This window comes from Bos javanicus, chromosome 14, assembly GCF_032452875.1.
Source record: "Bos javanicus breed banteng chromosome 14, ARS-OSU_banteng_1.0, whole genome shotgun sequence".
Taxonomy (NCBI): domain Eukaryota; kingdom Metazoa; phylum Chordata; class Mammalia; order Artiodactyla; family Bovidae; genus Bos; species Bos javanicus.
In genome coordinates this window covers 1,464,513-1,599,589 of record NC_083881.1, presented here as the reverse complement: position 1 = coordinate 1,599,589, position 135,077 = coordinate 1,464,513, and the positions used below count along the sequence as shown (strand labels likewise).

Here is a 135,077-nt window from a genome sequence, read left to right as displayed (position 1 = left end):
GGGGCTCCGGAAGCTGAGATTCCCTCCAGAGGGAGGTCCCTTCTGCCTCCCTGGCAACAGTGTGGGGAAGGGACGTGCCCCTGGATGCCCGAGACAGATGGCTGTGGTCCCAGGTCCTCTGCAGTTCTACGGGCACAGGTGGCACACATTGCCCGCAGCCACGCACCACTGCCTGTCCAGATGCCTTCCCTGCAGCCAGCGCCCTCACACACACACTGCACACTCACCCCTCCCCCATATAGACACTCATACCTCCCACCTGCCCATCCTCCCCCCATCCAGTCATCCCTGTCTGTCCACACCTACCCCCTCATGCCAGGCCCACCCGCCCCCAGCGTCTTGCTCACACGCGCGAGGGCGCACGGGCGCCCACGCTGCAATCCCCCCTTTGGGCCCCCCCGGAGGCCCCTGCTGTCCTGGGAGCACCCCTCAGAGCCAAGCTGCCACCTCCTTTCCCACTCTAAGCTTTCTCCCCTAGCCAGGAGGAATGTCTCCCTGGCAGAAACTCCCCCTGAATCGCGCTCCTGGCATTTCTAATTAAAGGCAAGTGGGTGAGCAGAGAGGGAGCAGGGTGGGGAGTGGGCCAGCCACTGCCAGAACAGGAATCCCGGGGCTGGAGGCAGTAGGATGTCTGTGTGCGTGAGCGGGCCTGGTCACCGCCGCCGGAGTGGGGCCATGAGCCTGCGACCACATCTGAGGGCCCTGGTCAGGAGAAGCCTGCGGCGAGCCAGCCAGGCAGGGACTGCGTGTGTGCACCTGTGTGCTCGTGCATGTGTGTGTGTGTGTGTACACCTGCGTGTGGCGGGGGTGCCAGAGCCAGCACCTGAGTGACCAGTGGGGGATGGCTGGTCAGCCCTCAGTCTACAGAGGCCCTGTGGCCCCCAAGCCGTGGGGCGGCTGGGGCAGGAGGCTGGAGGTGGGCATCCCCTCTGTGGGCAGGAGAGCGGGTCTCAGGGCAGCCTGGCAGGCGAGCTGGCCTCGACCCTGGCCCTCGGTGGCCCCTCTGCCCGGCCTGCCGTGGGCGCGGGGGGTGCTGCACAGAGGCTGCGCTCACGAGGCCGCTGTGACAGGTGATGGGCCGCAGCCGCTGCTCCGGGAACACTTAATCGCTGCCCAATTATCGCCCCAGAAGCCCTCAGCACACCCCCGCGCTGCAGCCTCAGGCTCCATTCTCCCGCCGCCTCCGGAGAGGAGGCCTGGCCAGCTCTGTGCTTAGGGGGGCTGCCCCGGCATCCCCTGTCCTCAGGGCTGAAGGCCTCCAGCTCTAGCCCACCCAGAGCAGGCCGGCTCAGGCTGAGGAGGGGCGGGTGCAGCGGGCAGCCGGGGTGTGCAAGGACTGAGTGGGGCCCAGCCCCCCACCCCCGGCTCTCAGAGCCCAGCTGGGCGGCTGTTCCTCAGGCCTGGCAGCTCCTGAGGCCTCACCTGCTCCGGACGGAGGTGGGTGAGCTGGGGAGGCTGGGTCTGCCCAATGTGAGGGTCCGGGCAGCCCCCATTCCAGCCCCTGCGGGTTCTAACACCCCACCCCCAGGGCTCGGGGCTCCCAGCCCCCATGGCTGCTCTCCCGATGCTGAGACCCTTGTTTCAGCCCCGGGTCTCCTCACCCTCTCCAGCCAGCCACCCCTCCCCTCCCTGCAGCACCTGCCTTTCCAGGACTGCTCCATGATCAGGTTGACCAGGTTCCGTCCCCAGGGTACACACCTACCTCTGCAGACCCATCAGAGCCGGGCCCAGGCCCCACAGGCACAGGGGCACTCCTCCGCGGGGCGAGGTGGGACAGGCTGTTGGGCCCGGGCCTCCCTCCTTGCCCCTCTTCCGGGGTCTGGGGTGCGTTTTGGGAGCCAGGCTTGGCCTGCCTCTCCAGCAGGGCCTCAGCCGCCGCCCTGCAGACTCGCAGCCTCTCATCAGCCCGCAGTGTGGGCACAAGCATCTGCAGGCAGAGCTCCCGCTGTCATGGACCCCCTGGGCCCAGGTCACTGCCTCCTGCGGCGGGGAGGGGGGCTGTGGAGGGAAAGCCGCGGCGTCCCCGGAGCAGCCGTCAGCCACCCACTCTCACCTGGCCCTTCCTGCCCAGCTTTGGCCTGGAGTCCAGGTGCCCGCCCTCCACGTGTGCCCGCCACCCGTCCTGCCAGCCGGTGGGGCCTCCTCCTGCCTCCTGCACCTGCCTGCCCATTCGTTTGTCATTCCCGGCCCGGCTGTCCCGGTGCCCACCCTGGCCAGCACTGCTGCCGGCCCCTCGCCCTAAACCAGGTACGAACCCAGGTCTCCCGCACTTGCTGCTTCCCTCTTGCTCAGCCAGGCACTTAGAGCCGAGAGCCGGGTGTGACGGCGGCCCCAGAACACCGTCCGCACCCTCACAGCTGAGCCACGGAGCCCGAAGCCGGCCTGGCACAGAGCGTGCGTGCGCAATGGGTCGTGGAGCGGGCGAGATAGTGGGCCCTTCTCCCTCCCTTTCTGGTTAGGAGACAGTTGGTGGTTGCCCACGTGAACCTCAACTGTCTGTCTGTAAAGTGGGCTGACGGTGCCAGGGCCTGGGGTCCAGTGAGGCCGAGTGCTGGTCCTCTTGCCTGACCTGGTCCCCACCCGAGAACGCCCCCCTCGTCCTGAGTCCTGCCGAGAGCCTCCCGTAGGAGCGTCACTTCCGGGATCTGGGAGGTGGGAGGTGGTTGGAACCCCTCCCTGTGGCCCCTGGGGGGAGCGCCCATGTCCCCGAGGCAGTGGTGGGGCCAGAACACCTGCCCGGGCTCCAGCAATGAGGCCGAGCAGAGGCCCTGGGGACAGCCGGCTGCACGGCCTGGGGCTCGAGCCCAGGCAGCCTGGAGGGCACTGCCGGTCCAGCCACGGTCCCGAGCCCAGCTGCGGGGGGCCGGGCCGCGGAGAGGCCGGGACAGCGGGTGGGGACCCTGGACATGGGGGCAGAGCTGGGCCCTGGAGGAGCACATCCACTGGGAAACGGAGGCACAGAGAAGGGAGAGCCGCTGGGGCTGGTGGTCTCCTGCCTGGGGAGACGATCTCCCTCATCTCACAGAGGCCCTGAGCCGGAAGGCGAACGCTGGGGTCCCTCTGCTCTGCGTGCCTGCGGGGGGCCTGTTGCAGCAGAGCCTCTGGGAGGGCCCAGGAGGCCAGGGCAGGAGCTCCGGGGGATCCGGCATGGGCTGACCTGAGACAGGAGTGACCCTGAGCAGGGGGCTGGGCCCAGCCTGGGGGCCGGGGTAGGCAGCGGGCGCTGGACCATGTGGGGACGGGGGGAGGGGGCTGAGCTGCTCCCTGAGCTGCGGGAGCGTTTTTTCTTTCCTGTCCCGCCCCTCCTCCAGGGCTTCCTCTCCTCTCCCAGTTGGCAGGGTGTGTGCTGCGTCCTGTCCCCGGAATAGGCAGCCTCACACTCCAGACCCTCCTCCCTCCTCGCCAAGGAAAGTTCTGCATTTTCCTGACAATACCAGCCTGGTAGGGCCTCCCTGCATCCTCCAGGCCAGGGCCCCAGCAGGGGCCATGGGCAGGGCGGGGCGGGGCCCGTCCTCAAGGGACACTCTTTCCTTGCCACCCCCAGCCGTTGCGCAAGGGAAGGCAAAGCCCCCAGCGAGAGGGTCCAGGGCTGCTCCAGGCCCCTCCGCAGGGAAGCCAGAGCCGGGACAGGCTGGTGAGAGGGCGTGGGGACGGTCTGCTGGCTCCCCAAGGCGCTAGGTGCGTCCTGCATGACCGGGGGTGGGCCCCCTCAGCACCCGCCTCCCGGGCTCAGTTTCCTCACCCGCAGAGTGGGTCCAGCCATCGCTGCCCTGCTTGGCTGTGAGGTGAGTCAGTCAATCAAGCGGCACTTCCGTAGCCTGGCTTGGCCGGCACCGAGCAAGGTGGGGTGGTGGGGAGGTGCAGGTCACCCATGAAATAGGGCCACCGCCGTGAGCCCCCACACAGTCCCCAGAGGACACCGGGCTGGGCATGGCCTGAGGCATGCTGCCCACGGGGCCACTGCCCTTGGCACTGGGCCGCCAGCTGGCGGCACCTCCGCTCAGAGGGTCAGGCCCTTCAAGGAGCAGCCGCGGCGTCCAGGGTGCCTGCCGGGGAGTCGGACAGGTGGGGCCTGGGGAGCAAGGCTGTGTGGCTTTGCTGTTGGGAGCTGGAGAATGGGGCCAGGAGGCAGAGGTGTGGGGCAGGAACACCGGCCAGGGCCGAGGACACCCCTGTGCCTGCCGCTCGCTGGCCAACCCCCCGCACGGCAGCTGGAGCCAAGTGTCCCCTCTGCTGGGCAGGCGCCCTGGCCGGGAGCTGGGCACCCCCTTTCCGCACCCCACCCCCACTTCTCCTCGAGGCGTCTCAGGGTGGCGTCCTGCGGACCCCTTGACCCCACTGACCCCGCCATCCTCGGCGCCCTGAAGGGTGGACAGCCGTGGAAGGTGGGGAGGAAAAGGGCACTGGGCTGCTGGGCACGCTGGTCCGCACAAGGCCTCGGCCAGCCAGCTGCCCACCACACCACCTTGTTCAAGTGACGGAGGTCTGTCCAGTGTCAGAAGCTAAGCACAGAAGCTCAGCCAGGCTCACGGGGCATCTACATCCCAGCCCAGAGTCACCACCTCCAGGAAGGCTCCCCGGGCTCCCGGTGCGTGAGCCTCGTCTGCCCTGGGCCCCTGTTGGAGCCCCTGAGCGCAGCATCCTCCCACCTGTGCAGTTTGTAGGTGTGTGTGAGTGAGCGTCAGAGTGTGAGAGTGTGTCAGTGTGTCAGTGCGTGTGCTTCCTGATCTCTCTGGACGAGGCGTGCTCCAGCTGGCCAACGGCCAGGCCCTGAGCTTGCTCTAGACACACGGAGTGGACAAAACGCCCTGCTCACTGCCCGAAGAGACTCTGCCTGCTCAGCGGTGCGCCCACACCCCAAGCGTGCTGGGGCCAGCAGCCCAGCGGGGTCCTGCGGGGCGGGGACGCCAGAGAGTGAGCAGGACGACAGGGGTGCGGGGGAGGTGGGAGGGCCGCTCTGAGAGCTCATGTAGGGGGTCAGGATGAGAGCAGAGCCGGCTCCGGGCGGGGGGCTGGGGGATTGGAATCGTGCAGCCGCCCCCTCCCCTCTGCCCACTGCGGCACAGCCGGGCTGCGCACAGCCCCCACCGCCTCCCTGGACCCCCAGGGGCCCAGCAGAAACCCTGAAGGTGGCTGGGCCCTCAGCCAGGATGCGGGGTGCACTGCCAACCGGCCCAGGGAGATGTCCCCAGAGCCGGGTGCCTCAGACGCCCGTGCCAGGGAGCGGGTGGTGGCCGCTGCTCTGCCGTGCTCTGCGTTCCCATTTACATCTCTGAGCCAGCGCAGTGCGCCAGCCTCCACCACTCAGTTCCGGGGCCATAAAAGGAGTGGGGCTGAGAATAGCTCGCTGTGACGCGGGGAGCTTCCCCACGCAGGTGCAGGCGGCGCCGCAGGCGGGCGGAAGGCAGGCTCTGTCCCAGCTCCGCCCCCGCACGCGGGAAACGGTGGCGGCCAGCCCGGAGGAGGCCCAGGGTCCCGCCTCCATTCTCCCTGTAGCCTCTCCTTTCCTGCCCCTGGGGCTGGGGCCTGAGCCCCCTTCCCTTGAAGCCACCCGCACCACGCGCGCGTCTCGTCCACGCCCCCGGTCTGGCCGAGGCCTCTCCTGGGCTCCTGATCCACAGTTGCACGCCTGGTGCAGCTGCAGGCCCCTTGCCCGCCGAGGCTGGCATCGCCCCACTCCCCGCCCTGGGGTGTGGTGCCTCCCTGTCTGCTGCCGGCCTCTCAGATGCCAGTCACGGCCGCAATGACCTCTGGCCCCAATCTCCACCCGGCCTGTCCACGGCTCAGCCGCGCCTCCCTGGGCCTCTGTCTCCGGGGCACCGTCTGTGCCCTCTGGCCCTGTGCCCGGCCGTCACTGCCAGGCAGCTCTTACCAATTCTGAATAAAGGGTCTGTGCTTGTGTTCTGCCACAGACCCCACCCGCTGCACAGCAGTCCACCTGCCAGGGCCCCCATCCTGGTTCGGGGGTCTCTCTGGAAAGAGGGTCGACATGGAAGGCGTGTGGGAGACAGGGCCTCAGTGCGTGCCGAGCATCTCCCTGCGCCTTGGAACACAGCTGGGTGCTCACTGTCACCCATTTTACAGACGGGGAGCTTGAGGTGCAGGGAGGGTAGGGGATGAGCTTGGGGAACCAGCTGGTGAGCACATGACTGAGTCTCCTGGCCCCAAGGCCGATCCCCATCCTGCCATCTGCCACCACTGGCCAGGTGCAGGGTCAGGCTACCCGGACACCCTCTGAGCCTCAGTTTCTTCAGCTGATGGGCAGGTGGCCCCTCGGAGGTTCAGGGTAAGGGGCTGGTTGGCAGGACAGCCGACACACAGCCCATGTTCCGCGTTCTTGGTCCTGAGTTCTGTGTGTGGATCTGGAGGTGCTCCCCAGGGTGTGGGGGCCACAGCAGTGGGAGGCGGGGCACTCGGGGGAGGGGCTGGTGACCTCCGTGACCTGCACACAGCACGCCTGCCTCCTGGCCTGGGGACACCGGTCCGACCCCCACAGGCCAGGGTAGATCCCGGACCCCTGGGCTCTCCCTGCCGCCCTGGCACAGTGCCCCCTCCCCGCTCCCTCCCTCCCTTTCCTGGCTGAGCTCCAGTGGGAGGGTCAGAAATAAACCAACATGGTCGAGGAGTGCACAGCCCAGACCATCACGGGCGCCCCCACCCTCCCCCCACTGCATGGGTTCTCAACACACACTTGCCCGTCCCTGCCCACACAGCCTGGGGATCAGGGCCCTGCTGGGGTTGGGCAGCACGTCAGAGGATGGGCCCCTGAGAGAGGGACTGGGCCTGGGGCCAGGGCCTGAGGGCGCAGGCCAGGCTGGGCCAGCTGTCCCGGGCTGGGTGCCGCCCACCGGCTCTGGGAGCAAGCCTGTCCCCACCCACCCGAGTGCTGGCCCCGGCCCATGACTGCCCTGTGGACAGGGTGCTCCCTGCAGGGAGGGAGCCCTAGGACCCCTCAGGTCTCGGGTGGAGGCTCTCCCTGCTCTGCTGGGGCCGCCACACCTCCCACCACCCCCGCCTGTGTGTGGCACCCACTGGCCCCAGCCCCTCAGTCCTCCTGCAGACAGTGGTCATTGTTGGCGCGTCCTTGTCCACCTCAAAGGAGGCCAGCCCTCCTGGGGGCACCTGGGCTGGGGCTGGGGAAGAACCCTGGGGGGACTGGAGAGGAGGGGAGCAGGAGGGCCCAGGTATGGCCTCTGGGGGCAGTGGTCCATTCCCCAATCCAAGGTGAGGATAGGGTCCAGCGCCCTGGGTTGCCCCCCACCCTCTCCAGCCTCAGTGCCCCATGTCCACAGACACAGACCATCTGAGCTGAGAAGCAGGGCCTTTCCACAGACCCCCGGCCCCCGCGGCAGGCCTGAGGGCCACTCCTCTAAGGGCCCTGAACAGACCACTTCCTGGCAGGGGTCTGCACTAGCTCCCCACCCTCGGCCCTGACAGTGCTGCCCACCCCAGAACCAGGCTGTCCTGGGGCCCCACGTGCCCCCACAGGGGTGCCTCAGGGGCTTGGCTCCCTCAGGGTTGGGGTAGAGCCTGGAGATCTGGGGAGCCAGAAGGCAGCCCCACCCCTGCAGGGTCAGGACCCCCAAGTGCGGCCCTCCTTCCCAGGCCCTGCTCCCCACCCAGCTCAGCCTGGGACCTATCCAAGCCAGCCCATCACCAGAGCGGACTCGTCCGCCCAGGAGCTTACCACCCACTGCCCGTGTCCATGGGCAAGAGCAGTGTGGGGAGCCATCCATCTCCAGCCGCCCCAGCCCCTGCCGGGGGAGCTGGGTGGAAGCAGGCCCTCCATCTACCATCTAAGCACCGCCTGAGGAGCTGTGCCCCCTGAACTGGGCAGGCAGACTTTCCTAGATAAACATAAAATGTCATGTCAGGAGCCCGCATCTCAGTGTCTCCCCTGGCAATATGAGAGGGAGCCTGGGGAGGCAGGAGGTGGCTTCCTGGAGAGCCATCCCAGACAGGCCTGCAGGCTTACCCACCACGTGTGGCCCCTGGTGCCACCCTCAGCAGGAGGCATTCATTTAAGATCCATGGCCCAGGCTGTCTTTGCTTCTTGCCCCTTGACGTTCCAGTCACGCGCCCTGCTTGTCGCTATGCCCTGCAAAATTGAGGAAATCAAGGACTTCCTGCTCACGGCCTGGCGCAAGGACGCCAGGTCTGTCAAGATCAAGAAAAATAAGGATAATGTGAAGTTGAAATTTTGATGCAGCAGATACCTTTACACCTTGGTCATCACAAAGAAAGAGAAGGCAGAGAAGCTGAAGCAGTCCCTGCTCCCAGGTTTGGCAGTGAAAGAGCTGAAATGAACCACATATCCTGCTTTGAACTGTATTAAAAATTTTTAAATTCTCAAAAAAAAAAGATCCACAGCCCACAGTCCAGGCTCTGAATTCCAAGTGTCCCACTTGTAAGTTGTGTAATCATTGTCACACCACTGTCTCCATGGCCAGCACCACCACCAGCACCACCATCACCGTCATCACCACCACCATCACTGTCATCACCATCTCTACCACCACCACCACCACCACCATCACCACCACCATCACTGTCATCACCATCTCTACCACCACCACCATCACCACCACCATCACTGTCATCACCATCTCTACCACCACCACCACCACCACCACCACCACCATCATCACCACCATCACTGTCATCACCATCTCTACCACTACCATCACCACCACCACGATCATCACCACCACTATCATCACCGTCATTACCACTATCACCATCACCACCACCACTATCATTACCGTCATCACCACTACTATCATCACCACCATCACTGTCATCACCATCACCACCACCACCATCACCGTCATCACCATCTCTACCACCACCACCATCACCACCATCACCACCACTATCATCACTGTCATCACCACTACCATCACCATCATCACCATCTCTACCACCACCACCACCACCACCACCACCACCACCACCATCACCACTACCATCACCATCACACTACCATCACCACCACCATCACCATCACCACCACCATCACCACCATCTCTGCCACCACCACCATCATCACCATCACCAGTACTATCACCATCACCACCACCATCACCCTCACCATTCCCAGTGGGAGTCAGTTCAGGTCTCTGTAACAAAACACCACTGACTGGGCAGCTTAAACAACATTTATTTCTTTCTTGCAGCTCTGGAGGCTGGCAAGTCCAAGATCAGGGTGTCAGTCCATCAGGTTTCTAGTGAGAGTTCTCTTGGCTGGTAGATGGCTATCTTCTTGAAGTGTTCTCACAAGGCCCTTTCTTGGTTTGTGAGAAAGGGGAATTGAGAGCCATCATCCTCTTCTGATATAGGCATTAGTCCTATTGGAAAAGGGCCCCACTCTTATAACATCATCTAACTTCAATTACCTCCTGAAAGCCCTATCTCTGAACACTGTCATGCTGGGGCTTCATCATATGAATGGGGGAGGGACACAGATCAGTTCACATCACCTGCCATCCTCAACATCGCCACCACCGATACAACCACCATCTCGCCAACCACCACACCATTGACACCATGCATTCCTCATTGCCCCATGCGCCACCACCAGTGCCCTGGCCACCATGCCACCTTCATCCCCGCCTTCTTCCATCCGGGTGCTCTAACTGCACCACAGACAGGGTGGCTTGCAAGCTACAGAAATTAATTCCTCACCATTGTGGAGGCTGGAAATCCGAGGTCAGGGTGCCGGAGTGGCTGGGTTCTGGTGAAAGCCCTCCTGGCTGAGGACGGCAGACCTTGCTACATCCTCACATGACCCAAGAGGCGAGAAGCCCTCTGGGGTCTCTCTTTTAAGGGCATTAATCCAATTCAAGGCTCCACCTGATCACCTCTCAAAGCCCCCGCCTCCCAACACCATCAGCTTGGGGGTTAGGATTTCAGTTAAATCGGGGCGGCGTATGCAAACATCCAGACCACAGCAACCCCATCACCAGCGTCTTCATCCAGCACCACAATTGGTCATCTCTGCCACAACCACCACTATAACCACCATCCTCACCAGCATCACCGTCTCCGGAGCCTCACTGCCAAGTGGCACCACACCTCCTGGCCAGGCCCCCTTCCTGGATGGTGGGGCAGGTCAGACACCTGAGGCCAGTGGACGGCAGCCACCCAAGGCCTCATGCCGTCCACTGAGGAGCCTCCCAAAGACAGCTGGACTCCATTTTCCTAATTAGGGAATGTCGGCCAGTGGAGCGGCAGGCTCACTGAGCACGCCAGTGACATCACTACTCTGCTTTATTAATAAAAGGGGGGGACGGACGCCCACTCACTGGAGACTGCAGCTGAGCCTCCTCTGAGGAGAACCCTCGGGCCCACGCTGCTTCCTGAGCTAACAGAGGCCTCCTTAGACCCTCTGGCTGCCCCTGGCCCTTTCGCTGCAGGGGGGCCTCAGCTCTTGCCGAGCTGCTGGCCCGGCTGCAGGGCTGCTGCTCGGAATGGGGGGAGGTGGAGAGTGAGCCTGGGGGCCCGGGGCCAGAACCTGCACCCAGACTACTTGCATGTGCTCCAGGGGTCCTGATCTGGAGATGGGGAGCAGGCCTCCTCCAAGGCTTACTGGGAAGCCGCAGAGATGTGGGCAAGTTGACACAGGCTTCCACCCTGCCAGGTTCAGACACAGAACACAGCGTCTCCAACACAAGGAGCCCTGCCTGCCCTCAGTGGTGGCCAGTGTCTCGGCACCTGGAGGCCTGAGCTCATGCTGCAGCCTTGGGGGAAAAGGGCACAAAGCCTGCCCTTCGCCTGCTCCCCAGCCCCTTGTTCCTCACACCTGTCCTCTGGGCCCCACCCTCAAAGTCAGGGTACCAGAGCCTGCAGAGGGACCCCCACAGGTGAGTCCCATGCTGCTCTGGGCACCATGGTCCCCCTCCTCCAGGACGCCAGCCTTTTGCTCTCCAGGTCCCTTCTGTCCTCCCAGCACCCCACTCTGGGAAGCTCCCCCAGGCCCTGGGCTGCAGGCTGTCTGGACAGGGCTGGCTGGCTGCAGGCCCCGGAGCGAGCAGAGTCAGGTTGGACAGGGAAGTCTCCGGCCTTGAAGGATGCCTCCAGCAGGCTCTCTGGGCTCCTCCCACTCCAGGACCTACAGCCTCCTGACTCCTGCAGCCAGAGATGACTGGCCTCAGCTGGACTGGGAAGAGCCCAGGACCCCAGCAAGGGATGGGCAGAGGCAGGACAGGCAGCTGCCGGAGGACGGGGCTGCTCTGGAGGGGCCCTGACCCTGGCTCGGGTGTGTGCCTGCCAATGGGGGACACAGAGGGGCTTGGCATAGCCCTGAGGCACCCCCAGGAGCTGCCTGAATGCACGGGGGTCTGCCCTGGGGGAAGCCCAGCTCTGACATTCACACCTCTCCCACCTGCCGTGAGTCAGCCACACAGTCACTCTCCGCCCCGGGACCACTGTCAGCAGGGCCTGGAGCCAGGGCAGAGGCGGGGGTGGGGGTGGGGCTGTGTGGTCACAGAGAGCGCCACGTCACACGTTGGGGAGGAGGGGCGAGGTCACAAAGCTCTCACCTTCCCCCAGGGCACAAGTGAGTCCCACACATGGTTCCAGGCTCCCTGGTCTTGCCCTCCTTGGGAGCTGAGAGAGCACACGAGCCAGAGTGGGGGCTCAGCCCGCAACCAGGGTCAGGACGCAGGAGTGGGGCCAAGGACTGGGGCTCAGTGAGGGACCAGCGTCAGGGTTCACCCAGGCCATGCACGGCAGACCCCTGGTTGCTCAGGAACCCTCCAGCTCCTTCAAGGTTCTAGGTTGGGGCTGCCTGCACTCCCTAGAGTTTCCCAGAAGGTGCTACACAGCCCCCAGAGACAGACAAAGCAAGCTCCTTGTCTGAAAGGGTCTGTGGGGCTGTTACAACTCCTGGCAGCTTCCACATCCACACACGCCCTGTCCCCAGGCCGGGAGACCATCCCTCAAGAGGGTGTGGCAGAGGGGTGACCACACATCACAGCCTGGCCTGTGGGAGGGGAGGGGCAGCCAGTGATGCCCAGACTCCAGCCACCACCCGGAGCCCTCTGCTGGGCCTCTGGCCTCTCCTCACTCTGTCCTGCAGGCCAGTTCCAGGCCCAGGCCCTATTGCTGGGCTTGTGCGCCTGCTAACACTACTAGAACGATGCGGCCATCCTCCACCGAGCCTGGCGTCTCCAGCCCTCCCTCCTGGCACTGCCCAAGGAGGCCCTCCTGCCCCAGGCCCACAGAGGTGGGCACACTGACTGGGAAGCCTGTGGCCGGCAGCGGGCCTCTGGACGCCTCCGTGAAATGGGGCCGTCATGAGGACCGTCCACCCACCTGGACTGGCCTTCTCCACCTTCAAGGGCTGTGCGCCCAGCAAGCCCGGGTGGGTGGGTGGGAGGCGGCAGGTGCTCCAGCCGAGATGGAGGCCCAGGCTGCTGCCCCAGCCAGTCTCCAGTTCCGGGTGGGGAGACCACACCGCTCTGAAACCACCCGGGCCCTCAGGCTCACTCTCCACCTCCCCCCATCCCGAGCAGCAGGCCTGCAGCTGGGCCAGCAGCTCATCAAGAGCCGAGGCCCCTCCTGCAGCAAAAGGGCCTGTTCTTTGGATGGCATCATCTCTCAAGCGCTATCAAGATCACGCTCTTTCTCCCACGAGTTCACATCTACTGCTGGGCCCTCTGGCCAATCTGTCATGTTACAGTACCTTTCAATGCCAGGATTCCCATGTTTTTAAAAACAGCTTTTTATTTATCATCTTTTTACTGATTTTCTCTACTTACTATCTTCCTTTCCCCCGTTTCCTTCTTCAATCTTAGTTTCCTCTAGTTCTCTGACTGCATCTGTAATGATCAATTTGAAGTCTTTCACTGTTAAAGCCCCCTTCTCACTCCGCCACCTGCATTTCAGGAGCATGGTATGTGGTCGTGTTTCCCTGTTTCTTTGTATGTTCGTAATGTTGGATTGGAAACTGGTCCTTTTAGGTAATGTGTCATACCAGCTCTGGGTACTGGTCACCCCAGACTGGGACTTGCCTTCTCTGCTTTGTGTCTTGCTGGCTGGCTCTTCTTAGGGGCTCCCCATCCCTGACAGAGGCTCTGATGCTCCTTCCCAGGGGCACGGCCTCAGGAAGGCCCACGGTCCCCCCCACCCCACCCACCCCACTCCATGGCGGTGATTTTGGCAAAGCTCTGACTGTGTGGTCCCTGCCCGCACCCAGCGGTTAAACTCCACTCACAGCTGGCCAACTGCTGTTTTCAACGATGCCCTGGGCAGAAGCTGCTTCTCAGACCAATCCCATTGCACCTGGCTCCTCTGAAGCAGATACTGAGGTCAGTGCTGGGGATTTCCCTGACCCCAGGGGGCCTGCAGTCCAGACTCTCTCCATGACGTCCGTCTCTTGAGAGCACCCTGGGGTGGGCCCCGCCACGCTCTGCAGGAGACACAGTCAGCTCCAGCAGCAGCACTAGCGGTGCTCCTGCAGGCCCAGCCCGCTTCTCCCCTGGCGAAGACCTCTGAACACGCTCGCTGCTGGCGGTGAGTGACGGCTGAGTGCTGCGAGGAGGGGGCAGCGGTCCAGGCCTCCGGGGCCAGCCCCTCAGCGTGGAACCGCCACATGGCTCACCCCGGGCACCTCAGCAGTCTGCCTGCGTCTTTGTGGAGACAGCAGTGGAGAATGTGACTCATGGACAGCGCGGCCCCCCAGAAGCCCTTCTTGGGAGACCTGTGCTCCATGGAAGCAGGTCAGGGTCTGTCTGACCACCCTTGGGCCTCCAGATGAGCTTGATGCCCAGCACACAGCAGGTACTCAGGAACGCTATGCCCTGTGCTGGAAGCCCACTTATGCACCAAGGAAACCCACTGCAGCTGGTGTCTGTGCAGCTGCCGGGCAGGCCCTCGGGGGTGGGTCCTGCTTGCCCTGTGCCATGGCCTCCCAGGAACAGAAGCAGCGCGAGTCCCTTCCTCCAACCCCCCTCCCTCCAGAAATATCTGGCTACTATGGCCTTGAGCTGCCTCCAAGGGGCTCTGGCTCCACTCCAGGGAAGCCTGGCTGACAGGTCCAAGCAGGAGCTACAACCAGCTGCCTTTCTGTCCTGCACCCACCCACCCATCAACCCCCCTGCCCCCACCACCCCGGCCATCAGAGCTGTGGGTGCGCAGGGCAGGGCCTCCTGCTTCCCACCCCCAACAGGAAATGCAGGTGAGGTGGGCGGTTCACCTCGACCCTGCAGGCCAGATCAGCCTTCTCCATCTGCACAGCCTCCAGGGCCTCCCACACTGAAGGTCTAACCAGACCCCCGAGGCCCAGTGCAACAGGGGAGCAGTGGTTCGAGGAGCGCCAAGGACAAGCTCCCTCGGCCAGTGGTGGTGGCTGCTTACTGACCGGCCATGACACAGTGGGGACGGGAGCAGGCTGTGTGGGCAGGACGAGAATCCGGCCCAGGGGCTACGTCTGGTGGGGACCGAGCACCCCCAGGGGCCTAGGAAGCTGGCCCACCCCCAGCACTGTCCTGCGGCTCCAGGCGGCTGGACTGGGGCTGGCCGTGGGGAGGGTCTCCGTGTGTCCATCCCTCACATCCAGGCTGCTGCCCCAACATCTGACCCTGCTACACGCCCACAGCACAGGGGACACACGAGTGCAGAACGGGTGCGAGTGCACGCTGCACAGCTGTCGCCCCCACACGTGCGGGAGACCGACGTGACGGCTCAGCAGGAGGCGGTCTGGCCCAAAGAATCGGCAACGCCACTTTGAAAATGACCTGTGCTTGTTTCACAATCTTCACACACGCGTTTTCAGCAGGAAACACGGCTCACAGAGCAGTGGCAGGCCAGCCATGACTGTCACCTCAGTGTTTGGAAGGACGCAAAGACCAGAGAAACGACCACAAACCAAACCCTCGCCTCCCCTCGGCTCTTGCGGGAACAAGGGTGTCTCAGTGTGATAAATAACAGGAATGAAAACTGTGTGTTCAATCAGCTGCCCAAACAGAAGGCAAATGCTGAAGAGCCCAGAAAAGGATGCCCACTTCCGATTCATTCAAAGAGGGCGGCCAGGCTGCCCAGGGTGCTCCGTCTGCTGACAAGCGACCAGGCTGGCCAGGGGCGCTCCGTCCGGTCATGAGTGACCAGGGGCTCTCTGTCTGGTGATAAGGGACCAGGCTGGCCAGGGGCACTCCGTCTGGTGACGAGCGATACAGAACAGAGGCATCAGAAGCGTAGGGAGCACAGCGAGTCTCCTGGTACGGGTCTTTACAAGAGCGGCCCCCATAGTCAGCTTTCCCCACGTGAATCACTATGGGGCCAACAGCTCAAAATGAGAGTTCCGACGCTGCTAGGCATCTGAGCAGCTCCTTTTACTGTTCTTGTCACATCACCTAAGACGAACTTCTGAACGCCTGGTCCAGTTTTACTAATGCAGAGGCTGTAAATGCAAGTTCTAGGGACTGAGGGACTATGGACCACATACAGGACTTGGAGCCAAGATGCTCAAAACACTGGCAGCGCTCTGGGGCCCCACACTGCGGCAATGGGCTCCCCAGTGGCCCGCTCCTGCTGGCTCTAACAACTCTACCACTGCATCCTGGGGCCCGAGGCCCAGGGCAACTTGGAAGTGAGGCTCACTCTGCCAGGAGAGCTGACGACTGACGTGGGGACAGGGCCTGCAACGCCACAGGCAGGGGCCACCCGGACTCTCATTCACAATCAAGTCCCACCCTCAGTGACCTGCCTGACCCAGGGCTGGCCCCCAGACCTGCATACAGCCCCAGGGCGCAAGCAGGGGGCTCCTGGGAAGTGTCAGCCCCATCAAGCAGCAGTGGGGACCGCAGTCAGTTGGCTGAAGGTGGCCCTTCCCCGCTTGGACAGACAGACATCCCTACCCTTGCACACTGCAAGGCTCAGGCAGCGAATACAAGCTGGGTGGTGGCCCCTGGAGGTTCTGGGACATTTTGGGTCTGGGTGGGCCCTTCAGGAAGACCTCCTCGCACTCAGGTGGCAGGACAGAGCACACGGCAAAACCTCGACGGGGCAGGCTGTTCCAAGAAACGTGACCCCGAGACCGCAGGTCAGGCCTCGCCGGCCGTGGACGAGCCGGGCAGTGGGGAGCAAGGCTGGGTGCCGCGAGGCCCAGGGCGCTCCCAGGGCGCCTCGAGCTTGACTGCGGCTGCGGGGGCCCCGCCCCGCTGCGCCTGCCACCGCCTGCTGAACACGGAGCGCAGCGCGCGCAGCTGGCCCAGCTCCTGCACCGAGAAGCAGGGCTGTGCCTCTGCGAAGCGCACCAGGGCATCGAAGGACACCGCCGCCTGCTCCCAGGCCGCCCTGTCCACCCCCCCAGCCTCTGCTGGCTCCAGGCTCCCCGAGGCTGCGCTCCCGAGGCGGGCTGGGGCGCCTGCTGTGAGCCCGGGGGTGTGCGTGAAGGCCTGGTCAGGGGGCTTAGTCCTGAGCCGCTCGGGCTCCTCCTCAGAGGATGAGCCCTCCGTGAGTGCAGCCTCAGGCCACAGCTTCCTCCAGGCCCGGCTGAGGACGGCGCCCGGCACCGCGTCCCAGGCGCAGGCCACGTCGAGCACGGCGTCTTGCACGCTGCAGCGCGGGGCCAAGGCCTGCAGCCTGCCGCGGGGCGTGACGAAGTTCCTCATGAAGTCCCTCCGAATGCCCTGGTCCATGGGCTGGAGCAGGGCGGTGACGCTGGCGGGCAGGAAGATGGTGAACACGTTCTCCGAGGCCAGCTCAGCCTCGCGAGGGTGGGCCCGGGACCCGTCCAGGAGGAGGATGGCCTTGCTGTCCTCTGGCAGGGCCATGGCTCGGAAGTGCTCCTTCACTGCGGGCACGAAGATGTTATGGAACCAGTCAGCAAAAATCTCCTTGTCCACCCAGGCGCTGCCTTGGGCCTTGTACACAACGGGCAGATGCTGGAGGCCCTGCACCGCCTTGGGGCTGCCCCATTTCCCGACCACCAAGGGTTTGATCCTGTGGGAGCCCGTGGCATTGGCGCACATGAGGACGGTCAGCCGGTCCTTGCTCTGTGTGGGCCCAGGCGCCGACCCGCCCTCTGGGCTGGGGCTGGGGGAGCAGCGCCAGAAGAGGCCAGTCTCGTCAGCGTTGTAGACCTGCTCCGGGGACAGGCCATGCTCGGCGGTTAAGCTCCGGAAGAACCCACAGAACTGCTCGGCTGCCTGCTGGTCGGCCGCCTGCTTCTCGCTGGACGCATCCAGCTTCTTGATGCCGTGTCTGGCCTTAAAGCGCCAGAGCCAGCCGCCAGAAAACACGCAGGGCTCGGTCAGCTGCATCTGCTCGTAGAAGTCCTTGGCTTTTTCGATGAGCATGGGGCCCGAGACGGGCACGCCCTCAGACCGCTTCACCAGGAACCACTCGTACAGCACGCGGTCCAGGTGCTCGAGCTTGGGCGTGTGCAGGGTGCGGCGCTGCGCCAGCGCCTTGTCCGAGTCGGAGCTGGCGAAGAAGCGGAGCAGCTGGGCCTTGTGGGCCCTGATGTCGTACAGGGTGGACATGCCCACGTTGTACTCCTGCATCAGCGCCCGCCTGCTCTCACCCTTCTCCAGGCGCCGGCAGATGTCCATCTTCTCCTTCAGGGTCAGCACCACCCTCTTGCGCTTCTCCCCAGGGCTCCGCCCGGCAGCCGGCTTGGAGGCCATGAGGAGGGGGCTCGTCCCAGCCAAGGGGTCGCGCCTGGGCAGGGGCTGGCGGCCTTCCTGCCTCTTCCTCCCCCACCCTCGCCTGCCGGTGCTGACGAGGGCCAGCACAAGTCAGGGCCCCTTCTTGGCTCCTCTCTCAAGCTCCAGCAGCTTCCCAACCCTCTCTGCAGGGGGACCAGCGTCAGCCACCCTGGGCGTTCCCACGGCTGGACCTCTGGCCTTCTCTGCAGGGATGGTGGCAGCGACTCCCCTCAAACATGGACCGGAGAGTAGAGGGCCCCTGGGAGCTGGTTTCCAGCTAATCGAGGTCTCGCCGCCTGAGCCATGGGGGTCTCTCTCTCGCACATGGTGCTTTATCAGCTGGAAAGCAAAAGGGGGAAGAAAGAGAAACATCACAGGGCACGTGCCTCGGCCTCGAAAGCACGGCCTCGGCACTTTACCTGCGCTGAAGCAGCCACTGGCGGGGTCTGGGGGACAATGAAGAGAGCTGCCGGCGGTGACGCAAGAGGCCAGCTCGGGGGCTACTGGGCTCACTGGCTCTTCTCAGCTTCCACGGTGACCTTGGAGTCGCTCGCTACAGCTCCAAACTAAAAGTGGCTCTCGGGTGCAATCTGACCTCCCAGGAAAACGTGACGGGTGAGGCTACTGAACAAAGCTGGGGTGTCACCAAGCGCTGGGACCCGAGGGTCACGTCCCACATCCAGACTCAACTTTCCCTCCACAGTTGCTCACTGGGCCACCCAACATGAGCGCCTTCATAAAACCCTTGTTCCTTAGAGAGCGGCTGAGGCAGGGGCAAAGGAGCTGCAGTGGGCAGGGATTCCTCTAGGAGTCTGGGGCTGCAGAGCCTGCAAGCCTCTACAGAAACAAGTCCCTCAAGCCCTCTCTTCAAGAGTAGGCTACAAACTCCTTCTAGAAAGATAAGCTCAGTGGGCCTCAGGCTCCTCCCAGAGCCAGGAGGGGCTGCCAGTCTCTCAACTACTGGTCCCCACAGCCTCGGACACCTCTGGTCACACAGTCACATATGAGCGTGCAAACAGCACTCACACCCACTCTGACCTGGGAGTGACTGCCAGCACGTCCCACCGCAGAGAGGCAGGCAGCGCTCACAGCCACTCTTCCAGGCGGGACCCCCACCTCACCTCCCTCCCAAACCCTCACGTGTGGCCCCACCCAACTTCATGCTGTGGGTGAAGCCACAGGACTACTCACATGTGGAATGTACAAAAGCAGCCCTTTGAGACCACAGCTCAACACAAGTGAAGTGTTTTCAGATGTAGCAAGACTCCCAAAAACAAACACTAGGCCTGTCAGCAGCCAGCCCCAGATTCATCCTTTGAGCCCTCTGAGTCAGTCTCCTGGGCTGCAAAGTGGGGGTGCTGGTCCTTCTGGGACCTGTTTTCATCCTAATGGCTGTGTGACAGTGTGACTGTGCACTGCCTGGCCCCATGAGGAGCAGAGGGGATGAAAGGCCAAAATCCATCCTCAAGAAGATGTGTAGTGCAAAACCACTATAAAAACCAGGAGGAAACAGGGGGCCCCAGTCACGTCGGAGGGACTGACTCTAAGCACAACAGGAAGGAGGAGGAAGGACCAGAGAAGGGGACTCAGTGCCAGAAACTGCTCACTGGGTGCCTGACACGAGGCGTGTGCAGCAGGAGCTAGAACACACCGGTCCTGCTGGCGAGGCAGAAACTTCCTTTAAAAGTGACATGCAGGTATATTACTTCTGAAGCAACTTACGCTAAAAGGTACCATAACACGGCAAGAACAATGAAGACCGTTTGAGGCCTCGCTGTGGACATCCTCCTGTGCCATAGGGGAGGGTAGGAGGGGGCAGGGGGCAGACTGTGGGCAAGAGAGAGAGCAGCGAGGCACCACCTGCATGCGGCCCCTTCCTGCGAGCAGGGAGTGGCTCGTCCTCAGAGAAGGCCTGCGGAATTCAGGGGGAGCAAGTGAGAAAGCACCTTTCTTTGGGAGCAGCCAACAGCGTGAGGTCGGGGCAGGGGTGGGGGGTTGACTATCGGGAGAAGTGCTCAAGACACACGTTCTGGCCCGAGGAAGGGCTGGAGTCCTGGGAGGGAAGAGGGGCTGAGCAGGGGTCCGCGCTCAGGCGAGGACGTCGGCACACCCTGCAGGGAAGCGAGGCCGTCGTGGGCGCAGTTGTGGGGCCCAAGCCTGGGGCAGCCTAGGGCAAGGGACCGGCTCGGTTAAGAGACGAGGCCTGTTCTGAGAACGCTCCTATTCCGGGGACCACGTCTGGGGCAGAAGGGCAAAAGCTAAAAAGAGAAGAAAGAGGCCAGGGCTCAGGCCGGCTCCTTCCGGGGGAAAGGAACTCGGACGCCGGTCCCGCCTCGGGCCGGAATGCCGGCCCGGCTCGGAGGGAGGCTGCGGAGGGACCAAATCGGTTCCGGGGGACCCAGGTGCTCCGCACCAGCAGCCAGGCCCCGAGTTCCGGCGCCCGCCTCACCCGCCACACCGGCCCAGAGCTCGCTCACCTGCGGACGCCTGGCCGCCGCCGCCGGCCGGAAGCACCCCGCCCCGCCCCCCGCCGGCCCGCGGCCCCTCCAGCCACTTCCGGGGCACTCTAGGCGTCTCGGAGGACTCGGCATCTCTGTGGTCTCGCGGGCGGCCGGAGCCTGCGGCTGGCTGCCCGGGCCGGGTGGTGACCGTACCTGTGGGTTCGGTGATGGGTGCATCGCTGGGCGAGGGTGGCAGGAGGCTGCGGATGGGGGAAAGCAGTGCTTGAGCCCCTCCCTTTGCGAAGCCCAAAGGCCAAGGCTGTTTTTCTCCTCCCCAGCCTCCACTAGAGCCTCCCGTGTGTTAGTCGCTCAGTTGTGTCCGACTCTTTGCGACCCCATGGACTGTAGCCCACCAGGTTCCTCTGTCCGTGGGGTTCTCCAGGCAAGGGTACTGGAGTGGGTTGCCATGTCCTTCTCCAGGGGATCTTCCCGACCCAGGGGTCAAACCCGCGTCTCTTAGCTAGAGCCTCATCCTCCCCTAATTGAGACGATTTGGATGATAAGACTTGAAGCCTTGACGCTGTAATGAGTTGAGATTTGGGGACCTTGGAATGGGGTGAATGTATTTTGCATGAGGGGCAGAGGACGTCCGAGCCCGAATGCCCAGAGCCCTGTGTCACTGGGTCACCTCACTTGTTATCAGTGACTGTGGATGCTACTGAGTTACGATTCTTGAGGTGGGAGATTATTCCGGTTATCCCATGGGCCGGGTGTCATCCGTCACAGGCTCCTCATGAGGAGGAGGAAGGAGGCACAGGGCTGGAGAACCATGGGACCATGGGAGCTGAGCCAGAAAAGGAGATGTGAGGCCAGACACAGGAGGAAGGGGCCGCGAGTCAAGGAATGCAGAACTTCTAGGACTCGGAAAAGAAAAGGAGGCATTCTCACCGGAGCCTGCAGAAGAACCAGCTCTGTGGACACCTTGAGTTCAGCTCTAAGACTCATGTCAGACTTCTGACCTCCAGAACTGCAAGATGATAAATATGTGTTGTTTGAAGCCAAGTTTACAGTCACTTGTTATGGTGGCAGCGGGGAACTTAGATGGATTTTCATAGCTTCTTGCCTTGGCTCCCAGGATGCTCCCACCCCTGGTCCTCCTTCCTCACCCTCTCCTGCTGATTGCCACCTGGCCAACTTCATCTCTGGCTCTCTCCTCTCTGTCCACACCCACTCCCGGGGTATCTCCTCCAGCCTCACGCTGTGCCTATCAGCAAAGGCAGGCGGCGAAATGTACGCCTCCTGCCAGGACCCCGCCCACAAGCTCTAGCCGCGTGTGCCCTACCCAGCGCCCAGCGTCCCCTCATAGCCTTCTAACGCACTGTGAACCAGCCATCTCTAAACCTGGGTGCACACCCCTCCCGCCCCGCGAGCTTCAGCTTCACCTTCCCCACCGGAGTGAATAGCAGCTCGACGTCTCCATCGCTCCAGCCAAAAACCCAGCCATCCCCGCCCTCTGCCTCTCACCCCCTTCCCCCAACACGCGCACTCTGGCCTCCACATCCAGGCAGCATCTGGCCTCTGCCAGCCCCTCTCTCTGGTCCAGGCCACTCTGTCCCCGCGGGGCACTCTGCTGCCACCTTGTGGGCACAGGATCACTTGCGCCTCCGCGAACCTGCATAGAGCTCCCTTGGAAGCTCCCACCGGCTCACTGGGACCTCAGACCTTGTCTCCAGGACTGAGTGCACTCTGGCAGAGAGGAAGGGGTCTGGAAGAGACAGGAGGAGGAAGACCATCCCCTGGTGCCACATGAAGCCTGACGCGGAGGGCCCCCTCCCCTAAGTATCCCCCCAGTGGACAGTGTCTGGCCCCCAACCATGCCAGATGGTCCCCAGCCCGGAAGTCTTGGAAAGGATCTGGCTGAGTGGACGTCCCCACATCCCGTGCGCCCCAGAAAGGTCCTCCTGGGCCACCAGGCCTGGCTGGGTCCAGCTGTCACTGAGAGAGTCAGTTCCTAGGCAGTTTGATAAGTCCAGCGTCCCCAGGGAGGAGATAGGGGTCTGAGGTTCTCAAAAAGGAAAGAACAAACTTTTTTTTTTTCTTTAAGCCCAAAACTGATAATTACACAACAAACAACTCAGTTTGTACTATGGATTATATAACAACAATGTATTCTGCAGGAGGACAGTTTCTCCTTTCTGAAAACCTTCTGACTAATCCTGATATTTTAGAATGTATATTAGGGAATGGGTCTGGTAGGATCTTTCTATTGTTAAATTCTAATGCTGTCATCCTAAAATGTAAGTTGTGGGAGTGGGTCTGGTAAAATTTTTACAACCTTGAGACATTCTTTTGATCTATTGTAATAACTAAAAAGTATACAGCTCCACTCTCCGTCCCCCTTCTGATGTCTGTGTCAGAAGCTTTGTCTGTCCCTTTTTCACTTTAATAAAACTCTGCTACACAAAAGCTCTTGAGTGATCAAACCTGGTCCCTGGTCCCAAAGCTAAATCTTCTTCTTCGGAGATCACAAACCCAGCACCGTTCATCCTAAGTGTCAACTACAAATTGGCACTTACCAAGAGCATTGCCAACGACTGAACAACAAAGGCATTTGCCATCTGCCTCTACAGAGATTGAACCCCATGCCCTATAGCTGCTGACCTTCAACACCCCCCGAGGGGGTTCAGGGTGGAGGGAGACACTCTGTGCTCCAGGGAATCTGGTGGGACGGGTCTTTACCTAGTTGGATGTTTTTAGGAACAGATTTTGTGATCTCAATCCTTGTATCTCCTCTTATCTACAGAAGCACTAATCCCTTCCTGGTGACATCAGATTCTCATGATTAACAAAAACCTTTTGTAAAATGAGTGCTTCATGGTATTGAACTCCCCCTTCCCCAAAACCTTATATATTGACTTTCCCCCACTGCCGCTTTGGAGCAGTCTCTCAGAGCTGTCTGAGATGCTGCCTCCCGGGCTGCAGTCCTCATTTTGGCCCAAATAAAACTTACCTCACAGCTCTCAAGTTGTGCATCTGTTTTTAGTCGACAGTTATGGTGACCGATGAAACAACCCAGAGTGGACTTCCTTCCTGCGACTGGACTCCACAAGGAACCGGAGCTGTTGTACCAGCAGCGGCCCCTTGCACCCATCTGCTTCCTCGGGGAGTGCAGACGGATTTGGGTAAAGTCTCTCCTGGTTCTTGAATCTCCCGTATTGGTTGAGATTCTGAGTTTTATTTGGCGGTGGAGGCAGTTACCTGCCCCCTCCCACCAGGAAAGACTCTGGGGTGGGGGGGCCTGGGTGAAATATCCGGGGCATACCCACTCATGGTCTACACACTGAGAGGGGCTCAGTTGAAAGATACAGAGGAATTCCCACCCAGTCAAAAGCTGCTGGGTGGGGGGCTGGCTGAAACACGCTAGGAGAATTGCCCACCCAGTGGAAAGGTACTGGGGAGGGGTGCTCGATTGGGAAAAAAATCAAGGAATACCCAGGGCTCGGCTGAAAGATGCTGAGGTCGCTCCGTTGTAGGGGACTGAACGGTGTTGGCTGAGTGGTTAAGTAAGAGGCTGATATGACACTAAATTTGACTGCCATTATAGAATTTGTCAGGGTAAAAGTGAGGAAAATACATGAGAGCTTTGCTCTGAAGAAAAGGGACAAGACTCCTCCCGGCTGGTTTTGGTTTTCTCAGATGACTGAGAAATGTACAGGAGTGGTGGAGGCCTAGTCCTCATATCATGCAGTAGTCCCATAGGGAAACCCACTCATTAACTAAAATACTTGTTCATCTGGGGGTCGCACATAAGAACTGCCATTCAGTGACCTGAGCAGCCACGGTGGTCTTAGATTGCTGGAGGCAGAATCCGAGACACGTAAGATGAGCTGAAGTGACTCTGGAGTGACTCCTGGAGGAGTTAAGCTCACAAGCGGCACGTGGGCCCACTACACAGGTTCACTAGTGACTTTTATCCCTGACAAATTCAGCTTAAAATGGGATACAGAAACTCTCAAAAATAGAAACAAAAGGATGTCAGAAAGCCAGCCTCTGACTAACACTCATGTACAATACACACAGAGCTCATACTCGCAAGTACCTAGTTAATTGGAGAAATTATACTGAAAGAAATCTTACCCTAAAATGGCCAAATTGGGGTTCTTTGATATTCTAAAAGTTTTTGCGTGTACAATTAGAAGAGGCCGGCTGTGCTTTGACTGCTATCTAAAAGCTTCTAAAGCAGGAAATGATAGAGTAACTTCTTTGCAGCAAATCAACAAGAAATTGCTTGAAACTATCGGAACTAAAAAGGCTGCTGGCACTCACTTTGCAGGTCGCAGGTCTAGGGGAACGGGGAGGTCACGTTCGGCATTTATGCCATTTGGCTTTTGATTTGGGGGCATCACTTTACCATCTTTTTGGGGCACTCTTGCCACTTGGCTTTTGATTTCTGGGCATCTCTTTGCCTTTTGTTTCGTTTGGAGTGTGACTCCTGGATGGTGAAGTTCTGGTTTGGTTTGTTGGTTTGGTTTAAGGGCACAGACATCTGGTACAAACTGTTCGAGCTAATATGTGAATTTCTCACTCTAAGGTTCCACACCCCACCTGGGAACCCCTTGGGGAAATTTTTTAAATGACTGGCTAATCTATAGTTATGATCCAATGACAAGAAAAGTGGCCTAAAGATATTAGATCTTTATTGACATAGGATAGGAAAATGAACTGAAGTTCCCTTATGTCCAGGACTTCCTCCTGTAATCAACAGCTTGGGGCTGATCAAACTAAGACACCTACTTCCCCAGAGGGACAATCCCTGCTGGGGCCAATCTGCCCTTGTTATCAGGGCCAAGTTGAGTACTAAATTTTGGTCTCAGATCAGATCAGTCGCTCAGTCGTGTCCGACTCTTTGTGACCCCATGAATTGCAGCACGCCAGGCCTCCCTGTCCATCACCAACTCCTGGAGTTCACTCAGACTCATGTCCATCGAGTCAGTGATGCCATCCAGCCATCTCATCCTCTGTCGTCCCCTTCTCCTCTTGCCCCCAATCCCTCCCAGCATCAGAGTCTTTTCCAATGAGTCAACTCTTCGCATGAGGTGGCCAAAGTACTGGAGTTTCAGCTTTAGCATCATTCCTGCCAAAGAAATCCCAGGGCTGATCTCCTTCAGAATGGACTGGTTGGATCTCCTTGCAGTCCAAGGGACTCTCAAGAGTCTTCTCCAACACCACAGTTCAAAAGCATCAATTCTTCAGTGCTCAGCCTTCTTCACAGTCCAACTCTCACATCCATACATGACCACAGGAAAAACCATAGCCTTGACTAGACGAACCTTTGTTGGCAAAGTAATGTCTCTGCTTTTGAATATGCTATCTAGGTTGGACACAACTTTCCTTCCAAGGAGTAAGCGTCTTTTAATTTCATGGCTGAAGCATCTTTTAATTTCATGGCTGCAGTCACCATCTGCAGTGATTTTGGAGCCCAGAAAAATAAAGTCTGACACTGTTTCCACTGTTTCCCCATCTATTTCCCATGAAGTGATGGGACCGGATGCCATGATCTTCGTTTTCTGAATGTTGAGCTTTAAGCCAACTTTTTCACTCTCCACTTTCACCTTCATCCAGAGGCTTTTTAGTTCCTCTTCACTTTCTGCCATAAGGGTGGTGTCATCTGTATATCTGAGGTTATTGATATTTCTCCCGGCAATCTTAATTCCAGCTTGTGTTTCTCCCAGTCCAGCGTTTCTCATGATGTACTCTGCATATAAGTTAAATAAACAGGGTGACAATATACAGCCTTGATGAACAGTTTATTGATTATTGGCTAATTGTTTGACTGTTTGAGCACACGAACACATAGGACATGAATGAGGGGGTTATTGGGATTGTATTTTCCTCGGTTTATGTAAGTCTCAAGGAATTTGGAGTGGTGGGCTCAGACACATACACATGATTTTCACAAATGCTGGTTGGGTTTGTGAACCCAACCAGCTAACCCAAGGGTTAGCTCCCTTGGCTAAGAGGAGACTCTGCCCTGGGCCCACCGGTGTAATAAACTGCACTCCACTATCCGCATTGTCCTTCTGAGTGAGTTTGTTTCCAGGAATGCGTGGCTACAACAATTTAGGTTACTTTCTCTTGTATTTAGAATTATTTGATTTGTAAGTACTTACTTCTTTTTCTTTTAAGGCCAATTAGATTACAGCTCATTTACAAATTGATCTCAGCAATCAGCAATATTATAAAAAAAAAAAAAAAAAGACACACACTGAGATATACATTCATCCAAATAGACACAAGAGGTCTTATAGCTTTGCTTTCCAAACTTAGTTATGAATAAAAAAATGTTTGGAGTAAGATTTTAAAATCCCCTTTTTGTTCGTTTTGGTTTCAGGAATTAGATATGGTCTTGCCTGCTGAATCCAGGGATGGGGGAGCCTGGTGGGCTGCCGTCTATGGGGTCGCACAGAGTCGGACACGACTGAAGTGGCTTAGCAGCAGTAGCAGCACAGATAAGTGATCCAGAGAGCTCTGGTCTAAAGGTATAGGAGGAGTTATTTCCTCAGGGCAAGAATTCTTAAAGAGAGAAATTTTTCTTCAAGTTTCCTCTGGAGTCTAAAGAACATTGTGACCACATTGTCAAAAATTGTAATTCTTATTTGGTGACCATAGTTTTATAGCCAAAATTTAGACTAACTAGACCGAAATTAAATAAACAAACAGGGTGACAATATACAGCCCTGACGTACTCCTTTTCCTATTTGGAACCAGTCTGTTGTTCCATGTCCTGTTCTAACTGTTGCTTCCTGACCTGCATACAGATTTCTCAAGAGGCAGATCAGGTGGTCTGGTATTCCCATCTCTTTCAGAATTTCCCACAGTTGATTGTGATCCACACAGTCAAAGGCTTTGGCGTAGTCAATAAAGCAGAAATAGATGTTTTTCTGGAACTCTCTTGCTTTTTCCATGATCCAGCGGATGTTGGCAATTTGATTTCTGGTTCCTCTGCCTTTTCCAAAACCAGCTTGAACATCAGGAAGTTCATGGTTCACATATTACTGAAGCCTGGCTTGGAGAATTTTAAGCATCACTTTACTAGCGTGTGAGATGAGTGCAATTGTGAGAAACGCTGGACTGGAAGAAACACAAGCTGGAATCAAGATTGCCGGGAGAAATATCAATAACCTCAGATATGCAGATGACACCACCCTTATGGCAGAAAGTGAAGAGGAACTAAAAAGCCTCTGGATGAAGGTGAAAGTGGAGAGTGAAAAAGTTGGCTTAAAGCTCAACATTCAGAAAACGAAGATCATGGCATCCGGTCCCATCACTTCATGGGAAATAGATGGGGAAACAGTGGAAACAGTGTCAGACTTTATTTTTCTGGGCTCCAAAATCACTGCAGATGGTGACTGCAGCCATGAAATTAAAAGACGCTTACTCCTTGGAAGGAAAGTTGTGTCCAACCTAGATAGCATATTCAAAAGCAGAGACATTACTTTGCCAACAAAGGTTCGTCTAGTCAAGGCTATGGTTTTTCCTGTGGTCATGTATGGATGTGAGAGTTGGACTGTGAAGAAGGCTGAGCGCCGAAGAATTGATGCTTTTGAACTGTGGTGTTGGAGAAGACTCTTGAGAGTCCCTTGGACTGCAAGGAGATCCAACCAGTCCATTCTGAAGGAGATCAGCCCTGGGACTTCTTTGGCAGGAATGATGCTAAAGCTGAAACTCCAGTACTTTGGCCACCTCATGCGAAGAGTTGACTCATTGGAAAAGACTCTGATGCTGGGAGGGATTGGGGGCAAGAGGAGAAGGGGACGACAGAGGATGAGATGGCTGGATGGCATCACTGACTCGATGGACATGAGTCTGAGTGAACTCTGGGAGTTGGTGATGGACAGGGAGGCCTGGCGTGCTGCGATTCATGGGGTCGCAAAGAGTCAGACACGACTGAGCAACTGATCTGATCTGATCTGACACTCCGATAGATACAGAAAAATTTATGGCCTGTCTGGAGGAAGGGGTGATTAGTATATGTTTTCTCTTAGGCGATGAGTAACCTAGATACGATCTTCAAGGTTCCCCTGTCTGGAGGGGGTCTTATCCTTCTGTTGTTGTTTTCATAGGCACTAAAAACAGAGTTTAGAGTCCACTGGAAAGATGGCCGAGCATGATCAGCATGAACAGGCCTAAGATGGAGTCCAGGCCCTATGAATTCCTTCTTCAAAATGAATTTCAGGTTCACATGCATGAACTGGGAAATATTCAGTATTAAATGCCTGTAAGTTAAATATTAGTATATCTGTTACAAATTTGTCAGCAAAGAAATTACCTTGCATGAAGAAACTTCTAAAAAAATGTACATGAAATAAGAACTCTATTAGGAATGTCTGTCTAAAATAGTCTATCCAGACTGGGGTAACTTGAACTTCTAAGGGTTGTGCTTAACCAAGTGTTGGAAGTCTATTGAATAGCTAAGTCATTTCCAAATAAAATAAGAATTTGAAACATTTACTACTAAACACTACCTCTTATAGAGAAATTAAAGAGATTTAGGATTAAAAATAAATGATGTTTGGTGCTATCCTAAAATGTTCTCTCTAAGAAAACAAAGGTTTTAGAAATTATCACTGGTATTTATGCTCACCAGTCTATAAAATGCTGATATAAAAATCAGTTTTTGGTTGCTTAAGGGAAGTAGGAAGTGTGTTTTCGGTAAAAAGGGTATGAGGAATGAAATTGCATTTTGTGAAGGGAAAAGGAAGTAAGCCTAACTTACAGGTGGCTTTTTAGATGGACGACGACAGTAATGGGTACAGAAAGGGATAAGGTTTGTGAAAAGTCAACCCTGAGGAAAAGTTTTGTATATGGTTATGCTAGGTAGTTAGAATAGGGAAAAAGAGTCCAGAATGGCAGTGGCTAAAAGACAAGGAAGGGAAAAGCCTGTGAAAATAGAAAAAAGGAACGTCCGAGGACCGGGGTGAAGACCTCAAGTGGAACAAACAGCACTCCTGGCTAAGCCCAGTTTGCATAGGGCAGGCCCCGGGGAGGAAGAAACATAAAAAGAGTAGCCAAAGTGCCCGTGCTCTCTCTCTCTCTCCCGCGTGCTGGCGCACTCCTCCACTCTCTTCTCTTGGCGTCTTTGGGGTGGCATGCCCTCACGCTTCGAGGATGGATTCTCCTGCTATCTTCTAAATAAAATAGAGCCGTAACACTGATTTGTCTAAGAGCTAGCACTCATCTCACATGCTAGAAAAGTAATGCTTAAAATTCTCCAAGCCAGGCTTCAGCAATATGTGAACCATGAACTTCCTGATGTTCAAGCTGGTTTTAGAAAAGGCAGAGGAACCAGAAATCAAATTGCCAACATCCGCTGGATCATGGAAAAAGCAAGAGAGTTCCAGAAAAACATCTATTTCTGCTTTATTGACTACGCCAAAGCCTTTGACTGTGTGGATCACAATCAACTGTGGGAAATTCTGAAAGAGATGGGAATACCAGACCACCTGATCTGCCTCTTGAGAAATCTGTATGCAGGTCAGGAAGCAACAGTTAGAACAGGACATGGAACAACAGCCTGGTTCCAAATAGGAAAAGGAGTACGTCAAGGCTGTATATTGTCACCCTGCTTATTTAACTTATATGCAGAGTACATCATGAGAAACACTGGGCTGGAAGAAACACAAGCTGGGATCAAGATTGCCGGGAGAAACATCATAACCTCAGATATGCAGATGACACCACCCTTATGGCAGAAAGTGAAGAGGAACTAAAAAGCCTCTGGATGAAGGTAAAAGTGGAGAGTGAAAAAGTTGGCTTAAAACTCAACATTCAGAAAACGAAGATCATGGCATCCAGTCCCATCACTTCATGGGAAATAGATGGGGAAACAGTGGAAACAGTGTCAGACTTTATTTTTCTGGGCTCCAAAATCACTGCAGATGGTGACTGCAGCCATGAAATTAAAAGACGCTTACTCCTTGGAAGGAAAGTTATGTCCAACCTAGATAGCATATTCAAAAGCAGAGACATGATTTTGCCAACAAAGGTCCGTCTAGTCAAGGCTATGGTTTTTCCTGTGGTCATGTATGGATGTAAGAGTTGGACTGTGAAGAAGGCTGAGCGCCGAAGAATTGATGCTTTTGAACTGTGGTGTTGGAGAAGACTCTTGAGAGTCCCTTGGACTGCAAGGAGATCCAACCAGTCCATTCTGAAGGAGATCAGCCCTGGGATTTCTTTGGCAGGAATGATGCTAAAGCTGAAACTCCAGTACTTTGGCCACCTCATGCGAAGAGTTGACTCATTGGAAAAGACTCTGATGCTGGGAGGGATTGGGGGCAAGAGGAGAAGGGGACGACAGAGGATGAGATGGCTGGATGGCATCACTGACTCGATGGACGTGAGTCTGAGTGAACTCCGGGAGTTGGTGATGGACAGGGAGGCCTGGCGTGCTGCGATTCATGGGGTTGCAAAGAGTCGGACACGACTGAGCGACTGAACTGAACTGATAATGTTTTCTTGATTCCTTGGACCTATGCCTATCAGCCACATGTTTTCTATCATGGACATCTTCGCATCCATTAAAAGGAAAACTCCCACAGTTGTGGGGAAGATCTATATGGTTAACACCAGGCTATGGTCATTTAGGTTTAAAGGCTCCTCTATGTTGGAACGGTTAAATCATACTAAAAATGATCGACCTGCTAATTATGAGACAAAACTGGGTGCTTTATGAACTATGCCTATTATTACCCATAGAGAGAGTTTTTGGTATGGAACTCAGGGGATTTGTGGCACTAATTTATGGCCTTCACATCTACAGGGATGGATACGAAGGTGTAGCCTGGGATTCCCATGAATTTTAGCTCATACATGTTAACAAATTAGACGTAACCCTAACCAATCTACCATTGGTATGATCCCAGTGCGTCAAAGACCTGTATTCTACTGGTATGACCACTTAGCAGCTTGTGTGTATCTGTGTGTGTGTGTGTGCCTTCAATGGTGTTGGAGGATGTAATCGACCATATCTAAGCCTTAACAATTTCCATAAGCTTTAAATGGTAGTAACCGGGCTATTAGCCTATTGAATTCTGTCTCTATGATGAGAAAGGCAGTGCTAGGCAACTGCAAGGCCCTTGACACCTTACAGCATCTCAGGGAGATATCAGTGCTATAATTCAAATCGAATACTGTATTTTGGTACCTGATAAATCCTTTAATGTAACACATTTGAACCACGTGAAAAATCAGATTTCTGCTCTAAGTGATTCATTCCCTAGTCTTGAAGATATTTTAAAAAAACTGGTGTGGGAGCCTCATGGCTAAAATATTTACTTTTAATTCCACTTTTAATTCCACGTTATTAATATACCATTTGTATTTTGCTTGTTTCACAAGATTATTATTTCTTGTATTACCAAGTATATGACTGAGCCTCCAGTGGAAATGATGACTAGACTTGAAGCAGTTGATCAAATGAATAGCTCGATATATGATCAATGACTGTAATAGTGTAACTCTAGGTATGAAAAGATGCAACAAAGGAAGTACCTTCCTGGACCATAAGTAGAAGACAGGTGTCCAGAGATCTTTGACTGTTAAAACCTAGTCCAGTAATAGCACATTGAGTGTTTTAGGACAAAAACCTTCAGAACTGGGAACGAGCCTTCCCAGCAACGCGGGACGAAATGGTCATGAAATGCCCCCCAAAGTATGGTCGGATGTATGACCACAAGGGGGCCATGTCAACTACAAATCGGCACTTACCAAGGATCTGGTGATTCTTGGGAATCTGGTGGGACCGGTCTTTATCTAGTTGGATGTTTTTAGGAACAGATTTTGTGATCTCAATCCTTGCATCTCCTCTTATCTAGAGAAGCACTAAATCCCTTCCTGGTGACATCAGATTCTCATGACTAACAAAAACCTTTTGTAAAATGAGTGCTTCATGGTATTGAACCCCCCCTTCCCCAAAACCTTATATATTGACCTTCCCCCACTGCCACTTTGGAGCAGTCTCTCAGAGCTCTCTGAGATGCCGCCCGGGCTGCAGTCCTCATTTTGGCCCAAATAAAACTTACCTCACAGCTCTCAAGTTGTGCATCTGTTTTTAGTCGACGTAAGCTATCATCACCAGCCTCCGAGTCCACGGGACTCCTGAGTGCTGGGATCCTCGGTTCTCGGCCGGGGCCACACTGGGCACAGTAGAGCCGCTCCCCCAGGTTCTGGACCCTCGAGTGGGCAGACCAGAGCCAGGGCAAGGGTCTTTCACGGCAGAGGGGACTTTACCTGGGGGGTAGGGGTGCGGCTGCAGCTCCTGGGCTCCCCGACTTCACTCTGCAGGGATGTGCAGGGGGGCACCTCCTCAGCCACCAGGACCCTTCGGGACAGAGACCAGCCCTCGTCTCTGAGAACCACCACATCGGGGCTTAGGGCTTCAGTGTATGAATTTGGGGAGGACACTGTCCAGCCCCTGGCCCCTCAAAATTCACATCCTTCTCACATGCACGGTGCACTCATGTCATCCCAAAAGCCTCAGAAGCCCTAACTCATCACAGCGCCAACGCGAACGCCTAGAGCCCAAAGTCTCCCCAGTCTCTCATCGCACGTGGCCGAGTCCAGGTGGGATTCATCCTGGCAGATTCCTCTCCAGCTGCGAATCTGTGAAGCCAGACGAGTTAATACAGCAGTGGGATAGACTGAGAACAGACATTCCCACTGCAAAGGGGGAAACTGGAAGGAAGGGTGGCGGGTTCCAACCCCAGCAAAGCCGCCAGTCCTGCCCGGTGTCAGCTGACGACTCTGCTGTGACTGCAGGCGTCGGGCAGCGCTCTTGACCTGTGCCCCTGGACACCAGGAGACCCCCATTAGGGCAACCGAGAATGTCTCCAGGCCCTGCCAAAGGTCCCCTGGGCCGCAGAAATAACGCCCCTGAGAACCACTGCCTCACAATGACCACTTCATATCAAATCACATCAACAAACACAGATGCGACGGTCAATGTTTGAAGAATGAGGTTTCCAGGCTGGTGCTTGGTGCTGGGTGACTTGACTACAAAGACAGATAAGAAAGGTCCCAGCCCAGGGCACCCCGGCCCTGGTGAAATGGAGTGAGGGTGGGGTGCACACAGGTGGCCCCAGTGGGAACAGCAAAGGAACAAGCATTTTGCTTTCCATGTGAGGCAGTTGAGCCTGGGGGGACGATGGCCTGGGGGGTGATGGCCTGGGGGGCGGGCGATGGCCTGGGGATTGGGGGGGGGCACGGGGTTCAGGAAGTTCCAGGTAGGCAGCCCGGGCAAGGAAGGTGTGCCGTGCTTGTGCCACACTCACCTCCGCTCAAGGTCGGGTTCCTCTCTGTCTCTGGCCCCAGGCTCTTTTGGACAGAGCCCAGCCTGTGGGAGCCGGGGGCCGGGGGGTGGGGGAGACCCAGGGGTGCTGAGCCACGGGAGGGCCGGGTCTCAGGTTGCCCCTGCCATCCGGGGCTGCCCCCTAGTGAGGCACCCACCTGGCCCTCAGCCTCCCCACAGCCCAGGGAGCCCCTCCAGTGCTCACCCTCCAGCAGTGTCCTCTCCACCCGTGACATGCCCTGGCCCTTTTCCAGGGTAAATCAAGCAGGGGAGTAAGATCTGCTCCCTAGGCCATCTGGGGGCGAGGAAGATCTGAGGAAGCGAAAGGCACTCTCCCCTGCAGGGAGGGGCTTGCTGCCCCCAGACTCACGCCAGGGCCAGCAGGTACTTGGTGTGGCCTGGGCCGTCAGCCCCTGCCGACACTCCAAGGGGTCCCGGGAAGACTGCTCACAAAGGTCAGATAAAGGACAGCAGGGATCACTCCTGGCCCCCAGGTCAACAGTGGTCGGGAGCCACCGGTCCCACCCTCCACCGCTGGGTTCGGAGGAATGCGGGAAGGGCCACATTAGGGAAATTAAAATGGAAGAAGTCTTGTTCAGGCTTCAGAAGCAGGAGATCAGACCTCTGGCCTGCTTCTGCCTTGCCTGGTCACTGCGTGGATTCTGTGCCTGCCCGCACGCAAAGAGTCAGGCGACACTTTAGATCAGAAAGGGAGTGGGTCTTGGAATTCTTGAACCCCTGAAGGGGTTGGTCTGGCCAACCTCCCGGGTCTAATTCACAACGTGAAGCAATCAGCATTGTAAAACTTCTAAAAAACAGAGCTGCATTTTTGCTGATGATGGTATCAGTTTGCAGCCTGGGCTTATAAGCAGGAGCCCCCAAAATTGCAATCTGAAGTCTCACCCGTGGGGTGGACGCACCGCTGGGGACCCTTTCCCAATTAGGACTCCAGATTGCTGGAGGGTCTTCCCAGAGCTTTTAAGTCTGGATAAGTAGTTGGCCCAAGCTGGTGATGTTTAATAAGCTGTTAACTTCTCTCTGTTCTATTTCTTTCTTTGCTTTTCTTTTAATGACTGTGTATTAGAATTAAGTCAAACAGTCCTCTGTTAAAAATTGAAATTGTTTATTTGTGTGTAACAAGTGGTTTCTTTCATTAACAAATCCGTCAAACCTAAAACGATTTTTGGCAATACAGGCGGGTTCCCAGAGGCTGGCCGGAGCCGCTGATGGGAGAAGGCTGGGAAAGGGACACAGTCAGTGCCACCATGGCCCTGGCGTCCTGGTGTGGCCAAAGAGCTGGCCTGCTGATGAATCTCCCACCCCCAGGTCTTAACCGGTGGAAGCCTTTCTAGGCTCCTTATGGAACCGCCCTCTCTGCGATGGTGGAGAAGCTGCCTGCGGGCCTCCTCCTGGGGTGGCTGAGAAATGGGCCCCGTCCCCGGCAGGCTCTGCCTTCTGGAAACATAGAGAAGGCCAGGGAGGGTGCAGCCTGTCAGGCACTGCGGATCTGCCCCGCCCTGGGGCCCGGACCATTAATGTTGACCGTGGGCAGCTGCCCCCCCTGCCAGCAGAGCCCTTAAAGCCGCCCAGGCTCTGCTCACCTGAGCCCGCCACCATGAAGGCTCTCGTCCTCCCCCTGCTCGCTGCTAACTTGGCCTTGCAGCCGGGTGAGGCTTGCATGGGCCCGGGGCAGAGCTGGGGGAGCAGGGCCCTGGGGGTGGGACGATGAGGGAGGCAACAGGGGCCGAGAGGGAGGAGGCGGCTGGGAGGAGGCAAGCAGGAGAGGGGCTCGAGGCGCCGGTGGAGCCTGCGTGCAGGCGGGCTGCTGGCATCCTGTTGGCGCTTCGCCGTGTGGACCTCAGCTTCGACCTGTCCTGCCCGAGGAGACGAATCACCAGGAGCTGGAGCCTCGCCCCAGGGACAGAGCTGGCCTGGCCAGGGATGTAGCCACCGCTCGTCGCTCCGGGGGAGCGACGAGGCCACTGAGAGGCACCTTGCCCGGTGATGCAGGCTATTTGGGAAGGGTCCTATCCACCCTGCCCTCCCCTGCCTGGTGCCCCTCCCTCTCAGGAGCGTGGCATCATGACAGGGCCTTCGGGAGGTTGGGCAGGGCGCCCCCGTGTGCAGGGCCCCTAGTCTGTGGCTCTTGTGTACCGGACGGTGCCCCCCACTCCATGCAGGAGAGGAGGAAACGAGGTTCCTGTCCCCCAGCACTGAAGAGAGGGGCAACCCATCACCCCACCCCTCATTTCCCCACAGGCACCGCCCTCCAGTGTTACTCCTGCGAGGACCAGGGCAACAACGAGGGCTGCCAGCGTGTGCAGAACTGCACAACCAGTGCTGGAACGAGCGTGTCGGTGAGCGGCCCATGTACCCCTGGCCTCTCTGCGTCCTGCCCTGCCCCCCCGCGCTGTCCCTCGGACGCCACCCCCCCCCCCCCCCGGCCCGCGCACTCCCCAGGACGCCCCGCCCCCCGCGTCATCCCCCGGACTCCTTCAGGCGCTCCAAGGGCGCAGGATTGGGTCTCCGAACTGGACTGTTCATCCTTTGGACCACCCGCCCACCGGCCCCCTTGTTCTCCCGTCCGGGCACAGATATGGACGCTCCGTTTCCCATCCATCCACCCCCGCCCTACCCCTTATCCACCCATCCGTCTGTCTCCTCACCCGTCCCTTTCACCGCTCACCCTCCACGCACCCGTTGGCCCTCGTCCCTCCACCCTGCATCCAGTCATTCACTGAGCATCTCCAGTGCCAGCAGAGGGTCTGGATGCCCGGGCATGTGGACATGGATGCGACCAGGCCCCCGCCCTCACAGGGCTTGTCGTCTTGGGGTCGACCCAAGCTCTGGAATTTCAGTCAAGAGTCAGGACAGGAGGCAGGCCGCAGGAGCTGGGCCAGGGCAGTGGATGAGTGCCCAAGGCCCAGCCCTGCCCAGCATCTCCACCACCCCTCCCCCCACAAAAGGCATCAGTCTCCTGACCGTCATCAGCAAAGGCTGCAGCTCGCACTGTGTGGAGGACTCGGGGAATTCCTTCGGGAGCAAGAAAAACATTGCCTGCTGCTCCACTGACCTGTGTAACGCCAGCAGGGCCCAGGCCCTGCAGCCGGCCGGCGTCACCCAGGTGCTGCTCGGTGCTCCTGGCCATCTGCTGCTCTGGGGCCAGGCCCAGCTGTAGGATCCAGGAGGACCCTGCTGTGCCCCGTGCCAGGCAGCGGTGTCCAGGGCCCGGGCCACTCCTGACACACCTGGCCCTGTCACAGACCCTCCGAGACCCTCACTCAGGTCGGGCGATGCCCCCCGCCCTTCCCAGCGCTCCGTGGCTCCCTCGAGGACTCCTGCCCAGCTCCCACCACCCAGCAGGCTGGGCTTCATGATGTGAAACAGCCGGCAGATAGCCCACCAGACCCCTGCTCAATATTCCGACCCACCCTTAACCCTTGCTCAAGCACGTCTTCCTCCAGGAAGCCTTCCCTGCCTGTCCCTCCATGAGCTGAGCCAGGTTCTGTGTGCAGCATCCTCCACACCCAGCACGGAGCAGGCTCTCTGGAGGGCCCTGCAAAGGCTGAGAGGAAGTGTTCCGAGTAGTCCTGGAGTCAGCAGTGTGAGGTCCTGAGAGCCCCAAGAGAGGAAGCTCAGAGGGGCGGGCTTGTTCATGGGGGTCGGGGGGCAGCAACGCCATACACACAGTAGGCCCTTAACAAAGGCCTGTGGGCTTGGCGGCAGAAAGCCTCTGTCCTTGCTTGCCCCCAGGCGGAGGTCAGGGTCAGGGTCCGGGGTTGTGCGGGTGTAAACATGGAAACGTGGAGCACGTTTAGAGCTCTAGGAAAGAAAGAAAGAAAGCCATTAACGAGGATCCCCAGTGCTGGCGCCCGGAAGGCCTCTGCAGGACCCAAGGTCCAGAGGGAAGGACTGTGGTGCTGAGAGCAGCCACGTCCACCGAGCAGGGCTCCAGGCCATGGTGTTCACATGTCAGCCCCTCCCCGTGGGGGGTGCTCCGCCCTGGGCCGAGGCTCAGGAGGGGAGGTGCTCTGGGTCCCCACACCCCACTCTGGACTCCACGGGCGAGCGTGAGAGGGAAGAGGTGGATGGCCCCCGGAGGTGGGAGCCCTGGCTGCGCCCTCCATGCCCTGTGACCCACGTCCTGCCCCACCTCCTGCCGTTCCTGAGGCCTCGCAGCCATAAGCCTCCACAACAGCTCAGCTCCCGGCCCAGCTCCCCGGGCAGAGGTCTCCCCTCCTGCGGGACGGGCACTGACGGGCCCCCCCAAGGGTGCGAACAGCACGGGGCCACCTGCAGGGGCAGCCCCCTCCAGTCCCCACGGAGACTACGGGACAAAGAGGGAGTGCAAACCCCTGTCCCCAAGCTCCGGACGACACCTGCCCCCATCTCACCCTCATGGTGTTGCTTCTTGTACGGAATAAGGTATGTTCTGCGAGCTGACACACCTGGTCACACTCTCTAAGGGAAACCACTTTTGTTTCTGACCTCTGTCTCGCCTCGGTAAGGAATAGAAACCCTGTGGTGGCCGAAGTGGCCCTCCAGATGGACCGGCGTGTTTGTTTTTCAGATGACCCTTGCATCTTCCAGGGGGCAGATGCTATCTGATCCGCTCGCAACTCCAGTAGCCGGTCATGACCCAGCAGACTTGACAGAGCCCTCGCCACACGCCAGGCTCTTCTCTGCCACCTCCCGCACAATTGTTCATTCGTTCCTCCCTACTTAGAGGTGAGGCTGTGCAGAGGAGGAACCTGAAGCAGGGAGGTGAGGCGGCTTGCCCAAGATCATGCTGGTTAGAACTGGCAAGGCTGCACATTCGAACTCCAGTAGAAACAGGCTCAGAGAGGTGAAGGAGCTGACCTGAGGTCACACAGCTGGCTCCTGCCCACCCCAAACCAGGCCCCACAGTGGGCATCTCCTGCTCTGGCCCCAGCTCCCAGCCACAGTCAGCCCCAGGCCGTCCTCCTCCAAGGACTCTGGCTGCACTGGACTACCTGTCTGGCCCTTCCAGGGCTGAGGTTGGTGGGCTCCCCCTAGGCTGATGACTGGTCTGACTCCCTAGGGATATCCCCACCCTCCCCACTTGACTCCAGCTGCTCAAGGAGGCAGGCTGGACAGCAGGGAGTGTGGGTCTCCAGGGGTGCTCTGCAGTCCTGGGGTACCTCAGGGGCCCTTCCTGGGTCAGGAGAGATGCCCAGTGCTTCCCCACGCCTGGTGGGCATCTCTCCTGACTCAGGAAGGGCCCTCTGAGGTACCCCAGGACTGCAGAGCAACCCCTGGAGACCCCTTCAACTGGCCCACATAGGCTGTGGGGGTGGGGCAGCCCCCAGGTGAGTCACCGCCTTGCTGCTGAATGCTCAGGGACTGTCCCTGCCCCCAGCCTGGGCCTGGGCACACAGCACCCAGAAAAGAATTCCAGCCCCGGGAGTAATCCGGTCAGTCCCCCCAGAGTCTCCCAGGGTCCACCCCTGTGCTTTGACAGAGCTGCTCTCTGCCAGAGCGACCACCCCGTCAGCTCCACAGTGGACCGGCCACCCAGCTGGCGCTGCAGACAAACAGGTCTGCACCCTGGTTCTGTCCAACCCCCAGGCTACCTCTTCATGGCAACGTGGTGGTGACCAAGGTATGCACGGATCCAAGCGAGCCCCAAGCGGGACTGGCTAGGCCAAAAGGGCCCGCAGAGCTGCTGCCGCCGGATCCGGGACCCCTGTGTGGAATTGATAGGGTGTGGACCCAGGGGCGGGGTCCAGGCAGGGCCGGGGTCCAGGGGCTGCCTGCTGGTTCTGACTACATGCACTGTTGCTTTTGTTTCCTCGGGCGGCGTCTTGAGCCCATGCTTCTCTTCACTTGGAGGCTCAAACCCAGGAGGCAGCCAGTGGAGCTTAGTATGCGGGCCTGCCCCTGGCGGCGACGCCCAGCGTTACCCAGATAGGAGAATCCTTAGGAACCCAGGGGACCCAGAAGTACCCCTCTGTTCATCTGCCCTGCTTGGTTCTGCAGGCTCAGAGGCTCCAGGGCCAAGGGAAGGGGTCGAGGTCCCGTGCCCAGGACTCCTTCCAGCCCTCCACAAGGTGCCAGGGACCTGTCACAAGATCCATGTGTCCACCGGGTGGGACAGAAGCAGCTGGATGGTGGGGGCGTGGAGAAGGCGCTGGCGTGTGTCCACTGGGTGAAGGTGTGTCCACGTCCATGGAGAAGGCACTGGTTCTTATGGCATTCACATTTTGAACACCTTCAGTGCACCAAGCATCCCGCTGGCCTTGGGGTTTGGCAGTCAACGAGACAGACCAGCCCTGGCCACCTGGCCGCAGGGTCCGGCGGGGAGAGGGCACCCCCTGCCTACGGATTGCATCAGTGTAAAAGTAAGTACTCTGGGGATCTAGCCCAGTTTGGGGTTCCAGAAAGGGGCAGATGGAAGGGAGGGTCCCCTGTAGAAGGAACAGCATGTGTAGTGTGTGCGTGTCTATGTGCACGTCTGTGTGTACCTGTGTGTCGTGTGTGCATGTGTGTGTATGTGTGTGTGCACATGTGCATGTTTGTGAGGGCGTGCATGTGTGCACCTGTGTGTGGTGTGTAGATGTCTGTGCATGTGTATGTGCACTCGTGTGTGCACGTCTGTGTGCCCATGTGTGTGTGGATGTGCATATGTATGTGCACGTGTGTGTACATGTGTGTGGGCTCACGTGTGCGCCCGTGTGTCCTGTGTGCATGTGCATATGTGTGCACGTGTGTGTATGCATGTGTGTGTGTACATGTGTGTGCTGGGTGATGTGCACAGCAGAAGCTCAGAAGGACCCAGGAGCGGGGGCTGTGAGGAGGGCGGGGCTGCCGGAGCCTCGCCCACCAAGCTGCACTGTGGTCTCCAGAACTAGCTCTCTAGCTACAGGGTCCTCCCCTGGGGGAATGGGACAAGGTGGGTGACAAGGCGGCTGCATTCTGAGGGGCAGCCAAGGGAGCCTCGAAGGGCATGGCATTCCATTGGCCCTGAGAAGCTAGCCCACCCCTGGACAGATGGCTCAGAGCCCAGCCAGGGCAGGGACAGCGTTATAGGGACAAGTGTGAGCATCTGTGGAAGGGTCTTCTTACTGCCAGGGTTTCCTACGGTGGGTGGACCTGCCCTGACATTGGAAATGAGCCCTCTGTTCCTGGAAGTATCCAAGCAGATCCAGGGACCCAGGACAACGCTGGCCCTACTCCGCCCAGCTGCTGGTCCCAGAAGCAAAGCCAGAAAAGCAAACCACTCAGCCTCTGCCCGACACTGACCTTGGCAAGGAGGCCGCCTAGCACCCAGCTCCATGGACTGTGGACCACGGCTGCCCCAGGAGCTCCTTCTTCCCGGCCTGTAAGAACCCTGCAGCTCAAGCCCGCTGGGTGTGGACTGGATGGATAGGCAGCTTCCTCAGTCCAGCTGCTGCCAGATGTCTTCTCAGAGCCACTGGACCGCAGCAATCACTCAGCAAACCCACCGTCCCGGGACTCTAATACTGACCTGAGCAGGAGGCCTCGGGGGTCACTGGCAGATGAAGTCGCTGGAGAGGCCTGAAGGCTGGTCAGGCGAGCTGGCCTGCCTTCTCTGGGCCTTCGCGCAAAGCCCTGCAGAGAAAAGGGACAGGACAGCGACTCAGTGCAGCAGCGCGTCAGGCCAGGCGTCCAGGTGCCTATTCAAGTTACCGTTGAATCCACGGCTGAGTCATTTCAGTTACTAACTCCTCCCTCTCCACCCTGATGTTCTTTGCTCCCGGTTCTAAAAAGGGTAAAGGGTAGGAATGCTTGGAAATGAGGTTGCGGTTGTCAGGATCTTGCGGGGAAGAGGTGAGTGCGGCGGGGTTAATGAGGTCACAGGCTGAGACTGAACAGGTGTACTGGGGCCAGACTGAGACACTCCTTGAATCCGCCCGCAGGTGGGGCTGTCGTCCTGCGAAAGCGGGGAGCCCCTGGAGGTTTGGGAGCAGAGGAGGATCGGTTTCCAGTCGTCTCCAAGTAATGCCGCTGGCGACCGGGCTATTTTCCGTTTCTCCCGCAAAATTCCACAGCCTAGGCCAGGGAAGTGCTGGAGGCTCTCCAAAATTAGAGGTGGAATCTCCGGGGTCAGTCCGAGTCTTCAAGCGCCAGGGAAGGTGCGAGGGGCTCGCGCTCCCAGAAGGGGCGGGGGCGACACTGCGGGAGACCCGGGGGCGCTCCTGCGTCCGTAGCGCCCGGAGTGACCGCCAGGTGCCGCTGCGATCCCTGGGCTCACCGCCCCCTGTGCCCCGCCCGCCGCGGAGAAAGCGAAAGCCGCTCGCGCCCCGGAGTGGGACGAACCACTGAGAGCGTGGAGGGGGGGCCCGCGGCGAGAGGCGGTACTTCGGCCCGCGGAGCCAGGCACGTCGCCCCCTCAGCCGGCCTCGCGAGATGGTTCGCTCCGCCCGCGCAAAGCTCAACGGTTCCCAGGCGGGCCGGCAGAGCAGTGAAACCAGCGCCGCCGGCTGCAACGCTGCGCGCGGAACCCGCACCCGCGCTGACGGCTCTCCCGCGCCCGGCGCCCGCTACGGCCGCCGCCACGATGCTGGAGCTGCTCGTAGCGCTGCTGGCCCTGGCCCTCGCCTACTTCGCATTGCTGGACGGCTGGTATCTGGTTCGCGTGCCGTGCGCTGTGCTGCGCGCGCGCCTGCTGCAGCCGCGCGTCCGCGACCTGCTGGCTGAGCAGAGCTATGCGGGCCGCGTCCTGCCCTCGGACTTGGACCTGCTGCTGCACATGAACAACGCGCGCTACCTGCGCGAGGCCGACGTGGCACGCATCGCGCACCTGACCCGCTGTGGTGTGCTCGAGGCACTGCGCGCGCTCGGGGCGCGCGCAGTGCTGGCCGCTTCTTGCGCGCGCTACCGCCGCTCTCTGCGTCTGTTCGAGCCGTTCGAGGTGCGCACGCGCCTACTGGGCTGGGACGACCGAGCCTTCTACGTGGAGGCGCGCTTCATCAGCCTGCGCGACGGCTTCGTGTGCGCGCTGCTGCGCTCGCGCCAGCACGTGCTGGGCACCTCGCCAGAGCGAGTTGTTCAGCATCTGTGCAAGCGCAGGGTGAGCGTCCCCGGTCCCCCGCACGTCTCCCCTGGCCCCTGAGGACCCCTGGCCTCCTGGCCCCACACTGCCGCTTTCCCTCTGCGGGATGCTCTCCTCCCGCCGGGTACCGCTCCCGCCCTTCCCTTTGGTCCCAGGCCAGGGCCTTCTTCACTGATGCCTTTCTTCGTGGGACCCCTCAGGGTTCCCTGATCACCTCTTTGTAGCAGGACTCAGCATGCCCCCCTCCCGCCGCTTCTTAGTAACCTAGCTCCTCAAGGCTCCCGGCCGCACCCTCCAAACAGGGAAGACCCCTCTCTTCAGTCCAAGTGTGGCTAAGAGTGCTGAGCCCGTCTCACGGGTCCTCGGATCTGAACGAAGGATGGCGTTGGGGTGGGGGTGGTGTCGGTGACAAGAGATTGGTGGGCGTTCTCAAGGTCCTGAGACCCCCTTCACCCAGATTAGAGCTGAGGGGCTGGGTCACCATCCCCTGGGTTCGGGTGAGAATTGAGCTCTCTAGAGCTGCAGGACCTGCGTCTTTTCCAGTTGGAGAAAGGAGGGCGGCAGCACCTGCCTGGGGCTCAAGGCCCCTCCCCCAGGCCTGCTCTTCCCGGCACAGTCGGGCCTGCAGCTGCGGCATGGCAACGGGGCCCTGGGGACGTTGCTGCGGTGCTGGTTGCCAGGGCAGGCACCTGCATGCCAAAGCCAGGACCTGCTGGACACCTTGGTGCCCTCAGGCAGGGCGCTGCCCTCTCTGGCCCTGGACAGGCTCAGAAGAGGGAGACAGCCTCACCTCGGTCATGGTGAGGGCATGCATGATGTATTTCCATTATATCAGAGGTGGGGAAACAGGCTCAGAGAGGTGATGCAAACTGCTTGAGGCTACACAGCAGGCCAGAGGCCCAGCCTTCTGCTTTTCTGTCTCTTTGAGTCAGGGACACCCCCAGAGACCCTGGATCCCACCCACCTCACAGCCACAGAGATGCTGTGTGTATTCCTGCATCGTCAGGAGACCGGGAGGGGAGAGCCATCGAGGCTTTAAATCCGTGGACTCAGCTGTGACCAAAGTTTGGAGGAGAGGGAGCCAAGGGCACTTTCCTGCAGGGGAGGGTGCCATGAGGTCAGGCGTGGGCTGAAGGGTGACACCCCTGCCCGGTGAGGCGGCCCTCACCCGGCCTGGCAGGGATACCCTGTGGACGTCCGGTCCCAGATGGGGCGGAGAGCCCCGGGTCCAGTGTCAGGTTTAACGTGGGGCAGGCTGAGCCCAGTGCCGGGATCTGCCTGCTGAAAGGCTGGTGTGGGGCGGCCCGGCCTCGTGGGGAGGGCTGGGCTCCAGGCAAGTCTGGATCCGGTCTCACCCTCCCTTCCCTTTGCAGGTGGAGCCCCCGGAGCTGCCGGCCGACCTGCAGCACTGGATCGCCTACAATGAGGCCAGCAGCCAGCTGCTCCGGGCCGAGAGTGGGCTCCACGACATTCTCAAGGAGCAGTGACCGCCACAGCCTGCCCACCCTGCCCACCAGCCTTGACCTGGAGGCAGCATGGGTCGGCTGGAGTGGCCTTGTGACCCACCAAGCCCCCTCACATGCTCAAGGCCCTCCCCCACCCCCAATTGATGCCCCTCCGTACCCCATCCCACACCCAGCATGGGGTGGGGGTGACGCAGGCACCCAGGCCAGCTCTGCCCTCGGGGTGATGACAATGGGCAAACTGGGAGGCCCAGGGCCCTTGGCATGCAGGCAGCAGGGGGTCAGGGTGGGCCGCCTTACAGGTGAAGTCAGGCTTCCGTGCTCTGAGTGGGCAGGTTGCCTGAGGCAGGGAACAGGCTGGGGTTGCGCTGAGCGCCAGAGCTTGGAGTCTGAGGCTGCCATTGGGGGTGGGGCTGGGGGTAGGGCTTGGAGCTGGCCAAGGCCTGGGCCCTAATGTGGGCCCCGAGGAGCTGGAAGGATTAGAGCAGCATTTCAAGGCAGATCCCTCTGCTGCACGTAAGGGCGGGGCAGAGTGTGGCCTGCCAGGGCGCAGGCTGACCGGCCCAGGGTACTCAGGAGAGAGGCCTGGTCACCGGGCGCTGGGGTGGCAGCAGGGCCTGCAGCAGGGGCTTGGGGCTTTGGAGAGTACGATGGGCCCAGCGCAGGTCAGATGTGCAGAGACTCTGGTGGAGGCGGTGAGCTGTCATAGCTGGGGGTGGGGGTGGGGGGTCCTAGTCGGAACCTGCTGCTGAGGAGGGATTGGGGAGAGGCGTGGGGTCCTGCCTGGGTGCCCATAGGACCGTGCTTTGTGACCCTGGCTGGGGTCCTGCCCTCCTGCTGGGGCTGTCCCTGCCTGACTTGACGTCCTGCCCGGCTGTTGATCTGTTAGTTTCTTCCTGCACTGAGAGCTGCTTGCGCAGTGGGCTGGGGCCACACAGGGTCTTCCTGGCTTTGCTCGAGCAGCTCTGTCCTGGTGTTACCAGCCTGCTGAGGTGCCAGCTGGGGCCTGCCCGCTCTCCTGCCTTGCAGCTGGGGCAATGGCCACCTGGGGAGAAGCAGGCACTGGCCCGGGGCCTCAGAGGGCAGCGCAGGTGGGCCTCGTCCCTGGCTGGGGACAGAGTCAGGGTTCTGGGGGTGGGTTCTGCCCTGGGCAGGGTGCCCGCTCACCTGTGTCCCTGCAGCGGCCCCCGGGGCAGCCCAGAGGGGCCCAGGACTGCTCCTTGGCCACCCTGTCCACCCCCGGCAGCGGGGCCAGGAGCACGTCCACAGCCCTCTTCCTCCCCTGCCCCCACGGCGTTGTCTGCCTCAGCCAATGGGAACATCGCGGTGTTTCTGTTTTATTTAAGGAAAGCCCAAGAGTAAAGGGCCTTCAATGTGAGCGTGCTGGGGAGTCTTCATTTCCGAAGCCCTTTCTGACGGGGCGGGGGTCGCTGTCGGGATTGTTGGGTGAGCTTGGGGTCCACGCTGGCAGGACAGGACCTATGCCCGTTCCGGTTCACGGGGTCGCGGCCTGAAAGGAGCTGCCCCAAGCCCTTCACAGACAGCCCTCTCCTTCTCTGTGGTTGTCCACAGAGGCTTGGGAGGTCCCACCCCAGACTCTGGGTCTGGGCCCCCAGGCTCCTGGGCTCACTGGGCAGGGTGAGGGCTGGCAGGTGGGGCAGAAGTCAGTGGGTTTTAGTGGGTGGGGTGGGGGGCAGGGTGAACAGAGGGACCATTGTATAGGCCCCTCCCAGGAGGGCAGGGATGGGACCCCTGGGACAGAAGGCAGGTGAGTGGTGGCGGGGGGGTGGTGTCCGTGCTCTGACCACCTGCCCCAGGAGGGGCCGGCACTGGGGCCTGGGAGAGAAAGGCTGTTGAAAGTGGCTGGGTGTGCAGCAGGCATTCAGCGATGGGGCGGTGGGGCTGGAGAGGCTTGGAGCAGGGCAGTGCTGTGCTGCCAGGGAGGCTGGCTGGAGCCTCAGCCCTTTTCACCTTCCACCTTCCCCAAGGGCCCTGCGGCCTGCCAGGCGGGGCCTCATGCCTGTCCTGAGCCAATGGCCACATGAGGGTCACATGGGCCCCCTCCCAGAAGGTCTGTTTCTCTTCACATGACACATGTTTGCATAGGTCCTGTAGGGAGGGGCGGTGGGGTTTGGGGGATCGTGGCAGGTGACTGAGCTGACCGTTGCCAGACAGGACAAGTTCCTGGTGGGACCACAGACAGGAAACGGTGCACTCAGCCAGTGGCCTCTAGTGACTGGCTGGGAGCATGTGGGACCAGTGGCTGGGGAGATGGAATGGAGGTGCCTAGGCATGGTCTCGGAGAAGGCAATGGCACCCCACTCCAGTACTCTTGCCTGGAAAATCCCATGGATGGAGGGGCCTGGTAGGCTGCAGTCCATGGGGTCACTGAGGGTTGGACATGACTGAGTGACTTCACTTACTTTTCACTTTTATGCATTGGAGAAGGAAATGGCAACCCACTCCAGTGTTCTTCCCTGGAGAATCCCAGGGACGGGGCATCCTGGTGGGCTGCCATCTATGGGGTTGCACAGAGTTGGACATGACTGAAGTGACTCAGCAGCAGCAGCAGCAGCAGGCATGGTCTGCCTCGCTTGGCGTGGTGGGGGTGGGGTTCAGGATGGTCATGGACATCTAGGCTGCATGTGGCTGCCTCAGGGGCATGGGGACTTCTGTGTCCACTTCAGGGAGATGCAGCCCAGCTGGGTGGGTAGGGGAGGTTCTGGATCCGCACTTGGAGGACAGGCCCACAGCAGAGAGGAGAAGGGTACCTGCTGACTAAGGGGCCTGGCTTCAGGACTGGGGCGTTGGGAGTGTATCTGCAGCCTAGTTCTCGCAAGACCCACTGATCCCATGCAGTGGCCGCTTTTATTGAGAAGTTCAAGTGACTGTCAGCCCGCATGTGGCCTGGGCACTGGTTCTGCCTAGACCATGCTCCCCCTCCCACACGCCAGTAGGTACAGGACCATCCACCCCAGGCCCCCGCCCCCTGTGGTCCGTGCGGCGTCTGGCTCCCCAGGTGACCGTTCCCCCCCACCCCCGCCACCTGCCTGAGGGACGTCCGGGGAGGCAGAGCTCCTGGGGGCAGTGGTGGCATTCCTTGTCATCTCTCATGATGGAAGAGGCGCCCTTCTTTCTCTGGCCAGTGAGCGGGGAGGGGGGAGTATTGAGAATCTCCCCGCCGCAGCTCTTTGTGACCCACCCACTTCCATGTGACGGGAGGTGGGGGTGTGCGATCAGCACCCACCTGCCTCAAGGCCGCACACCCCCGCAGATGGTGTGGACAGCTGCCGTCCACCCTGCAGCCACCTGCTGGCCACTCTTGTGGCCCCCAGCCATGGCCTCCCCAGCTCCCAAAGGGGTGCAGACCAGCGGGCGTGCCCAGGGCCAGGGCAGGGGCTTGGCGGGCCTCCGTGAGCTCAGGCCACCCTCCATGGCTCCCGGTGGAGGTGCAGGCGGGGAGGACCAGTGACCCTGGCGCCAGGCGAGGAGTCCGAAGGGCGCGTGCCCTCTGCTGGCCACGTGAAGGCCCCACAGGTGCCTGCCACCTGCCTTCCCTGGGACTGGTCAGCTGCCACGCCTCTCCCAGCTGCACACCTGCTCTGCACCCCTGAAGCGCCCAGAGGTGTCCCCCTGTTGCTCTGCTGGCGAGGCTGAAGGGGGCAGTGATGTGGCTTCACTGTGCGCCAAGGTGAGTGGTGGCCCTGGCCTCCAGGTGCAGGGTCACATCAGGGGTGGTCTGGAAGTCTGCCTGTGGTGCAGAATGTGGAGAATCTCCAGCCCAGAGGCCCGACAGCAAGGTGACGCTGATAGGCGGGGGTCAGTCCAGCTCCTGCTTCCCACTCCCTGCAGTGGGCTTGAGCAAGGGACCGCCAGGGGCGCCAGGGATAGCTGGCAGGGCCTCCTGGAGCTGAAGGATCCTGGGCTCCAGGGGAGTGGTCAGCCCCCAAGGACACTCTGCAGCCCATCCTTGAGCTGACAGGCTAGACCACGCAGGGAGTGGCCCTGAGCCAGCCCTGGGGGTCCGGGGCAAGCCGACAGCCTTCTGGTCTTGCACACACACTCCCCTCTAATCTCAGCTGTCCCTGGGGCCCAGGGTATAGTAGGCCTGTTGTCGCAGGAGGTGACTGGGGCCTGGGGAGTTGTGTGGGTGCCCGCAGACCCAGGTACACCCCACCCCACACCCTTCGGAAGACCCAGCCTGGGGGGGCAGGCCATCCCCACACACCCTCTTCCCCAGGCCCCCCCTTGTTGCCGCGGCAGACCTGGGCCCCGCAGACCCACCCACCCACGGAGAACACGATTCCATCCTGGGGAGGTGGCATGGGGTGGGGGGATGCCTCCAGAACCCCAGGAAATATTCTGGAAGCAGAGTCAGATTTTCCTTTGGCTGAGCAATGAGTCCTGGTCAGACTGCAGGAAGGCATTTGTCCCCTGAAGCCTCTGCCTGCCTGCCTGTGAAGCTGCTCAGAACGGCTGTGGTGGGCACAAGGGTCGTGTGCCGGAACGCACCTGGTCCCACCCAGCTCCCCGAAGGCGGCCCCGTGGGCTCTCTGTGTCCAGAAGGAAGAGATGGTCTCCAGCCTCGGTCTATTTATGTATTCCACAGGTTTGGGGGAGGAGGGCAGAGCGCACCCTGTAATGATTCTCCCCCGGGGTCCCATGAGTAGCCTGGTGCCTGCTGAGCTTGGGCCGTGGGCACGTGCCAACAGAGTGGCCAGCTGGCAGTGTTGGGCGCCTCAGGGAAGGAGGTGGCTGAGGACCACGGCCCCCAGGGGGACCAGGGCCCCAGCACTGAGCCTGGCAATGCCCACGGAGTTGCAGAGGTCGTGGAAGCAGCAGAAGATGGGGTGAGCAGCCCCGATGCTGTCTGGGTCGGTGGCCTCGCAGGAGCTGGCACAGGTGCTGGTCACCACGGGGCTCTCATTGAAAGGGAACTCTGGAGGAGGGCAGGTGTCAGAGCACAGTCACCACCGCCCCCACTGGCCATCCCAGTCTGTGCCCTTCACCTTGCGCTTCCTGCCTCCTCCCAGGCCACCCTAACTGACCGATGGCCTGGAAGTCACCCGTGCCCCTACTGGGGTTGCAGTGTGGCCCTGAGGTGGGAGCTGGTAGCCCCGGGCCCCCTCCTCACCTGCCTCCACCGTCACCAGCGTGGTCTTGCAGGCTATTTCATTCGGCTTGCAGTAGGTAATGTTCTTGCACAGAGGAAGGGCCGTGGGCTGCTCACAGGTGATGCAACTTAAGGCCTCACCTGGGGGAGGGGTGGGGGCAGACCCTCATCACCCGGCCCTGAGACCCACCCTGGGGGTCACAGGAAGGGCAGGAGAAGAGGCCAGGGGTGGTCCAGCCCCAGGCCCTTCCCCACAGGTCCGCCTGGAGCGTGTGTCGGAGTCCTTCCCTGGAGGACCGCCTTGCCCTGCTGAGTCCCTTCAGGCCCAGCCTCCGGCTTAGACATGATCCCTGCACGGCCCCTTCCCCCAACCCCCCAGCCCCACCCCCCTCCTCCGCCGACCCGAGCCTTGGTCTCCCTGCCTGGAGAGCAGGGCGTGACCCCTGCCCTGGGTGGAGCCGGGCTCAGGACCAGAGGGTCAGGGCGGTCAGCCCAGTTGGTGACCCCCTCCCCGCCCCGGAGGTGGGCTGGGCGAGGACCAGTGCCAGGCCCCCCGTCAGCCAGCCGCACCGCCTCTCTCACCCAGGTGCACAGCCGAGGCTGCGGCGAGCATCAGGGCCAGCAGGGCCCTGGGGACGGCCATCCCTCTAGTCGAGCCGAGCGGCCGCGGTCTCCGCCAGCTGCCCGTGGGGATTTATACCCAGCCCTTGGGTCCCCACTCTGGGTGGCGGCAGGAGCCGCCAGTGAGTCAGCAGGGTGGAAGCTGGGCAGGCAGCTGGCAGAGGACGCTTAGGTGCTGGCCTTCGGGGCGGGAGCCCCGGATGCTGGAGCTGGCCAGGCCGGCCCCTCCCCTGGCCGCCACACAGGAGCCCCTTCCCACTGCTGAGTGTGGTGCCCCAGGCCCACATCCCCAATGGTTCCCTCATCACTGCCAACCCCTTCCTCACAAATGGCCTTTAGACCAGGCCTGAGCTTCCTGTTCCCAGCCCCAGACAGCAGGGCTCCCGGACCCGCCGTGCGGCCCACCTCCCACCGCACACTGCCCCACGTCCACCCCTGTGCTCTGCCACTCACTGACCCTACCGCCCGTCTCCCCTGTGCCAGAGGCCTGGGTCCCGTCTGCTGTCTCAGCCTCTGGTTTCTCTGTCCTCTGAGGGTGCAGTGGGTGGATGGGTGGGTGTGTGGATGGACGGGCGGATGGATGATGGATGGTTGAAAAGACAGATGGCTCGGTGATGCTTGAGCGAGTGGCTGGGAGGAAGGAGGAATAAACGGATGGACGATGCATGGGTGGCGGGCGGGCTGGCTAGAAAGGGAGGGGGCACATTCCGGCACTTGAGCCTCGTGCCCACTTTTTTCACCACTTATGAAAGAGTAAGAGAGGTGGTGGATGAAGGGGTATGTGCTGGGTGGAGGGTGGGGGTGGGCCCTGCCGTGGGGCAGGGAGTTACACCCCAGTCTCAGGGCTGGGTGACGTGCTGGGAGGAGCTTAGGGCTGGCACTCAGGAGGCCTGGGTTTGAGCCTTGGCTGTGCTGCCGTCTCCGTGTGTGACCTTGGGGTGACTCTCCTTCCTCCAGACTGGATTTTTGTTTTCTGTGATGAAACTAGGAACCCAGGGCAGTTGGTGAGCAGAAGTGACCTGGCCTCGAGGATGGGGAGGTGGTTGCAAGGAAACAAAGGGAATTGTTTGCAAAGGGAGGACCGTGGTTAATCCAGGTCAAACAATGCAGTCACACGCTGCGGGCGTGGCCCAGCACACAGCTGGGCGGCCCTTCCCCGGGGCCTGGGCTGCCAAGGCACGAGGGCTGTGCAAGTGCAGCCAGGCAGGGTCTGGTCTGAGCCTCAGAGACGGTGGGTCCTGGCACCCCCAGGCTTCTGTGCGACCAGGTCTGCTCATGAGCCACCCTGACCCCCTTCTTTTAGATGTAAAGCAGGCAGAGGACCATCAACCCGGGGGGCAGCTGTGAAAACTAGCCAGCGAAGGTTGCGGTGGTGATGGATGTGGAGTGGCGGCCAGGTGGGCTAGTCGGGCTCCAGGCCGGGAGACCCCGTGGGCCATTGGGGCAGGCCGCTGGAAAGCAGCCTTGAAGGAGCCGGAAGACCTTGGAGGTGGAGATGGCAGGGAGGGTGCTGAGGGCAGTGGGGTAGTGACCAGGATGGACACACAGCCTTCCCGTGTTTGCCTGTAGGGCCATGTGTGTGTGTTTACTGAGTCACACCTGGGCGCATAGTCGCTTCAGTCGTGTCTGACTCCTCACGGCCCTATTGACTGTAGCCCTCCAGGCTCCTCCTCCATGGGATTCCCCAGGCAAGAATACTGCAGTGGGTTGCTATGCCCTTCTCCAAGGTAGCTACCTGACCCAGGGATCAAACCGGGGTCTCCTGCATTGCAGGCAGATTCTTTACCAGCTGAGCTACCAGGGGAGCCCTTACTGAGTCTCAATCCAGAGTTTAAGGCTTAAGTGACCCACGGCCGCCCTTGTTTTTGTGAGAGGCGGGAAGAGCCAGGTGGGAGGGCTGGTGGATAGCTGAGGGCAGGGTCTCCTCCTTGACAGGGTCAGCACCCAGAGATGCGGCCCCGGGGGTGGTGTCTGAGACTGTGTGAACGTTCCTGGCCTCCTGGCCCCCACTGTTCCGGGGGGTTCGTCCAAGGTGCTCTCCCAGCAGCAGGTCTGCAAGGGTCCTGCCCCTGGGAGCTGGCTGGGAATGCGAGTCTTGCCCGCAGGAAGAGGAGGTGTGGCGTTCCCAGGGTCCGAGGGACAGGAGGCCTCCGAGGCTGCCCACCTCCTGTCCCGGAGGCATGGGGCGCCCTCAGTGGGACTCAACTGTGCGTTCAGCGGCTGCTTCCCTCCATCCAGGGGCAGGAAACCCTTAAAGGGGGTGGCGGACAGTGGGGGCTTTCCGGACTCAGGGCTGTGGGCTAGGAGGGGGCACCTTGTGGTGCAGAAGGAAAGCCGTGCAGCCCTGTCTCGATGTGGCTGGAGACTCTGGGTGCTGTGTGCATCCAGGGCCTCAGAGCAGCCTCTGAAGTGGTGCGGGGCAGAGACTGGGGGTGCGTCTCAGGGTACCTGGGGTCCATCTCCTGCCCTCCATCCGTCAAGTGCCCAGGCCTGTGCTCATAGGGCCCGGGGGGAGGGACGGGGGCAGGAAGTGGGTATGAGAGGCCTGTGGGGCGGGGGCTTCCTGGGGAAGCAGCCTGGAGGCTTTGGGCTGGCCCAAGGCCCAGGAGAGACGGAGCTCCCCTCTGCACTGGAGCTTGGGCTGCCTGGGCACCAGGGAGTGGGGCTTGTGAGAGCGGGGCTGGGGGCTTTCTGGGGGACTTTCTGGGGTGGGCTTGGAGAGGGCCTGGAACTCCCCCACTCTGCCCCCTCCGCCACATGACGCAGGGGACCCTGTCACCACAGGCCTGACCCAGGGTAAGGCCTTGTTCAGGGGCTGGGCCGATGAGCCTTGGGGGCTTCGTGGAGTAATCCCAGGTCCTGGGCCACTCTTGGCCCCCCTTGCCTACCTTCCGCCTGGCCTGGCCTGCCATCCTGTACCCAATGTCTCTGTCATTCAAGGGCAGTCCTAATGCCCCCTCCTCCAAGAAGCCACCCCTGATCCAGCCCTGGTGGACGTGGTGTGCCTGTGGGCCCCACTTCCTGTCCTGCCACAGCCAGGCCCCCAGAGCTACGACTAGTGGGTGTGCAGGTCTAGTGGGTGTGCAGGACTAGTGGGTGTGCAGGACTAGAGGGTGTCTCAGCACTAGTGGGTGCGCAGGACTAGAGGGTGCGCAGGACTAGAGGGTGTGCAGGACTAGAGGGTGTCTCAGCACTAGTGGGTGCGCAGGACTAGAGGGTGTGCAGGACTAGAGTGTGTCTCAGCACCAGAGGGTGTGCAGGACTAGTGGGTGTGCAGGACTAGAGGGTGTCTCAGCACTAGTGGGTGCGCAGGACTAGAGGGTGGGCAGGACTAGAGGGTGTGCAGGTCTAGTGACCATCCCCCCTTACCCCATCACAGGGAGATGGAGGGCCCACAGATGGGGCAGCGGCGTGGCTGAGAGAGAGCCTGGGCCGGGCAGAGAGGGTGGGGAGATGGAGGGGCTAGAATGGCCAAGGGGGACACGGCCTAGGCTGAGGAGCCAGAGCTGCAGCAGGCAGCCCTCCCCCCCATCCAGCGGGTAGGTCTGCTCCCAGAAAACAGATTCAGGAGGCCTGGTGCAGGTGTGGGCCGTGATTCTTCAGAGGCGCTGGGGGCTGGGCTACATGGGGCTGCGGGCCAGGGTCTAGAGATGGAGGCTCAAGAGTGGGGTGAGCAAGAGGAAGGCACCAGCCAGGCTGCAGGGGCCGCCCAGGGTGGGCGCCCCATCCACGTTGCACAGGTCAGTGTTGCAGCAGGACACGGGCCGGGTCCAGCCGATGCCGTCCACGTCCGAGGGCTCGCACTTGCTGGCACAGGACTTGGTCACCGTGGAGTCCCCCAGGAAGGGGTACACTGGGGGCATGGGGGCACCGGCGTCAGGCTGGCCCCCGAGCCCCAGCCCAGCCTCCTCCCACAGCACCCACTCTGGCTCAGCCCCTCTGTGACCTGGCCCCTCCTTCCTTCCACCACCATTGCGCCAGGGGCGCGCAGTGACTTGTTCAGGCTGCCTCGAGGGGTGAGGCCACTCCGTGACTCCCCAGCAAGGCTGCAAGAGCCTCCCATTCCAGGAAGGAGGGTGAGGAAAGAGGGAGGGAGCCTGACTGCTTGGACCAAAAGCTCTTTCTGGAAATGTCAAAGGTGGTAGCTGCTCTCCGCACACAGGGCCTGGGCTGCAGGCAGCTCCGACTCTGGGGCCCTGCTCACCCGCCCCACTGACCTGTCTCCAGGGAGTAGAGTGTGGTCTTGCACATGGTCTCGTTGACATTGCAGGTGGTGATGGTGACACAGTAGGACACGTTGATGGGCTCAGGACACGTGTAGCATTGCAGGGTGACCACTGGGGAAGGGGCGGCCAGGGCTGGTCAGGCAGGCCTGTCCCTCCCAAGCCTTGGGACTCTAGAGCCCAGGTTTGAGGGGGACAATGCCACCGATCCTCCAGTCGCCAACCAACCAAAACCCCAGGAAGATTCAAGAGCTGCGAGCTGGGTCGCTGAGTCCCGAGGCAGAGTATGCCCCTGGCGGTCGGGCTCAGCCTGCCGGCCAAAGCTGAGATGTTGCTGTGTTGGGGGTGCTGGGGAGGCACACGGAGGTGGGGCTGCACCCACACCTCTGCAGTAAAGGCCCAGGCAGGGGCCCGGAGGGCCTCACTGCAGCAGGTCACCCCCCACACACCCCCGGCGTCCTCATCAGCAACATGCAGGACCCCAAGTGCTGCAGGGGGATCGGAGATCGGGCAGGGAGGTGTATGGTGTGCAGGGTGGGCTGAGCCGGGCCTGCTGTGCCCGCTGGTGGAAGCTTAACAAGGGTGAGGAGGAGAGCTCAGGCCCAGAGGGACCCAGGTGGGTCAGGGTGCGGGCTGGTGGGCTGACCCCTTCCTTCCAGCGCCAGTGCCCCAGCTGGGTCCCTGCAGCCTGGCCCTCCGCCCCTACTGCTGTTACTGTGTCTCCCAGACACTTCCGTTTCCTCCTGGACAGAACAGCCTGGCTGGGGCCCACCCCACCAGCTCCTCCTCAGGTTGGGAGTGGGGCCCGTGAGGGTCTGGGTATCTGAGACCCAAGTCCCCCAGGATGTCCGGTCTGCTTCCCTCTGCACCTACTGCTGCCCCCACCCCAGTGCCTCCCTGGGGTCGCCACGGCATCTCCTGAGTCCTGCCCCAGGAACCACGGCCCCGGAATCTGGGAATGTGACTCTGACCTTGCCCGCCTGCCCCAGCGGAGAGCCCGTCCCTGGTGCCCACGCCCCTGATGAAGGGCCACTCCCCACAGTGGGCACCCAGGGCCTTGGCGGCCAACCACCCTGCCAGTCCCAGCCCTGGACAGCGCCTCCCACTGTCCCCGTCCTCATCCTCCCTGGGCCCCAGGCACTCCTCTGCCGGTGCCCCTCTGTGCCTGCCCCCCATGCCTTCCTCACCTCCCTGCTTTCTGCCTCTCCCTGGCCCCTGCTGCTCCCTCCGGCCGCTGGGCACCCCTCACCGAGCTCACAGCAGGCGGCCAGCACCAGCGCTGGCAGTGCCAGCCGTGTCCCCAACATGGTCTGGTTCCTGCAGCACGTTGGTCCTGGGCCTACCCCTCGGAGGGGATGGGAGCACCGTGCAGCCACCCGACCCGTCAGCCGTGCAGATTAGGTGGATTGGTTTCCCGGGTGGTGGAGGTACGGAGGCCCGCCCCCTACCCGGGGGCCCCACCCACTTCCACCTGAACCCGATCCTCCGTGGCTCTCCTCCGCCCCTCCCTGCCCCTTCCTCATTCCTCCGCCTCCCGCGGTCTGGGCCCCTCCCTGCACCCTTGTGACCCCCTCATGACCCTTCTCTCATGGTTGGGGGTCCTTGCCTGCCTCTGTAACTCCCTCGGGGGTGCTCTGACTTCTCCCCACCAGACAGTACTGCCCCTCAGGATGGTCTCAGCCTGCCTGGAAGGGAGCGGCAGAGGGGGGCTCCCCTGCACCCTGACTCCCGCCTCTGTCAAGGGCCTTGGATGCCCACTCCTGTCTGCGGTGTTGAGTCCTGGGCTAGTGGTTCTGGGTTCGAGTCCTCCCAGAGTGCCCAGGCCCCAGTGCACGGCTTCTTTGAGGTGGTCACGTGGGGCATCCTGATGGGGAAATGGTCGCCTGGACAACCAGCCAAAATGTGCTCAGAGGCTAAGGCACAAAGACAGCAAAACTGCTGGGTCAACAGAAAGATCCTGGACGGTGGCAGGGGAGGGGGAGGGGGACACGAATCCTGGTGTCCCCTCCAGGGTCCGGCACGCCTTGATCGGAGCCCCTGGCCCCGCTGCAGGTCAGCGAGTTGACAGGATGGGCCTGGCCCCAGACTCAGAAGGGGGAGAAACGGATCCGGTCCTAGGTTCAAGCAGCTCCAGGCACTGCTCCCCAGCCCGCCCACACCCCCACCCCACCCCGCCCCCCGCCCCGGGGGCTGCACCTCGGCCTCTCCAGGGTCTGCCCTGTCTGTGACCCTGCCTCCCCACTCTGGGCCCCACGCTGCCCGAGTCAGCATGGGTAGGTGTGGGACAGGGCTGTTGACAGGCCTGGTTGGCCGGGCTGGGCCCGACTCACCCGGCTCCACCACAGCCCCGCTGGGCTCCTCCCTCCTCTCCCACCGGGTCCAGATCTCACTCCCCTCCAGCTCCACCCCTGCCTTCCTGCTCCAGGGTGTCCTTCCCTCCTCTCGTCCTGAGGCTGAAATTCTGCCTGGGAACCTCCCACTCCACCCGAGGGCCCCCAGTGGCTTTTTCTAGTCCGGGGGCAGCAGCTCCATGTGGGCTGTGGTCTTTGATCCTGAGACTGGGAGAGCTGCGGCTCCCTGGGCACCAGGGTGGGGAGAGGCGACCAGCCTTCCCTAAACACCAAGAAGGTGTCAGACGCCCAAGAAGGTGTCAGACCCTGGACCTGGTTCCTGACACCACAGCGAGGGGCGGTGCCAGAGTTTCAGATTCGGGATGAGAGGCTGTCGCAGCAAGTTGACAAGCTGGTCACTTCAAAGGAAGTGCTGGATGACAGCCAAGACGGCAGCCAGGCCTGTCTGATTCTGCCGCTCCCCAGGACGCCGGGGTGATGCTGGGCGCGGCTAACAGGAGCAGACAGCACCTTGCACACCCGAGCTTCCTCCTGGGCCATTCTCCCAGCGGCTGGACCAGCCCAATGCCTTCTGTCCTTAGACCCAGAGACCTCACCTGTCCTTTTCTTCTGGAACAAGTCTGGCCTCTGGGCATTAGCTCCTCCTAGAGAGCCTTTCTGAAGTCACAGCTGTGCACAGAGTGAGGAGGAATGTGCCCCAGCCAGGGTCTGGGTGCTCTGTTGGGAAGCCTCCCTGCTAAGAGGTCTATGCCCTTCCCTGTTCCTCTAGAGGCCTTGGGGTCAGTGTGCACAGTGTGACCAGGGTCAGAGGTCAGAGTGTGAGAGATCAGTGTGACCAGGGTCAGGGGTCAGACTGTGACCAGGATCAGAGTGTGACCAGAGTCAGGCTCAGTGTGTGACTGGGGTCAGGGGTCAGGTGTCACCTTCACTTCGTCTGGGAAGCTCTTGTGTCCTTAGAAAGAACAAACTAGACAAGTAGGTTAAAAAGGCAGGGAGCAGAGGTCAGTAAAAGAATTACTGTAACCGGCAGTCCAAGCAGGAGTAAGAACCAGTAGCAACTTTGATCTTGGTCCAGGTAGAGTCAACACTTGAGTTACCCTCTTCACAGGAATGGAGCCATTTGGAGTGGTCATAAATATTTTTTTATGTATTTTAACCTAGTTAAAGTAGTTGAAGGACTGACAACCTGAACGTTAGCAGACAAAATAAATCTTTTTTTTTCCAGGAGAACGAGCCTGAAAGCCAATCCGGACATGGTGCTTTGCCAGGTAGCCAGTTGTCTACGCTTGTCTGAGTAGGTTCTAGCCTTTTAATGTGGTATTAACATACAAGCCAAAGTAGTTGTCTCCAGTAACAATTTTAGTGTTTTTCTAGGTATGAGAAGATGTAAGAATTTGGGCTCAAGAAAATGCTTACATGAAGATATCTAACTATCTGAAGGCCTGTTTTGTCCGTTTTCCCAGAGCACAAACTGAGTGCCTGATTTCTGCTCTCTGCCCTGAGTTCCTTCAGGGGGCATGAAGGGCACAGCAGCTGTAGTGGCGTGATTTGACCTTCGCAGAGGCAGCAGCGAGTGCCAGTTTTCAGTGGGCAGGGCCCCTTCACAGCCACAGGTTGGCCACGGTTTGGGGGCATTTCGTGACCATTTTGTCCCTCGGTGCCAGGAATGCTTACTCCCAGGTCTGTCAAAGACTTCACTCACGGGCCACTCAGCGTGCTGATTCTGGACCAGGCCCCACGAGGAGCCAAAGTCTCTGGACCGCACCTACCTTACCGGCCTCTTGGTCCACGGAAATAGTCCCTCTTGTTGCTTCTTCTTCTACCTGCAGTCACACTATTACAATCACTGATCTCGTATGGAACTGTAGCCCACCATTTTATCAGGGGCTCAGTCACACACTTGGTAATGTAAGAAACAACACTTTTTGAAACGGGCAATATAGAAAACTATAATAAATAATATATCAAATATATTATATTTATAATTTATATTAAACATATTAAATTCTGTTAATAAAAAAATTTATTTACCTAATTTTAATTTAATCTTAGAAAGCCCCCTCCCTTTTTAAACAAATCTTGAAGAGGTAATATTTTTGCACGGGCGTCAGAATGAAACCACAGCCCTCTGTGATGACAGGCTTAAGAAGCACGTTTAAAATCTCATTGCAATTCAATAGGCAAAGCAACTTGGTTGCTGCTGTGACATATAGCATTTTAAGAGAGTAACTAGAACCATGACTAATGACATTTACCAGGACATGTCAGGTCTTTACGAATTCCATTTAATTGTTAGAACACCTGTATTAGTAACACGTACCACAGAATAGTTACAGTGTAACAAGGTATTCACTTAGCAAAAATAACAATGAAAGATTTCAAAGGCAGTTCAACATCTTAAGAAAATTTGTACCCTGTACAAAACTCTTTTATCAGGTTTCCAAAAGCCCCCTTTTTTACTTTGTGTATCCAAAGTAAAACTTTTCCCACACAGAAACAGTCACCTGTGAGCCAGACCTACTTCCTTTTCCCTTAAGAAAATGCAATTTCATTCCTCATACCGTGTTTACCAAAAACACACATCTTCCTCTCTTTATGGAACCAAGAACTGATCTTTATCTTAGCATTCCATAGATGGGAGAGCATAAATACCAGTGATAATTTCTAAAAGCCTTTGCTTTCTTATAGAAAACATCTCAGGATGACACCAACCATTCTTCATTAATAGTCCAAAATGTCTTTAGTTTTTCTGTAAGAGGAAATTAGTTTCCAGTTATCAGTGTTTCAGAATCTTATTTTATTTAGAAATGACATAGCTAGTCAATAAACTTTTTCATCACTTAGTTTAGCATAACCCTAGAAATTCAGGTTACCAAAATCTGGACAGACTGTTTTAGACAAAGGTCCGTCTAGTCAAGGCTATGGTTTTTCCTGTGGTCATGTATGGATGTGAGAGTTGGACTGTGAAGAAGGCTGAGCACTGAAGAATTGATGCTTTTGAACTGTGGTGTTGGAGAAGACTCTTGAGAGTCCCTTGGACTGCAAGATCCAACCAGTCCATTCTGAAGATCAGCCCTGGGATTTCTTTGGAGGGAATGATGCTAAAGCTGAAACTCCAGTACTTTGGCCACCTCATGCGAAGAGTTGACTCATTGGAAAAGACTCTGATGCTGGGAGGGATTGGGGGCAAGAGGAGAAGGGGACGACAGAGGATGAGATGGCTGGATGGCATCACTGACTCGATGGACGTGAGTCTGAGTGAACTCCGGGAGTTGGCGATGGACAGGGAGGCCTGGCGTGCTGCGATTCATGGGGTCGTAAAGAGTCGGACGCGACTGAGTGACTGAACTGAACTGAACTGAACTGAAAGAATAATTAACAGAGTTTATCTAAAAGCTCCAGTCTAATTTGCATTCTTTCCTTAAAAATTTCTTCACTGGAGTTACTTTCCTTGCTGACAAAACTTGTAACAGATATAACAAAATTTTATTTAACTTATATTAAATGTAGTCACAATGAAAATATTATGCTTAATGTTAATGACTCTTAGACCTGTCTATATGAGATCAATAAGCATTAATACCAGCTGTTAATTTAATACTAAATACTTCACAGTTTACATGAACCTGAAATTTATTTAGCTTAATTTTTCTTAGAATTAAGTGCATTTGTACTTAGAATTACAAGTTTCATTTGTAAGTGCTTCAGTTCATTTCAGTTCAGTTCGGTCGCTCAGTCGTGTCCGACTCTTTGCGACCCCATGAATCGCAGCACTCCAGGCCTCCCTGTCCATCGCCAACTCCCGGAGTTCACTCAGACTCACGTCCATCGAGTCAGTGATGCCATCCAGCCATCTCATCCTCTGTCGTCCCCTTCTCCTCTTGCCCCCAATCCCTCCCAGCATCAGAGTCTTTTCCAATGAGTCAACTCTTCGCATGAGGTGGCCAAAGTACTGGAGTTTCAGCTTTAGCATCATTCTTTCCAAAGAAATCCCAGGGCTGATCTCCTTCAGAATGGACTGGTTATAAGTGCTTACTTTTCTTTAAACCAATTGAATAGAGTTCATTTACAATTAAACTCAGCAATATTATCTAAAGACAAAGACACATATCGAGACACACATATATACCTGAACAGACAGAGATGTCATAGTTTCTGATTGAGATTTAAAATGTCTCTTAGCCCCTCTTTTTTCCCCTTGGCTTGAAATTCTATTAAAAATTACCTCAAAGCTAAAGTTTCAGGCAAGGTGGGCTGTGTATCTCAAGGACATGATAAGAGTTAACTTCAAGTTTTCTCTAGGTATATATTTTTTTAACAAGCCTTGTGAATGTTGCTCAATTGTGTGTGACTCTCTGTGACCCCATGGACTGTATAGTTCATGGAATTTTCCAGGCCAGAGTACTAGAGTGGGTAGCCTTTCCCTTCTCTAGGGGATCTTCCCAACCCAGGGATTGAACCCAGGTCTCCTGCATTGCAGGCAGATTCTTTACCAGCTGAGCCACCAGGGAAGCTCAAGAATACTGGAGTGGGTAGCCTATCCCTTCTCCAGGAGATCTTCCTGACCCAGGAATCGAACCAGGGTCTCCTGCATTGCAGATGGATTCTTTACCAACTGAACTATCAGGGAAACCCAAGCTTTTAACAAGCCAGTTTTTAACTGCATATGCAAAAAGAACTGATTTTGCAATTTCAAAAAAAAGAAATTTTGTTTCAGCCCATTTTCTCCAGAGTCTAAAGAATATTGTGGCCACACTCTTTTTTTCTTTCTGTGATCATGGTCTCCTAATTAAATTTAAATCAGAGAGTGCTCAAATTGACTCTGACAACAGGGGCAGGTTGACTGATAAAATCTTGTCCCAGCAGAGACTGTCTCTCTGGGGAGGTGAGGCCTTTGTCCTGTCAGAAGAATCTGAAGGAGTAAGGGAAATTAGGGTAACCCTAACCCTAACCCTAACCCTGCCTGCGAGATCGGAGAAATTAAAAGGGAATTTTTTAGAATGTTAGGAGAATTTTTCTGATTTCTTAGGCTTTTGATTATAGGAGAAAGTCCTAGACATAAGGGACCCTCAGTCCATTTTCCCATCCTGTGGCAATAAAGATAAGAGACCCATTTTCAGGTCATTTTTTAATCCCCAACTTAAAGGCCAGGCACTGCTGCAGTAAGACTTAATTTTTTTCCTTTCTTAGCACATCTGTGTTTCTTCTGGCTTAGAAAGGGATCCACCCACATTGAATAGCCTGCAACCAAGAACATAGAGCTTGTAGCAAAGTAATCCAGTATACCAGTATACAATCCATTTAAGAGGACCGGAGCATCCCCTGAATTCCATTCGATCTTATTGTCTGATGAGGTTTTGAGTCATGAATCCATTGAATCATGGCCAGATGTCTCTGGCCCCACTTTGATACCCTGCACAGGGCGTCCAACCCAGCATGGCCAGAGAAGGGCTTTTAGACCATTGCCAGCGTGTTGCCAGGGCTCTCCTTGAGTGAGGTCTGTTGTAGCATCACAGTCTGCACTAAAGTGGCCAGGCTGACAGGCTGGCTGTTACAGTGCGCGGGCTGTCAAGTCCTGGAATGAAGGGGAACTCCTAGAGGGACAGAGGTGGCCACAGTGGGAAACGCCACCGGGGTCAGGATCTGAGGGTTGAGAGGTGGAAGCATTTCCACAGAGGATTTCTGGACACAGAGTAAGATGGGAGATTAAGCAGAAGAAGAACCCCAAGTGTATCACTCCACTTGTGTGGGGTCTAAGGTAAATCTTGTTTCCCAAGTTAGAGTAGGTAGGAGAAAAAGTAAAGAGCTGGGAGCAGGCCGGTGAGCAACGTCGGGGGAAAAGATGCTGGAAGGCAGGGAGGGAGTGTTTCTGGAATCCTCCCCCTAGAAGGGGGAGGTAATTTTTGTACCCTAGGAAATAAAGCGCGTCAGGTAGCAGGGTGCAGTTGTTGGAGGCAGGGGCAGGTGCCGAGCTCCAGCTCCCAGCGCTTTACTCACAACGTTGATGAAGACACAGTCCTTGGGCATGGGGTCGTAGTCTAGGCAAAGTGAGAGAAAGCGGGAGATAGGAAAGAGAAGAGAGCCTGGGCTCCTTCACCGAGCTGATGAAGCCTTGTAGGTCTTGGGAAGGGAACAATGCAGAGGGAATGTGAGCGCAAGCCAGTTCCCATGGAGGAGAGACAGAGAGCAAAAGTCAGAAGTCTCCAGCCAGCAGCGTGGGCGAGACCTGCAGTTTACCTAATTCCCAGGTTGCAGCCCCCTCCCTGCCACCCCCGGGGTTTAGGCACCATTTGATCTCAGCGAGGCAGCAGTGAGCAGTGGCATGAGGCAAGATCTTAATGCCCTGCCCAGGAATTGAACCGAAGGAGCCTGAATGAAAACCAGGGATTCTAGCCACCAAACCAGCAAGGGTTAGAGGCTAGAAGCTGTTTTCTCCTGGATCTTTGCCCCTTGTGAAAAATGCATTTATCACGTGGGCAGAAACTGTAAATGCAGGTACAAAGTTTATTATTAGAGACATTATGCAGCAGCAAGTGGGAGGACCATAGAGAAATGGTTTAGCTGAGATAGAAGCAAGGCAGAGATGCACACCCAGAGAGGAAGGGTGTGGGCAACCCCCCTGCTGAGGAGGAGCCCTGTAAAGAGGCTGTTAAGTCATTTCTATTGGTCAGTTCTTCTGGGTCTTTCTCTTCCTTCGGGCTGGTATCTGGTTTCTTTCTCCACACCTGACTTACCCTGGGACCCTCCCCTGGGATGTGCACACACCCCTCAGCCAAGATGGATCTGTAAGTGAAGGCTTCTGAGAGGGGCAAGACTCATTATGGTCTGGAGTTACCCCTTGATTTTTGACCCACAAAAGAGCCTTTCTGTGCGTATGTAGTGTCTCCCTTATTCTAAAAGGGGGAAGTGGAGATCCCTTCATCCTTTACTCAAACAGGATTTTGCACTGCTCTGTCCTTGCCATGACTATTGCCTTAAGGCATTCACAAGAGAAAAACACTGACTATTGACTCTGTTTCTGTTGTTACTTTCCTGTTGGAAGGCAAAAGAGAGGCTGACTGTAAACGCCTTAACTGGAAACTACCTGTCTTTTGCCTCAGGAGATGCAAACAGGAGGCCAGTTGTGAATGTCTAACTGGGAGCCCACGTATCTCCTACACCAAGGCCTGCGAGCCCACTCCTGTCCCTAAGCTTGCAAATGAATCTCAAAGCCTCAAAAGCAGAAGCTTCACCAGCACGCCAGCCTGCAGTGAGTAGGTGGACCAGTTGTCCTCCAGAAAGCCTGTTTTCCCATCGGTCAAGTGGGCCTCCCTCCAGAAGCGGTGGCTTGAGAGGCCTGCCCCCTGGGGAGTGATGATGGTCATGATCTTGACTGTTTGCTCGGGCCTGTGGGTGTTTGCCCAGTGCTGGCGAGGGGTGGGGTGGCGAGGAGCAGAAAGGCCGTTGCTCTTAAGAGAGGCCCCGTGATGGGTGCCAGCCCGGAAGAGTGATCCTGAGAGCAGGAGCCAGACCTCCTGGGAGTGACGTGCCAGGCAAGCCATTCTGCTAAAACGGGCGATGTGCTGTGGGGGCAGCAGAGGTGACCGTCTGCAGGGGCCAGTCCTGCCGGCCCAGGGGCCCTTGTGTGTCCACTCTGGCAGCCCGAGACTGGCTTTTGTCCATCCCTCTACCTGGTGGGCCCCTCTGGGATGGTCGGTCTCAGACCCCGCCCCCCAGCAGAGGAAGAACTAGCTACTGTCAGGAGTAGAAAGCTGGGTGCTGGGTGGATTCCTGGGGTCCTGCCTCCTCTCCAGCCCCATCAGCCTTTCCCAGGGGCCAGCTGGGTGAGCTGGTAGGTCGGTCTCACTTCCTGGGAACCAGAACCAGGGCTGGTCCCAGTGAGCCTCGGGGCTTCTCCTGCCTTTCCTGCTTGGCTCCCCTCCCCTGGGTCATCATCTGCCCTGGTCCAGGGCTGGCTCCAGGGCCAAGCCTGGGAGAACCAGGGTAGGTGGGAGTCTAGGAGGGACAGAGCCAGCAGGACCAGCCAGACCAGATCACCGGGGTTGAGTGCAACTGGGTGGCTGGTGAGGACCGAAAGAAAGCAGGTACACGTATTCATTCATTTATTCACTGGCTTGAGGCGGTACAAATGACATCTCTGGTGTACACAGAGGGGGGCCATAGCCTGAAGGCTATTCCATGCCCCATAGTGGCAAGGCTTGGGGCATGGGCCTGGGAAGTGCCTGGACCTCAGCAAGTGGACTGAAGGGGAAGGGCACCATCTGTTCATCCGTCCGTCCATTCATTCCCCTGGGGCCTCCGGTGTGCCGGGCCCGGGGTGGGCACTTAAGCCACAGCCTCCCTCACTCGCACCAGACCCCAGTTTGGTGGGCACTATCGTCCTCATTTTAACCACAGAACAACTGAGGCTCGGAGATGTGAAGAAGCAGCTCCAGGTCAGCCTGAGCGGCAGGACCCAACAAACTTGGCGGGGGTTGGGGGGGCTGGGATAGAAAGGAAAGAGGCCTTTCAGTTTCTTTCCACCTTTCTCAGAGGGTTAGAATCATGAAGAGACACATTTCATTGCCACAAATCACACGCTACAAAGGGAAAAGGAGAAGCAGCCGTCCGACCTCCCCTCTGGAGCGTCGTCCACACCCGGGCACCAGCCACGGGGCACCCATGCCCTCCTTACATGATGGCGCCAGAACCAGTCCGGTTTCTGGGTCAGAGCTCTGGCACTGGCTTCTCAGCTGGACTCCAGACAGACGGATGACGCAGGAGCCCAGGGAGGGCGGTCCACAGAGGGCCTCACCTGCTCAGGCAGCCGCTACTGGGACGCACAGGCTGCTTCCGGACTTGAGATGCCGCCAAGAGCTGCAAGGATGAGCTTGCCCACAGCCCGCCCTGCGAGGCTCTCGTTTCTGTTGGGGCCCCACGGCCCTGACACAGGTGGGGAAGGGGTCTGGCCCAGCAAGCCTGCGGTGCTGGGCGCCCCTCTGCCCTCCTCTTTGCTTTCCACCCTGGTCCAGCGCCCACACACCGGGCTGAACCCCTTGACTGTGGCATTTATGGCTTCTCACACCTAGCTCCAATGTTTTTCTTCTAAGCTTTCCTGACCTGAAGCTGTTATAATTACTTTACATGCTAAAATCCTCTTAAACTTATTAACCCACCTTCCCAGCTTCCCCTTTCTCTCCCAGCTGATGGGAGAAGCAACTGCACGGTGGGGCGGGGTGCGTGGGGGTGGGGGTGGGGCGGGGTGCGGTGGGGTTGGGTTGGGGGTGTGGTGGAGCAGGGCAAGAAGTCCAGCCCGCCTTGGGCAGCCACTTCATCTTTCTGTCTCAGTCTACCTATCTGTGAAACGGGCAGGTGACGGCTCCTACACATAGGGCTGTGCTGGAGTGCTTAGAGCCACAACTCAGGGAAACTGGCAGCTGTTAGTTACTAGCCTTCTGGACAGTCAGTCCCGGCAAGTTCACGTGTTTGGTGTCCAAGGCTCTGCTGGTGCTCCTGCCTTTGCAAAGCCACACACTTCCCACCAGGGGGCCGGGCCTGGGCAGGAGGGGAACATCTTCCCGCAGCTCTGTGCTGGGTTTCTCCCCCAGCCAGGCAGAACCATCTGTGCGGGTGGTGTGGGCAGACTGGTCCCTGGCACTGCGGCAGTGCCATGGGCGTTGGCAGGGGCCCGGGTCAGCATGGACAGATGGATGCAGGAGGCAGGAGTAAGATGCTCCCTCCGGCCCCCAACACAGCACTCTCAGCTGCCACTGGAGGCAGGGCTCCACCACATCCTCGCTGGGACTGGGCCGGGGGAGGGATGACCTGGTCTGGCCGAGGAGCCACTAGACCCGGGACAAAGCGCTTGCACAAGCTGTCAGTGACCCAGCTTCCCAGGCCTCTCATGCTGAGTCAGCAGAGTGGTCTGCCCACGGCTGCCCCCCGCTATCAGCCTGCACGTGCAGCGGGGGGTTTGGTCTCCTCCCTGAAGTGGCCCACTCCTGGGGGCTGTGGGAAGAGGAGCTGGGGGTGGGGTGGTCAGGCTTCCTCCGAGCCTCCTCCAGGGAGGGGCTCACAAAGATTGGGCGGGACACCCGGTCGCTCCCTGGGCTGAGCACTCCTTCGGGTGCGGTCCTTCTGCTTCGTGGCCCTCTGCGAAGTCCAACCCAGCCCCAGCTAAGGACTTCCTGCCTCGGCTTCCCCAGAGCGTCCAGGTCCCTGACGTCTGGGGGTCTCAGAGGGAAGCTTTCAGGAAAGAATTTCTAGCCCAAGTCCCCCTGACAGGGGCCACGCTTAGCGGCCAAAGCTTCTGAGTTCCAGGGACAACCCCCACGAGTTGTGGGGTGTGGGCTGTGCCGGCTGGAAGGCGCTCCTGCCCCTTGGCCCCTCAGCAGACAGACCCGGGCTTCCGCAACCTGGAGGGGTGGGGCTCACCTGGGTGGGTGGGTACTCTTTAAATGATAAGCTTTCTTGGGTCCCTGGGCTTTCCTGGTAGCTCAAAAGGTAAAGAGTCTGCCTGCAATGTGGGAGACCCAGGTTCCATCCCTGGGTCAGGAGGATCTCCTGGAGAAGGACATGGCAACCCACTCCAGTATTCTTGGTCTGGAGAATCCCAAGGACAGAGGAGCCTGGGGGGCTACAGTCTGTGGGGTCGTAAAGAGTCAGACGCGACTGTCTTCCTGGGCCCCTGGGGGTCTCGAGGCCCAGCGTGATTTGGGGGCAGCTGAGAGCTGCTCCTAGGGATGAGGCAGGAGCGCTCCAGCCGGTGCAGAGCTCTCGCCTCCCCGCGGGTAGGGTCAGAGTCGAGGGGCCGCGAAACCCCCGGGACAGCTGGCGTGGCCTTAGGGCCTGAGGCCGACGCGCCACGCTCCCCTTCAGTCAGGACCCTGTTGGCGATCGCCTGCAGCCAGGGGCAAGGGAACGCCCGCTGCGCGCGGAGGGAGCACGGCCCGATCCTTCTGCTGTGATCCCTCCTCCCGTCCTCTGCCTCTCCGGCCTCCCGAAGTCCGCCTTCCCCTCCTCTCCGGCTGGCCCAGCCCGCCCAGTGCGGCCAGACCGTCCGGAGAGGGCGTCGCTCCCGCCCCCGCGTGTCCGTGTCCGACGGGGTTGGGTGAATCCTTTCGGGCACCTGGCAAGAGTTCACTCCGTAAAAGGGCGCCCTCCGCCAAGCCTGCTTAAGGCAGGAGGCCAGGCTTCGGACGGCTGCGGCTCAGCACCCTTCCCTCCTGGCCGGCCCAAAAATAGCCCCGGGATCAGCTGTCAAGCTCCACCAAATATAGCCTGATCTATCCAGACCCAAGTCCTGCGCAGGGGCCCAGCGCCGGATCCGGAGGGCCCTCAGGGGCCTCTTCAGGCTGAGCTAGTCCCTCCCCTGCCACAGCCCAGGGGCCCGGGCCTGCCTCCCTCTGCCCTCCAGCCCCCTCCGCCCCAGGCAGCCCTCCTGGAGCCCCGGAGAGCCTACTTCCTGGAACCGGCCCCCACCCCAGGGGCCCCGATCGTCCCTCCCCCTCCAGCACACCTACAAGGCAGAGGGGCCAAAGGGCCCCTTCAAATCAGTGTTCCTGGGCCAACAGCACACTGTGCCCATGTTCCAATCCTTGGATGAGGAGAGGCTTATCTGCCTCGTCAAAGCCAGAAGCCTTGGGAGGTGTAGTCCCACATCAGCCTTTAGGAAACCAGATCACAAACGGGAAGCAGACCTCAGGGTGGCTGGGGGAGGTCCAGTCCTCTTGCAGACAGTCCTGGGTGTGGCTGGGGGGTCCGGGGAGGGCAGAGGGTAGGTGAGGGGTGCAGGGGGAGAGGGTGGGGCTATGCTGCTCAGGGCTTTGCCCTCCCTGGCTTTAGAACAGACCCCAGAGGGTGGCCAGGAGTAAAAGGGCCAGAGCCAGGGTCGTGGGGGTGGCAAGGCCAGCGCCATTACAGAGGTCATACTGGCAGCAGGAAGTAGTGGATGCGTGCTTGGAGTAGCCGTCGTACACAGTCTCAAAGCAGCTGGGCACACAGGACTTGCTCACCTTCATCCTGGTCGGGGTGTAGTCTGCAGAGGGGGGAAGGCAGGCCAGGACCCTGAGAGGGGCCAACCCAAGCATGCAGGGCCATTAGGCCAGGATCCCCTCTGCCTGGGGCTCCCAGAAAGGATCCTGGAGCAGGTGGGAGCCTCCCTCTTCAGCCTCCCCCATTCTACCCTCTGCCCCGCCCCGGTGCTCCCCAGAGAGAGCTGGGGCAGCATCCCAGGAACTCACAAGTGCGCGTCGTCATGCAGTAGGAGACCATGGCCGGGCAGCGCATGGGGTTGAAGCAGTTCTCCCCATTGTAGGCGCACACATGGCAGTCCAGAGCCTGAGCTGCGGCCGGGGAGGGGCCGCAGGGAGAGGGGGTCAGAGAACAGGGAGATCAGCCCCCAGGTCCCATCACCTTCCCCAGGAAGAGCTGGAAGGAGAGGTGGTCACTGGGATTTCTGCCACCATCCCCCCAGCTCAGCCTGGCTGACCCCAAAGGTGGGTCTGTCCATCCCTATGTTCTCCATCCATCTTACCCACAGGGAGGCCCACCAGGGCCACGAGGAACAGGGCGAGCAGGGGCGTCATGGCCGGGGGCTAGAGGGCAGAGTGAGAGCAGGGATGTGGAGAGCGGTTGGTCCTTGATTCAACTCAGGCCAGGGCTGGGGCAGGGCACAGAGAGGGTGGGACAACCCCCTGCCCCCCTGGAGCTCCTGGTCAACTGGAGGCGCTGTATTCCTGCAGAGAAGGGAGCAAGGACGGGAGGTCATAGCAGGGCCTGAGGCACCCACAGGGGGCTTGGGCAGAGGGGCCACCCAGTTCAGCCTGGAAGGCTTCCTGGAGAAGGAGACACGAATGAGATGAGAAGGAAGCAGGGTGGGATGCTTCAATGAGAGACACCAGTGCCTGCAAAAGGCCAAGACCCGTGCACACCAGATGAGGCAGTGCCACAGCTAGGGTGGGGTGCCAGGTGAAGGCTGGAGGAGAAAGCTTGAATGCTAGGCCAGAACCCACACCCTCCCTAGGGATGGTTGGGGCAGGGGCCCTAGGGAGCTGGCACCCAGCCCTCCCCAACCCAGGACCCTGAGTACAAGGGCGCCCTTGGGCCCGGGAGCAGGTCTAGCCTCACTGCTCTCCTCCCCTGTGCCTCTGGTGTGTCCTTGCACGGACTTTGAGGGCTCAGCAGGGGCCCCTCTCCTGGGAGGCCTCCGGAGCCCTCCGCCACCGCGGGGCTCGCGGCATTGGTGGGCTGCAGCTCTGTCCAGTCTGCAGGGGACGCACTCTGAAAGGACTGCAGGGGGGCCCTTGGCAGGACAAGAACTTCCCAGCCGGATCCGCTGTCTGGAGCGGAGATGCCCCCTCTCCAGACAGGCTCTGGGCGAAACCGACAACTTCCCTCCCTGCGCGGAGACAGTCCAGCCCCGCCTCTGCGCCAAGGGGGGCTAAATCAGACTCTCCCCTTCCAGAGAACAACAAACCCGTTTTCCATGACCCATTTTCAGGGCGTCCCCCTCGGGGTACAGAAGGTCTGAGTAAGGCCGGGCCCGCAGCGCCAGCTCTTCCCCGCCCTCTCCAGGGGAGCCCCGCCCCCGAGACTGCGGTCCCAAGTTGGGGGATGACCTCAACCATGACCTTCATTCACCACACCGAGGCCCCGTTGCGCCTGGGACTCACCCGCGGCCGCTCTCCAGCCCCTGCAACTCGGGTCTGACAGCGCGGCCGTCCCTCCGTGCGCCCCGCAGAGACCACGCCGCGTTGTCGCCCCCGCGGCAGAGCCGCCCGTCGCCGGTGACCTCACTGCAGGCCCCGCCCCGCCCCGCCCGGCCGGCCCGCGGGCTCGTCCCTCTTGCGGGGCTGGGACCCCTGGCAACAGTCCATGGTGCCCAGGCGTTTAGGCCCCGCAGGAACACCCACGCGACACTCGGACGCACGCGCACCGCGGGACACGTCTGGCCCTGCCTCGCTCTCTCTGTAGTCAGCCCCGCACCCCAGCAGCCCGTGCGTCCCCTCCTTCCTTCCACTCAGTTTAACAGGGAGGGGTGGAGGTGGAGTGGAGCCGACTTCTGGACCGAGCTTCTGCGTCCCCAACCTGGCCCTCCTTTACCTGCAGTGTGACCTCCGCAAGCCACCCAGCATTTCTGGGCCTCCTCCCCACACCTGGTCCCACCCAACACAGGGTTAAAGCAAGTCTTGAAAGGAGTCCACTGTTTCATAACTCCCTTAAACATTAATAATAATGTTTAAGGCAAAATTTAAGACTTTCATGGGCTCTAATTTTTTTTTCTAATGTGAGAAAAGAATACATTTCCTTTGACCCTAAATTTTATTTTTCTTTCAAAGAGCTGAGCCATTTTGGGGTCCCTAGGCACTGAGCCTCCAAAGTGAGGTGGGCACTCTCTCTGGAGGGACTGGGATGGTTGGTCACCCTGTTTGCCAAATAGTCACTGAGATGCCACAGGTGCCAGGTGTTGGGGATAAAACTGACAAACATCCCCAAATATTCTTGACATCATAAAGCTGACAATCTAATGAGGCATAAAATAAATGCAAGGGTGTGGAAACCTGTGTGTGTTGTGGCCTTCATCCTCAGATCATGATGAATTAAGGGCGTTGCCAAACTCAGCCTCTGTTCACTGCTGCCAAATAGAAATGCAGAGACAGAGTTTGGGGTGAAGCAGAAAAGAGAAGCTTTTATTGCTTTGCCAGACAAAGGGGGCCACAGTGGGCTAGTGCCCTCAAGACAGCCTGGCCCACCCTGGAGGGGGTGGTGAGGAGTTTATAGTGTTCAAGGAGCATGATCAACTCCTGGACAAGTCTTGGATTGGCTGGTGTCAGGGTGGAGTTTCAAGCATCATCAACCTTCTGGTTTCAGCCAGTCTAGGGTCTGTGTCCTTGTGGTCAGCAGTTTTCATCTAGGCGGGGATGGGGTGGTCTGCTTCCTGTAAAACAAGTTAGGAATGTGTGTCAGGCCTTCGTGAAGATCTTTCGGGGATCTGGGAGTTTGGTAATTCTGCTATGGGGCAGAATTACAGTCTACATCATTACCAGTTCCCCAACCCAACAGCTATTCTTCGTTTCTACATTTTCACATTTCCAATTTTTAACTCCCGAGTCAGAATTTTACTTTCAAAGACAAGGATACAGGGTCTTGCAGATGGTTTCAAGTTCCACCTTTTCTTTGGTATTCCTCAATCTTGAGGAGGAACAGATGCAGAACAAGAAAGGGATGCAAGTTCTAGATTGAGAGGTTAATTGTAAACTTGGCAGAGGAACTTAGTTTCTGTTCTGTTTCTATTTCAATTTTCCTCAGGGAAATGAAATAACAACTGCTCTGGTTATGTCCTGCTGAAGTGGGGCGTGCTGCTGCTGCTGCTAAGTCGCTTCAGTCGTGTCCGACTCTGTGCGACCCCAGAGACGGCAGCTCACCAGGCTCCCCGTCCCTGGGATTCTCGTAGTCCTGCCTAATTTGGGGAATGGACACAGAGTTGGAAATAATCTTGAGTTCAAGATTGACGTCAATATTTTGTATTAAGAAAACGTTGTATCTCTTTGATTGCTTTGCTCTAGCAACCTGGACAACCATTTGAAAATTATTAGACATAACTGCAATGAAGATAATGGTTAAAACACACCTTTGTAGTCTTTTTCAAAGAAGTCTTCCTGTCTTTTGATGGCAACCAGGAAAAATAAGTTTTGGAGTGTTTGCTCTTTATATATATTCAGTAACCAAGTAGTCTTTTGCTGGGAGGCTGTAGGTTGAGTTGTCTCATTTGCTACTGTTTTTGTTGTTCAGTTACTTAGTCATGTCCAGCTCTTTGCAACTCCATGGACTGTGGCACGTCAGGCTTGTCTGTCCTTCACCTATCTCCCTGAGTTTACTCAAACTCATGTCCACTGAGTCAGTGATGCCATTCAACTATCTCATCCTCTGTCGCCCTCTTCTCCTCCTGCCCTCATTCTTTTCCAGCATCAGGGTCTTTTCCAATGAGTCACCGCTCTGCATCAGGTCACCAAAGTATTGGAGCTTCAGCTTCAGCATCAGTCCTTCCAATGAATATTCAGGGTTGATTTCCTTTAGGGTTGACTGGTTTGATCTCTTTGCAGTCCGAGGGACTCTCAGGAGTCTTCTCCAACACCACAGTTCAAAAACTATTGTTTTTAAAGTAGGATAAAGATTTCATAGTTACAAGAAGACCTCAAGACCATAAGGTTGCAGTTGGCAGCCGCTAGTAGGTACTGTTTTAAAAATGGCTGATGGTGTCCTCAAGTCTGATGAAGTTTAGAGAACTCAAGTTTTCAGTAATCCAGAAATATGTCTGAACCCGTATCCACACTGACAATCTAGTTCCACTTTGGATGTCTGAACCACAGTTATTCCATTCTGATTTTTCCATGTAATTTTTAATGGGTAAAGCAGATGTACAATGCATGTTTAATAGGCCACAAACAGGCTGTTTTGGTTAGCCTAAAGTTCAAAACAATCATGTATAAGCCAGAATGATTTCCCATACTTGAACACGCAAAAATTTCTTCCATCATTTTCCCCCTTTGATTGCAAATCTTTCCATAAATGGCATTGGCCATCAATATATTTTTCCCGTGTTGCCAGAGTGACACAGTTACCTGCTCTGGTCCGTCTACTTCCCTCGGTGCTACAGACCTCTTTGTTTACATGTTTGCCTACTTGTCCATGTTGGGGGGAAACTAATCAGATATCGTGAATCGGCTCAGAGATACGCGACTGGGGAAGTGCTTTGTAGGCTATGCTGTTCATCATTTATCCCCAATTGTCACACAAGCACTGTACATGTGCTTTAAGCAGTGCACTTAAAAGATGCAGTGATACACGTCTGTGACAGCTTCACTAGAGAATTTTCTTTTTTAATCCTGAACATTGGGGTCAAAAGCATGGTTAAAAGTAAAACGATAACTTTCCATTTTGATAGGAAGACAACCATTTGGTAGACAGTGCAGTTGGATTAGTTGGATGGTTCTTACAGGCTTGGTCCAGATTTTAAAATCAGCTGTCTTCTACTGTTGTCTTCTTCTCATCTTAATATGGGTGTTATTTGGGGTCAATAGTCTTTTCTATAGACAGGCCAATGCACAGGCCTTTCTCAAGTGGGAAATATGAATTTTCAAGAGTCAGTTCCCTTCAGTATTGTCCCACAGGTACTAGTTAAGAGTGCCTGATATGGGTCCTTTTATTTAGTTTGGAGACAGTCCTTTAAAAGACGCCTTTTCCAGCATCCATAATCTCTTAGTTGTAACTCACAGGGCATCTGATCTTCATGCAAAGGTAGATTATTGTGATTAGCTTCAGAAACAAGCTCCGAATACTCTTCTACTAATTCAATTAAATCTTATAATAGCTTAACAGAGCAACAAAGAGTCATCTTGGACATAGCAAAGCCTCAGTAAATATAAAACTTCAATATCCACAAAGGTATACTATTGAAATAAAGTTTTTCTCTCTAGATTATCCTCATTTTTATTAAATCCAGCCAAATCAAGGCTGATTTGTTCCAAATAAGTCTGGTTTCAATAAACATGGCCTGCTTATTCATATAAATGTAATTGCTCATATAGGCTCTTTTAAGCCTTCAGATTTTACCTGTGCTTCTCTGGTGGCTCAGATGATAAAGAATCTGCCTGCAATGCAGGAGAATTGGGTTTGATCCCTGGGTCGGGAAGATCCCCTGGAGAAGGGAATGGCTACCCACTCCAGTATTCTTGCCTGGAGAATTTCATGGACAGAGGAGCCTGAAAGGCTATATAGTCCACGGGGTTGTAAAGAGTTGGACATGACTGAGCAAATAACAAACACATCTCTTCTTTTGGTTCTGACTCATTCAAAAAGACCCCGATGCTGTGAGGGATTGGGGGCAGGAGGAGAAGGGGACGACAGAGGATGAGATGGCTGGATGGCATCACCGACTCGATGGACATGGGTTTGGGTGGATTCTGGAAGTTGGTGATGGACAGGGAGGCCGGGTGTGCTGTGGTTCATGGGGTCGAAAAGAGTCGGACACGACTGAGTGACTGAATTGAACTGAACTGAACATCTAGATTCTTGTATATGTCAAGAGACAGTTTTTTCCAGTCACTTGATAAAGTTGCTTAGACCTCAAGGGCCTCCAATTTTTGAAGAAATCAGGCAGAGAGAAAAGAAAAATATTTTAATTTTATCCACAGGTGTTTATTACCAGATTTTTATAAATCAAAAGTCGTTTGAGGAAAAGGGCTTTTCTATAACTGAAAAACAGATTAGAAGGCATTAGTATGTCAGACAAGTCATAAAAATTATAATCATATTTAGCTGTTCATTGAATCCCATATAATTAATCTTTGTTCTGTTTGAGTCCAGTTTTTCCGTTAGTGGCATTGACCCTGCCTAGTGATCGAAGATCATAGTGACAGGGATAATTTCAAGAAGTTTGTGAATTTTTTCTTAAGGTTACTATGATTTGTCCAGTTAAGTGGGTGTCTTGATCACTAGAGATTGTAGAAATTATATTCCAGATGGGAAACATATTTTCTAACCTTTTCTTTTTCATTGTGAGGACATCAGCCCTGAAACCAGGGAAGGCTTTAACCCTTCAGACAGGAAATGCGGTTTGTCAGGGAGCTGGGAAAAAGCCAAGCAGCCGTCTTGGATTTCCCATACGCTTGATTTTTTTTAGTTTACAGTTATTGTTTATTCATTTTAAATTCCCTGATTTAGGAGTAGACTGTTGTCATGTTTTAAGGATATCAGGATAGCAAAAGTCTGACAACAAGGGGTTAATTTTTTGTAGACACAGAATGAGCTTTATCTATGCGTGCCATAATCTTCATAGATCATTGTGAAATAATACTCATTTACTTTATCAAAGTAACAGAAGATTTTAAAAACAAATATAAATCACTTGAAGGCAAAGAAATCTGTATAGCCTGTTGTTAAAAGCTGCATTCCAAGAAAACTTTATTCTCTTAACAGAGAAAGCCAGATTCCCGTCTGGTACCAGTTCATTGTTGATAACAAAATTTGTTCATCTAGTTAATTTTGGTTTAATCTTAGAAAGATCCTTCAATAAATCTTGAAGAGGTAGTATTTTTGTAAAGGCATCAGAGTGAAACTATATCTTTCTATAATGAAAAAAGGCTCAAGAAGGCAGGTATAAAATCTGATTACAATGAAACTGACAAGGTAACTTGGTTACTACTGTGACATGTGATAGACAGTAACTAGAATTATGACTGATAATATTTTACCAATACATATTAAATCTTTATGAATTCTATATAATTTCTAGATTATCTCCATTAGTAACATTTGCCACACAATATAACCTGAGAAGATTTATTACTTATTTGACAGTATTTCCCATGCATCTTTAACATACCAAATTAACCTAATTAGTTTAATATCTTTCTTTGGGATGCCTCAAAAGTCCTCTGAAGCACCCCAAAGTTAGTCAGAGATCAAAAGAAGTTCATCAGAATTTGCTTTTAGGAAGTTCCATCAAAAAATATTAGAGAGTTTAGAACATTCAGTCAGATTGGATCATCAGTCACTGTGAAAAAATAGTTATTCTTGCAGCCAGAGTAACAATAAAAGAGATTGGCTCAAGATGGTGGAGCAGAAGGACGTTCGATAATCTCTTGAAAGAACCAAAGTCGCAAATAGCTGTTAAACAACCATTGATCAGAGGATGCTGGAACCCATCAGAAAAAGATACCCACATCCAAGCTCAGAGAGCAAGCCATAATGAGATGGTAGTGAGTGAGTGAGTCAGTGAAGTCGCTCAGTCGTGTCTGACTCTTTGCGACCCCATGGACTGTAATATACCAGGCTGCTTTTTCCATGGGATTTTCCAGGCAAGGGTACTGGAGTGGGTTGCCATTTCTTTCTCCAGAGGATCTTCCCCACCCAGCGATCGAACCTGGATCTCCCACACTGCAGCCAGACGCTTTACCATCTGAGCCACTAGGGAAGCCGTAATGAAATGGTAGGAGGGGCACAATCATGATTAAATTAAATCCCACACCCACCAGATGGGCACCCTACAAATGGGAGAACAGCACCAAAGAAGTTCTCGAACACTAATGAAGGTTCTGAGCCCTACATCGGACTTTCCATCCCGGGGATCCGGCAAAAGGACTAGCAATCCCCAGGGAATCTGAGCTTGAAGTCCAGCGGGATTGGATTGCAGGATTTCCACAGGACTGGGGAAAACAGAGACTCCACTCTTGCAGGGCACAGGCGAAACCTTGTGTGCATCAGGAACCAGGGGAAAGGAGCCGTGATCCCACAGGAGACTGAGCCAAACCTACCTGTGAGTGTTGGAGGGCCTCCTGCGGAGGTGAGGGTAGGCAGTGGCTTGCCACGGGAACAGGACACCGGCAGCAGCAGTCCTGGGAGGTGACCCTTGGTGTGAGCCCTCTTGGAGATCGCCGTTAGCCCTACTGTAGAGCCTGTAGTCTCCAGGGCTGAGTCCCCTCAGGCCAACAACTAACATGGAAGGAGCCCAGCCCATCAGCGGACAATTGGTTTTAAGTTTTACTGAGCATGGTCTGCCACCAGAGGGAGACCCAATTTTCTCCGACACCAGTTCCTCCCATCAGGAAGCTTGCCTTTTCGCCTTATCCACCAGAGGGCAGACAAACTACAAGAAGCAAGCAAGCAAGAAGAACTACAATCCCGCAGCCTCCAGAATGGAAACCCGCAGTCACAGAAAGCTACTCAGAATGAAAAAGCACAGGACTGTCTTCCAGATGAAAGAACAAGATAAATCCCCAGAGAAAAAGCTAAATGAAGTGGAGATAAGCAATCTTCTGAGAGGGTAACAGGCAGGAAGGCCAGGGGTCTCCAAACGGAGGAAAGAGGCTGCAAGTGTCAGACATTTTTTATCTCTCTCTTAAGCAGCAGGAGGAAACAAACCAGTGTTATATATATATATTTTTCCCTTCTCTATACAAATTTAGAAAGAGGTTTCTCTTAAAATTCTGTGTTGCCATAATGACACCTGGTCCCACCTGAACTTAACTTGTCTTAAATCTTGAGCTAACCAATGCATTTTCCTTACGGAAATATTTGTCTTAAGCTATGTTATTGTGCTTTGCATTTACCCTAGACTCTGTCTTCAAGTCAGTTCCGCCTAAGGGCTCAGAACCTACTTGATAAACTAGTTTGTTATACTCATCTATGTTCTCCTAATCTATGTTAATGAAACTATATATTTGTATGGAAATCTGCTTTTCTTCAGGATTCATGTCAATCGTTTTATATGCCCTGGATGACTCACTTGGTGCCAATGTTATCTCAATGCATGTTGTGGGTGAGGAGCCTGGCACCATTCACTGAGTTTTGAGACATTTCCTTTCTCTCATTAGCAGACTGCTAACATCCAGCTAAAGACTAGCAGGGGGGCACTCTTTCTGCTCCCTTCTGACGTCTATGTCAGAAGCTTTCTCTCTTTTATACTTTAATAAAACTTTATGACACAAAAGTTCTGAGCAATCAGGCCTCGTCACTGGCCCCGGATTGAATTCTTTTCCTCCAGAGGCCAAGAATCCCGGCATCTTTTGTGGTTCAGCAACAACCTTTCGCTTCCAGAAAAAGAATTCAGAATAACAACAGTGAAGATGATTCAGGAGCTCGGAAAAAGAATGCAAAAGATGCAAGAAATGTTTACCAAAGACCTGGAAGAACTAAAGAAGAAACAACAGAGATGAACAATACCCTAGAAAGAATCAATAGCAGAATAACAAGGGCAGAAGAATGGATAAGTGACCTGGAAGATAGAATGGTGAAAATCACTAAAGCAAAACAGAATATGGAAAAAAAGAATAAAAAGAAATGAGAACACTATAAGAGACCTCTGGGACAACATTAAATGCGCCAACATTTCACATTATAGGGGTCCTAGAAGGCAATGGTACCCCACTCCAGTACTCTTGCCTGGAAAATCCCATGGACGGAGGAGCCTGGTAGGCTGCAGTCCATGAGGTCACTAAGAGTCAGACACGACTGAGCGACTTCACTTTCACTTTTCACTTTCATGCATTGGAGAAGGAAATGGCAACCCACTCCAGTGTTCTTGCCTGGAGAATCCCAGGGACGGGGGAGCCTGATGGGCTGCCGTCTATGGGGTCGCACAGAGTCGGACACGACTGAATCAACTTAGCGGCAGCAGCAGCAGCAGGAGAAGACAAAGAAAGAGAAAGGACCCGAGAAAATATCTGAAGAGATAATAGCTGAAAAGGTCCCTAACGTGGGAAAGAAAACAGTCAACCAGGTCCAGGAAGTGCAGAGAGTCCCAGGCAGGATGAACCCAAGGAGGAACACAAGTGTACACAGTAATCAAACTGACGAAAATTAAAGAGAGGTAAAACATTAGGAAGAGTTCCCAGAGCTCACACAAGGTTGGAGGACAAACCTCATGTCTACTGAAAAGCAAAACAGAGCCCGGCACAACCTAAAAGCCACGCGTTAATGTTTTATTTGGGGACCCTGCTGAGGACTACTGGGGCTTCCCTGGTGGCTCAAAGGGTAAAGAATCCGCCTGCAATGCAGGATACCCAGGTTCAATCCCTGGGTCAGGAAGATTCCCTGGAAAAGGGAATGGCAACCCATTCCAGTATTCTTGCCTGGAGAATTCCATGGACAGAGGAGCCTGGTAGGCTATGGGATACCAAAGAGTTGGGCACAACTGAGTGACTAACATCTCCACTTTAGCTATCTAGGGCCAGTATCCTGTTTTCCTCCACCCTGAATTCCCCTCAGGGAAATCATCAAACCCATGGAACCCAGAAGTTCAATGAACTTCAAGCACAAGAAATTGAAGAAAACTATACCAAAGCAGAAAGTGAAGAGGAACTAAAAAGCCTCTTGATGAAAGTGAAAGAGGAGAGTGAAAAAGTTGACTTAAAGCTCAATGTTCAGAAAACTAAGATCATGGCGTCTGGTCCCATCACTTCATGGGAAACAGTGGAAACAGTGTCAGACTTTATTTTGGGGGGCTCCAAAATCACTAAAAATGGTGACTGCAGCCATGAAATTAAAAGACGCTGACTCCTTGAAAGGAAAGTTATGACCAACCTAGATAGCATATTCAAAAGCAGGGACATTACTTTGCCAACAAAGGTCTGTCTAGTCAAGGTTATGGTTTTTCCAGTGGTCATGTATGGATGTGAGAGTTGGACTGTGAAGAAAGCTGAGCACCGAAGAATTGATGCATTTGAACTGTGGTGCTGGAGAAGACTCTTGAGAGTCCCTTGGACTGCAAGGAGATCCAGCCAGTCCATTCTGAAGGAGATTGGTTCTGGGTGTTCTTTGGAAGGAATGATACTAAAGCTGAAACTCCAGTACTTTGGCCATCTCATGCGAAGAGTTAACTCATTGGAAAAGACTCTGATGCTGGGAGGCATTGGGGGCAGGAGGAGAAGGGAACAACAGAAGGTGAGATGGCTGGATGGCATCACAGACTCGATGGACGTGAGTCTGAGTGAACTCCGGGAGTTGGTGATGGACAGGGAGGCCTGGGGTGCTGCGATTCATGGGGTAGCAAAGAATTGGACACGACTGAGCGACTGAACTGAACTGATACCAAAGCACCTTGTGTGATGAACTGCTTAAAACCAGTGGTAAGGAGAAAACACTAGAAGCAGAGATTATATGATGCACAGAGGATTGAAGATAGGGATGCCAGCAGATTTCTTGTCAGAAACAGTGAAGCCAATGCAGTGAAGCAATGTTTGAAATACCAAAGCACAAAAACAAGACAAACAACTTGGAGTTACATGCCCAGTGAAAACATCTCTGAAAAGTGAAGGGGAAATACAGTTTTCAGACATGCAAAAGCAGAAAGAATTCCTTTCTAAAATTAAAAAAGAAAAGACAGAGGAAGAAAAGAAAAATCAAAGAGCTCTGCTTAATAAAGTAACAAAGGAGATAAAATGGAATCACAAAAGATTAATCTCTTCACAGAAGAGAAGACAGAAAAGAGAGGAAAGGAAAAAAGAACAGATGGACAGAGAACAGGGAAGGCAGGATGAAGGCCTTAAACCCATGCCACCTGCATTCACACTGAATGGTCCAAACACGAGGTCACTTCTTTAGCTGCTGGAGACACAGACACCGGGCAGGCGGCTGCTGTCCAGCAGCTCCGGAAGGCTACCCTGTCCTTCACTGCTGCCCTCACTCACAGACGCTGCTCCTGCTTGGGGGCGATTGGCGCTCCCAGGAATTGGAAGGCACCTCCGACCTCTCAGCTCCTCCTGGGCCATGTGGCCTGGGTTGTCCCTTGAGTGATGTCCCCTCTGTGGAGCCTTTCCTGGTCCCACATGGCGACAACCTCCTCTGTTCGGAACTTCGCCGGCTGCCCCGGGCTTCCAGGTGGGGGGTGGGGGTCCCCTGTGGAATCACCGTCCCTTCCCTCCAGGTGAACGTCCCTGTCCCTGCTCCCCACCTCTTGACCCAAAGCCCAGCCACACGGGCAGACTGCCGTGGGGTCCCCTGAGGGCAAGGCACAGTCCTCGCCTGGCGCGACGCAGTCCCTCTGCCCGACCTCTGTGGCCCGCGTGTCTGACCCGCTCTTTCCACTCCCTGCTGCGGGTTCCGGGGCGCCCAGGGCCCCTAGTGGGCTCCGAGTTAGGGGCGGGGCAGCCTCCCTTAGCAGCTCCTCCCAAGCCCCGGCTCCCGCGTGTGGCCACCGGGAGGCGCACTGGTCCTCGGAATATTCCCGACGCAGAAGGAGCGGCGGCCGGATCGCTGGCCCTGCGAGGGCGGAGAGGGAGAAGCCAGCTTCGGCCAGGCGCCGGGACCTCGGACCTCCGACACTGCGACGCGCTGGATTCCCCGGGCGCGCGCAGCTGGCACGCGTAGGGCTCCCAGGCTCCGGGAGCAGAAGGGTCTTGCTCAAGACGACCTGGTAGGACAAAGCGGGATCCTAAAGACCCTGGGCCGGCAGGGCTTGGATGTGGGCGCTGGGTAAGGGCTGGCAGAGTGGGCGGGGTGTTCCCCCGGGTGGTCTCAGGCAGTCAGGTGGAGAGCTTGGCCTGCCCATCACGGCTGCACCCACGAGCTCCTGCGCCCTGCTTCTCAGGTCTCCCTCAGGAGGGCCTTCCTTGTCTGGGGCTGCAGAGGAGGGGCCTGGGGAGGGCCATGTCCCCTCCAGCAAGGCAGGGTGATGGCGGCACTTCAGGCCTTGTGCATGCTGCCAAAACTGGTTCTGGGTGACAAGCCCTGGGACTTGGGGGCCTGTGTGTGCGGATGACCGCCGCCCCCCACCCCCTCCACTCCGGAATAGCACTCACACGACCACACTGGTTTTCAGTCATTTATTCCAACGCTGGGCTTTGAATAGAAAAACAAACAGAAACCAAACAGATGAAGATGAAATCAGGAGGGAGCGGAAGGCCTCCTGTCCCCTCCCCCACCCCGCTGCTCTGGGAGGGAGGCGCCTCCTCTTGTGCCAGGGTGCTCCAAGCCTTCAGCTCTTCCTGCCCCTGGGCCGCCCGCCTGGCCCCAGACCTTCTGCAGAGACCCCAGCCCCGGGTGTCTGAGCCTCCATGAGCCTCCATCCTGGCCAGGGAGAGGAGGGGGTGGGGCCTGGTTCTGGAGGTCACAGGCCAGAGGCCCAGAGGAGGGCGAGGAGGCCGCAGGCCAGCGCCAGGCCGAGGTGGGCACTGGTGTGGGCGGGCGCGGCGCTCTGCCAGCTTTGCAGAGCCTCATTGCACAGGTCGCTATTGCAGCACAGGGTGGTCTCCTGGCCCTTGCTGACTTGGCCCTGCTGGTTGTTCATGGGCGTGCACCACACTGAGCAGTTCTTCTCCACCAGGTTCCCAGACAGAGGCTCCACTGGGGATGGGTGGGCGAGGTCAGGCCAGGTGGCACCCCATCCCCCAGGGCCTCCCAAGTCCCACCTTCCATCGCCACCAGGACCAGACTGTCACTGAGATCTCTTCCACCAGCCTCCCCAGGGATGATCCTCAAGCCCCAGGGTGCCCCACAGGGCCTCCTTCCCTCCCCCAGATGGCTCACCCCTGATCACAGTCTTGCAGAAGCTGGAGCTGGCTGAGCAGACCTGCGGTTTCTTGCAGTTGCTGGAGCTGGTGCACACGTGGCAGCGGAGTGCCTGGGCTGGGGAGAGAGCCAGGGCTTCAGCAGGCTCCAGGGAGCCCTCCCAGAGAGGCTGGGGAGACCCCTGCTAGACAGAGCTCTCTGCTGCCCCTGCCCTGGGCCAATCGCTCTGAGGTCCCCGGGCCCCACCGGGGCTCACATCTTGCACACAGCCCCGGGAGGCAGGAGGTAACGTCCCCATCGGCTGGGGCCCTGGCGCCTGCCCCTCCCCAGGAGCTGTCCAGCACTGGGCGTCTCTAGAGGACTGGCGAGGTGGCCAATATGGCTGCACTGAAGACCCTTCCCCAGGGGCATCAGAGGCTCTGGGGTGTGCTAACAGCAGCTCACAGGACCTGGCTGCTGTCCCCTCCCCGGGGACTGTCTCACAGCGGGCAGCCCACGGTGAGGACCTGAGGCTGAGTCGGCACCCTGGGGACTGTCAGTTTGGCCATGCTGAGCCTGCAGGGGGATGGGCGACCCTGGGAGGGCCCTGGGGCCTGGGAGGGCATTGGGGCTGGCCTCTGGCCTCTGTCTTTCTCGGGGAGAAGCATATCAAGACAACCCCCAGCATTGCTCCCTCTCCGCGTATCTGATTCTCTAGGTTGACTCTAAGATTCTCTGATTCTGAAATATTGTAAGTCTGTGATCGCACGAAGTTAAGGTGCGGGGTTTACTTTGTTCTAGCCCCCGCAAGCCCAGGGTTCTCCGTGCCTAGAGGGAAGCCACTCCAGGCTTCCAGGGTCTGGCTTCCCACTCCCCCAGCCCCCACCCCCCACCCAGCCCTTCACCTGGCCCAGCGGCCGCAGCCAAGGCGACGAGGAACAGCAAGACTGTCTTCATCTTGGGGCGCCTCTGGGAGCACTGGCGGCCCCCTTCTCTGGAGGCCTTATAGTTGGGACAGGTGCCGGTGGGAGGGGCGGGGACCTGCCCCACCCTGCCTGGCCCACACCCTCCAGCCCAGCACACCCCTGCCTGCCAGCTGCAGGGCTGTCTGTCCCTCTCCACCTCCCGCCCCCTCCCCCTCGTCAGGCTGTAGACAGAGGTGTCAGCTGGGTCTTCAGCTCACTCTGCTCTCACCCTCTGCCCAGCTCTGGTCGCTGTCTCCGACCCCCACCCTCAGATAGGGTCACAGAATCCCAGGTCTGTGCAGGTGCCCTGGGGGTGCCCAGTGCCATGTTCGGGCCGGGGTGGGAGGAGGCCCTAGATTCTTGGGCTCCAGGGGCTCAGGGTTGCTAGGTCAACCACCAGGTCTCCTGAGAAAAAGACCCCAGCGTCGACTTAAAAAACAGTCACAACCTGATAGTTGAGAGCCTGGTGGGCTATAGTCTATGGGGTTGCAAAGAGTCGGACATGACTAAACAACTAACACACACACACACACACACACGTTTTATTTGGTGGGAATGTTTGGGACTTCAGGCCTGGAGGGCAGCACCTCAACTGACCCTGAGAGAACTGCTCCAAGGAGCAGGGCAGAGAGGAGTCAGCTTATATAGGAGTTTGTAACACAAGGCGTGTAGTCTGAACATCCGAAGTATTTCTTGTGAGTTAAAGAAAACCGGTTATCTCGAGTTAAGCATTTTCAGGTTTTCCTCTGTATGGGAAGATGTAACAGTCTGGGCTCGTTGAGGTCATTCCTTCCATATGCACCTCAGCGACCTGGGTATCTTCAGTGCTATCACAGTGTCTTCAGTGCTCACTGCGGGGGAGCGGCTGCAGCCCGGTGGCTGCCGGATGGCAGGTATCCTTCTCCTTCCTGGTTGCCCTGGATGGCTGGAATGGCTCTTGACTGTGATGTCCTTGTTTCTCAACCTGGAAGCAAAGCGTTCACTAAGTTGTCTGGACCTGGGTGAAAGGGGGACGGAGAAGCCCTCGGGGCAGGGCTGTGGATGCTGGATGTGCTTGCAGAGAGGTGGGCACCACAGTTGGGGGGGGGGCATGTGATCCAGTGGGACCTGGAGTGGCAGAGGAGGGGCAAGGGCCGGGCTGCTGGGGAGGGGGCGGTGTGGAGGGAAGAGTCAGGCCCTCATTGTGACGGGTGCTGACTGTGTCTGCTTTGGTCCTGAGAGGCAATGTGCTCTTCCCGGCCAGGCCCAGGGGCCCATCTGGTGCAGGGTTTGCCTGGGGGTGCCGAGCAGATCCGCACCACCATCCCACTCTTGCAGTGTTCACAGGAGGGACTCGGGCCTCTCACGAGAGGTTCCTGCCCCCCTGCCCCTCTGCTCGCAGGTTTCTCTGCCCACTTGCTGGCCTTGAAAGTACAAGTGAAGTCGCTCCATCACGTCTGACTCTTTTGCAACCCCATGGACTGAAGCCTGCCAGGTTCCTCTGTCCATGGGCTTCTCCAGGCAAGAATACTGGAGTGGGTTGCCGTGCCCTCCTCCAGGGGATCTTCCCAAACCAGGGATCGAATTCAGGTCTCCCGCATTGCAGGCAGACTCTTTACCGTCTGAGCCACCAGGGAATCCCTTGCTGGTCTTGGGACCCCACCACTTCTTTGTTGTTCCTGGAGAGCCTGCTGGGTGGTGTGGGTGAGACGCACAGAGGCAGGCCGTGAGGACCGCGGGTGGGGCTGGAGCACTGACGAAGGTCAGCCCTGGGCACTTGCCAGCAGCAAGCCTGCCGATGGGCCTGCCGATGGACACGCCCCTGAAGGTCTGGGGGCAGGGCCTGCCCAAGGCTCCCTGAGGCACCGGCTCAGGCCTCTCCTCCCCGAGGCCCCCGGCGAGCAGACGGCTGAGCTGGCCTCTGCTCTTCCCTGCCATGGTGGGGCCGAGTCAGACTGCAGCGGACTGCACAGAGCTGGGGGCCCAAGCAGGCACTGCCTGCCCGCACGGGGCCTGCAGAGCCCGCCTGAAGGTGGAGGGAGTGTTCCGGTGCCTTTTGGGACCCCGGGGCACAGGAGGGGGGCACCAGAGCCCATGAGGCAGCCCCACTCAGCCTGCTGAGCCCGAGAAGGCTGCTTGTCCTGAGGGCTGATCCCAGGGCTTGTTTGGGGGTCCGGACTGAGAAGGGGGGCAACGTGGGGCTCTCATGCCTTGATCCAGAGAGAGAAAGTCACCCCGGGCTCTGGGGCCTCCCCACAGGCAGGAGGCAGGAGCGGGAGGGAGGGGGCCCAGGAGGCCTGGGAAGTGGGCGCAGTGACAGGGCGGAGACTGGCAGGGCTGGGGAACGCAGGAGGGGCCGGTGACTCACGTGGGCCTGGGGGCACAGACACTGCTGGAAAAACAAGTTTAGGGGATTGGATTTCCTGTCAGCCCCGTGCTACCGCACAGTCGAGGCTGGGAGTGGAAGTCTGCGCATGAGGCCGCTGGGCAGTGGGATCCCTGCACGTGGGGCTGGGGTCCCTGTACCCTGTGCCCACCTCCGGGGCGGTGGCTGTGTGCCCTGGTGGCAGGGCTGCTCACTGGAGCAGAGGTGGCGTTGGACCCTGCTCTGTGGGGAGGAGGCCTTTGCCCTGGACAGGGCTCTCGCCTCTCCTGGGGGCTTCCTAGCAGAAACATCAAGGCCAGATACCCTTTACTTGTGGGAGAAAGTGGGTGATCCTGACGACAAGAGCTCTCAGAGGACTGGGAGTTACCGGGACAGTGCAGTCAGGGAGGGCTTCCTGTAGGCAGTGACCTGGCCACTACAGTCTTGGAGGCAGGATTCAGGGGAGAGAGGAGCCCTGAAGTTGGTCTTTCATCCTCTTTCACTGGTAAAGAAATGAGGGGCCAGAGAGGACGGGGCTGGCACCAGGTCACCTGGGAGTGGGCAGAACTTGGCACTTCTCTCTACCATCAGTAGCCCTTCATTCCCTTCCTCCTGCTGCTTTCTGGAGCCCAGCCCTCCCGTCAGCCTGGGTCCCTGGCCTGATGGTACCAGCAGGCATGATAGCCAGGAGAGGCCTTGAAGGGGAACCACCCCTCCCCCGCCCCCCTGCTCTGCTTGTTCCCTGGACTCAGCAGGCCAGGAAGCCAAGACAAGCCCTGCCCCTGCCTGCTCCCTGCCTCCTTGCCCTCCTCCCCAGTCTCAGCCTGGGCACGGGACAGGACTGGGCCCAGACCTCCTGGCGATCAGGACCACAGAGCAGGAGGGTGGCCCAGAGAGGGAAGGGCCCGGCTCAGCGCAGCACAGTGGCCAACCCAGGCCTCCTGGAAGTGTAGCTCTGGGAAGGCCCCCAGGCCCATCCTGGGCTGAGGGTGGTCACCGGGGCGGGCGAGTCAGGCCCAGTCTGGACCCCCTAAAACCCGGTGCCGGGACAGGCTTCTTCAGCTGCAGGCCACTACAGGGGCAGCATCGCCCAGCTGTACCCCTACACTTCCCTCCTCCTCAAGGTGCCCAGTTCACCCTCTCCTTCATTCCTTCAACCGAGCTTTAGGACTCGGCACAGGCCAGGCACAGAGGGTGAAGTAGAGACCAAAACAGGAGAGACAGGCCTCTGGGGCCCCCGACTCGCTGGGGAGGTGTGGGGGTGCACCTGCGATCTCTGTGTGTGCCGCACGTGGGCGTGATGCCGCAGAGGCCAGGGGCCTGGGGAGCTCCCCCAGGGTGGAGTGGGGCAAGGACACGCCGCCAAGGGAGCCAGGGCCTGGCTCAGAGGCCGTGCGCGGCCTGGGGATCAGGCTCCGTTTCTGTCTTCCTTCCTTCGCAGCTGGAGAGCCATGACTTCCCTGTGAGTCAGGCCTCCGATGACACGGCGTCTCTGACCTGCTCTGTTCCTGTAAGTCCCACACCTGCCCACGCTTTCGGGCCCCTCAGTGACGCACAGAGGCGTGGGAGCAGAGCGGGCCTGGCCCCCTGGCCGGGGCTCTTCCCCTGCCCAGGCCCCCCTGCTCCTCCCTCCTAGTCAAGGAGAATCACCTTGTCACCCAAGGCCATGGGCCAGCTACTTCCCAGGGCCTGAGGTGGGCCCCCACCCCCCGTCCTAGCCCGATCCCGGGGCCACCAGCTGCCCTTCTCCAGGGGCACTCCTCCGACTCTGAGTGAGGCTCCCAGATGCCCTTACTGTCCTCGGGCCAGGCTGGGGGATGGGGCTCCAGGCTGGCTCTGCCCCACTGTGCTGGCCTCACCTACCTGCAGGGCCCTTCTTTCCTGCTCTGCTAGATGGGAAATCCAAGGAGTAGCCATATGGGAAGCCCTTCCCTGCCTTGGGGCGCAGCCTGTTGCCAGGAATGGCCAGACAGGAGCCTTAGCTTTCTGAGGGCCAAGAGAGACAAACTCTCCTGGGAGAGCCCTTGCAGGACCCCTGCCCACACCAGCACCTAGGACAAGCCCTGGGCACCTCTCCGTGGAGCCCTGCATGGGCCCTGACTGTCAGCTCCTCTGGGCTGCATCCCTGAGAGGACACCGGAGCCTGGGGATCTGGGTGATGAGGGTGAAGCCCTCAGGTGTGAGCCGTGTCCTTCTTGAAGGCCTGGGTAGAGGTTCTAAGGTAGTGAACATGGAGCCCTTCTCCCCTTCCTCCCTCGCTCACTGCCATCACTTGCTCCTAACACCTACCCACCTGCCCATGCACCCATCATGCATTCATCCATCCATCTATCCATGGATCCACCCACCCATCCATTACCCATCCATCCATCCTCCCCACCATCTATTCACTCATCTGCCTCTCCATCCGTGTGGCCGCCTATCCTTTTATCCAGGCATTCTTCCATCTTCCGTCCATCTATCCATCCATCTGTCAATCCATCCGTCCATGTTTCCATCTCCCCGTCTAACTATGCATTCATCTTTCTTCCATCCATCCATTACTCTGTCTGTCTGTCCATCCATCTACTCATCCAGGACTTCCCTGGTGACTTAGATGGTAAAGAATGTGCGTGCAGTGCCAAAGACCTGGGTTCGAGCCCTAGGTTTGGAAGGTCCCCTGGAAAAGGGAATGGCCACCCACTCCAGTATTCTTGCCTGGAGAATTCCATGAACAGAGGCACCTGGTGGCCTACAGTCCATGGGGTTGCAAAGAGTTGGACACTACTGAGTGACTAACACACACACTCTCTCATCCACCACTCCATGTACCCATTTATTCATCCATGCGTCCATCTGTCCATCTGTCCATCCATCCACCCAGCCACTCATACCACTCACGTGTGCTCTAGGAGATAGTTACAATGATGTCTCTCTATGTCCTCAGTCCTCTTCCCTTTCTTAATTATGTACACGTCTAGTCATTCTCAAAGGCCATGGAGTGAGACCTGATGGGGCTCTAAGAGCCTTAGGTCTGTGGGTAGTTGGTGGGCAGCTCTGGGATTTGCAACACCTGAAATGCAGATACTCCCTTTTTACTTAAGATTGCTGCAGTCCATGGGGTCGCCAAGTCGGACACAATTGAGCAACTGAACAGGACTGATACGTGAAACAGGGGAGGAGGAGGCTTTGGGAGGACATCGTTGACTATAACCCTTAAGACTGTAATAAATATTAATGAAAATCATGGGCCCTGCTGGTCTGTCCATCTTTGGCACTCATACCTTTTATCCAGAGCGTTATATAAATTCCTTTCCAGGACAACCCTCCACCCTCGTCTCTCTGTCCCTTGCCCCTTGGGAACAAGAAATGGCCCCTTATTTGGAGATACGACTCTTTAAACCCCAGTGAAACACAGCCAGGACGACCTAGAATTTTCTTACAGGTTCTGTGGAAACAGCTGATGAAACTGTGGAATGGGGACTACTGTTTTCCCAAGCGTGTGTTGCGGTGAGAGGGCTTCCGCCTGTCATTGAGACCCAGATTTCACACGTGGACAGCCTCTCTTCAGATCCTGCATTTTACTGACAAGGTTCCTGGGTCCGGGATGATGGGGAACAGCAGCGTGGCCCCTGCGGCAGCCGCGCGGCCTGGGAACTAATGGCACGCTGTCCTCACGTGACCCGAGTGGAGGAGACCTGGTGTCTGCTGCTGAGCGAGAAACCTGGACCCGCCCAACCCAGCTGCTCTCTGCTTTGCTTGGGGCCTTGGGGGCCCGGTGCTGGCACCAGCCTAGTCCAGGGGTGTGCGTGTTGTTGCAGCCTGCTCTGGGTGTGGGGACAGGCCCTTGGGCAGGGAGGTGGGTCCCCACCTGGGCCTGTCAGGAGTTCAGTCACAACAGCTTAGCGGATCAAGGGGTTTGTGTCATCTTAACTTGGTGATGTTACGTAAGAGGGGAGCAGGGGCAGCCCCCTGGGGAGTGGGGGAGAACGTGACTTGTGGGGGGCCCTGGAGCCCCAGGGCTGTGCCCAGGCCAGAGGAGGCAGCTCTGAAAGTAAACCCCAGGACACATGCAGGGCTCAGGGCTCCAGGACCCCCGCTGGCCAGTGGTCTCTCTGAGCTGGTGCCTGCCCTCCCACCGTGGCTCTCCCTTAGGGACATCAGGAATAACAGGCCGCAGCCCCACCCCCACGCCACCCAAAATGCCGCTTCCTAAGCCAGCAGCAGGAGCAGGGGCTCGAGGGTGAGAACCGGCCCCCCACCCCGCTGTCCAGAGCCTGTCCTGTGGGGGCGTCTGCTGCCCGCCCTTCGGCCTCCTGCCGGGGGTCAGTCCTGCCCCCCTCCAGGTTTTTGCACCTGCCACCCTGCTGCCTTCCCGCAGTCAGGATGGCCACCACAGCCTCGCCTCTGAGCCCTCCAGCCCCGGTGGGAAACCGTGGGCTCAGCTCGGCCTGTCGGTCTGTGGGCCGTGGCTCCCGTGTGTGTCAGTGTGGGGTCCTGCCATGCGGGAGGCACTCTCCGGGGGTCTGCGGACTTGAGACAGGGTGGGGGGCGGGGGCGGGCAGCTGTGGACAGGGTTGGGGAGAACTCAGAGAGGACTCAGGCTTCGGTGCACCACTTGGCCCCCAGGAGCAGGCGTAGGGTGGGATGGGCGGTTGGGGGCGGTCCAGAAAGCTCTGAGATCTGAGGACAAGTGAACGACTTCATCCGGAAACAGTCTCCTCGCCCCACCCCCTCTGCCGAACACAGAGGAGGCGGACATGAGTCGTGGGGTGGCGTCCATCGTGGTTTTCCGCTGGGACTTGTAGGGGTGGGGCCTGCCCCAGAGGGAAGGTTGGTCTGACAGGAGAATCAAGGAAGGAAATTTCCACTTTCCTTAAGAAGAGAAACCCCAAGCTTCTCAGGCTGGGCGGAGTGGCCCAGCCCTGAGCTCCAACTTTGCTGCGGGGATGGCCACCCTGCAGGGCCACCTCCTCCTGGGTCTCCAGCCTGGCCTGTGCAGGCAGCTTGCGCCGGAGGCTGGGACGGGCCCCGAGGGAACCCTGACCACCTTGGTTCAAGGCAGGGCGCCCGCAGCCTGTCTTGTCCTCCACACAGCCCAAGATGCAACGGCAGGAGGAAGCCCCATGAGAGGGCAGGCCCCCTACACCCCGCCACTGGCCTGAACCTCTGCTGTCCCGCACGTCCTGGGACTGCTGTGACAGAATGGCCACCACTGCCCTGTGACAGGCACAGCGGCCCTGCAGTGACTGGGAACAAAGGCCCTGGGGCCAGAGAAGGGCCTTCCTCCCTTTGGGGCAGGAAGGGGGCTCCCAGAGGCCCTGGGCAGAGGGGCTGGGGAGCAGACCATCGGGAGAACTGGAGACCTTGGAGCCTGGAAGGAGCCCCAGAGCTCTGGGCGCCTGATGTTCCCTAATCAGGGAGGTAGGGTGGGCAGGGGAGAGGGGCGCAGAGCTGACCACCTGCGCTGGGGGAGGCTGAGGCTCAGACGGGCACCCCACGGGCTGCCATGTCAGCCCCCCAACTCGGGGTTTGTTGAGAGTGTGTTTCTGCCACCCTGGCCAGAGGGCTTGGGGACACCCTGCTCTTTGAGGAGCAGAAGTGCTTCTTCCCCACCTGAGCATGTGTGCTGAAGTTCCCCCACACTTACAGCGTGTCCACCACCCGCCTTCAAGGCACGGGGTTCCCCAAGACGAAGGACGGGAACCGCCCCCCGCCCCAGACTCAACATCTCAGACTGAGCTGAGAGCAGCCTTGCAGCTTTATTCCTTCTCTCTTGACATCCTGGGGGAAAGCCCCTGGGGAGATAGGTCCATGCCCGCAGTGGTCAGCCAACCTGGCAGGGGCTGGCAGGGGTGCTGATGACTTTCCAGAAACCCCATCCCACCCCTGGACTTCAGCACCCCGAGCCCCAGCGTGAGAGCCCGAGGAGGCAGGCCCACTGGCCCTGAAGATGTCCCCTGGGTCTGTAGGCATGGGTGCTCCAGCTGAGCAACGAACAGGTGGACGGGTGAGCGAGCGTCCGCATGGGGCATGAGTGGCCCGAGGGGCACGTGCAAAGCCCTGCTCTCAAGTCTGCCTTCGCCTGCACAGGAACGACCAGAGCGGGGGTCGCCGTGGAGCACAGGGGGCCCTGAGAGGCAGGGCCTGAGGGAGAGGGGGTCCCCAGGGGGAGCCCCTCAAGTGGGCTGGAGGGGGCTGGGGAGAATCCAGGCGCCCTTCCCACTGCTGGATGGTCAGGGGACCCCCGGAACCCAGGAGAAGGCTGAGTTGAAGGTGTGTCCAAGCTGATGGTTCCCTGTGGTGGGGAGAACTGCTCTTGGGAGGGGGCTGGTGGGGCCTGGGGGAGGCAGGGAGGAGAGGCGGGGAGACAAGTGCTGTAGACGGACCCCACACAGGCTGCGAGCGCTCGGGTGAGACTGGGCTCAGCAGGCCGCCCGGAGCAGAGCGCACAGCAGGCTGGCCACAGTGGTGACCCACAGGGCGCCTGGGCCGCCTGGCAGGCCTGTGGCTGCGCTGCTAATGCACTGGCTGTCCCGGCAGCAGGAGACAGAGAGGGCCAGGCCGTCCGAGGTCACGGTGCTGTTGGGGCAGGTCGGGGCGCAGGACTTCATGACCAGGACGCCACTGGGGCTGGCTGTGGAGAGAGGGGCAAGGGCCCATGGGTGCCTGCTCCATCACCCAGCCGGCCGTCGGGGAGGGCCTGCCGCTGGGGCCCCAGGCACCGCAGGCACAGCTGGCTCCGGGCTCCGGGCTCTCCAGTGTGAGTGTGTGTGTCTCCCGCTCACACCGGCTCCTCCAGGATGCCCAGGGCCAGGGACTGACAGTGGCTCCCACGCCCTGCCTGTCTTCCCAGCCCCTCTGACAGACGTCGGGGCGCTTCTCTGCTCTGGGTTTCAGGCTCCAGAGGGAAGGCCAGGCCCTGTGTTCACCGGTCTGTTTGTGGGTCTGGCAAGCCCTAGAAAAGGTGGGTGGGGGCTAGAGGACACGGGATAGCCTGCACATTTGCCTTCAGAGCTTCACATCCCTCGTGCAGGGAGACAGGGTGAGCTGGGGCCCCGGGGAGTGAGCAAGGCATTTTGGCAAGATGCCTTCCTCCATGGACACTGCCTCAGTTTCTGCACCTGCCCTGGGGGGGATGCTGAGCGGGGCTCCTGAGATGATGGTGCTGGCAGTTCAGAGCCCAGTGGTGCTAGGTCAGCGTGAGTCACTTCTCTTAATGCACAACGCACTAGAAACTGTGAGCCCGCCCGAAGGGGACTCCCGTTCACAGTCGGCCCAGAGGCTGGAGATTTCCTCGTCTGGAGAGTGTGGATAATCAGAGAACCAACTGTGCAATTGTTCAGGGCTAGATGGGTTCATCTGTGAGGAGCGCTGAGAGCAAGCTGAATAAGCGTCGGCTTTCGGCCGGCGTGGCTGGGTGCCATGTTTAGGGCGCTGTCATCAGAGCCACCGGTGCCAGGAAGGCTCTCGCTCTCTAAGGCCAAGGCCTTGGCCAAGGAGGACAGAAACGCCTGCTCCCGGAGGGTCAAAGTTGTGCCCTGACCAGGAGGGTCATAGGCCAGTGTGACCCTCTGAGGGGCGTCGAGCAAAGACCAGCTTGCCCAGATGGGCAGCTGTCCCTCCCCAGGAAGCCCCTGGATGCGGGGGGCGCCCAGGGCTGCACACTGGATGGGGTGTTTCTTTATCTGTACCCCAGCAGTGGATTCAGTTAATGCAACGATTAATTGCAGCTCTGCTGAGTTATTTGGGTAAGGAGCTGTGTTTCTGTGGGCAGAACATAACAGGGGCGGTCTTGGTGAAACCAGTAGGAACTTGGGGGTCTCCTGGATACAAGCCCATTGGTGTCCTTGCTTCTTGTTTGGCCCTCCTCAAACTCCAAAGAGCAAACTTGAGCAGCTAATGATCAGGACGACAGAGCCAGGGTGACTGGCTCCTCTGGAAGGGCCACGGATGACACTCTGATGCTTGTCCACAGCCAGTGGGGGATGATGACTACACTGACCAGAAGCACTGGACTCCAGATGGCTTGAAACCAGATGGTCAAAATTCCAGAAAATCCCGCAGTTAAAACTTCTCCACCAACCCATGACCACGCACCTTCCACCCTTGTCCCTAATGTTGCCTTTAAAATTGGCCTTCGGGAAGTTTGGGGCTTTTGATCACGAGCTGTCCATTCTCCTTGCTAGATCCTGTAATAAATGCTAACTTCCCTTCATCACCACCTGGTGTGAGCAGACTGGCTTTGCCGCGTGTCGGTTGAGCGGACCTGAGTACTGTTTGGTAACTGGCTAACCCATTTCTGAGTTACAACCGAGAAGACGCCTCCCAGTGTGGCCACGTCCTCCCCTGAAGGCTCTGAGCTCTAGCTTCCTGGCTTGAGGAATGGTGTATTAGGCGGGGCTGTCAGCGGACTGACTGAGAAGATGACTAATACTCTGGCCTGGCGCCCAGTAGGGGCTGGCTCTTTGCAGCGAGGACCTCTGCGGGGCCACGGTCTCAGGCCCCTCCTCAGCAGATCCACAGCAGTGGAGGCCCAGAAACCACCCCAACTCCCAGGGTTGCCCAGCTACCGTCCTCATGGTCAGATGAGAAGACTGAGGCTTGGGGAGGACTCACAACCTCCTGGAGGCACGCTGGGTGACACAGGGAGCACAGAGCAGTGACCATCCCACCCCCGCCCAGGCCTGACCCGGCCAGAGGGTCCTTGTCCCCCCACTTGCTGCTCCAGGCTCCCCTGCACCACCCCCTCGGGTGGGGTCTCACTGCTCCGTCCCTACTTCTCAGTCCGGGGAACCCCTGACTCAGGTTGGGCTGAGTCTGACTGCTGGCTCCGGAAGGGATACTCAGGGAGTGTGGCCTGGCCAGACAGGGGGATGGACAGACAGAGGGATGGTGAGGGGCAGGTGGGAAGTGGGGTGAAGGCAGAGACAGCAGACCTGGGGTGTCTAAGGGAAGCCCCCGACCCCGGGATGGAACTGTGCACCTTCAGGGTGTCTAGTCCTATCCAGGGTGAGAGAGCTGAGGTTCTTGGGGCGAAGGGAGCGCCAGGGGGCATCCTGGGCCTGCTGGGAAGAAGCAGCGTCCACCCCCCTTATTCCTTCTCACTTCAAGGCTCACTATGTCCTGGCCACCTCTCCCTAGTAAGCCCCTTGAAGCCAGCAATCTTGTGGTCCCTGCCTCACACCAGGGCCAGAGGCAGGGGCACCTAGTGGGTACTCAGGGCCACCGGCCAGGTGATTTGGAGGGGGAGTAGCTCGCAGCTGCGGCCCTGGCAGCCGGGGCTCTGCCGGGAGCAGGGCTCGTCCCCTAGTCCCGAGACAGGGACATGCTCATGCCTCTGGGTGAGGTCTTTCTCTGCCTGACAGAAGGGGAGGCTCCAAGAGGCATCAGAGGGGTGCCCTGCTCCTGCACGGTGTCTCTGGGCTGAACATGGCTGATGGCCAGCTGGGTTGGGGGAGATAGACCCCAGCATGGGTCCCAGCCCTGCTGTGCACTCACTGGGGCTCTGGGCCAGACCCTATGACCCTGTCATGTGTCCTGGCTGCAAGGGCCTCTGTGTCATTGGGACTGACAAGGGGCGATGGCCCAGAGGGTGACCCCTGTGAGGCTGCCTGGATGCCCTGCTTCATGTGGGGAGCCTGGGGGACTCTGCGGGGCCTCTGCAGACATGACCTCAGTGGCAGCAGCTACCTGCAAGGAGGAAATGGCAGACTACTCCAATATTCCTGCCAGGAGAATCCCATGGACAGACGAGCCTGGCTGGCTGCAGTCCATGGGGTCACAGAGTTGGATATGACTGAGCGACTAAGCACACACTTGCAAGGGGAGAGGGTGCCTCCTTCCCTCCCAGAATCGGACCCAGATGCCCAGCCCACATCTCTGGGCCCTCACGCAGTGCCCACGTCTGCCCCTGCCCCTCACATCTCTTCTCTCTGAGGGGCCCCCTTCATTTCAGATCTTTACCCAATCTCTGCCACCCATCCAGGCCAGGCATTCCCACTGAGCAGACTCCTGCCATGTGACCTCCTGGGGCCCCACCTGCACCCTGACCCTGCCTGTCATTGGCACCACCCGGCCCGTGGCAGCTCAGACCTGAGGAGGAATCCCAGGAGGTAAGAGGAAGGCGTGGGCCTGCCCTGGGGAAGGCAGGGTCCCGGTGTGGCTGGGCAGGCAGGCGGGGGGCCCGAGCACAGTGCAGGGTGCCCAGGTCAGGGGTCACGGGTCCTGCAGCCCATGGTGCAAGGCAGGCAGCCCGGGAAAGGCACACTGGCTGAGCTGCCGACCAAGGCCAGGCTGTGCAGACGTCCCCTCCAGCCCCCTGTCCCTGTCTTGGTGAATCCATGGGCTGCCTGCTCCCTCCCTCCCAAATACTTTACATTGGTTTGTTCTTAGTCATTCAGTCGTGTCCGGCTCTTGGTGACCCCATGGACCTTAGCCCGCCAGGCTCCTCTGTCCATGGGATTCTCCAGGCAAGAATACTGGATTGGGTTGCCATTTCCTTCTCCAGGGGATCTTCCCAAACCAGGGATCAAACTCCGATCTCCCGCCATGCAGGGACTCACTCAAACCAGGAAGCCGGCACTGGGATCTCAGGGTGACAATGTTGTTGGGTTGCTGAAGGAGTTTCTCTTAACCAGCCCTTGCATGGACACATGAAGTCTACAAAGAAGGATGGGTCCGTCCCTTCCCCTACAGCCCTGGGTGGGCCCCACTGCTGGGTTCCTGCAGGAGGACATGGTGTCCCCGGGGTCCGGGCTGGGCCGAGAGGCCCACGTGCAGGAGGTGGGGCCGGTGTGGGTACTCACCGGCCCGAGTAATCACACAGTACTTGTCGGGCGGGGCACACTCCACCAGAGGCTCGCACTGCAGGGCCCGGGCTGGGAGGGAAGGAAGCACAGGCCCGTGGTCAGTCTGGGCTGGGGGCTCGGGCAGCCACGGGGGAGGGGGGGGGCTCCCTGGGGGCCTGGGGCTGGGCTGGTGCCTCCTCTCCCTCCTCCTGCTCTGGGGGTGTTCCCGGTCAGTCTGGGCCAGGCCTCGGGCAGCCATGGCAGGCAGGGACCCTGGGGGCCTGGGCCTGGGCTGGGCACCTCCTTCTCCTCCTCCTGCTCTGGAGGCGTCCCTGGTCCCCTGAGATGAGCTGTGAGTTCGGGCTCTGCTTCGGGACAGTTGTGCCCCACAGGCCCCCTGCAAGTGCCAGTCTGGCAGCAGGAGTGTGGGTGGAGATGGTGGGCAGGGCCTGCAGGCAGCCCCCAGGACAGAAGCGATCAGAGTGCTCCTTCTTGGCCCCTGTTCCTCTCGGCCACAGTGTCCTCGCCTGGCCCAGGACTGCTGCCTGGACCGGAGGACCGAGGCTCTGAGATTCTGCACACAGCAGTGCTACGGGTTGCTGACTAACAGGCGGGTGGACGGGGCGTCTGCAGCAAAAGTCCTGTCCCGGCCAGCCCCAGAGTGCTGAGCGCCTGGCTTCAAGTCCCACAGACACGGAGATGGGGACAAGGCTCCCAGCCTGGAGACCCCACAGGCCATGCAAGTGTGGCCGACGAAGGGACAGCATGTAACCCGGAGTGGGCTGGAGTGGGGCATGCACTGGACACGCTGTGGGCACCTGGCCGAGAAGGACTGTGGTCTTCATAGAGGGAGGGGCCGTCTGGGAAGGCTTTCTGGACTGGGTGGCCCCGGAGCTGGGCCGGACAGATGAACGGATTTTTATTTGTCATCCAGGGAAAGAGCTCTCGGGCAGAAGGTACAGCGTGGCAGAAGCCAGGCCGATGGGGACCAGGCTGGGAGGGCCCCGGAGCTGTGACAGACAAGTGGGCAGGTGGGACCTCCGGAAGCCCCTTACTGCGGTGTGGGGGCTGTGCTGCAGGAGAGGGCACCTCTCTGCCAGGGTTTTGGGCAGGGGGATCTGTGGGGGTCCCTGGGGGTTTTCTGGGAGGGGTGCCCTATGGGGGTGTCCTTGCACACACGGATCGACTGATGTCAAAACTCTCCCCTCTACATGGAGAGTCGGGGTGCTGGCGGCTGTGCCGTGGGCAAGCAGGAAGGCCAAGCTCAGACCCTCAGAGCCCGAGGCTCGAGGCCATCCTTCCCAGGTCCGTGTTCTGGAACTCCCCAAGAAGAGGCCTCTCTGCCTGAGGGTGAGCCCCAGCCATTCCTAGTCCCCCGTGTGCAACCAAGTCCTGGATGCTGGTGGGCGGGGAACACTCTGAGGTGCCTCGGTTTCCCCCACAGGGTCCAGGTAGTCCCCATATGCTTGAGCTGTGCTGAGCCTTAATGGGTTAATGCTCCCAGGAAACCCAAGACCAGAGGTCACCCTCCCCTCCTTGATTCCCACCGCTGAACTGGGCCTCCCAGCACCGGCTCTCCACTCCCACTTCCACCTCTGCACCAGGCTCTCTTTTGAGAAGTGAACTTGCACACTGCCTGGGCCACCGAACCAGCCTCACGTCCTTGCACAAATGTCCATCTGTCTTTCCAGGCCTCCCAACCTGGGGCTGATCCCCAAGGAGCCCCCTTCCAACTCAGCACCCCATTGCTGCCACCCTCCACACCCGCTCACCCCTTGGCCTTCCCCAGACAGCACCACCTCCACACCCGCCCCCCAGCCAAGCTGGGGGTGAGGGGAAGTGTTGGGGCTAATTACCCCTGGGTGATAGTTATTCAGTTAATAATCACAGGCTGTATCACCCCTCCCCAGGCCCCATTTCCGGTGACCTCAAAAGCTGCAGGCACTGATGTTCAGTGTCATAAAGCCAGGTCATCAGGTAGGGGCAGAGCTGGGGCTGAAGAGGGGTGACCAGTTTCTTTTCCTGGTTTAGCACTGGAGTCCCACCTCCCAGAAATCCCAGGGAAACAGAACACTTGGTCCCCCTGGCTGGAACCCGGGTCCCCTTGCCTGGCCCAGAGCTCTGCAGCCTCAGACCGCTCGCTGCAGTCTTTTGCATCCACAGGAGGCAGATGTTCCAGAAACCATGCCCCAAAGGGTACCAAGGTCTCTGTGTCTGGCTGGTCAGGGAGCAGCCTCAATGGCCTCTCCCCCCACTCTCTAAAGCCTCACACCAGGCTGACGCCACAGACCCTCAGACTGGAGCCAGCCCTGCCCGGAGCCGCCCACCCAGGTCAGCATCCCTTACCCAGGTCAGTGCACAGCGTGGCCAGAAGCAGAAGCACCAGGAGTGGCCTCATTGTGGGGTATCTGCCAGCTGGGACTGAGGAAGAGCCAGCAGCGGGCGCCTTTATATGGCTGGCTTCCCGGCCAGAGCAGACCTAGTAATTTAGCTGGAGATGAGCTTGGGCCAGCCAGGCCAGCCTGACTCACGCCGCCTGGGCTTCCCTTTGCCCTGCCCCCACGGTCCCCAGGGGCTCTCAGAAGGTCCCCTGTGCCTCCGTTCCCCTCTTTCTGTTCGGAACCATCCATCTCCCTGTCTCTGCCATCATCACAAGGCCCAGGTTGAGCCGGGAAGAAAGCAGGAGTCGCAGGCATGGTGTCTGTGGTGACAACCCGCTCTGGGAGTCTTAGGGACAGGGTCCTTTCTGGGGTTTGGGGGACACAGTCCCCCAGAGCTCTTCCAAGTAGGCATAGCCATCTCTCCCATGCTTCTCCCCTGAGCCAGGGCAAGCAGGGAGGCTCCAGACTCATTTTAATGGAGAAACTGAGGCATCACAGGCTTCAAGCTGGCTTTGGACCACCCGGAGCTCTGCTAAATGCTGCTGTGATTAGGAGACCTGGGCGGAACCCGAGCCCGCATTCCTAGCAAGATCCTTGAGGAGCTAGTGCTGCTGGTCTGGGGGCCAACTAACCAGAGGCGAGCAGAGCCAGGGGGCACCTGACACCCTGTTGGGAGCTGTGACACTGCCCATCAGGCTTCCAGGCCAGGCTTGTGGGAAAGTGGGTGACCAGGATGCCCTGGGGGGTGCAGCCTGCTCACAGTGGGCGGCCCGCGCTTGGTATCTGGTGGAGGGCGCTCACATCTCCTGATGTCTCACTCCACCTGCTCCGGGGGCCACCAGCCTCTCTCCCCTGCAGCTATGGTCCCCTCCCCAGTGACCACAGCCACCTTTCTGGATGCAGCTCCGACTGGGTCTGTCTGCCCAGAGTCAGCGCCGTCTGCTTTGAGTAACTCTGCCCCCGCGTCAGCCCCCAGGGTGGACCCCCACTCACCTCCTGGCCCTCCCTCACCCAGACCTGCCAGTGCCCATGGCCCTCTCCCCAGCTTCCCCTCCCCGGGAGAAGTGTGTTGTCTAGAGCACCCTCAGACCCCGCTGCCCTGCCTGTGCCCTCAAGGTGCCCACCTGGAGCCTGTGGTCTTTCCCAGTCTCCATCCTCCTGCAGAGAATGGGCTGAGCTGCTGAGCACAGGGCAGCTGTCGGTGGGGTGGGAGGTGGAGATGTCTGGGCTGGGGGCCACACGCACGCATGTTGGGCCCCTGCAGGGCAGGATGGGTCAGGTCTCCAGCTGGGGCCAAGCTCTCTCTGTGCAGCCAAGGAACCTGGAACCTAAATTCACACTAGACTGTCGTTTCTTTTCTTTCTTTGCACACGTAACCCATGGGATCTTAGTTCCCTGACCAAGGATAGAACCTGTGCCCACTGTGTTGGAAGCGCAGAGTCTTAACCACTGGACCACCGGGGAAGTCCCTGTCCAGTTTGTTTTGATGGTACATTTGTCAATGATATTTTAGCTTTTCTAATGCTTCTTTTAAAACATTCATGTTTTTGGCTCTATGGTGTGTGGGCTCCCATTTGTCCCAGGCCCCAAAAGATGAGGGTGGGTAAGGAACCAGAGCTCTCCTCACTTCCCCTAAGACTGTGGGAGACACTGGCTGAGCAATCCTGGCGTCCACTCCATCCACTCCTCCCACTCCATTTTCCCTCCTAGCTTGGTGACCTCCTGTGGCCATGAGCCATGGCAATGACCAGGCCTTGCGCTGCAGCCCATGGCTTCCCTGACCTGAAGCCCAGTCTTGCCTGGAGCTGTCCTGACAGACAGACTGGACTCTGAAGCCTGGGTGCCTTTCCAGATTCTGCCTGAGCACTCAGCCCAAGCCTGAGCAAGTTCTTTGATCTTCTTGGAGGAGCATGTGGTTGGGAAGTGCAAGATGGGGCCCAGACTGGAGAGTTCTATTTGGAGCAGTGGGCCAGCCAAAGACCCAGCTTAGGGTCCAGAAGGCAGAGGCCAGACACGGCCTTGGGTCTGTGCACGCAGCAGAGAAGCTGTGGGAGGCAGACAGCACCTGGAGCCCCAGCCCCACTGCTGCAGGTGGCTAACAGCCACTTGTTCAGGTGTTGCTGACTACTGCTCAGTGCCAGGCTTGGGTCCGGGGGTGCAAGGACGAGGGGCTGGGGGTGGGGAACTGGGAGAGCCACATTCAGAGATCAGTCATTCGGGGCACACACAGGGCAGCCGTGTGCATAGCCTGGAACAGATTCCAGGGTGGGCTGCATTTTGAAGTAGGGTGGGGAGGGGGTGCTCTGAGGAGGAGGAGCCAGGGCAGAGCAATAGGCAAGGGAGGCGGACTCCCAAAACCCTCCGACAGGCAAGGTCAGAGGGGTCTCAGCCAGCAGGCACAGCGCTCCTCAAACTGAGGTTGGTATTCCTGGGGACCTGTGAGAGCTCCTTTCCCCTAGTAGGTCGGCATGGAAAAGTACAGACTCTCTTCTGCAGCAAAGCCTCTGCAGTCCTGTGGGGTGGGGGTCTGAGAGGGTCAGCTACCTGTAGAGACCTCTTCCAGGGAGGGGGTCCTCTCCTCCCCACAAAGAGAGCAGGAGGGCAGAGGCTGCCTGGCCCGGGTGTGGGCAGAGAAGTGTGTCCAAGCACCTGTTCACCCAGGGGCTGGGGTAGGGGGAGAGTCTACCCAGAAGGCATCTAAAACTCACTCTTCTACAAGCTGGGTGCTCTCCCGTTAAGGCTTAGACTCTCAGCACAGGCCAGTTAACTTAAGGCCTCCTCAGGCTGGCACTGCCCTCCTCTCCCCAGAGCAGCTGAGAGGAGTCTTGGAGCATCCTGCCCCGCACACCTGTGGGGCAGGCGAGGAGGCTAAGGTGACAGTGAGGCCCGAGGCTGGACACTGCCCAGAGGAGCTTGATCCCACCTCTGGGAAAAGACCTTGGCCCAGGGACAAAGCCCAGGGCCTCCCCATAAACAGGGGGCTGAGGCCTGCTCCTGCCCCTTCCCTGCTTCCTACCCAACCTCCCACCCCGTGCTGGGCAAGGGGCAGTGAGGTCCCAGGTGGGATTCGGACCCCCCAGAGTTCAGAGGTTGGGAAGAGGGTGTTCCTATGTCTATTCCAGCAAGGAGTCTCCTGAGCCCTGACCCTGGTCCCACTCTGGGCCCTGACCCTGGTCCCAGTCTGAGCCCTGACCCTGGTCACACGCTCTGAGCCCTGACCCTGGTCACACGCTCTGAGCCCTGACCCTGTTCACATGCTCTGAGCCCTGACCCTGTTCACACGCTCTGAGCCCTGACCCTGGTCACACTCTGAGCCCTGACCCTGGTCCCATACTGAGCCCTGACCCTGGTCACATGCTGAGCCTTAGTCCTGGCCACAAAGAATGGAAACTCTTCTCGTCTTAGGGCCCATGAGCAGAGTGCTGGGAAAGGAGAGGAAGCCTGGCTTGCTCAGGGGCACCAGGTACCTCACAAAGGGCTTAAGCAGTCAGTGGAGAGCTCAGGCTGGTGGGTCCTGGAGTGTCCTGAGCAGAAAGCCATGTGTCCTGAGTGACTCTGGCACCCGCCCTGCCCAGTCTCGCCTCCTCCCTCCCTTCCTTCTCACAGAGCCTGGCCCCTGCTCCCAGCACTGCAGCCTTCTGTTTTCCCGCAGCACGGACAATTTCAGCTTCTCCATACCGATCCCTAAGGACCCCTGTCTTGGGGCGGGGTTCTCTGAGTGTCCACGTGGACAGGACTGTCCCAGCTGCCTCCTTCCAAGGTGAGACAGAGCGAGCTGCAGGATGAGATCATTCCCTCTGGTTCCCCCCATTCTGGGTGGGCAGGTGCTCCAGTTCCAGCTGGTCTGGGCAGCAAGGAGCCAGGGTGCTAGGACGCCTGGGCCCCTGAGCGTGGGCAGCTGGTATTTTCCAGGAGCGGGAGGGTGATAAACTGGATAAACAGGGGTGTCCCAGCAGCTAGCATCCTATGCGGCACACCCAGGACAGCCTGGCACTCCCTCCCTGCAGGTTGGGGCTGAGTCACGGAATGGGGGCCCTGGAGGTGGGCCAGGAAGCTCATCAACCAGAGCAGGGGCCAAGGCCTCCAGGAAGTGGTGCATGAGAGAGGCTCCCTGTCTGAGACTGTGCCCTTGGGTTCTGTTGCAGCAGCACGTCATGGAAACTTTGGCACACCCTGGGCAGAGCCTGGCCGGGGAATTTCACTCTCCGTTATCCTGTTAAATGTAATGCCAAGGAACAGCCAAGTCAGAGGCAAGCTCCTACCTTCCAGCGTCCAGCTCCTTCCAGCACCCCCTGCTGGCAAAGTGGGAGTGTGGCAGGCAGTGTGGCTGCCAGAAGCTGTGCACCAGTGGGGTGTGGAGCTGAGCCTGGTTCACCACCAGCAGTGAGAGTAACAAAGGGAAAGTCACTGAATTGGACGGCCTGGGTCGCGGTGGGGCAGGCAGCTCCTGTAGCAGCACTTGCGCCCGGCACGTCGTCTTCAAGGTCAGTGCAGGTCCTGACAGGAAGACATCTACCTCGCCTCTCTGGCGGGCGGTGACTCAGACCAGCAGGAGGAAGGAAGATTTTCTCCCCGCCCGGCAGCAGCACAGCCAATGAAAAGCCACCTCGGTGTGAACTCCCAGTTTCCTCCAGGGGACGTCTGGTTCATAACGGCCCCTCCCCTCTCCCCTTCTCCTCTGCAAAAGCGGTTCGTCTTTGGTTTTCTAGACGTGCAGTGCGTATAGCTCACCAGAGCTGCGTTCTTTGCCAATCCCAAATTGCGATCCTTTGCTGTTCCCGAATAAACCCATTTGGCTGGTAAATAATGGCTGCTTTATTGTTAGCAACCCCTTCCCCTGGCAGAGACCACACAGCCCTCAGGGTTCCATCAAACCTCGGGGAGTGGAGTGGACTGACGCTCCAGTTCAGGACTGGGAGTGTTATAGAAACCGTGGCGTCGGAAAGAGACAAGCGGCACTCAAAGATGCAGAACTGTGGGGAGCGAGCTCCGCCCATGGCAAAGGTCATGAGGAAAGAGGCTCGGCATATGCAAAGGCGGGATCGAGCCTCAGGAGTCTCCCTGAAAATTCTCGAGCATCTACCCCCAAAACCAGAGTCTGCCTACTTTCTGCTTTGTGCTTTCACCTACACCTCTGACTTTACGGGGGGCTGTCCCCCACTACCTCTCTCTGAAAAAGAGTTAGCTTACAGCTCCAGTTAATAATTCCTGGGTCTGACAGTGTTTCAACCTACAAACTCCTTTGGAAATCCTCTATCCTGCCTGAATAGGTTTTTCTGGCCACATGTGATTGTTCAGAGCCTCCCAACTGTGAGAGGCATGAGATGTTCTAAACTGTCTAAACACAGATTCCTTTGAGTAGTTAAAAGATTGATTAGAAATTGTATTGGTGAGGGGTTTTTCACTTATTGAGCCAATGTTTGCTGCTAAGTCTCCATACCCCTTACCTACTGTGTCCTTGGCGGTGTATTGATTGATATAATTGATATATATGGAAATGTAAGTAGTAGCCTCAATGTTTGTAACCTTGGACCCTTGAGTTAATTCTTTTCTTGATTGAACCCACCTCACCTTTGCCCTATAGGAATGCAGCTTTGTCCAATGCTTTTTTGGAGGCTGGTGCCTGACTTTGGAATAATCACCTTTAGAGAAAAATAAGTTCCTTAAAATGTTAACAGGCCTCCTGGCCAGAAGATGATGTAATTCACCTGAACTTTTGCATATGATAAGTTTGAAAGCCTGGCTTCGATTAGAACCAGGAACTGCTGTCCTTGCGTGACTCCACCCCTTCCCCCATTATCCTCTATGCACAACTTAAGGTATAAAAAACTACTTTGGAAAATAAAGTGCGGGCCTTGTTCACCGAAACTTGATCTCCCCATTTCGTTCTTTCTTTCACCTTCTAGCTGAATTTTTCCTCTGAGGCGGGGAAGCTCGTCAAGCCTACTAATTTTACCTGGGCTTCTAAGATCCGACCGGGGAGGCCTTAGTGTCTCCTCTCCTTTGGGAGAACGGGAAGACGGCTGCGGCCTTCGTAGGTGACATAAATTCCCTGCTTTGGAATTTTATTCAGCCTCTTTTCTCCACTAAATTTCCTCACTGAGCTATCCTCATCCTATTACTCTTTATATCTTTGATAAAATATTTAAATAAATAGGTTGTCGACGCCGTCCCCGCTTCGAATACCCTGGATCAGCCGGGGCTGGACCCCGACACAGAACAGCAGGGTTTATTCAGCACCGGTGCCCGCTCGGCAGAGTTACTTCCAAAGGCTGAGTGTCCTGGCTTTGTTCTGGGTGTCTTTTATACACCAGAAACTTCTAGCTCAAAAAGCTCAGATCCCTCCCCTGCAACAAGCAAGCAAGATCACAGAAGTGAAAGTGGTGATTGATGAGCAGCAGCTGTTTAAAACAAGATAAGGGAAGAGAAAGCAAAAGGTTGTTACTTTCATTGGGGCCTTTGATCTCTCTCCCGTCTCAGAAGACCCCTCTGAGGGCGTCTTGGGCCTGGCCTGGAGCATACTTCTTGTCAGGCTTCTGGGACTCCAGAGGGTGAGGCCACCTAGGGGCAGGAGCAGGGTGGCTCCAGGGCCACACTCCCCATCCACGTGAGGATGCAGGGGATAGCTGAGGCCACGCTTGTCCAGGGAGTGGGCTGTCTCTGCCAGGTCCAGACCTTCAGCTCGTGCCCCTTCCCAGGTGGGGGAGGGTCTTGAATGGGCACCGACATGGCAGAGTGGGCACAGGGTTGCCACCTGTCTGTCCCCAGCTTGGAGGATGCCAGGAGGAGAACTTTGTGTCTTTAATGCTGCCCTGAGGTTCTTCCTCCCCAGCGTTCAGATGCCCTCTCGGCTGGCGAGGGTCCTGCTCCTAGCTCCACCCCACGCAGTTCACGCCACCACTGGACCCCCTCTGCCTTCCTGTGCCTGCTGTGCCCATCTTGGGGCCTGCTACCTGGACGGCCCATGTCACTGTGGGGCAGGCGGCTCCTGCAGGACCGCACCTGGGCCTGGAGAAGCCTGCTGGCCCCCCCAAGGGCGGCACCACCTTGCTGGTTCTGCTGCAGAGGTCTAGATGCTGGGCATGCAGGGCCTTTGCACCCCCCGGCCACCAGGACCCTGGCAGCTCTTCTCAGTCTACAGCTAGGAGACAGGTCAGGGAGGACAGGTAAGCTGGAGACAGTGAGGGCCGCTGCACACTGTAGTCATGCATTTATTCACTCATCCCACAAATATCTGTTTATGTGCCTCCTACACGCTGGGCACTGTGCCCAGCCTTGGCCCCTGTGTCTCTGAACACACTCCACACAGTCCCAGGGAGCGGAGAAGATCTAGAGAAGGGTCTGCACGTGTGCAGCTGCGGGCCCTCAGCAGTGGGGCCTTAAGCAGGCTTCCTGCTTCGCTCTCGTTCTCACCAAGGAGTCCCACCTGGCCAGCCCTGGAAGAGCTGCACCCACAGCAGCACCCACAGCTGTGCCTGAGGTTCCTAGGCCTGGTCGGCACTTCCTGGCCTGGACCGCATCTCCCCTCCTCAGTCTCTGAGGCCCCAACTATGGCCCCTGGGGTTGGGAGCCTGCATCCCCACCCCCTTGCCCAGCTGGGACGATTCTGAGGATCTCGGGCGCCCGGGACAGAGTGTGTGGCCTGCCTGTGTGGGCGGCAGCACAGCTGGATGGCGCCCTGCCTCCCTGCCTGCCCTGGAGACATGCCATCCCCTCCAGAAGAAACCATCAGCCCTCAGCCCTCCTCTCTGGTCTGCTTCTGGGGAGCCTTCGGCACCTGGCCCAGAGCTGACCGGCAGCCTGCAACCACAGCCCTGAGGCTCATCATTATTCCAGGAATTACGGAGCCACCAGGGAGGCCCCGGGGACCCGGACAGCAGACCAGAGGTCTGTTTGACTGCCCGCAGCCGAGGACTCAGGAAACTGTGGCTGGATCTGCCCTGGGCTGCTGAGTTCGCAGAGCCTCCCCGAGCGGGAGCTGAGCCGAGCGCGTCCCTCAGACCGTTCCCGAGCTGCTGAGACCCCATGAGCAGGGAAAGCCGTGCACTTAACTTGCTGTTTAAACTATTAGGACACAATGAATGTATTTTCTTGGTTCAGTTTAAAAACTGCAACAAACAGCAAGACACAGACACTTAAGATCTGTTAGGATCATGTCCTGACATCTCCTGGTATTTAAACTCAAATTAATGCAAATTAAATAACGTAAAATCAGTTCCTCCATCACAGCAGCAACCCTTCCTGCCCTAGGCACCTGCGGGCGGGTGGAGTGGAAGTGGCTCGGGTTCAGCGCGGTGCTGACCGTCGGAGAGCCCCAGCCCTGCTCACCCCCGCTCTCCTCCTGCCCCCACCCCGCAGCCACACACAAACCAGCACTCCCGTTGGGTGCACAGTTCTTCTGCTTGCAAACCAACCTTGTCTCTTAAGTTCCACTTGTCCCAGTGGTCCTGTGGGGGGTGACCATGATCCCGTCTTCCTCCGTTTGCCATAAGGGGACAAAGAGCTGTCCAGAGGAGCTGGCAGTGTGTGAGGAGGCAGCCCTGCCATAGAACTTTCCAGCCAAGCCCTTGGGCTTTCTGTCGCACCTTCTGAAGCCCTGAGTATGTTTCTCAAAGATCTGACAAGGTAAGCAGAGCCCAGAGCGAGCCACCAGAGCCCGAGGATCAGTGCTGGTCTAACCACTTCTTTTTCCTGTAAAGTGTCCTGGAGAGGAAGAAGGTTTCTGACTTGGCTTGCTCTGGGGCTTTACCCTTGTGGCAAGCTTGCAATATGTGTTCAATATGTGTAGGCTGGAGAAGGTGGGAGTGCCCTTCTCACTGGTGGATCTGTGAGTGGTGAGCTCAGGACAAGAGCCCGCCACATACAACTCACTCATTCATTGATCACCAGCTGCAAAGACTCAGCTGCCTTCTGATCATGGGGACTCTACTGTGAGATTTCCCTATAAGAAGTCCTGGGCTTCTGGATGGTTTGAGAAAGTCTGTATCATTATGCAGACGAATCTCCATAATGAGATTGGCTGAGGGGGGATGGGTTGCTTTTGCACCCAGCATCGTTCCCTTCAGGTTCATTCATGCTGTTGCCCGTATCACTGGTCTGCTCCTTTTTATTGCTGAGAGGTATTCCGTGACATGGATGGGCCACAGTCGGTTTAACCACTTGCCCCTTGAAGGACATCTGGGTTGTTCCCAGTCTGGGGCTGTTTTGAACGAAGCTGCAATAAACATGTATCCACGGGTCTTCTTGTGAACATGTCTTCAGTGCTCTAGAGTGCAGTGTAGGTCGTCTTGTGGTTGCGTGTTGAGTCCTAGAAAAAGCTGTCAGACTGTCTCCCTGTTTCCCACTATGGTGATGCCATGTTACCTTCTCGCCAGCAGTGTATGGATGATCCTGTTTCTATGCATCCTTATCAGCATTTGGTGTGGTCACTATTTTTAACCTTAGCCCCTTTGAAATGTGTATGGTGCTATGGCATTGTGACTTTAACTTGCATTTTCATAAAGGATAGTGATGTTGAACATCTTTTCATGTGCTTATTTCCCACCTACATCTGCTTATTGGTGACATGTCAGTTCATGTGTTCTAGCCCATTTTCAAATTGGATATTTTTTTAATTGTTGAGTTTTGAGAGTTCCTTAGAATTTTGGATGATATTTTGTTGGATATATGGCTTGCAAATATTTTCTCCATCTGTAGTTTCTCTTTTCATCTTCTTAACAGAGACTTTAGCAGAACATGTTTTTAATTTTAATGAAGCCCACCTTATCAATCATTCCTTTTATGGACTGCTTTTGGTATCAACTCTAAGAACTCTTTGCCTAGTCCTGCTACTGCTAAGTCACTTCACTCATGTCCGACTCTGTGTGACCCCATAGACGGCAGCCCACCAAGCTCCCCGTCCCTGGGATTCTCCAGGCAACAACACTGGAGTGGGTTGCCATTTCCTTCTCCAATGCATGACAGTGAAAAGTGAAAGTGACGTCGCTCAGTCATATCCAACTCTTAGCGACCCCATGGACTGCAGCCTACCAGGCTCCTCTATCCATGGGATTTTCCAGGCAAGAGTACTGGAGTGGGGTGCCATTGCCTTCTCCGTTGCCTAGTCCTAGACGGTACCTTTTTCCATATCTTTTTAATGTTTATAGGACCTGTAGAAATGTCATCATTTTTATTCCCTACATTGATAATTTGTGTCTTCTCTTAGTCATAATCATTCTTTCTAGGGGTTTATCAGTTTTATTATTTTTTCAAAGAAATAACTTTTGGATTTTATTCTTTTGTGCATTTCTATTTTACTAGTCTGTTTCTACTTCTTTGGGGATTGCTATTCTTTTTCTAATTCTTGAAATATATACCCAGATCTCTGACTTTCAGATTTTCCCCATTAATATATGATTTCAGATCATAAATTTCTCTTTATAAGCATGGCTTTAGCACTATACCACAGATAAGAATGTGTCAGACACATTGCAATTTAATATAAATATTTTATAATTTCTATTATTTTTTTTTTTAGTCTTAGGCTATTCAAGAATGTATTGCTCAATTTCCAAATATTTGGGAGTATTTTAATTTTTGTTCTTAGTTTCTTATTTAATGTCACTATGGTAAAACACATACATACTCCAGATTTCAATCCATTGAAATTGTTGAGAATTGCTTTACACCCAAGCATATGGACAAATGTTTGGTGACTATTCCGTGTCCCTTGACAACATTGTTTATTTGTTGGATGTAATAATTCACATATGCTATGTGGAATTAAAGAAATCTCAGGAGAAGGCAATGGCAACCCACTCCAGTACACTTGCCTGGAAAATCCCATGCATGGAGGAGGCTGGTGGGCTGCAGTCCATGGGGTCGCTAAGAGTCAGACACGTCTGAGGACTTGACTTTCACTTTTCACTTTCATGCATTGGAGAAGGAAATGGCAACACACTCCAGTGTTCTTGCCTGGAGAATCCCAGGGACAGGGGACCTGGTGGGCTGCCGTCTATGGGGTCGCACAGAGTCGGACACAACTGAAGTGACTTAGCAGCAGCAGCAGCAGCAGCTAAAGTTGTTGCTGGGACAGACCTGAAGTGGGGAGCTCTCCCCCTACATGCATAATCACTTACTTCAAGGGGAACAGACAAGGGGCCTACATCCCCACAGGAACTAACCTCTGCTTACTCTCCAGCAGAAAAGACACCTCTCCGCAGCATGCAACTCAGCCAGTCTGCAGCAGCGGAACCAATGGGAAGCCTCCATCAACCATACTCTTAGTTCCTCCAATGGACTCTTCGGTGATCATCGCGGCCCCGCCCATCTCCTCCTTTTTCCTATAAAAGCAAGTTCTCCGTCCTTGTCCTGTGGGTTTGCTTAAGGTCGGCACCAGATTGCTTGTCTGAAGTCGAAATTTCTGTTGCTGTTCCTGAGTAAACTTGCTTTTGCCAGTAAACTATCTGGCTGTTATATTATTGAAGTTGACAGTTACCAGGTCAAGACTGTTAGTCATGATGTGCAAATATTCTATAGCTTTATTAATGTCCTGCCTTGTTCTATTGATGCTTTTGAACTGTGATGTTGTAGGAGACTCTTGAGAGTCCTTTGGACAACAAGGAGGGCAAACCAGTCAACCCTAAAGGAAGTCAACCCTGAATATTCATTGGAAGGACTGATGCTGAAGCTGAAGCTCCAATACTTTGGCCTCCTGATGTGAAGAACTGACTCACTGGAAAAGACCCTGATGCTGGGGAAATTGACGGCAGGAGGAGAAGGGGATGACAGAGGATGAGATGGTTGGATGGAATCACCGACTCCGTGGACATGAGTTTGACAAGCTCCGGGAGATAGTGAAGGACAGGGATGCCTGGCGTGCTGCAGTCCATGGGATCACAGAGTCAGGCACGACTGAATGAATGAACTGAACTGAAATTGTTCTATCTTACACAGAGAAAAATGTACTGAAATCTACCAACTTGTCTTTTGCTTCTGTTGATGTTTGCTTTAAATTTTGTGGCTATGTTAATAGATGCTTATCCATTTAGAATCATTTCAGCCTCTCGGATTTACCCTTTGGTAATTACGAAAAGCTCTCCACTATAGTAATGCATATTGTGTTGGAATCACCTTTGTCTGACATTAGATGCTCTACCACCCTTCCTTCGTTTACTGTTTGAAGCCTATGCCCGTGACTAGCTTCTGATCCAACATCTGCACCAGCCCAGGACGCTGCCCACCCTCCACCCCTACCCCCAACCGCCAAGTCTGGAGATCACACTGGAGCTTCCTGGTGCAGCCAAGCGGGGCTGGGCCGCTAGGGGCGCCAGAGGGAGCGGTGGGGCTGGTGCCGGGGGAGCACACACTCCTTCCGCGGTAATTCCGGCTGTGTTTGGCCTGTTCCGGGCCGAGAGCGTGTCTGCCGAGTTTGGGGCCTGAGGCCTTTGCGCGGATTTGAGCGTTTCCGTCCGCAGTTGCTTAACGAGGCCGCGGTTGTGCTGGCCCGGAAGCCTCGGGCTCCACTCTCCCCGTGGAGGGGGGTCTCGTCAGCTCCGTGAGCTGGCCCGTTCCTTGGCGCTTCTGCATGTTAGCGGTTTCCTGAGGCCGGGCCGGCCGCTTGGTGTTACAGCACCTGGGAGCTGAGAATGCCTTTCGTACACGTAAACGGTGGGGGCGCGGGGGTCGGGGAGGCGGGGCATCTTTTGTGGAAATCTATAAAATGCAGATTTCATTGACCAAAAGTAAAGGTGTCTTTGGAACGCAGCGAGGCTCGTCTGGTGTCGTGTTTACCGCCTCTCAGAGCACTGGCCCCGTGTATTGGTTTCTCGCTGACCCCTGTGCCGCTCCTGTCATAGGCAACTCTCTACACTATTGATATCATTGGGTTAACGATGTATGTAGTTCTTTATATGTAGTGACACCCCAAGACCTCATTATTACTGTTTCAATATTCATTTAGATTGACTCACATTTGCTTCTTTTCTTTTTTCTCTGCATTTCTGGGCTTACGTTTGAGATCATTTTTCTAGCTCTTTCGTGTGTGTGTGTGTGTGTGTGTGTGTGTGTGTGTGTGTGTGTGTATTTAGTGTGGTCCGCTGGGGATAAGTTCTTTGAGATTTTTGTTTCATTGAATTTGCTGTTAACCTTTGCGGACTTACCAAAAAATATTCACAACCTAAAAGTTGAGAGTTATGTTTTATTCTGTGGGAAGTTTTAGGACTTTAAGCCAGGAGAGAGCATCTCAAGTAACCCTGAGAGACCGTTGCGAGGGGATGCGGGGAGGAGTCTGGTTATTAGAAGTTTTGCAGCAAAGGGCAGTTAGTCTGAACATCAAAAGATTATTATTAATTAAAATAATTTTTTAAATATCCCAAATTAAGGAGTTTAGTGTTTTATTATGTATGGGAAGATGCAGGAGCCTGGGCTCACCGGAATCATTACTTTCATATGCATCTCGGCTGCCTGCGGCCAGTGCCCTGTGTCCACACCTTGAGCTTCCTCAGAGCTCACCAGCTCACCACGCACGGTGGCTGCAGTCCCTGGTGGCTGGGGCGTCATTGGTTACTGATATGGCAGGAAATATTTCATTTCTCACCTTTGAATTTTGAGCAGTATTTTTGCTTCTAGATTGGTAGCTATTTTTTGCCAGTGTTTTGACGGTGTCATTGCATTGTCCCCTTTCATTGCTTACTTTCTGTTTTGGAACTCTTATTTTGTGGCTATTTTGTCTGGCTGCTCTTCAGATTTTCCTTTTATTCTTGGTGTTCATTAGTTTCACTACGATGTGCATAGATATGATTTTTCTTGATCCTACTTCAATTTTGTAAAGAGTTTCTTAAATCTATGGGGTGATATGTAATCAGTTTTGGGAAAGTTTTAGCTCCTGAATCTTGAAATGTTGTGTCTGACCCGTTCTCTTTCTTTTCCACTTAATGGATCCACATTGTCTCAGCTGCTGCTGTGTCACCAGAGGCTCCAAAGTTCTCAGAGTTAAAGCACTGACAGTCTCATCTGTGCATCTGAGGGTAGGCTGGGCCCAGAGGGTAGCTGTGCTTCTCATTCAGAACTGGGCTCAGCTGAGATGATTCAGCCATATGTGTCTCTCATCCTTCCACTACGAGGGTTATAATGAGCAGTTTCTCCTCATGATGGTACATTTGTGCATACATGCTAAGTTGCTCAGTCGTGTCCGACTTTTTGTGACCCCATGGACTGTCGCTGGCCAGGCTCCTCTGTCCATGGGATTCTCCAGGCAAGAATACTGGAGTGGGGTTGCCATGCCCTCCTCCAAGGAATCTTCCCAACCCAGGGATTGAACCCGCATCTCTTGTGTCTTCTGCACTGGCAGGCGGGTTCTTTACCACTCGTACCACCTGGGAAGCCCCACTCATGATGGTGATAGAGGCATAAATAAGAAAGTAGACCTTAACAAATTATAAGTTTGAGCCCCAAGTCAAGTCAAAGGAAATAAATCCAGCCTTTGGTTGATGGGGCTGCAAAGTTACATGGCAAAGTACTAGTTAAAAACTGGAGTCCACATTTACATCTGCATTCAAGTGTGTTGGACCCTTCACCATGGCCCAGTTATCAAGCTCTTTCCATTCTTTAAAAGTGGTACAGTGTTCAGTCTGATGTTTTCTACCTACTGCTCTTCTCCATTACTGAAATCCCTATCTTGGCTTTTATTTCAAATGCTGCTAATTCAGCTCTTGGTCCTTTCTGTCATACTCTAGATTCTTATTTCATTAATTTTTGCCACTTCATTATTGTCTCATTACTATTTTTTAACTTTCAAAATGGAATGTGTAATTCCTTGATTTTCTGATGTTCTTCTATTATAAAAATTGAGGTTTTAAAATGCTTGTCAGTTTTCCCCCTGGAAGATGCTATAGCTTTATCCCGGTGTTCCGTCGTGTATCGTTTTGTTTTTTGTGGAGACTTTAACTGTCCAGTTTGCAGGACTTGACATTTTTCATTCGGGGTCTTGTTTTTCAGCAGAGCGCCTGCACTGACTGCTGGGTGCAGAGCTCAAGGCATGTTAATTGCGTTGTTCAGTGTTTTTACTCAACTTCTGCCCTCAGGTCTGTCTCTTGTTGGGAGAAGTGTGTCTAAATATTCCACTTTGTTGCTGGTTTTGTCCGTTTCTCCTTGTTCTAACACTTTTTACTTTATGTATTTTGGAGCACTTAGATACACATAAATTTTAATTTGTTAAAAACTTTTTTCTGGTAAGTTGAACATTTTGTTATTTATGTCTGTTAGTGATTCTTGCCTTAAAGTCTGTTTGTTTAACATGGATAGTTTAAGTCTACTGTATCTTCTTCTGTCTTTTATGATGAATTTTTCCGTGGTCTTTTGTTTTGAGTATTTTTCTGGATTAAAACAAAAACTTCAATCTGATAGTCTGTCTCTGAGCTGGTGATTTGATTTATTGTGATTGTTAAGGCATACAGATGCATTTCTATCACCTATTATTTAGTACCTTTAAATTTCTTCTATCCATTTTCTCTCAAGTATTGGTTTCTTTTTTCTATTGCTAGGTAGAAGGTAGCAAACTCCATTTCTGTGACACTTTGGCATTGACCCTTTATGCCTATGGCCATCTCTGATTTCTCTGTGAACCACGTAGAAACCAGAGAACATTTCATTGTTAATCATGCCTTTTCACACCATTTGTATCCAGTATGGTCTTATTTTCTTTAACCTTCCAAATGAGAAAATATTATTTTGGGGCTATCTTGTTAGTGTTATTTGGCTTTATCCACAATTGGGCTTCCCTGGTGGCTCAGCTGGTAAAGAATCTGCCTGCAATGCAGGAGACCTGGGTTGGAGACCTGGGTTCAATCCCTGGGATGGGAAGATCCCCTGGAGAAGGGAAAGGCTACCCACCCCAGTATTCTGGCCTGGAGAATTCCATGGACTGTATAGTCCCTGGGGTTGCAAAGAGTCAGACAGGACTGAGCGACTTTCACTTTACATGTCTTAGTCTGCTCCAGCTGCTACAACAAAACATCGTGAACTAGGGGGATTAAAGAGCAGACACTTGTTTCTCAGAGTTGTGTAGGCTGCACGTTCAAGATCGAGGTACTGGATGATTCATTTTCTGGCAAGAGCCCTCGTCCTGGCTTGCAGATGGTGGCCTTCTTGCCATGTCCTCACGTGGCAGAAAGAGAGAGAGAGAGAGAGCTCTGGAGTCTCATCTTCTAAGGATATTCATTCTTTTGTATCAAGGCCCAACCATTATGACCTCTTAGCCTTATTTACTTCCTTCCTCCACATACAGTCACACCAGGAATTAGGGCTTCAACACAGGAATTTGTGGGGATACAGTACAGTCCATGGCACCACATATTAACGTGTTTTTTAAAAATTGGTTCTTTCTTGCATTCCGTCTTGCTGTCTGGGATTATTTTCACTCCTCTTAATGCTTTTGGGGGAGTTCCTTTAGTAATTACTAGTCAGTGGTAAACCATTTTATTTTTTACTTATTGTAAACAGCCTTTTAGTATTCAAGGCCAAGTTACTTTTTGGCTGTTTTCTTTCAGCGCTTTGAAGTTGCCACTGCCTTGCCCTCTGCCTCCCAGTTTGAGCTGTGGCCTGCGCAGGATATAACTGCTGTTCGCTTCCAGATGCGTGTTTTCTCTCTGCAGGCTTTTGTAATTTTCTCTTGGTTTGCAGTCTGGACGTTTTGCTCTGAGTGTGTCTCGGAGCAGCGGGCCTGTTGTGATTGCTTGACCTGAATGTTGTTGCATCGCTTTTGGAAAATCGCCCATTGCTCTTTGTTTGAACACTGCCTGTGCTCTGCTTTCTCTGTCCGCTTCTGGAAGCCTGCTTGTTTTCTGTATTAGCTTCTCTCTTACTCTTCATGTTGTCTAGTTTCGTCTCTGTGTTTCCCATCTCTTTTAACCTCTTGGTTGCAGTGGAATCGTTTGTTCAGCTCAAATTCCAGTGTGTTGTCATCTCGTCATCTATGTGTGATCTACTGTTTAATTTCTCCCTTGAGTTTTTATAAGGTTACCGAGGTTACATCACTCACTCCCAGCAGTTTCCTGATTTTTTGCCTAATATTTTTGACAGTCTGTCATTCTTTTCCTCATCTTTTCTATGCTCTTTTATTTCTAAAAGCAAATTTATTTTGTATTACAGACCTGTGATTTCCAATGTTTGAAACTTTTGGTGATCCATTTCTGCTTACTTGTTGTTTCTTGTGTTCTTGTGTCTTTTGTGAATTTTGATTTTTAGCAGATATTTATTGAGATAATACCTCTGGGACTCTATGACTTCTGAGCTGAGTGAGTATTCCTTCAGAAAGGATTTTCCTTTGCTTTTGTAGGTATCACAGGGTGAAACATACATTACCACTTAACATTTATCTTGTGGCTTAGGTTTATTGGAATAAACCAGTAGTGGAAATACAAGCCCCAAGTGATAATGAGAGTATCTAATTCTGAGGAAAAACTTCTCTTCATACGTTTTTCTCCATGTGGAGCCAATGCTGACATAGACAAGTTTCCTTGTGCAGAGAGAGTCTTTTCCCCTAGTTTAGTATTTAATTTAGAGCACATCCCCTCTGAAGTGCCTCATTTATGTCTTTTGCTTTTACTTCCTCTCTCATGGAAACCCAGTGCCTTGTCCGCTGCCCAACCTGAGGCTCACGGTGATAGAAAAAGAGCAAATATGCTGAAGCAGCTGCCAGCTTCACTCCTTGCTCACTGTATATTGTAAAGATTATTTTATTTCCTTTCCTTCCCCCCTTCTTTCCTTTTTTCCTCTTCTGAAATGTTCACATTAGGTTGGTGTACAGTTAAAAAGTATTCAGATTTTTTTTTTCATGCGACATTTTTAACTGGTCTGTAATAGGAGGGATTTTAGCTGACAGGGTTGTTGCTGAGAAGAAGCGTTTTTGCAGTCCTTCCTTCATGATGTGCCTGAGCCCCCACTGTCGAGGCTGACCATGTCTGACTAGCTGGGACGGTGCGTGGGCTCGTCACATCCTTGGATTATGTGAGAGCATTTGAATGCTTCGCCACAAAGTATGGTGTTTGAGCTTTCTGGTGGGTAACTTTTATTAAATTATTGACTTTTTCTGTTCCTAGGGGTCACAGGATTTTTAAAAGATCAATTAGTGAATGCTAATGATGCTGTGATTATCATCCTTTACTTCTTGTTGGACATCATTTTCTAAGACTGAGTCATTCTTACATTTCTGGAGCAAATTGTACTTGGTCATAACCTGTTATTATTTTAATACAGCCAGTTAGGCAGTTTTTGGGCTTTGTTCACAAGTATGTTGGCCTCTAATGTTCCTTTCTTGTACTGTTTTTGTTTTGCTGTAGTTTCAGTTATGTGCTTGGCCTCTAAAAGGAGAGTTGGAAGGAGTGTTCCATGTGCTTGAGACAGACAACAGGTGGGTGTGCTCGTTCAGAGACGGAGGCTTTGGAGTAGAACTTGGGAGTCGCTCCGTGTGTCTCAGGAGACAGGTCCTTGACTGCGTTTGAGGGGCAAGGTTTGAAGGCTGTACTCCCCAGCGCCTCCACGTGTCTTCTTGGGGCCCATCAAGTCCGGCGGTCCAAAGAACTGGCAGCTCATAAAGCTTCTGAAAGGCTAGAAAGCTGCCTTCTCCCTAGAAAGCTGCTTTCAATTAAAGTGGACCCTCAAATTCTCCATTTTGTTTGTTTTTAAAGCCTACATATAGGTGATAGTTTGGGCATGCATGTGTATCTTGTCACTTTGAACAAAAAATGCTGCTTTTACAGCCCCCCAGTTTCGTCCCCCCTAGAGCATGTGCTCTGCGCTGCTGCAGCGCTCACCAGGTGGAGCTTGCTCCCCCGCGACACAGCTCTGGGCTGCTGAGCACTGCGCTTTGTTTACACGAACAAGAAAGAAACACTTGCTACTCTTGCTGAGACCCCCTTGTTTGCAGTTTTCTGTCACTTGCATCACACTTGCTCTTAAAGAGCACAGTGGCCACCTTAGCAATGCCACTTAGAGTAACACGTTTCCTCCCCCTCACGTGAGCTCTCCCTCTCTCTGAATGAAGCTTTGACGTCTCCAGGGCACTGTAAGCCTCTTCCTTTCAGGCCCTTCTGTCAGCTCTGGCCAACATTCTGCTGTCTACCTCCATGTAGCCGTCCAGGCCTGGCCTGGCCCTGCTCACCTTGGTTTGCCCACCTCTCTCCAGCTAAGTTTTGACAGATCGTTCGTTCCTCAGTTGCTCTCTTGAAACCAAGTGTAGTTCCCTCTTGCCCTTGTGACCTTGGATTGGTGAACACCTAGACCTCATAGAAAATGTTCATCACCCAGTTGTACCTGACTCCTTGTGACCCCATGGATGGTAGCCCACCAGTCTCCTCTGTCCTTGAAATTTTCTAGGCAAGAATAGTGGAGTGTGTTGCCATTTCCTTCTCCAGGGCATCTTCTGGACCCAGGGATTGAACCCGGGTCTCCCAACTGAGCCACTAGAGGCCCTGCCATTTCAGCTCCTATTCTGGGACTGCTCCTGGGTCCTCTTGCCAGCAAGCTTTTCTGGGTCTCTGCATGGTCTCAGCCATGACCTTCTCTCTCTCTTGCCTTCAGGGCCTATTCCAAGCTGACATCATGCCCACCTCGTCTGAGCGCTCACTCTTTAGCAGACACCCCTGTCTTCAGCTTCACAGAGAATATGTGACTGTTTGGGAATGAACTCTTTCATTTCCTGGCTCCTTCCAACATGTGAGCTTTCTGTGCACTCCTACTTGTTCCTCTACTCGCTCACAGAAGTGTTTGCTCTCCTGCCGGGGTTGCAGCCTCTGCTTTGGATCCTGTTCCATTCTGTCTGCACCAGCTGGGCCCCCGTTGCCTGTCCTTCACTCAACTGGCTCCCTGCTCTTCACAGATAAAGATTCCCAAGTCTTTACATTCTTGGTGTGGCATCGATGTTGATCCGTGATCTGTTTTTTCTAAACACTATCCTCTTAAAACTTCTTCCTTCCATAGTGACTTCTAGAAAGTGTATCTATCTGGTGACAGCATTTTCCCCAATTCACTTGAACTCCTCATCCTGCAATAATCTGATATCTCTCATCATTTAATCATTGAAAGTACTCTTCATCAGATCACCAAAGACCCACCAGATCCAAACCTAGGGAATTCTCCCTGTCCATGGGTCTTGATGTCCCAGTCATCTTACACTGCGCTAACCATCCTCCTGTGAAGAGATGCCAGTGTCCAGCTGCCATGGCAACTTTTGAATAGTTGACCTCTTGCATCTCTTGCCTGCCTTAACAAAAGGGATCCTACTTAAAGTCTTGTCCTAGGCTGAGAGTGGGGAGTCCTAGGAATGCCGCTTCTGGACAGGGCATGAGCAGGAAGGCGGGAGTGCAATGCCTACGCTAAAGGGACATGCACAGAGCAGGAGCCGAACAGAAACTGGAAACTGTCAGCTGTGGAGTCACTGGCCAACACTCGGGGGCCCTTCTGGTTCAGAGGCTCTAGATGTGACAGAGACAGCCCTGCTCCCTGCCTGCCCCACAGTACCCCCTTCTGGGGCCATTGAGACTCTCTGGAAGGTTTCCAGGATGCCCCAAACAGCATTCCCTGAGTCAGACTAGGTGAGGCGGGCCAGAGTATGGGAGGGAGCGGGAAGCAGGAGAGCTGCAGATGGGGCTGCACCCACCCTAGCACCCAGTCGGGGCCACAGGGGAGAGAGCATTTGTTTTGTGCAGAACTGTGGCTCAACTCTCTGGCTGTCTGTGCACGGCTACATCTCAAACAGAGACTGGAAAAAGTCTGGAGCGTCAGCAGCAGCGCTGCTGTGTGCCTGCCCAAGCTTCAGATGCTGGACAAACGCACGTGGAAGAATCTGTGAGTCCACACACCTATGCCGGTTGGTGGGGGAAATCCATGCTTACTCAACAGAATTTCTTCTCTTCTGTCTCTTGGAGTCTGGAAGCAAGAGCTGAAGGAGAGAAGCCAAGGGGCCTCCCCTGTCAGAAGAGGGCTGTAATCAGGAGGGGGTCCTACTACCCCACACTGAGCAGTATTTCTTTCACTCCAGAGACACCTTATGCCCAAATCATTCTGTCTCCCCCACTGACCCTGGGCCCCCCCAAAGGTCAGAAGTGTCTGAGGTCTACTCTTCATGGGTGGGCCTCAGGCCCTGCCCTCCATCAATACCAAGGCCCCCCAAGGTGAAGAGGAGTCAAGAGTGATTGTCAGCAATAAACAGTTACAAGGTTTGATTTCAAAGAGAAACAACGTGTAGACAAATGGCTGTGGGGAAGGTTTGGCCCTGCTGTAATTCAACCTGTGAGGCAGGGCCAGATGGACTCATTCTCCCCACCCCACGTCAAGGTCCCTGGAAAGTCAGATCACCACTGAGCTAATCGATGGAAAACAAATTTAATGCAACTAGTCCCAACCACCTGCAGCCAGCTGACCTCGTCACGGCAGCCTGAGGCCCAGGAGTGCAGAAGCCAGTGTCAGGAAAGGCCTCAGCCCGGAGCTGCTGCCCCTGCCCTGCCCCTTGATGAACTTCAAGTAAGCATCTTCTGTGTTTTCTCTGATGATTGGTTTCTGGATGTTGCACAGGCTGGATGTACAGCACGCCAGGTACAGAAAGGGTGTGGGCTTTACGAGCACGAACGACCTGGCCATCTGTGAAAATGCCTCATTCATCCCACAGTTCAGTGCACACTGCTTGGAAATAAGGAAGAACCGTGGAAATACTCCTAGTGGGAAACAGGACAGAGAGATGGGGGTCTCATGAATTGAAAGCAGCAATGCCAACACCATTTCTGCCTGAAGTCTGCCCAACCCTGACCCTTCTATTGCCCCTTACCAGAGCCCCACTCAAAGAGGGCACCTGAAAGGGATTTGGGAGCCGTCACTGCAAAGGAAGAGGGTCAGGCCTTTGTGTTCAGAGCTGCTTTTGGGGGTGGCGTGGTATCAGATGCCACCATCTCTGACCTGTCTGCACACACCTGTCTGCACTTGAGCCTGGCAGTCTCCATTTGGGAATGCATAGGTTCCCTGGGCCTCAACTTCTCAAACATGGTTGCTCAAGCCTTTGTGACCACAGACGAGACACACGGGAGCAAGGGGCACCTGGCCATCCTGGCCACTGCCCAGGGCTTGGAGCTGGCCTCTCAAGGAGCCACTCCTGCGGCCTGGGTGTAACTGCTGTGACTGTGAGCCTACTGCTGGCACGGCCAGCACTGGGGGCATGACCTGTCTTCTGACTTCACCTCCTCCCATATTTCACTGCGCAGTCATCTTTCCACACTAAGTTATCAAGTCCAGGTGAGGCTGCAGTGGGGCTTATGCCTCGACTGACTCAGTAGCCCACACGCTTCTTGGAACATGGAAGCCCCAGAAGTGGCTGATGAATGGAAAGTGAATTCTCCAGGCCAGACAAGGCCACTGTTGGGTCATGCCAGGGCCTTCAAAGTCACCCTCGGGAGAGAGTTCTTCATGAGGCCAGAAGTGCTTGGGGGAGTTACAGATGGCAGAGCAGTGGTCTCCAATGTTTTAAAGCATGCATCCTCTTTTCAGGACATATTTTAAGCCCTGATTATGTACATCTTTTGTAAAAGCTATTCTTGGTCAGACATTGAAGTCATTAAGGCTCAACTGCTCACCTAGAAGTGAATGAAAAGAACTCTCCTTTACTTTCTCCCTGCACCTCAGTATTTCAGTCTGGCCAGCGGTTGCTGCGTGCCACCCTGCATCGGCTCTGGGGTTACTTATGTAAGCTGAGTCTCCTCAATGGCCTGCTGGCACTCCTGGCTTCACAGGACTTTGCTCTTCAAATTTTAAAAAAGGATCATTTGAATCAGTTCTAATGAGGTGGATGAAACTGGAGCCTATTATACAGAGTGAAGTAAGCCAGAAGGACAAACACCAATACAGTATACTAACGCATATATATGGAATTTAGAAAGATGGTAACGATAACCCTGTATACGAGACAGCAAAAGAGACACTGATGTATAGAACAGGCTTATGGACTCTGTGGGAGAGGGAGAGGGTGGTAACATTTGGGAGAATGGCATTGAAACATGTGAAATGTCATGTATGAAACGAGATGCCAGTCCAGGTTCAATGCACGATGCTGGATGCTTGAGACTGGTGCACTGGGACGACCCAGAGGGATGGTATGGGGAGGGAGGAGGGAGGAGGGTTCAGGATGGATTTTCTTTTAAAAATTTAAAATAAATAAAAATAAAATAAAAATAAAATAAAAAAAGGATCATTTTTATGTTAGTTATTCTTTATTGAGGAAAACTCGACAGGCCCTAAGTCCTGAAAGCATTCTACTGACCTGTGTGTGGAGCCCCACTGGGACCCAGGACACTTACTCACGGCGGCAGAGATACAGTATGTAGAGCCATTGTCACAGTTTTCTGGCCCTTGGCATTCAAAACTGTTCTCCTTCTCACAAACGTGACACCTCAGGACAGCATCTGAAAGGAGGAATAAAAAGAAAGCGGAATGTGGCAGCTCTCAGATCCCATCAGAGCAACACCTGCCATCCTCTCCTTCCTCTGAGTGAGGACAGAGCCCTGGGTCCATCCATCTTTCTGGCGCCTCACAGCCTCCCCTATCCTGCAAGCTCCTCCTCTCCTCTCTGGGCTTCTCTCGTGTGCCCACTGGATGTGTCTCACAGACCCACACCACACCCATAGCATGAACACAGGCGAGCGCAGAGCCTCAGCCCGGAGACATGCACTGTCATATGGAAACAGCCGAGTCCCTGCCTCCCCCAACCCCCACTCAGGACATGCCCACATCACCACACCTCACTGGCGCCTCACATTAGCTGCTCTAGAGAAAGAAGCCCCATGGCTGTGGAGTCTGCACCCATGCACCCTGTCCACCCACCTTCCTGGCTGACCCCACTGCCTCCAGTGCCTGGCTCCACACTCCTTGGCCTGAGACCCTGTGTCCTGCCTGACCCAGGAGCCGAGGTGGCCCACCATGGGGTCTGTGTCAGGGGAGGACTTGTTCCTAGGGAAGAAGCTGGTCACACTCCAGCAGCTCTCCATTTTCAGAGACAGCCCCAGGCGGCTTGAAGATGGCTGGTTCAGGCTTGGCCTCCAGCCCCACCATCCCCAGGAAGGCAGGGCCATGGCAGGGAGAGCTGGGTGCTGGGCAATAAAACCAGCCATTCCTGCCTGCCCTTGGGGACCCCACATCAAGAGGCTCCCCAACTATGTATCCATATCAGCCGACCACCCTCCTAAGGCTGTCTTGCCCACTGAATTCTCTGGACTACACCTGCCTGGACCCACCTGGGGCCATGGCCACCCTGTATCTGCACAGGCATTCCAGACCTCCTCCTCCCAGCCCAGGAGGCTCAGGGCCAGAACTGACCTTGTCTTCCAGACACGGTGAGATTGCTCTCCACCTGTGGCAGGCCCAAGACCAGAAACAAAGCAAGGAGGGTTATCATTTCCAGTGATGCCTGGTCCTGGACATGAGGAACAAGCAGGGCCACTTGGTCAGCTCTGACTCTGGAGTTAGATTTGACCCCCATTGGTCTAATACCATTCAGGGCCCTCCCCACTGGTCACCGGGGCAGACCCTCTCCTCATCCATGGGCCAGGGGCTGGGTGTGGCCTCTCAATGCTGATTGGGGGGGGCTGTCACCACCACCACCAAGTCCCCTCTGTCCCCAGGGACCCCATCACTCCCTGGAACTCTGCATTCATTCACCCATGCCCCAGCAAACTTGCTTGGCAAGTGTTCCTGCCGCAGCGCCCCCAAGGCAGTACCGGGTTTCCCCCACCCCTGATTTGAACTCCTGTTCTCTTAGGAGACACCATGGGGTACTCTCCCACCCAGCGCTACCGCCCTTCCTCTTCCCTCTTCATCTTCCTCTCCATCCATGGCCAGGTCTTCACTGATGCAGCCTGACCCCAGGGTACAAGAAGGCTTGGCTACCCCTGCACCACCCAGCCCAGCCTCACTGCCCAGATCGGTGCTGAGGCTAGCCCTCTCTCTCACAAGGCCTGCCAGCCTTATGCCCTTACACACTTATATTGTTGATTGATTCTTTTTGGTTTGTCTGGTTAGGAATTAGAAAGCCAAATGAGAACCTGTATTAACTCTAGCAACCACAAACACAACGACAGCAAGAAGAGAAAACCAGAAAGCTGAATTTGCAATGTCACCAGGTAAACAGAAATCCGAAGAGTAGCAAGCCCTAAAAAAGTGGAATGATATACTGTGTTCCCAGATCAGAAGACTTACTGTTGCTAAGATGTCAGTTCTCCCTAAATTGATCTGTAGATTTAGCACAATCTCAAATTTCCCAGAGATATATTTTCAATGTAGAAATAATCAACTGGGATTCTAAAATTAAAGTAGAAAAGTGAAAGACCTAGAATAGCCAAAATAATTTGGAAATAGAAGAGCCAAGGACTTATACTACTTGATTTTGAGACTTACTAGAAAGCTATGATAACCAAAGACAGCATGATGCTGCAGAAAGCTTAGACATACAGTCAGAAGAATGGAATAAAGAGTCGAGAAGTAGACCTACCCATGTGTGACTGACTGATTTTAGACAAAGATGACAAGCAAAAAAAATGCATTGAAGAAATGGCCTCTCCTGTGACAAATAATGCTGAGACCTTGGAACAAACAGATGCAAAACTGATGCCCCCAAATGCAAAAAAGAAAAACATAAACATGACTTTCCCTTTGAAAAGTGAAAAATGAAAGTGTTCGTCACTTAGTTGTGTCCAGCTCTTTGTGATTCCCATGGACTGTAGCCTTCCAGGCTTCTCCATGAAATTCTCCAGGCAAGAATACTATAGTGGGTAGTCATTTCCTTCTCCAGGGGTCTTCCTGACCCAGGGTGGTGTCACCTGGGTATCTGAGGTTATTGATATTTCTCCCGGCAATCTTGATTCCAGTTTGTGCTTTATCCAGCCTGGCATTTCACATGATGTACTGTGCAAATAAGTTAAATAAGCAGGGTGACAATATACAGCCTTGACGTACTCCTTTCCCAATTTGGAACCAGTCTGTTGTTCCATGTCCAGTTCTAACTGTTGCTTCTTGACCTGCATACAGATTTCTCAAGAGGCAGGTCAGGTGGTCTGGTATTCCCACGTCTTTAAGAATTTTCCAGAGTTTGTTGTGGTCCACACAGTCAAAGGTTTTGGCATAGTCAATTAAGCAAAAGTAAATATTTTGCTTTTTTGATGATCCAACAGATGTTGGATGTTGACTTTTTAGATAAGATGTATAAAGCATGAGTCACACAAGTAAAACTGCTACAATTCATAGGGGAGATAACACTGATGCCTGTAGTTAACTTTGAAAGGAATCCAAAAGATAAAGTGAATAACGCATTGTTAGACAGATGGATAGACACATGGGAAAACTAGTAAAATGTTAAGGTGGACAAGGTGGTGGGCTTCCCAGGTGACGCAGTGGTAAAGAACTGCCTGCCAATGCAGGAGACACAAGAGACAAAGGTTCAACCCTGGCTTGGGAAGATCCCCTGGAGGAGGAAATAACAACCTACTCCAGTATTCTTGCCTGAAAAATTCCATGGACAGAGGAGCCTGGCAGGCTGCAGTCCATGGAATCACAAAGAGCAATGACTGAACAATTAACACTTTCACTTGCTTATACCGAACAGAGTTGGACACAACTGAACACACACACACACACACACACACACACACACACACATCCTTGCACTCACTGTAAAATATTTCAACATTACTGCCTCAGATAATTTATATACAATGCCAGGGATTTAAAATGTGCTCTACAGAGAATTCCCTGTTGGTAGTCATTAGGACTCCATGCTTTCACTGCCACGGGCCCACGTACAATTCTTCATCAGGTAACTAAGATGCAGCCAGCCAGGTGGCATGGCCAATTTTTTTTTTTTTTTAATGTGTTCTACATTTTTTTAGCCCAGATTTAACCCATTATGAGAATCACGGCATAGGGCAGAAACTATTTGAACGAGAGTCTTAATTCACCTTCTCAGTTAAAAACTAAAGATCCAGAATTTGACTGCCTAACCCTGCGTGTAGAAATCTAAGGCTTCTGCAGCGTATAGGTTAAATGGGCTGGGAGTGATATTTAGAATGTTTTAACATTGCTAGTCACAGTCTTACAAGCTACAGTAACTTCTATGGGGGTAGAAAAAGGATTAATAACATCATTAAATGAATGAGAATTAAAACAGGTGGCCTTTTGCATTGCTTCACTTGTCCCTGATATGGCAAAGACTGTCCAAGAAGAAAAACAGCTCATGGGAGACTTGGTCTATGAGGCCAACTTAGCTAACACCTCCCAATTCAGGCAAAAGTTGTATTCTTTGGAAATGGGACTCATCACACATTGAGTTTTCCCACAGAGGTGTTTGAATTTGCCAGCATATGTGAAAAATCGAGCGTGGTGGATCTCAAGAATGATAATGATATGACTTAGTGAGTTGCTACATTGATAATACCATGTGGATGAGTTCCCTCCAAGAAAAGTGTGATAAAGAACCTTATCTGGCGCCAACTGGAAAGAAATCATCTGAAAGAATCTCCGGAAAAAAGATCCTGGAGATTACTCAGGATCCTGGATTATTGTGACACCACCCCCTCCCGATTTTAGCTCCAGACATTACAAAAGATTGTAAAGGGCAAAGTTCAGTGGCATCCCATAACGTCATTTTCCTTTTCTTTTGGTACCACTAGCTTGGCGAAGAAAGTGATGACCTGGTTAAATCTCTGTGCTGGTCGTCCACTGATGGTGTTGACTAACAGAAAGCTAACAGAAATGTCATACCTGTGAATTGCTTTTAGCAGGAAATACCTGATCCTCCTAGGGGTGTGATTTAAATCAATGTGGACTCTGCAGGTGACGGGTATATGAGTTGGGCAGCGTCCAGCCTCAAGGTCGGAGATGCTGGGTGGGGTCCTGGTGGGACGTGGCTTTCAGTGGTGAAGATGCTGTGTGGGTTCCCATGTCACCCATCCCCAGAAGATGATGATGAATGGCCCAGGTGGTGGTGGAAAGGATACCCACAGGAAGGGCTGCCAGGTAGGTAGGGGAAGCCATGGGACCCCAGTAGAGGGATGCATGCTGTCAGAACGGATGGGGATGGTCACAGTTGCATCTGCCATCCCGGCTTCACGAGGGAGGGGCCAAACCACAGAATCTGCAGACACTGACCTGAGACTGAGTCCAAGTCTGAAGTTCTGGGTCCACCACCCTACCTCCTGCCTAGAACTTTTGGAATCTTCTAGCCACCTCCCATCTGTTCCTCCATCCAGCTGTACCCCGCCTGCCATCTCCTGCCCAGGTTTTCTAAACCACCGCCTCCCCCCACCCCCGCTCCCCGCCCCGCCACATTGTGCCCAGGCCTTTGGAACCTTCCCCAGCCCTGTGGTCTGTGAAGACCTTCGGGAACCTTCCACGTCTCTCTCCCCGCCAACCCTTCAGGGTCCTGCCCAGACCTTCTAGAAACGTCTCCTTGCACCTTGTCCTTCCCAGGCCTCCCTAACCTCACCTGAGACCCCATGTCCCGGAGGACCTTTTGGAGCCTTCTTCAGCCTCCCTATTCTGCGAAGACCTTCTGGAATCTTCCCAGATACTCGCGTCCTGCCAAGAACTGTGGAAACTTCCCCACACCCGTGTCCCAGCCAGACTTTGGGATTTCCTCTTCCTCTGCCCCATCCCCAAACCGCCCCCAACCTTGTCTTGTCTAAACCTACTGGAACCTACCAGGACACGAACTCCAGTGGGAACCCACACGAAGCTGCAGGTGTGTGAGGAGAAGTCAATTAGGCTCCGCGACCAGACTCAACCCGGAAGTACTGAGCGGCGTCTCCCATCAGGCTTTGCGCGGCTTCCAGAAGGTTTCGCTGCGGTCGCAAGTGAGAGTGCCCCCAGGGGCAGTCTCGTCAGAGGTAGTCTCGTCTGGCGGAGGTAGATGCCCGAAAGTGTTAGAGGACACGGAGCGGGGAGATGGTTCCAGAAGCTCTGGGCAGGGGCAGGGGTGACGGGGCAGGTTCATGCCGTGACATACCCCAGCATCACAAGTCTCCATGACTGACAGTACTAGCATTCCTTCTCTGTTACAATGAAACTGAGGGAGAATCATTACTCGAGAGAACCAGCAAATCCCCAAATTCTTGGTAACTAGTCCTAAACCAATTATACAGAAGAGAGGCCCCAGTGGAAACTGGGTAACAGTAAGGTCTAAAGGATTGTGAGGTGATCGCAAGTTAAAAGTGCAGGGAAAGGAGCGGAAAAGGTGCTTAGTGAAAATATATCACGTTACAGGCATCTCGTAGAAGAGAGAACAGGGTGAAAATTTTCTCAGCTGCCATTCAGGAAGTTAGATAAGCATAGATTACCTACCCAAAGAAATGAAGGAAATACAAAGAGGAGAGGAGAAATGAATAGGAGGTAAACACACAAAGCCAAAGTTGATTATCTGAAGGCATTCAAAGTATTGGTGAAACAGAAGAGACAACAAAGAAAAATACTCATTCCCAATATCAGAAATGGAAAGGGAGGCATCGATCAGCTGTTACTGATCTTATAAAGAAAATGAGTAGCTGCGATGAGTAGGCTTCCTGTGATAAACGTCACATTCCTGATGAAATGAACTAAAACCTGAAGAACACTGGGAACCAGAGGTGACTCACAATGCAAGTGTAGGCTGAAATTATCAGACTCTTTTGGAAAAACTAGGTACCAGGTCTTCTATCGAAGTTAAATCCTTGAAACAATAGAAGGATAACCAAGTTTATGAATGCTAAGTCCCAAAAGAGTAAAGATAAATCTACAAATTCAATGCAATTTCAGTAAGAGTCTAAACAGGTGCTGTGTGTGTGTGTGTGTGTGTGTGTGTGTTTGTGTGTGTGTCCGTTTGTGCATGTGCGTGAAGTTGATTCCAAATATTCAGATGTTTCAGAAACGGAAAGGGCTAGGAGTAGCCAAGGCAATATACTGGGAGAAGAAAAGTACTGGAGGACTTGAGCTCCCAACTGCCAAGATATTTATATTTTCTCACTTATTGAGAGAGTATGGTGTTGGCTCAGGGTTGAAAAACAGACCAATAGAGGAGAAAGCAAAGTCAGAAAGCACAAATATCCAATTACAGGCTTTCTGATGAGGCTTCCCCTGCCTTGGCATGGGGAAACGTTCTTGTGTGCCTTGACGAGTGGTGAATAGATGAGATATTATACACGGGTACCACACAAAAGAAGCAGTTCAGGACATTTGTGGATCTCAATGAATCCTCAGAAAGGAAAAAGGAAAATGTACAACGCTATCCTGGTGTCCGTTGGAAAATTAAGCATATACAAAATTGAAAAAAAATATTGCTGGTCACATAAGAAAAAGTGATACATGACAATATGTAAAAACTCACAACATCTGCTGTTCTACTGACAAGACAGTGCAAACCCAGGAGAAAGCATGTAGCACTTATCTCCTTAACTGGTATTCAGGATATAGAACTTCTTCCTAGCAACTGGTAACTAAAATAGCAGATCATCCAATAGAAATTTGAGAGAAAGGCATAAAGGCAGTTTACCAGATAGGAAATTTGTGAGGGTACTAAATATAAGAGAAGTGGCTGAACACAATTTCTCTTGGAGCAAATGATGACCCCAACAGGGATGATTAAACATTCAAAGACAACCACACCATGTGTTGGTGAGATTTTGAAGTGTGTGGGCTCCTGAGGAGTACAAATAGGTATAATCAGTTGAAATGTCTCCCACAGCCTCTGCCAAAGCAATACTTAAGCATATCTGAGCCCCCAGATTACCACTCCTGGGCACTCAGCTCCTGAAATGCTCGCATGGCCACACCTCAAGACAAGGACAAGCACGTTCACCGCAGCACTACTTGGTGTAAATTACAACCAGAACCAGCCTTAAAGTCCGCCAATAATGCCCAACAATAAACTGTCTTCATCAGAGCATACAACTGTGAGAATGAAGAACATACAACCATACACAAAGACAGGGACTCATATCACAAACATCAGTAGAGAAGAGAAGGCAGCAACAAAAACTCACAAAGCAGGATTTCATTGTTAGTGGTTCAAAAGCAGACAAACTCACATATAGGCTCAGGAACCCAGCCCCTTTCTTCTTAGAGTTGCACGGGTCTGCTTCTACTGCCTGAATAGAGGGATGTGGGGAGGAATTTGGGGCTCTCCACCCAGTTCAGTTTCCTGAGATGGATTCTGGTAGGGGCTTATGTACATTTGGTGAAAATCCGTAAAGCTGTCCACATAGTGTTATGCACTTTGTGTAGAATGTTGAATTTTAAAGGCCCCTCTGATGAACAAGGGGGAGGGGAAAGTTCTGGGAGGTGACTGAAGCCCAGGGCATCCATCTCACCCTTGAAATGGGAATAGTGACTGTAGCATGCACCTTCTGGGAAAGCTGCCAAGGGAGGGTGAGACAACTCGTGACCCCAAACTATGGATCGCACAAGCACAGGGAGGGCTCCAGCTGTGTGGCTGCTGGGTCCCTGGGAGAGTGGGGAACCCACAATCACGCTCCTGTCACAGATTTTCCCCACCCTTGGAGCTCATGTTCCTGGAGGAAAGAAGGATGTGGGCCCCTAGCACAGACCCCATGGAGTGGGGCAGGGACCTCTCACCTTTCTGACTGAGAAGGGGCTTGCCGGCCACCCTCCCACTCCCTGCCAGTGACCCTGTGTTCTGGGTTCTCTGCTCCTCAGCTGGATCAGCCAGGCCAGACTGACAGGGCCTTGGCCACATTACTGCCGTGGCTGCCAGTGTGCCAGTGCAGTCTCTGAAGTGCCCCCCGTGGGACTGCAAGCCCCCATTGGAAGAGATCTTTGTTGGCTTTGCAGAGTTTAGGTCGCAATCAAGCAGAGTAGGCTCGGTGGTCCCCAGGGTGCGGAGTGTAGCCAAAGCTTGCTGACTCTAGATCGAGCCTTTGTCTGCCACTGGTCTAGTGCCTCAGATTCCGTGTGCTCGTTGCACAGTCTGTCCTCAGTCTCTGGCCGGTAACTGAAGCCCTGCTTCAAGCTGCTGCAGGCCAAGGCCGCCTGAGATCGCCACTACAAGACACACTGACTTCTCACCCCGTTTAGAAATAAAACACATGACAAGTACAGCCCGAAGTTGAAGAGGTAATAGAATGAGATGTGGAAATGGCTCTGTTCGTATCAGCTCGTGTGAACTTCAACGTGGAAAAATGCGTGAGAGCCAAAGGAGGATGGAGATTTTGCATTCAGAAGGGATTTTGAAACTCAGAGTACCTTTCCTAACTGGATTAAGCAAGAAAAGAGTCGTTTCTGTTGTTTGCAAATTAAGAACACAATTCTAGATGTCAATGCCCTCCCTACTTCCCACCCTCATCATTCCCAGTAGAAAATAGAAAATATTTGGGAAATGTGATAAGAAAAGTATTACAGAACAAAACCAGACGTGGCAGGATAAGAACGTATACAATCACACAGAAACGCTATAGACCAGGGATCTCATTTTCCAACTCCAAAAACCCGGAAAGTGACAGCAAATTCAACACAAAACGAAGGGCCTAAAACAGAAACAGCAGAGAATGGAATGGGGACGCATTGCTATGTGTCAGGTGGAGGTTCCTGTACCCAGGGGTGGGGCTGCTAGATGGATTGGGGAAGCCGAGGGACCCCATGGGTGGGGGTGCTTTGGGGCTCGGCTGGCAGAGTTGTGTCAGCGGGATTCTGCAACCTTGTTCTAGGGGAGCAGGGTCAAATGCCAGGATCTGTCAACACTGATCTGAGGCCAAGTCTGGGGCTCTAGCCCCCCACCACCCTTGACCTGCCCAACTTTCTAGAACATTCGACACTCGCCGTGTTCTGCCCAGAACTTCGGGGACCTACCCCCTCCCCAAGCCCCTGACTCACTCCCCCCAACCCCTTCCATCCTCTTGTCCAGACCATCTATAATATTTTGTCTCCTTTTTCTGCCCAGATCTTCTGGAAGTTTCCCCATGGCAACCATATCTTGCCCCATATTCTGGAACCTTCCCAGTTGTGTTTGCTCAGATTACTGACCTTCCCTGTGGCCTTGGCTTCTGCTTAGACCTTCTGGGACATTTGCCACCACACCCTTCCACCCCTACTCCCCTGGGTCCTGCCTGGCCTTCTGAAACCTTCTCCAGGGTCTGTGTTCCTTGAAGACCTTCTGGAGCCTTCCTTGAGACGCATCCTGCCAAGAACTCTGGATCCTTCCTGTAGTCCCATATCCTTCCCAGACTTTAGAACTTCCTACCCCCACCTCCCGCCCTGTGTCTTGCCCAGACCTCTTGGAAATTTGCCTGCCCTTGTGTCCTGCCCAGACCTTCTGGACATGCAAGCCTTCACCGAACCCTAGAACCTTGGCATTAACTCCACGTCCTCAGCAGACCTGCTTTCCAATTTTCCTTCACAGTAATCATCACGGGATCTTTCCACTCTTCAGCTTCTCAACCTATTTGAAACTGTTTTCTCTGGTGCATATAAGTGTCTAGTTCAGTCCAGATACAAAGTGTATTACAATGCTGCAAACTTCTGATGTGTGTTTCATTCATTTAATATTGTCTTGCTAGCCAGTCCTTCTGTTTTTGGTCATCCTCCTTTTCGTGTGTCCTGCAGTAATTCTGTCCATCATCGTTAGAAATTCAATTGTGTGACTGTAAGCAAAGGGGACATATTCTGTCTGTTCATATTGAGCTAAGTGTGTGAATGAAAGGTAAACCTTCGATTACGTCACTCATACAATTCAATTGGGTAAATGTCCCCCTTTGAAAAAATTGGAGTTGATGTATGATACCACTTAAGTTACAGGTGTAGGATATAGTGACTGAAAGTTTTTAAATGCATAGTCCGTTCGTGGTTACCGTAAAATATTGGCTCCATCTCCCGTCCTGTACAACATATGTCCCTGTGGCTTCCTGTATACAGAAGAGTCCCCCACCTCTATACTGCCCCTCTCCTTCCCTCTCCCCACTGGTAAGCACTAGTTTGTTCTCTGTATCTGTGAGTTGGTTCTTTTTTGTTGTAGTCGCAAGTTTGTTTTATTTTTCAGCTTCTGCGTATGAGTGATAACATAACAGTGTTTGTCTTCTTCTGTATGACTTCCCTCTGTAGCACAATGGCCTCCAAGTGCATTCATCTTATTGCACATGGCAAAATCTCATTGTTTTTTATGGCTGAGTAGTATTTCCCACATAGTTCTGGTGGCTCAGATGGTAAAGAATCTGCCTGCAATGCAAGAGACCTAGATTTGATCCCTAGGTTGGGAAGAGGTCCGGGGGAAGGGCATGGAAACTCAGTATTCTTGCCTGCAGAATACCATGGACAGAGGAGCCCGGTGGGCCTCAGTCCATGGGGTGGAAAAGAGTCGGACGCGACTGAGCGACTAACACTTTCACTTTCTATATATTCACATATAGACTATGCATATATTCATACATATTATGCATGTGTATATATACATATATATTTCTATATGTTCATATATATCCGCGTGTATATATATGGATATACACCACTTCTTCCTCATCCAATCCTCTGCTGATGGACACTCATGCTGTTTCTATATCTTGGCAGCTGTAAATAATGGTTCTAACATCTTCCCAAATTAGCGTGTTTACTTTTCTCAGCTATGTACCCAGGAGTGGCCATCCTGGCACGTTGCTCGTCTTTTTCTGTTGCACACAGACTGTTACTAACAGCATGGACCTTGCAGATGCTGAGATCTGTGAGGTCCAGTGCATCAAGTAGGGGGTAGGACAGGGAGCCTCCTCGAGGAGGTGCCCCGTCTATCCTGGCTGGGCTCACACTGCAGTTGGCAGTCCACTCCCCTCAGAGGACGGCAAAGAGTTCAGATATCGAGGCCAGAGGATCCTGTGGTTCAACCTGTGTGGGCAGGTTGAGGCAGGGCCTGGGCCACTGCTGGGGTTCTGGTTGACTCCGCTGGCCCAGGGAAAGAGGGGAAGGAGTCTGAGAACTGTATTGGGGCGCAGGCTCTGAGCCTGGAGTCGGGGTAGGAAGGACCAGGGATGAAGTGTGGAGAATTCGGTACCCAGCACACCGGGGAGGAGAAGGGTACTGCCTGGGAACAGCCTGATACCGATATCAGGGCTCCTGGGCACTGATCTTGCCCTGGGACGCCCACTGAGTGGTACTGTTCTCCTGCAAGACCCAGGCCTGGCCCCACCGGGGGAGACCATCAGGGCAGGGCCTCCCCTCTCAGGTCTCTGGGCCTTCTGGGGCTGGGCTGGGTCCTCAGCCACAGCTGTGCCTCGGGGGACGACAGCCCGGCTGGCCGGCTCTCAGCACAAGAAGAGGTCTGCCGGGGGTGGGCTCAGGGCCCATGCAGAAGGCAGAGCCCCACCTTCGGCAACATGGGGACCAGGGGCCCTGAGAGCACTCTCGGGTCTTCCTCTGTGAGGAGTCATTGTTTGAAGATTCCCCTGGGACCTGCACCTTTCTCTGAAGCTTGGCCGGTCTAGGAAGTACCAAGAGCTCGGCCCAAGTTCAGGAGCCTTTGGTACTAGTGCAGGCAGAGGCCACACAGACAGGAACAGGTTCAGGAGGCTGGCCAGGGTGGGCTGGGCCGAGGCAGCGGCACCCCAAGGGCAGGCTGGGGCTCCAGGCTGCGTCTCAGCCCGAGGACAGCTCTTACGCCACCTGGGGCTGAGGCCCATCATGCATCTCGGCTTGATGAGGGACCTTGGCAGTTCTGACTCATGGCCACAGCTGAATATCCCCCAAGGAAGTGTCAAGAGAGGGAATGAGTGAAAGTAGAAGAACAAGGAACACTCAGATCTTCAGCCACCCTGCTAGAAGCCCACGTGCTCCCTGTCCTACCTCCAGAGCCTGCAAGGTGGTGTCATCAGGGCACCATCCCCAAATCAGGGCTGGGGCCCCTGGGCACCTCTGCAGAGGCCCAAGCATGAGGGCCCTGGGGCCCTGCTGACACAAGGGGGGCCTGGGGAGGGCACAGAAGACCTGCTGTCAATCTCCTGCTTGAAAGCAGGGCCAGGGACAGCAAGACTGACCTCCTGGGAGAGCTGCCAGGGGTGGGTGAGACGACACGGGGTCTGAAACTATGGGTCCCCGAGCACAGGGAGGGCTCCAGCTGTGTGCCTGCTGGGTCCTTGGGAGGGTGTGGGGCCCACGACCACTCCCCTGTCATAGACTTTCCCCACCCTGGGAGCTGCTCATGTTCCAGGAAGAAAGAAGGATGTGGGCCCTGAGCACACACCCCATGGGGGCAGGGTCCTCTCACCTTTCTGACTGAGGAGGGGCTTGCAGGCCAGCCTCGCCCTCCCTGCCGGTGACCCCGTCTTCTGGGTTCTCTGCTCCTCAGCTGGACCAGCCAGGCCAGACACACGGGGCCTCGGCCACAAACTGCCCTGGACGCCAGTGTGCCAGTGGGGTCTTTGCATCCCCTAAGTGCCC

At 55.8% G+C, this 135,077-nt stretch overlaps 10 protein-coding genes and 1 long non-coding RNA gene across 18 annotated transcripts; 3 read left to right on the top strand and 8 right to left on the bottom strand.

Moving 5' to 3' along the window:
• Nucleotides 1–14,726: 14,726 nt before the first annotated feature.
• Nucleotides 14,727–22,547, bottom strand: JRK (Jrk helix-turn-helix protein). Of its 4 annotated transcripts, XM_061438456.1 has the most exons (3): nt 21,041–22,044; nt 20,306–20,352; nt 14,727–17,990 (listed from the first exon to the last, which is right to left on the bottom strand). In XM_061438456.1, exon 3 carries the CDS (start codon nt 17,628–17,630, stop codon nt 16,044–16,046), a length of 1,587 nt encoding a protein of 528 aa, XP_061294440.1. In that variant the 5' UTR covers nt 17,631–17,990; nt 20,306–20,352; nt 21,041–22,044; the 3' UTR covers nt 14,727–16,043. The 4 variants fall into 4 exon arrangements, with proteins under 4 accessions (XP_061294440.1, XP_061294441.1, XP_061294437.1 ...); XM_061438457.1 differs by having other exon boundaries at nt 20,306–22,547; XM_061438453.1 differs by lacking the exons at nt 20,306–20,352; nt 21,041–22,044 and adding an exon at nt 20,129–20,183.
• Nucleotides 22,548–35,052: 12,505 nt separating this feature from the next.
• PSCA (prostate stem cell antigen) lies at nt 35,053–36,815 on the top strand. The gene is made up of 3 exons (XM_061439548.1): nt 35,053–35,104; nt 35,697–35,936; nt 36,032–36,815. The coding sequence occupies exons 1-3, from the start codon at nt 35,053–35,055 to the stop codon at nt 36,613–36,615; spliced, it is 876 nt and encodes a 291-aa protein (XP_061295532.1). The 3' UTR covers nt 36,616–36,815.
• Nucleotides 36,816–37,899: 1,084 nt separating this feature from the next.
• LOC133260265 (uncharacterized) lies at nt 37,900–41,015 on the bottom strand. Its single transcript, XR_009740707.1, has 2 exons — nt 40,927–41,015; nt 37,900–40,777 (listed from the first exon to the last, which is right to left on the bottom strand). It is a non-coding gene; the product is annotated as an uncharacterized LOC133260265 (long non-coding RNA).
• Nucleotides 41,016–41,979: 964 nt separating this feature from the next.
• THEM6 (thioesterase superfamily member 6) lies at nt 41,980–45,315 on the top strand. Its single transcript, XM_061438414.1, has 2 exons — nt 41,980–42,492; nt 43,848–45,315. The coding sequence occupies exons 1-2, from the start codon at nt 41,980–41,982 to the stop codon at nt 43,959–43,961; spliced, it is 627 nt and encodes a 208-aa protein (XP_061294398.1). The 3' UTR covers nt 43,962–45,315.
• Nucleotides 45,316–48,521: 3,206 nt separating this feature from the next.
• Nucleotides 48,522–49,719, bottom strand: SLURP1 (secreted LY6/PLAUR domain containing 1). The gene is made up of 3 exons (XM_061438415.1): nt 49,633–49,719; nt 49,072–49,191; nt 48,522–48,876 (listed from the first exon to the last, which is right to left on the bottom strand). The coding sequence occupies exons 1-3, from the start codon at nt 49,691–49,693 to the stop codon at nt 48,677–48,679; spliced, it is 381 nt and encodes a 126-aa protein (XP_061294399.1). The 5' UTR covers nt 49,694–49,719; the 3' UTR covers nt 48,522–48,676.
• A 3,529-nt stretch (nt 49,720–53,248) lies between these two features.
• Nucleotides 53,249–55,317, bottom strand: LYPD2 (LY6/PLAUR domain containing 2). Its single transcript, XM_061438409.1, has 3 exons — nt 55,144–55,317; nt 53,889–54,008; nt 53,249–53,524 (listed from the first exon to the last, which is right to left on the bottom strand). Exons 1-3 carry the CDS (start codon nt 55,199–55,201, stop codon nt 53,316–53,318), a joined length of 387 nt encoding a protein of 128 aa, XP_061294393.1. The 5' UTR covers nt 55,202–55,317; the 3' UTR covers nt 53,249–53,315.
• Nucleotides 55,318–64,335: 9,018 nt separating this feature from the next.
• LYNX1 (Ly6/neurotoxin 1) lies at nt 64,336–70,206 on the bottom strand. Of its 4 annotated transcripts, XR_009740706.1 has the most exons (5): nt 69,898–70,178; nt 68,760–68,961; nt 68,467–68,568; nt 64,920–68,261; nt 64,336–64,728 (listed from the first exon to the last, which is right to left on the bottom strand). XR_009740706.1 is itself a non-coding variant. In XM_061438411.1 (4 exons), the coding sequence occupies exons 2-4, from the start codon at nt 68,809–68,811 to the stop codon at nt 68,065–68,067; spliced, it is 351 nt and encodes a 116-aa protein (XP_061294395.1). In that variant the 5' UTR covers nt 68,812–68,961; nt 69,898–70,206; the 3' UTR covers nt 64,336–68,064. The 4 variants fall into 4 exon arrangements, 3 of the variants coding, with proteins under 3 accessions (XP_061294395.1, XP_061294396.1, XP_061294397.1); XM_061438411.1 differs by having other exon boundaries at nt 64,336–68,261; nt 69,898–70,206; XM_061438412.1 differs by lacking the exon at nt 69,898–70,178 and adding an exon at nt 69,702–69,798 and having other exon boundaries at nt 64,336–68,261.
• Nucleotides 70,207–80,550: 10,344 nt separating this feature from the next.
• On the top strand, nt 80,551–104,540 carry LOC133260816 (uncharacterized). Its single transcript, XM_061439547.1, has 4 exons — nt 80,551–80,602; nt 80,926–81,137; nt 102,276–102,429; nt 102,815–104,540. Exons 1-4 carry the CDS (start codon nt 80,551–80,553, stop codon nt 103,054–103,056), a joined length of 660 nt encoding a protein of 219 aa, XP_061295531.1. The 3' UTR covers nt 103,057–104,540.
• Nucleotides 81,532–83,219, bottom strand: LY6D (lymphocyte antigen 6 family member D). Its single transcript, XM_061438407.1, has 3 exons — nt 83,116–83,219; nt 82,250–82,348; nt 81,532–82,066 (listed from the first exon to the last, which is right to left on the bottom strand). The coding sequence occupies exons 1-3, from the start codon at nt 83,165–83,167 to the stop codon at nt 81,831–81,833; spliced, it is 387 nt and encodes a 128-aa protein (XP_061294391.1). The 5' UTR covers nt 83,168–83,219; the 3' UTR covers nt 81,532–81,830.
• On the bottom strand, nt 91,242–98,910 carry LOC133260260 (lymphocyte antigen 6E-like). The gene is made up of 3 exons (XM_061438408.1): nt 98,635–98,910; nt 96,307–96,378; nt 91,242–92,135 (listed from the first exon to the last, which is right to left on the bottom strand). The coding sequence occupies exons 1-3, from the start codon at nt 98,684–98,686 to the stop codon at nt 91,924–91,926; spliced, it is 336 nt and encodes a 111-aa protein (XP_061294392.1). The 5' UTR covers nt 98,687–98,910; the 3' UTR covers nt 91,242–91,923.
• A 15,470-nt stretch (nt 104,541–120,010) lies between the features above and the next one.
• LY6K (lymphocyte antigen 6 family member K) lies at nt 120,011–127,534 on the bottom strand. Of its 2 annotated transcripts, XM_061438406.1 has the most exons (5): nt 127,377–127,534; nt 126,438–126,569; nt 123,003–123,099; nt 121,988–122,092; nt 120,011–120,358 (listed from the first exon to the last, which is right to left on the bottom strand). In XM_061438406.1, exons 3-5 carry the CDS (start codon nt 123,079–123,081, stop codon nt 120,072–120,074), a joined length of 471 nt encoding a protein of 156 aa, XP_061294390.1. In that variant the 5' UTR covers nt 123,082–123,099; nt 126,438–126,569; nt 127,377–127,534; the 3' UTR covers nt 120,011–120,071. The 2 variants fall into 2 exon arrangements, with proteins under 2 accessions (XP_061294390.1, XP_061294389.1); XM_061438405.1 differs by lacking the exon at nt 126,438–126,569 and having other exon boundaries at nt 127,377–127,514.
• Nucleotides 127,535–135,077: the final 7,543 nt, after the last annotated feature.

Bases quoted from the DNA above. Each gene is read 5' to 3' on its own strand.
- JRK (XM_061438457.1), bottom strand. From the start codon at position 17,630: ATGGCCTCCAAGCCGGCTGCCGGGCGGAGCCCTGGGGAGAAGCGCAAG.
- PSCA (XM_061439548.1), top strand. From the start codon at position 35,053: ATGAAGGCTCTCGTCCTCCCCCTGCTCGCTGCTAACTTGGCCTTGCAG. The intron at 35,105-35,696 runs GTGAGGCTTGCA...ATTTCCCCACAG, and splicing joins TAACTTGGCCTTGCAGCCGG to GCACCGCCCTCCAGTGTTAC. The intron at 35,937-36,031 runs GCGCTCCAAGGG...GTCCGGGCACAG, and splicing joins CATCCCCCGGACTCCTTCAG to ATATGGACGCTCCGTTTCCC.
- THEM6 (XM_061438414.1), top strand. From the start codon at position 41,980: ATGCTGGAGCTGCTCGTAGCGCTGCTGGCCCTGGCCCTCGCCTACTTC. The intron at 42,493-43,847 runs GTGAGCGTCCCC...TTCCCTTTGCAG, and splicing joins AGCATCTGTGCAAGCGCAGG to GTGGAGCCCCCGGAGCTGCC.
- SLURP1 (XM_061438415.1), bottom strand. From the start codon at position 49,693: ATGGCCGTCCCCAGGGCCCTGCTGGCCCTGATGCTCGCCGCAGCCTCG. The intron at 49,192-49,632 runs GTGAGAGAGGCG...CCCCTCCCCCAG, and splicing joins AGCCTCGGCTGTGCACCTGG to GTGAGGCCTTAAGTTGCATC. The intron at 48,877-49,071 runs GTGAGGAGGGGG...GCCCTCCTCCAG, and splicing joins GCTGGTGACGGTGGAGGCAG to AGTTCCCTTTCAATGAGAGC.
- LYPD2 (XM_061438409.1), bottom strand. From the start codon at position 55,201: ATGTTGGGGACACGGCTGGCACTGCCAGCGCTGGTGCTGGCCGCCTGC. The intron at 54,009-55,143 runs GTGAGGGGTGCC...CCCCTTCCCCAG, and splicing joins GGCCGCCTGCTGTGAGCTCG to TGGTCACCCTGCAATGCTAC. The intron at 53,525-53,888 runs GTCAGTGGGGCG...CCATGCCCCCAG, and splicing joins ACTCTACTCCCTGGAGACAG to TGTACCCCTTCCTGGGGGAC.
- LYNX1 (XM_061438411.1), bottom strand. From the start codon at position 68,811: ATGACGCCCCTGCTCGCCCTGTTCCTCGTGGCCCTGGTGGGCCTCCCT. The intron at 68,569-68,759 runs GTAAGATGGATG...CCCCGGCCGCAG, and splicing joins CCTGGTGGGCCTCCCTGTGG to CTCAGGCTCTGGACTGCCAT. The intron at 68,262-68,466 runs GTGAGTTCCTGG...CCCCCTCTGCAG, and splicing joins CTGCATGACGACGCGCACTT to ACTACACCCCGACCAGGATG.
- LOC133260816 (XM_061439547.1), top strand. From the start codon at position 80,551: ATGGCGACAACCTCCTCTGTTCGGAACTTCGCCGGCTGCCCCGGGCTT. The intron at 80,603-80,925 runs GTGGGGGGTGGG...GGCCACCGGGAG, and splicing joins CGGCTGCCCCGGGCTTCCAG to GCGCACTGGTCCTCGGAATA. The intron at 81,138-102,275 runs GTAGGACAAAGC...TCCTTCTCACAG, and splicing joins GTCTTGCTCAAGACGACCTG to AGCCTGGCCCCTGCTCCCAG.
- LY6D (XM_061438407.1), bottom strand. From the start codon at position 83,167: ATGAAGACAGTCTTGCTGTTCCTCGTCGCCTTGGCTGCGGCCGCTGGG. The intron at 82,349-83,115 runs GTGAAGGGCTGG...CTCTCTCCCCAG, and splicing joins GGCTGCGGCCGCTGGGCCAG to CCCAGGCACTCCGCTGCCAC. The intron at 82,067-82,249 runs GTGAGCCATCTG...ACCCATCCCCAG, and splicing joins CTGCAAGACTGTGATCAGGG to TGGAGCCTCTGTCTGGGAAC.
- LOC133260260 (XM_061438408.1), bottom strand. From the start codon at position 98,686: ATGAGGCCACTCCTGGTGCTTCTGCTTCTGGCCACGCTGTGCACTGAC. The intron at 96,379-98,634 runs GTAAGGGATGCT...CTTCCCTCCCAG, and splicing joins CACGCTGTGCACTGACCTGG to CCCGGGCCCTGCAGTGCGAG. The intron at 92,136-96,306 runs GTGAGTACCCAC...CTCTCTCCACAG, and splicing joins CTGTGTGATTACTCGGGCCG to CCAGCCCCAGTGGCGTCCTG.
- LY6K (XM_061438406.1), bottom strand. From the start codon at position 123,081: ATGATAACCCTCCTTGCTTTGTTTCTGGTCTTGGGCCTGCCACAGGTG. The intron at 122,093-123,002 runs GTCAGTTCTGGC...TCCTCCTTTCAG, and splicing joins CACCGTGTCTGGAAGACAAG to ATGCTGTCCTGAGGTGTCAC. The intron at 120,359-121,987 runs GTAAGTGTCCTG...GTTTCCCACTAG, and splicing joins CTGTATCTCTGCCGCCGTGA to GAGTATTTCCACGGTTCTTC.